This window comes from Salvia splendens, chromosome 9 (assembly GCF_004379255.2).
Source record: "Salvia splendens isolate huo1 chromosome 9, SspV2, whole genome shotgun sequence".
Lineage (NCBI taxonomy): Eukaryota > Viridiplantae > Streptophyta > Magnoliopsida > Lamiales > Lamiaceae > Salvia > Salvia splendens.
The window spans coordinates 5371559-5497026 of NC_056040.1; the positions used below are offsets into that span (position 1 = coordinate 5371559).

A 125468-nucleotide genomic window follows, 5' to 3' on the forward strand; every position below is an offset into this window, starting at 1 on the left:
TAATACTGTTGTTAATATTATTTTAGATTATTCCAAATCTCCCTCATAAAATTTGCCATCTGTCCCAACCCACAATTTTTACTTACGCTACTAATTCCAACTTTATAATTTATGCGGTTCTGAGATTAATTACGTATAAAGAAAATTCAAAGTATGGACAAAATATGACCAATCTGAACCTTCCAGAAATAAATGTGTTTTCTTATTAATAATTCGACATTTTTAAGACATATCATATGTAATAACCGAATTAAAATAATGCGAGTCAAAAATAAAATGTACTATGTATACTACTTTTATATGGGTAAGATGCAAAGCAAATGGGTGAAGTATTTAATAATGAAAACTTATGAGCATAACATAAGCCCATAACTATTTAAGAATGCAAAATCAGATTTGCATATCCAATTTTGGATGAATAATGTGGTGGTTGGCTTTAAGGGAATTTATTTTTAATAAATAAAACAGTTGAAATTGAATGTGGATAGTCTACAATACATACAGTTTCCTAAGCATTTTGTGAAAGAAATTTGGAAAGGATAACCATGAATCTTAACATCTCAAAGACGTGGAAAGAGAAATAAGCCATTTCGCCGCCTACTTATCACTGTTATTTACTTTTATCATTTTTTATATATTATCCTAAATTAACATTTACTGTTTATTAATTTTCCATTTCAAATCTCCACTATTGTCTATCCTGAAATAATATTCAAATCGTTCTACACTATTTGCAACATGTAACGTATTGTTTGTATTGAAATTAAAAATATAAAGTGACAGGGGAATACGTACAAAAATTCAAATTATATTTTCCTCACTATTATTTAAAATTATAAAACATTGTCGTACATATCCGAGAGTTCCATAACCGTTTTAACCGACTCCTTCAACACAATTTACAGTTGAGATTCTTCTAATTTAAAATTTTGCTCATTTGTATCCACATTCCAACAGTCGCTTTTTGATTTGGGCCTTTTCAGTCTATTATTCATATCATGTGTATATAACCACCCATAAGCTATACACAGGATCTGTTTGGTAGGCTTAGGCCCAAAAGCGATTTTCACTCTCTTGGGCGGATGACAATATTTTTTTTAATATTTTCATTTAAATTTTGTACTCCATTTCTAGTCGGGCTGGCCCTGTAATTATTAATAATTTATTGCATCATATTAAGGCATATATTTTTTTTAAATTAATTGTCACTTTTATTAGATAAAAAAAATGAATACTCCCTCTGGTCCCCATTAAATATCTCATATTTGACCGGTGCAGGTTTTAAGAAATTGTTTGACTTTGTGAATAAAAATTGGTAGAAAAAGTTAATGGAATGTGAGTCATATTTTTATATAATAGTTTTATAATAAAATGTGAGTGATTATGAGTTAATGGAATGTGATGTCCAACACTAAAAATGGTAAACTGTAAAAGTGAAATGAGACATTAATTGGGGACTGTCCAAATAAAGAAATACGAGACATTTAATGGGGATCGGAGGGAGTATTTGATCGAGGGGGAAAAGAAGAGTCAAATTTCTATATGATCGTTGAATGGTACTGGTGATAGTATATGAGGTCTAATTGCTACAAGAGGTCAATTGACCGGTTTAGTACCATTTACGAAACATTCATGCAATGATCGGTCAATAATCTAGTCGGATCACATGTCCTATATATTTTATGCATCACAAGTTACTAGTATGAATTTAACAATATTTAAATATATTTTTTATGGGGGAACTGAACCTCAATATTTGTTTATAATATAAAATTGAAGTTTAAAAAAATTTAAACCGAAATTATTGTATAACCTACAAAAATACTAACAATCTATAATTATTTAAAATACTGAGTATAAATTAAATTTTAAAACTAATTATAAAAATTAGGTAGATCAGTATTGAATCTTACAAAATACTAGTATCCCAAAGTTAAAATGAAGCACTAGAGATTGAAATTGCAGATATAAAATTATAAACAATACACTACAGAAGAATTGATAATGAAATCCGAGTGAGACATCAAATAGTGGGATTATTGATCTAATAAGTGGCTGAAAAAAATTAAGTGGCTGAAAAAAATTAAGTGATCTAATATGGGTGTCAGTTACGTTCATTTTGTTTTGGACCGACGGTTAAGATCTCAATGAAAGTGAAATCGTAACCGGACTATTAAGTAAATTTCCAGCTTCAGTTTTGAATGGCAACAACCGATTCCGGTTGAAAACTGATAGATTTGAGTATTTTTTGTCTTTTTTCAATGATTTCCATGATATTCTTAGTCCGTACGTTTACTTTTTTTTTTTTGGACAAAAAACGTCAGTTAACGGTTGAAAACTGTTCCAAAAATCCTAGAACCAATTCGATTCATCCCTTAAAAGGCAGTTACGGCTCCAAAGTCGAAACCAACTGTTTGATTTTACACCGAACTAATTTTTCTAGTTTAACCATTTAACCATGCATCCCTAAGCATTACACATTTCTTTCCTTGAAGATTATATTAAATAAATCACATATGAATACTCTGTCATCTGTATTATAAATGTATGTGTATGTTTAATCTTTGATCAGATATTATAAAAATCTGAAGTAACAATATAAATAGAATGAATAAATTTGTATGTAATTTAAAATGGCCTTCTGAGATGCTTGAAATCCGAAGAGTTAACATACTCAATCCTACTGCTATACCTTTTCAACACCTTCAACAACTCCGTGACCTTCTCCTTAGTCACCTCATCGCTCCTAATCTGCAACACCAACAGTAGCTTCTGAAACTCCCCCGCTTGAAGCGCCTCCACCACACTCTCCTCCTCCCTCACAATCTTCAACAGAATCGAAACCGAAAAATCCATTGCAATCTCCAAAACTCGAAGCGCCTTCTTCAGAAAATATGTTAATTCGAGTAAGACAACACATGTAAATAACTCAATTCCATGGAAGCATGTTCCAAGTCTCCCAATTCTACAAAACGATATCTACTTCATAAAATCATACATATAACAATAACAAAAAAAATGATAAAACAAGTTGTCGCGTCACTATCTTGCAAAAAAGGATTGAAAAGCATAACATACCAAAAGTGTTGTTGGGCTTTAGTGAATCGTGCAATGGAGTGAAGCCCGAACCTAGAATAGATGAATAGCTACTTCTAAAGAAAAGAAACCACATCACTAAAAACACAAATCACATTGCTTTCCTTGCACACAACAACAATAAGCATGTATTTAATATGGTCCAATGTCGCAGGCCTGGTCCGACCTAGCTTAGTCATGGGCCTAAGTTTCCCCCGAGATGTTGGTCCATCAAATAGAATATATAGTAACTGGATTGTCGGTAGGGTCGTTGCCACGAATATAAATGGAAGGGGCCAAAATTATGTTAGGTAAATTTGGAATTTGAGAAGGGCTAAAACATAATGAATTTTCAAAAAATTTGCCTTTGGTGAAGGGACACTTGGTTTGCTATTTCATTGCAAAGGTTGAGTCAATGTTGTGCTTATTGTATATTCTACCTTTGATGATGGATGTACACCTTGCTTTGTATATGGTGTGTGCTTGTGAAAAGAGAGAAAACATGTGATAATCAGTCTATTTGGTAAGGATGGATTCAGTTTGAACTAGAATTAAATTTTGATAAAGTCAAACCAACAACTCAATTTATTCATTTCAGTTAACATTTGTGATTCGGTTTGGTTTGATTTGGTTGATTCGGTTATTTTGATTAGGCAACTTTTGTGATGTAAATTTAAAATAGACAAATATGCACCACAAAATGACATAATTGATTTTAAAACAATAGACGAAACCATAGCTATTAAAAATTTTAAATTGGCAATTCAAATTGAAATATACGATAATATGACATCATCATAGTAATTAATGTTGAACATTGGAACCTGATGGAGTACGTACTAAACAAGCCCAACAGCAGTAAAGCCCAAGACAGAGTATCAGTTCGGCATGACTAAAGAGTATCAGTCCGGCGTGACTAAAGAGTTCAGTTCGGCACAACCAAAGAGTTCGGCCCCAGCCTACAGCTCGGTGAAAGCCAACTCATCAAGCTCTGCTCTCAGGTCGGCATCAAGCTCTACTCTCAGATCGGCAAAAGCTGCTCGGCAATAATTCAGCAGTTCGGTCTCAGTATTCGACCGAACTAGGAGATAGTGGACTCATGCAAAGATTTCCACCTCCACTACACCGACGATCTATTTAGTGGTGTCAAGCAGTCATTAACTCATGCAGGATAGTGGACCCATGCAAGGTCGCCACGATCTCCACGACATCCACTACCTAATAAATGCTGCATGCCACGATCTTGGTTCACTGTATAAATAGAACCTAGGTCAGATAGATAAGTTCTTCTTCTATTAAATTCTAAAAAGCTCTCTAGAGAGAAGATCATAAAGCAGGCCAGTGTTGTAAGCTGTAATTCGCAGATCAAGCAATACAAACCTGCCCCCATTTCTCCCCGTGGACGTAGATTTACCTCAGTAAATCGAACCACGTAAAATCTCTGTGTTGATCTTCATTTATTTCCTGCATTTACAAACATCAAAAATTCGCCGCTTCATCACTGGCGCCGTCTGTGGGAAACAGAGAACCAAATTTGTGATAAAGCGAATTTTTGATCCTTTTTCCACCCCAAAAAAAAAAAAAAAAAAATGCATACCAGATCACATAACACCCATAATACCGTTCGTGATAACCGTGAGGAAGCTAGTCCAGCTCGCAGGTCTGAAAAACGGCCTCGGGAGACTTCTACCTCCGGTTCTCACGAAGAAGGAGCAAGCCACTCCAGGAGTCATCGCACCGAGTCTTCCCAGCAGCCCAATTTAAATGAAGCTGTCAAGCTGTTCTTGGCCGAGAAGCAGGAGGAGTTCTTAACCTTCCTGCAGAAGAGCCAACAGCCGGAGAAGACAACGGCGGATTCTCCCTCCTCATCCAGACATGAAAGTCACTACCGCAGTAGTGACGTGTCTTCCAGGAGAAAGAATCCTCAACCTCAACATGCTCCTGCTCCTCCTCGGTACCGGAACCACAGGAGAACTCCATCTCCTCCGTACCGAAGAGATGTCGGGTTCGCCATGTACGGAGCATTAAAGACTCCGTTCTCGGACGATATCACCCGAACTCCTTTGCCGCGGAACTACCGGACACCGTCAATGACTTATGACGGGCTGGAGGATCCTCATGACTTCCTGGGACGCTATCAATATAATATGGCGAACCAGGGTCTCAATGAGGTCCACATGTGCAAGCTGTTCCCCGAGCTACTCATCGGGAACGCCAGAAGGTGGTTCGACAGCCTTCCTCAAGGCAGCATCAGATCCTACCGAGATCTCATGGATGCTTTCCACAGGAGGTTCTTTCAGAAAGCGGAAGCCCGAATCACTTCGGCTCAGCTGCTTTCTATACGTCAAGGTCGCGACGAAAAGATCAGCGACTTCCTGACGAGATTCCATAAGGAATGCCTACAAGTAGATAATCTCAATGATCTACTTGTCATCTCGGCATTCCAAAATGGAATCCTGCCCGGAGCTCTCTACAGAAAGCTCGTGGAGTGCGGTCCGCAAACAGCTCAAGAAATGTGGGACATTGCGGACCAGTTTTCCCGTGCGGATGAGGCAGACCGTCGAAAACGGTCTTTAGACAGCTCATCCCGAGGAGACGAAAAGAAGCCCGATCATAGCGATCAGAGGCTTCCTCGCCGAACTCCTTTTGAAAGAATTCAAAGGGCACCGGTACAAGGCAGATTGGGACCACGTCTCAACCCCGAGAAGCCGCCCGCTCAGTTCGTACCGCTGAACAAGTCAAGAGCGGAAATTTTCGAACTACATTCCGATATGTTCGAAAGACCAAAGCGGATGACGAAATCAGCCGCGCGGCGACCTCAGGATCAATATTGCTCCTTCCATCACACCCACGGTCACGATACCGAGGAGTGCCGAGATTTGGCTGCAGGTATTGATGTTCTTGTGAAAACAGGAACGTTAAAAAAATACCAAAGCAAGCAGCCGAAAAAGAACAAAAAGCAGAGAGGTGCGAACTGCAATCCTCAGGATCCGAAAAGGCATGAGGATCCCGAAGACGACGACGAGCCGCAATATGATGGAGTAATCCTGACTATTGATGCTCTCCCTGCCGGGAAGACTAAGTCGTCCCTAAAAGCAGAACGCAGAGGTTCCAATCAAGAGGAACCAACACATAAAAGGCTGAAGAAAGACGAAGTGATTACATTTTCAGATGCCGATCCCGTCCCAGCCATCTCTCCTCACCAAGACGCTATTGTCATTCAAGCCGGGGTGGCAAACAAACTGGTCCACAGAGTATTTGTGGATACAGGAGCGTCAGTCAGCATTCTTTTTAAAGAATGTTTCGATAAAATGGAAGTGGATCCAGCTCGGCTCAGTCCGGCTCCACTTCCTCTGAAAAGTTTCGCCCAGGAGGACACCCGCCCTGAAGGTATTATCAGCCTTCCGATCACGGTGGGAAAAGCGCCTACAAGCTCCAATACGATGATCGAGTTCTTTGTGGTAAAAGCTCGGTCTCCGTACAACATCATCCTGGGGAGAGACTGGCTCAACACAGTTCGGGCCGTTTGCTCTACTTATCACCTCACCATCAAGATCCCTACTAAAGGAGGGATAGCGGTCATCCGAGGTGACCAAAAGAGAGCAAAAGAATGTCTACAAATTGCGCTTAGAAATGCCGAGCAGTCAGATCGGCACTATCAAGCATAGCAATCACAGCAACCGAAGTCAGAGGCAAGCGAGATGACCGAAGTCACTTCAGAGCCGAACTCAATGACCGTTCAGTTATACGAAGATGATCCATCCAGAACGGTCAAGGTCGGCTTCGCAGGAACGCCTCTACTCCGGGAAAAGACCATTCAGCTCCTCAAGGAGTACAAAGATGTCTTTGCATGGTCTCCGTTGGACATGACCGGAGTGCCCCCCGAGGTAATCACTCATCGGTTAAATATTGATCCTTCAATCCGGCCAGTAAAACAGAAGCAAAGACTCTTTGCGGCAGAAAGAAGCCAAGTCATCCATGACGAAGTCCGCCAATTACTAAAAGCGGATGTACTATTTGAGGTGAAATATCCTTCTTGGGTGGCCAATCCTGTGATGATCAAGAAAAAAGGAGGAGGATGGCGGATGTGCATAGATTTTACCGATCTAAACAAGCACTGTCCAAAAGATTGCTATCCCCTTCCGAATATAGATAAAAAAGTAGAAGCTTTGATCGGCTTCGAAATTTTCTGTTTTCTTGATTTATACAAAGGATATCACCAAGTGTTGATGGATGAGAGTGACGCTCCGAAAACAGCTTTCATTACCGATTTCGGCATTTTCGCTTATAAAAAGATGCCATTCGGTTTAAAGAATGCCGGAGCCACTTATCAAAGGATGGTAGACAAGCTTTTTCGGCACCTAATCGGAAAACAGGTTGAAGTGTATGTCGACGACATAGTTGTCAAAAGCAAAAGCACTTCGGAGTACGAAGACAACCTCAAATCCACTCTCAACGTGCTCCGAAAAGCCAACCTCAAACTCAACCCCCAAAAATGTACCTTTTTGGTAGATTCGGGAAAGTTTCTGGGTTGTTTGGTTTCAAAGGACGGACTCAAGGCAAACCCCTCAAAAGTTCAAGTCATTCAGAACATGGCAATGCCGAAGTCCATACATGACGTGCAAAGGCTAACCGGATGTCTAGCCGCACTGAATCGATTCCTTTCTCAAGCAGCCGAAAAGCAACTGCCGTTCTTCAAGGTGTTGAAAAAAGCACCAAAGTTCGAGTGGGGAGCCGAGCAGAAAAAGGCCTTTGACGAGCTCAAAAGTTATCTAGCCGAGCTTCCTATTCTCTCTGTTCCAACCGAAGCCGAAGTAATATTCTTATACTTAGCGGCATCAGATCAAACCATCAGCGCGGTGCTTGTACGAGAAGAAGGCCTAAAGCAGTTTCCCATCTACTTTACAAGCCGAGCATTAAGAGGTCCAGAAACAAGGTATCAACCTCTGGAAAAAATTGCTCTGGCGTTAGTAAATGCAGCAAGGAGACTGCGGCCATACTTCTATGCTCACAAGGTATGTGTCTTAACCGATCTGCCTCTTCGGCAAGTTTTGACCAAGCCAGAAGCATCAGGCAGAATCGCCAAATGGGCCATAGAGCTGGGAGAACACTCAATCGAGTACCTACCTCGGAAAGCCATCAAGGGACAAGCCTTGGCAGATTTTCTTACAGAGGCCAAGTTCGATCAAGCAATCCCTGTTATTGCCGAACAAAAAAATTCTGCCAATGCCGAACTAACACAGCCCTTGGAATCCGAAGTAGAGCCGCCAGACTGCTGGAGCGGATTCGTAGATGGAGCTTCAAACAAGATGGGAAGTGGAGCTGGTATTTTACTCGTCGCTCCCGACGGACACGAGGTAACCTACTCACTTCGGTTCCTATTCCCCACTACTAATAATGAAGCCGAGTACGAAGCCCTCCTTGCCGGACTCCAGTTAGCGCAAAGTCTGCTCGTCAAATCTCTCAAAGTCCATTGTGATTCACAAGTCATAGTAAATCACATGTTGAGTACAAGTGAAGCTCGTGACGAGAGAATGAAGAAGTATTTGGACAAAGCGCAAAGCATCAGCCGAAGTTTCTCCTATTTTCGGATAATCCGCGTTCCCAGAGCGGAAAATAGCCGAGCAGATACCTTAAGTAAGTTGGCCTCAGATCCGAGCTCAAAGGCGGAAGAATTAATGCATCGAAGCATTGATGAAGCCGAGGTACATTCAGTATCCAGCTCGCCGAACTGGATGACATCGATCTTGCAGTATCTGGATCAAGGACAGTTGCCCGAGGATAAGAGAGAAGCTCGGAAGATCACGTGCCGAGCACTTCGGTACGAACTTCATGAAGGAGTCCTCTTTAGAAAGTCTTACCTCCAGCCGTTATTGCGGTGCGTAGGACCAGAAGAGACGGACTACATCCTCAGAGAAGTTCATGAAGGATCGTGCGGCAGCCACATCGGAGCTAGAGCTTTAGCTAAAAAAGTTCTAAGATGGGGATATTATTGGCCAACCTTGGTACAAGAAGCAGTGCAGCTCGTCAAGACATGCCCGAAGTGCCAAATCCATGCAAATATCCCAAGAATGCCGCAGACCGATCTATCCACTATGCAAAGCCCTTGGCCTTTCATGCAATGGGGCATAGACATAGTGGGACCACTTCCTCAAGCTCCTCGGCAAATGAAATTCCTAATCGTTGCCGTGGACTACTTTACGAAGTGGGTGGAAGCTGAACCATTAGCTACGATAACGAGCTCGAAGGCATTGGATTTCGTCTGGAAGAACATAGTGTGCCGATTCGGCATACCCCACATCCTCATCTCGGATAACGGGACTCAGTTCACCGACAAGACGTTCAAGAATTGGTGCCAAGAGCTGAATATTCAACAGCGGTTCACTTCGGTCTCTCATCCACAAGCAAACGGACAAACGGAGGTAACAAATCGTATCCTGGTGAAAGGGTTAAAAGCTCGGTTAGAACAAGCCAAAGGACAATGGGTAGAAAATCTCCCTCAAGTCCTATGGTCCTACCGAACTACACCCACAACCTCCAACGGTGAAACTCCGTACAGTCTGGTATACGGCACTTAAGCCGTGATTCCGGTGGAGATCGGCGTACCCAGTCCCCGAACTCAAAATTTCTCCTCAGAAATGAATGACGACGGACTGAGAGCCGAGCTAGATCTTGCCGAAGAAAGAAGAGAATTGGCATGCATAAAAGCAGCCAAGTACAAGGAGCAAGTAGCCCGGTATTACAACCAAAGGGTGAAGAAGCTGCAATTTCAAGTGGGAGATCTCGTCCTGAGGAACAACGAAGTAAGCCGAGCAGAAAAGCTGGGCAAGCTCGAACCCACATGGGAAGGTCCGTATCGGGTATCAGAAGTCCTCGGCAAAGGGTCTTACAAATTGGCTCACATGTCAGGAGAACAGGTACCCCGAACATGGCACATTTCCAACCTCAAAAAGTTCCATTTGTAAGAGACAGTCCGGTCAGTCAGTCTTGAGTCCTGTTTGCTCAATGTGCTTTATTTGGTTTGCTTAGTCTTTATTTGTCTCTGTGCGTTTTGTCTGTATGTTTTGTCTGTCTCTGTGCGTGTCGTCTCTTACAAATGTTACTGAGGTATCTTGTTCTTCGAAGGCTGATCCCCTTCTTAGAACATATACAAGCACACGATTGTGAGTCAAAGCTTCTACAGAAGATACAAGACCACAATTCAGCTTAAACAAGCAGTTCGTCTGAAACGAGCTGCAACAAGCCAACAATTGTGAGTCAAAGCTTCTACAGAAGATACAAGACCACAATTCAGCTTAAACAAGCAGTTCGTCTGAAACGAGCTGCAACAAGCCAACGATTGCGAGTCAAAGCTTCTACAGAAGATACAAGACCACAATTCGGCTTAAGAATCAAGCACTTCGTCTGAAACGAACTGCAACAAAAGTCTGATTCTCGCGATAAAACTTGCCTGAATTACGACTAGGGAAAGTCCGATCCACGCGATAAAACTCGCCGAATTAGGACAAGGGAAAGTCCGATCCCCAAATTAGGACAACGGAAAGTTCGATCCGAGCGATAAAACTCGCCAAATTAGGACACAAACCAAGTCCGGTCAAAGAAGAGTTCACTTCATGAGACCGTGGACAAACATCAACTTACCCCATACTTTTATCCAGAATGCCGAAGTGATTCACTTCGCTTTTCGGGGGGGGTAGTGATGGAGTACGTACTAAACAAGCCCAACAGCAGTAAAGCCCAAGACAGAGTATCAGTTCGGCATGACTAAAGAGTATCAGTCCGGCGTGACTAAAGAGTTCAGTTCGGCACAACCAAAGAGTTCGGCCCCAGCCTACAGCTCGGTGAAAGCCAACTCATCAAGCTCTGCTCTCAGGTCGGCATCAAGCTCTACTCTCAGATCGGCAAAAGCTGCTCGGCAATAATTCAGCAGTTCGGTCTCAGTATTCGACCGAACTAGGAGATAGTGGACTCATGCAAAGATTTCCACCTCCACTACACCGACGATCTATTTAGTGGTGTCAAGCAGTCATTAACTCATGCAGGATAGTGGACCCATGCAAGGTCGCCACGATCTCCACGACATCCACTACCTAATAAATGCTGCATGCCACGATCTTGGTTCACTGTATAAATAGAACCTAGGTCAGATAGATAAGTTCTTCTTCTATTAAATTCTAAAAAGCTCTCTAGAGAGAAGATCATAAAGCAGGCCAGTGTTGTAAGCTGTAATTCGCAGATCAAGCAATACAAACCTGCCCCCATTTCTCCCCGTGGACGTAGATTTACCTCAGTAAATCGAACCACGTAAAATCTCTGTGTTGATCTTCATTTATTTCCTGCATTTACAAACATCAAAAATTCGCCGCTTCATCAGAACCCTCTATATGCACCCCTCTGTTAAGCAACGAACAGTCTTTGAGAGAGTTATTTTTCTCCCAAATTTAATATTTAATATTTATAAAAGCAAACCAACAGAAAATAAGAATAAATGTATGTAAATGTAATATAGCTTGAATTAGGCAAGGATTTATCAAATAAAACACTGACATAATGCAACTGGAGAAAATGAGGCATACACATATGAATTATTCAAGAAGATATAAACCTGAAACTCCTCCTTTGCCCTCACAATTCTGTCTCGATCCAGAGAGTCAACAACATATATCTGCATAACAGAAGAGTTGACAATAATACAACATAATGTTCCAGTAAGTGTATCAATCAGCACATGCATTAGAAGTTTGATTTCCTAGACTAGCGAATAAAGACATCAGCTGAAATAAAAATGAAATAAACATCAGCAAATAGCTCATTACATAGGGAAATAACAACGTTCATAAAGAGGATTACATATTAAGTAGTTAAAAAAATTAACAAAATAATGAATTCAAAAGTGCCAATCGAAACCCACTTTGACAATCTCTCCTCCTATCGCTGGCCTATTCCTCCGCCTACTCTGGCCTACTTGATGCACTTTTATTAGCACTAAAAATACCTGCAATTATACAGGGTAGATCTAAAATAGTTAAAGGCCAGTACCGGGATATCGAACACGGGGAATATAATTGCAACTGGCTATCATGTACTAAGCGTCATATACTATCTAGAGAAACAAGAGTTTTGGGTTTAAAATAAATAAAACAAATAAATAAAGCAAGCAAACAACTAATTGCAATTAAATCACAAAGATAAAGTATGAGAGATAAGGGAATTCCAGAGATGTGTGTTCACAGTTATGGTTATACAAATTCCTACTACAATACCCTAGCACAGTTATTACTTCGATAGAATGGGTTACATAAGTTTTGCCCATGCGGCACAAGCGTAGATTACTAACACTAGGGGCGTCAATCCTAGATCCGTAACTCCCCAAAGCTCCTAAGACCCTTGAAAAGTCCACACTCTCAATTAATATTGTCGTTTTAAGGGAAGCTAATTGTAGTGTCTACTAAGTGGACCTAACTCGCCAACCTCCTCTCACGATTATGTAGCAAGTTATATTAAATCATCACAGAATGTGTCACTCAAACGTGAAGCATTATCCAACAACTTAGGGAAGAAACGAAGTAAAAATAAAACGGACATTAAATAGCAAAACGGAATTGTATAACCAAAGTAGTTACTAACACATCCCTAGAATCCTATGAATTTAGTTACACATAATTGAATAAGCTAAAAACATAGATTGTAGGGAAGACAAAATGAACATAAGTGCTAAAGCAAATAAAACCCAAAGGTTGAATCATTGTAGCTCTTTGATGATATTTTGCTTCCTTCTTCAACCCCTTGCACAATGAAGAACTCTCAAATTTAAGCTCTGGGTTTATTTGGCAAAAAGAAGATCTAGATGAAGGTTTAGGGTTGAAGAATGGAGGGAGGAGCCACGAAGGCTCCCCTTTTGGGGGCTATGAATTGGTGAATATTATTAATTAGGTTATATGGTATATATAGGCTTGAAAAAGATTTAAATTTGGTAAAAAGTTTCCTCCAAGCAATAGCAAATATAGAATTTTCGTGCCTAATAGGTTAAGGAAAAGATTTGGCTTCATAAGGTAATGTCTTCTTTTCTTCTTTCAATTTCCGCCACCAACTCTGCACTTGACAGCTTTGCGCGACTTTGGTAGAACGGTCATAACCTTCTCCACAAAATTCCGACTGAGATCATCAAGGTACCAACGCGAATCTCTTTCAAAGGCGAAGAGAATAACATATAGAACGCCTTGATAAGACTTCAGAATCACCGAAAAATTGAGTTTGAACACAGCCTGTCGTGCGCGACCGGGCCCAGCGGGCGCTGGAGAAAGTCAAAACGTTCTGGAGTGATTTTTAGCGACCGCTGGTGTGCACCAGCGGTCGGCTAGGTTACCTTCCGCTCCAGCTTCCGAACTTTGACGTTTTTATGCCCTTTTTAGCTCTATTTTCCACATTTATCACAAAATACGTCAAAATACCAAAATAGATAAAATATGCAAATAATGGACATGTAATGCAACTTTGACACTCAAAACGGACCATAAAAGGGCCTTAAAATAGTGCAAAATCCGAGCGTATCACTACTCCTCTTTATCCTTCTTCTTTTCATCCATCTCCATAGTTTCTGAGTACTTCTGCATCTTCTTCCAATCACCCAATTGCTCCAGGTATTCCCTCAGATGAGAGATCCAGTTCCGGCGCGTTCCCTGATTTTCCTCCATCTTGTAGTACTCGTCCTTGTCCTTGGCGTGCAACCTTTTCAGAACCTCATTGAAATCATCTTTGGAAATCCCAAATTCCACTGGGCAAGGATCAAACGTCATGCACCCAACAACATCCCGTCAAGTGCAATTTCCGCAGAACGTACATGTATATTTGCATAGCTCCTTGTTTTTTTTTCTTACAACAATCATCCACTGGGCAATCAAACATGTGTTCTTTGAACCAATGCTCCGTCACCTTCTTAGGAGATTTCAAGTTAGTTTCACGTATATGTGAACTGACTTACCAATTTGGAGTGGGAAACAAATGTGCGGCCATAGATTTAAAGCTAAAATGCATCTTATCAAGTTGGAACCTTACGACCTGAGTGATATTGCATGGAAGGAAGTTCAACACACTATAGATGAAGTAAGTTTTGGATGGTTACCATAGCCGTACATTATAATACCATTTTCGTACATTAAAGGGCAATTTGGGCATATTAATGTTACATCATTTATATGGATTAGTACATTAACTTAACGTATACATTAATGTGTTATTAATGTAACATCAATGTGTTTTAATGCATATGCCCCTTCTACGTAATATAGATTATAATTTATTGAATGAGTGACGAAAGTTCTATCCATCCTCCAAGGGTTTAGCTATCCATGAGGCTAGGGTGTAGTACCGACTCAGTAACACAAAGTTCACTAGGGTAATCTTGTGGATACTATACCCTAGCCCTAAGGATAAGTTAACCCTAGAGGACTGGATCTAACTTCCTCCGGTTAGTGAACGTTATGTTAATATGATGGTACTACACCCTAGCCCCATGGACTACTAAACCCTTGGTGAATGATGTTAACTTTCGGCTCTAAGGAAATTAATACGATGCTACATTACTGGATAAGTGATGTACGATACATTATCATGGTATATCTTACATTATCATGGGTATATCATACATTACTGAATAATGTATACATTATCATGAGTATATCGTACAGTACTTTCCGACTCATGAATTTGTGGATGGAAGCCATACTATATAGCATCCACAAATTCACTAATTCATGAGTCGGAAAGTTATTATACCCATGATAATGTATACAATATTCAGTCACGTACGTACATTAATGCGTGAGACTCATATATTAAAATACCATTTTCATACATTAACATCATGTACTAATAGAACATGATGCACAAATATAACTACATCATGTAGCGAAATCATGTACAATTGTGCTTTACCATTTTTACCCTTTTTGATTATTTTATTAATTTTTTAATTTGAAGTGGCTTCCATATCAACCATCAGATCACACCTAATTAATGGATGAAATTAGTTTTTTCTTTTTAACAGTTTTGTACACATTAATCTGAATACATCCCTATTAGTATATACTCTAAGTTGGCGAATGAGATGTTTCTACATAACTAAATTGAGGACACCTTTAGCAATTCAACCTTAATAGGAATGTCAGTTCAATAAACGTTCATTTCATTTTGGACCGACAGTTACACGATCTCAATGAAAGTTAAATCGTAAACAGACTAATAAGTAAATTTATAGTTTTAGTTTTGAATGACAACCATCGATTCTGGTTCAAAAACAATAGATTTGATCAACTTTTGTCTTTTTCTCAATGATTTCCATGATTTTCTTCAGTCTGTCCGATTAATTTTTTTTATTTTGGGCCAAAAGCCACCGTTATCTATTGATCATTGTTCCAAAATTTTTGGAACCAATCCGATTCATCCCGTGAAAGACAGTTACGGACTTACGGTTGCAAAATCGAAACCGGCCACTTGATTTTAAACTGAACCAATTGTTTTGGTTTAAATGGAGAGGTAAAGAGAAATAACTACCATATTTATCTCTTCATAAAATTTTATGCTCCAACGGAAAGAGTAGTTGAGGAGGTATTATTATACTTTTTTCATTTTAAGAATATATCTTTACATCTTCTTGATACAAAAGGTAAAAAACTAATTATTTTTTTGTCTCTTTAATTTACCTTCTTTTCTTGGAGTCCATTACTTTTTAAGAGGTATAATTACCTTTTTTTAAGGTAAATGAGAAATATAATTTTCCTTGTATCTTTCTCACTTGAAGACATTATATACCATCAATAGGCAATACACACATTTCTCCCTTGAACCTTATAGTATTAAAATAAATCACATATGAATACTCTGTAATATGTATTATTAATGTGTTTAGGTTTAATCTTTGATCGGATATCATAAAAATATGAAGTAACAATATAAATAGATTGAATAAATTTGTACGTAATTTAAAACGGTCTTCTAAGATGTTTGAAATCCGAAGACTCAACACACTCAATCCTACTCCTATACCCATTCAGCACCTTCAACAACTCCGTGACCTTCTCCTTAGTCCCCTCATCGCTCCCAATCTGCAACACCAGCAGCAGCTTCTGAAACGCTCCCGCTCGAAGCGCCTCCACCACACTCTCCTCCTCCCTCACAATCTTCAACAGAATCGAAGTCGAAAACTCCGTCGCCATCTCCGAAACTCTCAGCACCTTCTTCACCAACAGCGGTATCATCAGCGCATTCTCCCTCGCCCTCCTTCTCACCTCCTCATGGCCGCACATTCCATCCAAAACGCCAAGCACCTTCTCCGTAACGCTTTTGTCCCCGTCCACCGCCATATCGAGAAGCTTCTCCACCATCCCCATCTCCATCAGAGTCACCGCGATCGCGTTAGAATATTCATGTGATTTGAGCAGATAGTAAATCGAAAGTAGAGACGCTTTTGTCGTGGTCGGGAAAATCGGCTCTTTGATCAGCCTGATCAACGCCTCTACCACGCCTTCGATCTCGGCTACAATTTCAAACGATAGAATCGATCTCAGCGCCAACACTGCATTTCTCCGAATAGACAAACTGCCGAATCTCATAAACCACACCAACTTCTGCAGCGAATGCTCAGAGGAAAGGTTGCGGCTCGTTTCCTCATCCAGAACCGGCGTTAAAGTAATCATCGCCGATAAGATTTCCGCTAACACATCGCTGGATTCATCTGAATTCGAAAACGCTGCAAATGCGGCGGAGAGGACTTTAGTGGATCCATTAGCGACGAAGCATCGTTTGTTTCTGTCGCTTTCCTTCGCCGATTGTTTGATTTTTGATACGAATTCGATGCATCTGCTTTCGTCGCTGGCGTCGGAGACTCTCGATAGCATCTCGGAGACCTCGGTGGAGGTGATCGGGATGCGCGGGGTGGGGATCCGTTCGACGCCGCGGGAGCGATTTTCGACGCACCATTCCTGGATGATTTTTCGGATGGCGTGATTGGGGATGGGTTCGAGGTCTCTGAGGGCTTGTTTGGTGACGGGGCAGGTTTTGTTCGATCCAGGTTTCGATGCTGTGGCGGTCGTAGGTGGTGCCGGTGGATAATGTGACCGGATCTTTCATGAGGTGGAGAGAGATCGGGCAGAGGAAATGGTTGGGGATGGTGAGCTCCGGCGGCATGCGGACGGAGTTGCGGCGGCAGCGCCTTCTCCATGATTTGAGCATGGCGTTAGGTATTGTTTGTGATGATTTAACGAATTTTTGATGGGAATAAATACAAGTAATAAATGAAGATCACAACACTGAAAATTACGTGGTTCGATTTACTGAGGTAAATCTACGTCCACGGGAAGAATAGAGGGCAAATTTGTATTGCTTGATCTAGCTTACAGATTACAATACTGATTTGCTATATGAGATTCAGGATCTAGAGAACTTAACCCTGGTCTATCTGATCTAAGTTCTATTTATACATTCGAACTAAGATCGTGGTTTGCAGCCCTGGTAGGGGGGTTGATAACTGCTTAATACCACTAAATAGATCGTGGGTGTAATGGAGGTCGTGGAGATCCTGCATGGGTCCACTATCTCCTTGTTCGGTCGAATACTGAGACCGAACTGCTGAACTTTGCCGATCAGCTTTTGCCGATCTGAGAGTTGAGCTCGATTGGTCGGCTTTTACCGAGCTATAGGCTGTGACCGAACTCTTTGGTTGTGCCGAACTGATACTCTTTCTTGGGTTTTGGGCTGATGGGCCGTCACTGCTATTGGGCTCGCAATTATTGTTTAGTTGTTTAGTTCGTATCCCATCACCACCCCCCCCGAAAAGCGAAGTGAATCACTTCGGCATTTTGGATAAGTGTAAGGGGGAGGCTGACGTCAGGGGACGTGCTCTGCACGTGTCTGCATTAAATGTGACAGCAAATCCGGCCAGAGAATCCAGAAAAAGTGGGATTTGAAACGGTGCGACGAATTTGAAACGCCTCTGCGAATCTGATAAATATTTCCTTTCTTCATCATTGGAACACTTTTGCGATTATTTCTTCTGCATTCTCTCTCTTTTTCGTAAAATTTTCTTCCGCTTCTTCAAGAATTTCTTCAGAGACTTTCGACCATCAAAGAGTAAGAATCATGTCTTCTTCTTCTGAAACTGTTTCTGAATCAGGTAGTGGTAGGAAGGGGGGTAAGGGATCTTCTGGCCGGAAAAAGTCCGGGGAGAAGACGGTAGAATATTTTCATAGCATTTTGAGTAAGGATACTGTGATATCCTTACACAGAAAATATTTTCTTCCTGGGGGGTTAGTGGTGATTCTCGACGACACTCATAGGGCTAACTCGCCGCCGGAGGGTTATGCCACCGTTTACGAAGCCTGCTTAGAATGCGGGCTTCGTTTCCCTCTTCCCCCCGCCTTTGTAGAGCTTCTTGATTTTTTCCAACTTCCTTTAGGTCAGGTGACTCCAAATTCTTGGAGGCACTTATCGGCCTTTGCTGCCGAGCTGCGTAGACTAGAAAAGGATCTGTCTCTGAGGGCAATCCTTAATTTCTTTCAGTTTAAGAGAAAGGGATCCTGGTTTTACTTGATCCCTTTACAGCCCTTTAGAGCCTTCTGTAAAACCAAATGGCCGATGTGGAAAAATCGCTTCTTTTTTTACAATAGGACAGCGGCTCCGGACTTTTCCTGGATAGGGCCGAAGTCCGTAATTCCTCATCCTCGGGTAGAACCGTTGGACGAGCTCGAGGGCGGGCTCAATAAGATTCCCATGATTAGGAAACAGTATTTGGAATCTGAGCTCGTCAAGGGTGACTTCGTGTTCGACTCCTCGTCTTCGGACGAAGAGACTGAGGGTGAGGATTTCTTTTTTATGCTTTACTGCTTTAGCGGCGAAAACTAACTTTGTTTTCTTGCTTTTTGGCAGTGAACATGCTAAGCAAGCTTGGTCGCAAATCCTCCGAATCAAAGGAGCCGGAGAAACAGAAAACCACCAGCTCGGCGTCTGATGCCGAGAAGAATCCGAAGAGGCAGAAGACCTCTTCGAGTCAGTCTTCGGATCCAAAAAAGCCGGGATCGACCTCGGCAAGGGGGAAGGCGAAGACTCAGAAACCCCCAAAAGCGCCAGAGAGAGACATTGTCCAGGGGGGTTATGGATCAGGAGTGGTTACGGCCACTTCGGAACATATCTCTGAGCCCTTTTTATGGCCAAAGGACTTTGTAGAGGTGAATTTTCTTCTTGATTTTCTGGCTTTGCTTCTTTCCTATATTTTTTTGTGGCCCCTCTGTTGACTTTTTCCTTTTTCCATTTTCAGAGGAACAATATGCTCTGCAAACTCGTCACAGTTGAACTCTCTAAAGCGTCCAGCGATTATGATGAGATGCAGAGGAATTTGAATGCTGCTCGTCACCAGGCCGAACAGGCTCGGGCAGACTTTGAGAGGGCAAGGGCCGCTATGATCTCGGCTCAGGATGAAGCCCAGCGTGCCAAAGACCAGCTCATCATCCAGAGAGAGCGGTCGAAACAGAGGGAGGCGGCTGCCGTGGTTGCTCAGGGGGAGGCTCTCCGTGTTTACACGGAGAAACTCTTTTTGAGCAATCAATTTTCGGCCCTTATCGGTGATCTGCTGAAATTGATGACCGATAATGTTGAGCAGGAACCCGAAGTCGTCTTGCCGCTGTATGGCCGAGAGATTGCAGCGCGTCTCCAGAGTCTGCCGCTCCTTGAGGAGCTTGCGTCTTCATCGGTCCTGCTTTCTGCTGAACGAGTCCGTAATTGCCGTGCTGACCGTGACGAGAACATGGAGGCCATCTTTGCCTCCTTGGGGCCTGTTTCACCCGCTTCAATTTTCAAAGAAGAGGGTGAGCAGGAAAATGAGGCCGGCAAGGAGACCGAGCAGAAGGATCAGCAGACCGGCGACGGGCACGCCGAGCAAGAGGTGCAGCAGATCGGCGATGGGGGCGCCGAGCAGGAGGGAGGGAGGAGGGAGGCCGAGGCTGAGACCGAGGTCGACAAGGAGAAAGAAGCTGAAACCCACAGGGAAGCCGGAGACGAAACTGGCGGAGTATGATTTCGTCTCCCTTCTCTTAGTTTAGTTTCTTTCTTTCTATTTGTAAAATGGCCTTGAAGCCCTCCTTGTGTAAATTTTTTCTTGTGAATGAAAAAAATTCTTCTTTCTACACTCGTGTCTTCCTTATAGCTTTTCTTAATCTCTTTTACTTCTATTGTGGTTTACTGCCTGCTCGGTAAACTGAAATGCCGAACTGACATAGCTGCTTCGTATTCTTAACTCTAAGGAGCTGGAGGTACTTCACTGGAAGCGGCTATACTCTTTGGCTTTAAATGAAGCTGAGAAAAAAGCTATAGATGACCAGATGAAGTATGATGAACTCTTGGCTCGTTTAGTGGAGCTGGAGTCCAACAATAAGGACTTAGAGTCCATAAAGAAAGATCTGGAGGCCGAGCTGAATACTGTCATCGCTGAGAGGACTGCATATGAAGATTTCATCTGCGGGCGCGGGGGAATGACTATATCTGAAGTTCAGAATCAAGTTGATGAACTGTGGGAGAAGCTTCATGTACTCCGGAAGAACAATGTGCTGGAGAGCTCGGCTTGCCAACAAGTTGTGAAATCATTGCGGCGCTTGGCTTCTCTGTATGACATCATTCTTTCCCGGCGTCCCTCAATCGAGAGATTCCTTAGCCGTTTCCCGCTAACAGATGCTCACACTCCAACTCAAACCTCTAATCCACTTACTCAAAATTCTACTCCAAATCAGCAACGGACTCAGGAGCAACCGGAAACGTCAAGACAAAAACGCCCTGAAGTTCGTAGAGGAGTTGTGAATATGAGTGAGCAAGATCAGCGAATGCTTCGTGAAGAGACTCTTCGCCGCCGAGGTGCTAGAACTTCCCGGACTCAGGGAAGAGGCGGTAGGTCGATCAGAGCATCTCGTCCACCTACTTATTCTTCAACTGCTCGGAACGCCCGAACTCAGCATCATGAGGATTTTTCGGATAGGTGGCTCAACTTTAGCAATCGTAGACAGTAGAATAGTCCTTTGTAATGGTGTAACGCATTCTCGTAGGGCAGCGGAATTGTATGCCCAACAAGACTTAGTAAATGAAATTTTTTCATTTCGCTTCTATCACTGCGTATTTACAGTTCAGCGATTTTTTATTTCATTTATTGTACTCGTCCTCGGTCTTATGAAGTAAACTCTTCTTTGACCGGACTTAGTTAGTGTCCTTATTTGGCGAGTTTTATCGCTTGGATTGGACTTTCCCTAGTTAACCGGAGTGGTTTTCGGCTTATTGCAGTTCGTTTCAGACGAATTGCTTGTTTCTTAAGCTGAATTGTGGAATCTTGTATCTTCCTTAGAAGCTTGGACTCACAATTGTCTTTAATACATGATCTAAAAAAAGGTGATCAGCCTTTAAGGAACAATATACCTCAGTAACATTTATAAGAGACAAAACGCACATAGAGAGACAAATAAAAAGGACGAAAAAGATTTTAATCTTTTAAAAAACGACAAGTATAAAGAACAATAAAAATATGAAAGCCCATAACCCTAGGACCGAACTAGACACAAGACTGACCGGACCTTGTCTCTTACAAATAGAACTTCTTGAGGTTGGAAATATGCCATGTTCGGGGTACTTGTTCTCCTGACATGTGAGTTAATTTATAAGACCCTTTTCCCAGGACTTCTGACACCCGATACGGACCTTCCCATGTGGGTTCAAGTTTGCCCAGCTTTTCTGCTCGGCTTACTTCATTGTTTCTCAATACGAGATCTCCCACTTGAAACTGCAGCTTTTTCACCCTTTGGTTATAATACCGGGTTACTTGCTCCTTGTACTTGGCTTCTTTTATGAAGGCCAATTCTCTTCTTTCTTCGGCAAGATCTAGTTCGGCTCTCAGTCCGTCGTCATTCAGTTCTGTTGAGAAATTAAGGGTTCGGGGGCTGGGTATGCCGATCTCAACCGGAATTACGGCTTCAGTGCCGTACACTAGACTGTACGGAGTTTCACCGTTGGAGGTTTTTGGTGTAGTTCGGTAAGACCATAGGACTTGAGGAAGATTTTCTACCCATTGTCCTTTGGCTTGTTCTAACCGAGTTTTTAATCCTTTCACCAAAGTACGGTTCGTTACTTCCGTTTGTCCGTTTGCTTGTGGGTGAGAGACTGAAGTGAACCGCTGTTGAATATTCAACTCTTGGCACCAATTCTTGAATGTTTTGTCAGTAAACTGAGTCCCATTATCTGAAATAAGGATATGGGGTATGCCAAATCGGCAAACTATGTTCTTCCAGACAAAATCTAATGCCTTTGAGCTTGTTATCGTAGCTAATGGTTCAGCCTCCACCCACTTTGTGAAGTAATCCACGGCAACGATCAAGAATTTCATTTGCCGGGGAGCTTGTGGTAGTGGTCCTACTATGTCTATGCCCCATTGCATAAAAGGCCAAGGGCTTTGCATAGCACATAGATCAGTCTGCGGCGTCCTTGGGATATTTGCATGGATTTGGCATTTCGTACATTTCTTAACTAGCTGTACTGCTTCTTGTACCAAAGTTGGCCAATAATATCCCCATCTCAGAACTTTTTTAGCTAATGCTCTAGCTCCGATGTGGCTACCGCAAGATCCTTCATGAACTTCTCTAAGGATGTAATCCGTCTCTTCTGGTCCTACACATCGCAATAACGGTTGAAGGTAGGACTTTCTATATAGGACTCCTTCATGAAGTTCATACCGACGTGCTCGGCATGTGATTTTCCTTGCTTCTCTCTTATCCTCGGGCAGTTGTCCTTGATCTAGATACTTTAATATTGGCGTCATCCAGTTTGGTGAACTGGTTACTGAGTGTACTTCAGCTTCATCAATGCTTCTGTGCGGTAATTCCTCCACCTTTGAGCTCGGATATGAGGCCAACTTACTTAAAGTATCTGCTCGGCTATTTCCCGCTCTGGGAATGCGGATTATCCGAAAATAAGAGAAATTTCGGCTAATACTTTGCGCTTTGTCCAAGTATTTTTTCATCCTTTCACCACGGGCTTCACTTGTACCCAGCATGTGATTCACTATGACTTGTGAATCACAATGAATTTTGAGAGATTTGACAAGTAGACGTTGCGCTAACTGAAGTCCGGCAAGAAGGGCTTCGTATTCGGCTTCGTTATTAGTGGTTGGGAATAAGAACCGAAGTGAATAAGTTACTTCGTGTCCGTCGGGAGCGATAAGTAGAATACCAGCTCCACTTCCTGTCTTATTCGAAGCTCCATCTACGAATCCAATCCAACAGTCCGGCGGCTCTACTTCGGGTTTCTGGGGCTGTGTTAGTTCATCATTGGTAGGATTTTTCTGTTCGGCAATAATAGGGATTGCCTGCTCGAACTTTGCCTCTACAAGAAAATCTGCCAAGGCTTGTCCCTTGATGGCTTTCCGAGGTAGATATTCTATTGAATGTTCTCCCAACTCTATGGCCCACTTGGCAATTCTGCCTGATGCTTCTGGCTTAGTCAAAACTTGCCGAAGTGGAAGATCGGTTAAGACGCATACTTTGTGAGCATAGAAATATGGCCGCAGTCTCCTTGCTGCATTTACTAATGCCAGAGCAATTTTTTCCAGAGGTTGATACCTTGTTTCGGGACCTCTTAATGCTCGGCTTGTAAAGTAGATAGGACGCTGTTTTAGGCCTTCTTCTCGTACAAGCACCGCGCTAATGGTTTGATCTGATGCTGCTAAATATAAGAATATCACTTCGGCATCTGTTGGAGCAGAGAGTGTAGGAAGTTCGGTTAAATAACTTTTGAGTTCGTCAAAAGCCTTTTTCTGTTCGGCTCCCCACTCAAACTTTGGTGCCTTCTTCAAAACATTGAAGAACGGCATTTGCTTTTCGGCTGCTTGGGAAAGGAATCTATTCAGTGCGGCTAGACATCCAGTTAGCCTTTGCACATCATGTATGGACTTCGGCATTGCCATGTTCTGAACAACTTGAACCTTTAGGGGATTTGCCTTGAGTCCTTCCTTTGAAACCCAACAACCCAGAAATTTTCCCGAATCTACCAAAAAGGTACATTTTTGGGGATTGAGTTTGAGGTTGGCTTTTTTGAGCACGTCGAGAGTGGATTTGAGATTGTTTTCGTACTCCGAAGTGCTTCTGCTTTTAACAACTATGTCGTCAACATATACTTCAACCTCTTTTCCGATCAGGTGCCGAAATAGCTTATCTACCATCCTTTGATATGTGGCTCCGGCATTCTTTAAACCAAATGGCATCTTTTTATAAGCAAAAATACCGAAGTCAGTAATGAAAGCCGTTTTTGAAGCATCATTCTCATCCATTAAAACTTGGTGGTATCCTTTATACAAATCAAGAAAACAGAAAATTTCGAAGCCTATCAGAGCTTCTACTTTTTTATCTATGTTGGGAAGGGGGTAGCAATCTTTAGGACAGTGCTTATTTAGATCCGTAAAATCTATGCACATCCGCCATCCTCCTTCTTTTTTCTTGATCATCACAGGATTGGCCACCCAAGAAGGATATTTTACTTCAAATAATACATCCGCTTTCAGTAATTGGCGGACTTCGTCATGGATGACTTGATTTCTTTCTGCCGCAAAGAGTCTTTGCTTCTGTTTTATAGGCCGGACTGAAGGATCAATATTTAACCGATGTGTAATTACCTCGGGAGACACTCCAGTCATGTCCAACGGAGACCACGCAAAGACATCTTTGTACTCTTTGAGGAGCTGGATGGTCTTTTCCCGGAGTAGAGGTGTTCCCGCGAAACCGATCTTGACCGTTCTGGATGGATCATCTTCGTATAACTGAACTTTCATCGAGTTCGGCTCCGGTGTGACTTCGTTCATTTCGCCTGCCTCTGACTCCGGCTGCTGTGATTGCTATGCTTGATGGTGCCGATCTGATTGTTCGGCACTTTTAAGCGCAATCTGCAAACATTCTTTTGCTCTCTTTTGATCACCTCGGATGACTGCTATCCCTCCTTTAGTGGGGATCTTGATTGTGAGGTGATAAGTAGAGCAAATGGCCCGAACTGTGTTGAGCCAGTCTCTTCCCAGTATAATGTTATACGGGGATCGAGCTTTTACCACAAAAAACTCGATCACCGTACTGGAGCTAGTAGGCGCTCTTCCTACCGTAATCGGAAGGCTGATAATACCTTCAGGGCGGGTGTCCTCCTGGGCGAAACTTTTCAGAGGAAGTGGGGCCGGACTGAGCCGAGCTGGATCCACTTCCAGTTTATCAAAACATTCTTTAAAAAGAATGCTAACCGACGCTCCTGTATCCACAAACACTCTGTGGATCAGTTTGTTTGCCACTCCAGCTTGAATGACAATAGCGTCTTGATGAGGAGAAATGGCCGGGACGGGATCTGCATCTGAAAATGTAATTACTTCCTCCTTCTTCAGCCTTTTATGTGTTGGCTCCTCTCGATTGAAGCCTCTGCGCTCTGATTTTAGAGACGATTTAGTCTTCCCGGCTGGGAGAGCGTCAATAGTCTGGATTACTCCATCATATTGCGGCTCGTCATCGTCTTCGGGATCCTGTTGCCTTTTAGGATCCTGAGGAGCGCAGTTCGCACTTCTCTGTTTCTTATTCTTTTTCGGCGGCTTGCTTTGGTATTTTTTTAACGTCCCTGCTTTCACAAGAACATCAATATCTGCTGCCAAATTTCGGCACTCCTCGGTATCGTGACCGTGGTCTTGATGGAAGGAGCAATATTTATCCTGACTTCGGCGCGTGGCCGATTTCGTCATCGGCTTTGGTTTTTCGAACATATCAGAATGCAGTTCGAAAATTTCCGCTCTCGACTTGTTCAATGGTACGAACTGAGCGGGTGGTTTCTCAGGATTGAGACGTGGTCCCAATCTGTCTTGTACCGGTGCCCTTTGAATTCTTTCAAAAGGAGTTCGGCGAGGATGTCCCTGATCGCTATGATCGGGCTTCCTCTTGTCTCCTCTGGAAGAGCTGTCTAAAGACCGTTTTCGACGGTCTGCCTCATCAGCACGAGAAAACTGGTCCGCAATGTCCCACATCTCTTGAGCTGTTTGCGGACTGCATTCAACGAGCTTTCTGTAGAGAGCTCCTGGCAGAATTCCATTTTGGAATGCCGAAATGACAAGTAGATCATTGAGATCATCTACTTGTAGGCATTCCTTGTGGAATCTTGTCATGAAGTCGCTAATCTTTTCATCGCGACCTTGACGTATAGAAAGCAGCTGAGCCGAAGTGATTCGGGTTTCAGCTTTCTGGAAGAACCTCCTATGAAAAGCATCCATTAGATCTCTGTAAGATCTAATGCTGCCTTGAGGGAGGCTATCAAACCACCTTCTTGCGTTCCCGATGAGCAGCTCGGGAAACAGCTTACACATATGAACCTCATTGAGACCTTGGTTCGCCATATTATACTGATAGCGTCCCAGGAAATCATGAGGATCCACTAACCCGTCATAAGTCACTGACGGAGTTCGGTAATTCTGTGGCAACGGAGTTCTGGTGATATCATCCGAAAATGGAGTCTTCAGCGCTCCATACATAGCGAATCCGACATCTCTACGGTATGGTGGAGATGGAGTTCTCCTGTGATTTCGGTAACAAGGAGGAGAAGGAACATATCGGTGGTGAGGATTCTTTCTCCTGGAAGATACGACACTACTGCGGTAGTGACTTTCATGTCTGGAGGGGGAGGGAGAATCCGCCGTTTTCTTCTCCGGCTTCTGGCTCTTTTGCAGGAATGTTAAGAACTCATCCTGCTTCTCAGCCAAGAACAACTTGACAGCCTCATTCAAATCGTGCTGCTGGGGAGGCTCGGTGCGATGACTTTTTGAGTGGTTTGTTCTTTCACCGTGAGAACTGGAGGCAGATTTCTCCAGAGGCTGTTTTCCAGACCTACGGGCTGGACTAGCTTCCTCACATTCATCACGGACGGAAGTATGGGTATTATGTGATCTGGTACGCATTTTTTGGTGGAAGAGGATCAAAAACTCGCTTTTATCACAGTTTTGGTTTTCTGTGTTCCCACAGACGGCGCCAGTGATGATTTAGCGAATTTTTGATGGGAATAAATACAAGTAATAAATGAAGATCACAACACTGAAAATTACGTGGTTCGATTTACTGAGGTAAATCTACGTCCACGGGAAGAATAGAGGGCAAATTTGTATTGCTTGATCTAGCTTACAGATTACAATACTGATTTGCTATATGAGATTCAGGATCTAGAGAACTTAACCCTGGTCTATCTGATCTAAGTTCTATTTATACATTCGAACTAAGATCGTGGTTTGCAGCCCTGGTAGGGGGGTTGATAACTGCTTAATACCACTAAATAGATCGTGGGTGTAATGGAGGTCGTGGAGATCCTGCATGGGTCCACTATCTCCTTGTTCGGTCGAATACTGAGACCGAACTGCTGAACTTTGCCGATCAGGTTTTGCCGATCTGAGAGTTGAGCTCGATTGGTCGGCTTTTACCGAGCTATAGGCTGTGACCGAACTCTTTGGTTGTGTCGAACTGATACTCTTTCTTGGGTTTTGGGCTGATGGGCCGTCACTGCTATTGGCTCGCAATTATTGTTTAGTTGTTTAGTTCGTATCCCATCAGTTTGGTTATGTGATTTTGTGAAGAGCGTGTTTATTTATGTGTGTTGAGAGAGGAGACCGAGTCCAAACGCGCCTCAAATATTTTTTTTCAATGTGTGTTGCGTTTGTGAATGGATTAGAGAGTGTCAACCCAGGTAAATTATGGTACGAGGAAACATATCTCTCTCTATATATATAGATTATTATATAGAGATATTTGAATAATTTGAATGGGAAAGTTGGACCGGAAATCGTCAATGATCCGGCTGGCTGACTGACTGACTGGACACGGAATAAAAAATGATATACTAGTATTTATATTATTACAAATATATTTCCAAAAATTCAATAAAAAAAAGAAGCTATGTTTTTCTATATAAAAAATAGGGAGATCATTAATTTGACTATAGATTGGGTCGTATCTTTTACTTGTATAAATTAGGAGGAGAAAGACCAGTCACTTTTCATGGGAATCAATAAAATGTTGGGTCCAAATTGGGATTATATAATTATAAAAAACGGAATATCTCAACTTGTTTTACTGGAATTAGTCTTTATGTTAGAATTACTTGAATTGCGTTTTCTTCCTCTTCTTTTTTCTTTTCTTTTTTTATAATTGATGACTTAATTTGATGATTCATTACATTTACATCTCCACTTCTCCAGTACTTACATTAATTATATTAGTACTAATTTTTTTTATTATTTTTCTTGTGACGTGTCAAATATTTAATGTTGGTTATTTATATGAAGCGAAGATCATGGGATGCAATATTAGACAAATATTAGACATAGTGTGAACAAAATTTGAGTTGAAATGGTAAGAAGTTGGTGACAGTGACAACATGGAAAAATTAAAGAATGTAGGGCACTCTATTCCGTCTCGTTTTGGTGTTTATTTAATAGTGGCAATTATTCCTATAAGGTGATGATTTTCATTATTATTATAATTAAAACTAACAATAATACAAGCAATGAAGGCCAATAAATATTTCTGGATGATCATGTAAATAAACAGTTTGAATGTGAGCGGTGAATTGGAAATTAATGGATTACGATATTAGTAACGCGAATATTTGTAAATTTTATATTTATAATATCGTGTTTTATGATTATGAAAGAGAAGAGTATGAATTGAATATACAAATGTGAATATATGTAGACACGTCACACGAGCCTAACGCGGAGGCCAAGATTCTTAAACATTTCAACACTTTTACATTTGCTTTCTCTAATTCTATAGTAGTAGTACTCCCTCCATTCCATTAAATATGCAACATTTAGAAATCGGTACCAGTTTTTATGTAGTGTTGCTTTACGAGTTAATGAAGATAGATGAAAAAGTAGAGATAGAGATATTTTTTATTTTAGGAAATATTTCATTTTTAATGGGATAAATTAAAAAGGAAAATATTTAATTTTTAATGAGACATAGAGAGTATTATTTTTCTAGATAGAAGCGTGTAACAAAATTTCTGGTGGGACCCCTGGATTTCTTAGCTGCGTTATGAATAAATTTGACTCAACTCTACATCGTGGGTGGGTGTGGGTGGGTCACTCCCTCCTCCAAAACAAACGCAAATGATAAACACAACAAAAACAGGACAATTTTATAATGTAGTTAGTCTTTTCTTTTAATTTTTTCATTACTCTGATTGAAAGTAAATAAAAGCAAAATTGCCAGTAAATAAAGGGAATCAGGGAACTATGATTGAAAATTGGCAGAAAAAAAGATATACGATTGAAAATTGAATTAAACACTAACTTATAGTAGTAATTCTATTTGCCTAGTGTAAGCTTAAAATACGTGGGATGATCTGAATAAATCGCTAATTTTAAAAGTAAGTGTTGAAATCTGGTAAAATTTCATGAGAGCTCAATAAGCTCGTAATACGCTAAGCGAGTAGGGATGACCAAAATCTGATAGGCGATAGGCTAGTCCAATGGATTCCTAGATGCAATTATTGTTTGTTCTCCTGTCTTATTTGGCAATTGATTTGACACTTTAATGGTGATTTTGATAAAATGAATAACTACATAAAATAAAATAAAATTAACCTTCATTTTATATTTAATATTATATGCTACATATATTTTTATTAATATTCCCTCGTCTCTTAAAATTAACCTTCATTTTGGAATGCATCTTATACTCTTTATTTATTTTAGAAAATAATTTATCTTTTTTATATACATTTTCCCTTTAAAATTTAGTAGTACTCCTATTACTTTTTGGAAGGTTATGTTTTAGAAGGTAAATAGATAATTATATCTTTTCTATATACCTTACTCCCTTAAAGATGCTCCAAGTATAGTATATCACAATAAATTAATGCTTCCTTCGTCCCCCAATGAGAGTCACATTTTGTCATTTCGGATCGTCACACAATAAGAGTCACATTTAATTATTACTATAAATGGTAAGTAGTACCTACATTCCACTAACACACTTCACTCACATTTTATTACTCCCTACATCCAGGAAGAGGAGTCCTATTTAGTTATGACACGAGTTTTAAAAAATATAAAGAAAAGTGAGTTGAATAAGTTAGTGGAATATGGGTCTCACTTATATATATTAGTTTTACAAAAAAATGTGAGTGGAATAAGTTGGTGAAATGTGGGGTCCACTTACCCTTTATGGTAAAAGTGAAATAGGACTCTTATTGTGGGACGGACCAGAACGGCAAAATATGACTTTTATTGTGGGACGGAGGGAGTATAAAACAAATACTATAAAAAAGTGAATCTTACTTCATATTCCACTGACTTTTTCAACCCATTATTTTTTACATTTTTTAAAACATGTGCCCACACCAAATGTAACTCCTATTATGGGACGGAGGAAGTATTTCACTAATTCTCACCCAACTTTTAATATAAATCATTGCAAAATATTAAAGTCAGTTTATTTTTTTTTAAATAGATTTGTATACATAAAATCTGATTTTTTTTATCTAAAATTTTAATATAAATCATTGCAAATTATTAAAGTCAGTTTATTTTTTTTAAATAGATTTTTATACATAAAATCTGATTTTTTTATCTAAAATTTTAAAAGGGATTGAAAATGATACTGCGAGCTGGCTTCAAAGCATAATAAGCATAATGTGATTGGCGGGGAGGTGTAGGGCACGTGGCGGGACGCCACCCTTATGCTTGTTATGGGCCCACATGTTAAAAATATTAAATTTTGTCCCACGTCGACTTAGTGATAATCCTATCTCATTTATATAAGGATGGATAACTCTGCCCTTATAAGACATTTTAAGGGGTAAGTAACTCATTTCTAATAGCACGTAAAGCTATGCCTCCTCTTACGTCTCCCCAGAACGCGGCCGCACAGAATACCAAACAGAAATACTTAAACCAATCCACAAAGATTAAAAAAAAACATACAAATAGTTATGACAAAAAAACATACGAGAAATTAAATGAATTTCATTTACTTAAGTATAATCAATTGGTAGATACGTATATACATACATGTAAGAGTGAAAAGATGGTCCAACAGCAGCAACAAACAATTTACAGCAAGAAACCAAACTACGATTGAGAACGAGAGCAACGCCCAAAACTTAGTTACACAAGCCGAAACCATGCTTGTCAAGACATCTTTTTTTGATGCTGATTACCTCTTGGAGTGACACTGGTCGAGCTCATACTCGCAGTTCTCAACAGCCTGCGGAATTCTGACAAGCTGATCTTCCCATCTTTGTCGATATCCGCTTCTTCTAGAAGCATGTCCATCGAACCCCTTAGCCCCGTGTGCTGTTGACAAACAAAGCAACGGATCAACATTTCTCACAAATATATTGATTGCATAGGTTTATGGATTTCAACATCAACTAACCATTTTGATTTCCTCTGGTGTTATATATCCATCTTTGTCAACGTCGAATTTTTCAAAAGCGGCCTTGGACCTCATCTGCCATTTCTCTGAGTTGTGTTCCTCCAGCTGATTCACGTGAACAGTCGCAGCAACAAACTCCGAGAAATCTACTAGTCCATCGGTGTTACTATCAATCTGCTCACATCCAACACATGACATTCATCATTAGGAACTCACAACACTGCCACAAAAGCAGACCATATGATTAAACATACCGCTTGAAGGATTTCAAGAACGCGTGATTCTTTTAACTTCCAAGGGAGATCCTTCGCCAAGGCCTATGACAGGTGATATAAACACAAAAAAAATGAATTTCCAACTTCACCTGAAACATCGAATGAAGTAAACACTAATTTATCAGTGAAGCCAACACCTACTTGTCTCATTTCCTCGAGACTGATGGATCCGTTTTTATCCACATCAATTGCATCGAACTGATCTTGTAGATCAGCCAGCTCTTCCTTGTCAATTGTGCCAGCCAGTGCCTGGAGTATTAAATTAATCAGAATGAACTACTTTGAATAATTAAGGGCGTTTACTTCGAGCGATATGATAGATTGATAAAACACAAGATTAGGTATTTGAAAAAACAAAAGAAATACCCTAAGTGCAAACTGCTTCAATCTGCTGTACGTCACAAAGCGCCGCATGTTGGCTAGAACGGATATGTCTAGTGGAATATCTGAAGCTTCACCTCCTTCCCGTACCCATGGATGAGCTAGACAAGTTTGAAGAATGAGTCTACTAATCCCATTATTAAGTACTTATTTAACTCAAGAATCAGTATACATACATAGAGCTTGGGCTGCAGTAAGTCTTGCATGGGGATCTTTCACGAGCAACTTCCTCACAAAATCTTTAGCAGCATCGCTTATACTTGACCATGGTTTCCGCCGAAAATCAGGCTTGTTTCTGAGAACCTATAAACATTAAAATAAATATGTGTTCAAACCAATGCCGAAGGAAGCAATAAACACATGTATCATCCGGTAAAATAAGACAATCATCTCTAAACATGCTACGGGGTAGCAAAAGAAAGGAACATCTTAACTCAAATATTACTATTAATAATCGGAAAATCTTTGCGTCAGATACTAACAATCTTAGTATATTATAATAACAGATTATTAAGAGAAATGTAGATAATGGGGATCCAACCTCCTTAAATATGCCATCCTCAGTTTTATCCCAAAAGGGCCGACGGCCACAAAGCAAAATGTAAGTAATTACACCAATGCTCCATACATCTGATTCCGGGCCTGACCTACGCTTCAATACCTCTGGAGCAACATAATATGCACTCCCAACAATGTCGTGGAACTTCTTTCCTACATTAACAATAAATTAGATAAATTGCAAAACAATGAGCTTTGAATGAATGGCACAAGATAAAAGTATTCAACAAACCAAAACAGAAAGTAGGGAAGTTTAAAAAACAGAGGATAAAATCTGCTAACCTGGTTTTATGAAGTCTGAAAGTCCAAAATCTGTAGCTTTCAGTGGTGAATCCTCATTGGCCGACTTAAACAAGAAGTTCTGAGTAGAAGAACGGATCAGAAAATAAAGCAACATAGTACGTTACAATCTTAAGCTATTTCCAAATACCTCGGGCTTCAAATCACGGTGTACCAAACCATGTAAGTGGCATTCCGCGGCAACTTTCAGCATCTGCCTTACAACAATTGCTGCATCTTTCTCTGCATAACGGTTATCTTTTCTGTTAAAGAGAATCGGGTTGAGTCTTAGAATAATGCTTTGCCAAGAACTTCCATATAACTCATATAACACAATTTAGGGCTTGGCTGTGCTTACTTAGATAATATACGGTCTAGTAACTCTCCACCCTCACATAACCTGAATATGCAACCGCAAAAAAAACAAAAAAAAAACTAATTCAGATTAATATAGTGATAACAAATTGATGCAGGAAAACAGTTATAGTAACAAACAAGCTACGAAAACTTACTCCATCACTATATATACATATGAATCATCGTCGAAAGCATTATGGAACTGAACCACGTTCTCGTGACCGTCTAATGCTTTCAATATCTCGACTTCTCTCTTCACATCCTCAACAGCAATTGGAAGAACCATCTGACATGATAAACATAAGCAAACTATTGACTAATATCAAATCATAACCAAAGCAATAAGTCCAACAAAAAGCTAAACTCTACAGTTTTATTTCGAGATTAGCTTTACATAAAGGTGCGCATGCCATACCGAGTTATCCATTCGTATCATTAAAAGTACCATATTCTTGAAGCATGTTTAGAGAGTGCCTGGCCTTAGCTAAAAGGTCTTCTAAAGATGTGATCTACAACTACATTGCTTGACAATCCATAATTATCAATTGAAAAACTGCACATTGTCAAAAACCTAATCAAACTATCACAACAGGCAAAACTAAACCATCACATTTTGATCAAAAGCTTTACCAAAAAAAGAATTGAGCATCAACAACAAATTCAGACAATGGGGGGAAAAAATTTCACCTTGTTCTTCTCAATTCTCTTGACAGCAACACGATCGCCATTGCGGTTATCAACAGCAACATAAGTATAGCCAAATTGGCCATGGCCCAGCAATTTCCCAATCGTATACCTCTCATTAAAATCCTTCTCGTACGCAAATTCGGTTCTTTTCCCACAAGGGATCGACAAATTCTGCTTTCTCGGGTTGTGCTTCACATTGTGCGGAGACTGCTTCTGCTTCTGCTTCTGCTTCTGTTGCTTATTCTTCTGATTATTATTATCCTTGGGTTTGTGATGGGAGCCCTCCTGCTTCTTCGACGCGAAGTGGGGGCGTAGCTTGGTGACGGGCCAGGCGGCGTTGCCTTTTTCGTGGTGGGCTTCTGCGGCGGGTTTGGCGGCGGCGGCGCTGCTGGAGGCGCTGTCCTTGGGGGTGGAATTGCAGATACCCATTTACAGATTTCCTCTTCTTGCTCGGAAATCGAAGGATTGGAGGGAGATCGGCTGAATCATGTGGGAAAGGGGATGGGAAGAGGTGAAGATATATGAATAGAATAGAAGGGGGAAAAGGCTGTTGAATGATGAATTGAAATGAAATCCAGCGAGATGAGGAAGAAGGGAGGAAGGAGAAGGAGAGGAAGGAGGTGAGGTGATGGTCAAAGAATCTTGTGGTCAAAGGGAGGGCAAACCGCAAATGTAATGAATCTCCTTCTCCAGTTCTCTCTTCCTAGTAATTTCTTTCTTTATTCTTCTCTGTCTTAAAATTTTCATTTTTGACGGCTCTGTTTAAAACATTTTTGAGGCCTGTCTTTAAAACTTTCATTTAGTCATGCTACTTATAACAGTAATTTATCCGTTCATTTATTAATATATTCATGACAATCTTTATAGAATTATACTATATCCATTCATTATCAATTAATACGATTCTCGTCTCTTGATTGATGAACAACGAGGAAATAAACTAAAAGTCTTGATACGAATCTTCTAACAACACGACTGAAGGCTCGAAATGGATGGATGGATGGTCAGATGGATGATGCCACAAACAGATGAATGAACAATTTGATAATTAACGACACGTGTGAAAGTTCGACTGGTAAGTCGGATAAAAATTTCAATAAATTAAAAATTCAAGAAATAACTCAAGAGGGACAAAATATTATTTATAAAAGGTCTAATTTTCATTCATCAAAATGAAGTCTTTAGATTAGTCACTAATTCTAAGATATAACTTTAAAAAATTATAAATCAATTTATGGAAGAAAAATAAATCGAAGCTTTGCATTATAAAGAAAGTGATATAATACCATATTACCAAGAATAAAAACAAACTAACTAGTGAATGGAATAAAATAAAATATTAATTTTAGATTAAACGTATAATCTCTATATTTTATATAGGCTGATAATTTTCGACACAAATAACAAGAAATTAGTGGGTTTAGGTCAAACCTCATTGTGTTTGTATTTTTATCGGATTGAACCATTAGGTACGTGATATAGTTTTGGATTGGACGTTCGAGATGGTTGGGTTGGGGCGGATTACTCATTAAAAGTAATAATATTATTTTAATTATTTCTAAAAAATATTATAGTCTACTTGTATCCTTTATATTCGTGAAAATCATATTTAAATCGTGTAAATTAGAATTTTTAATGTGACGTGGTTATTATATAGTGTCGTGTGAGAGTCGTGTTTGGATTTGATGATTCCTAGAGGATGACGATTTTTATCATGAATCCACGAGCCACCTCTTTATATAACTATACACAAAAGGGAATATACAAATATAATCTGAAGAAAAGAGAGAAATTAACCTTGATTTCTTTTATGTTTCTTGATTGTTCACATGATATCAGAAAATACAATGTCAGGTTTTCCCCAATGAACTTTTTCACACACAAAGTTAGACTTAGACCATCTCAATTTCTAATCTGTATGTTGTGAAAATTGTATGTATAGGAAGTAAAATATTGCTCCATGTTGCGTCCACACAGACACAAACAATAGTCAGTGAATAAGAAATCAATTATCATAGTATATTGAATTCTACAAGTCAAGTCAAGTCAAGTCAAGTCCAAGTGTCGACTATTTGAATGTGTAATAGAAAAAACAATTGTTCAATTCCAGCTGTACTTTGCCACATCCACATTTTATATTTTATAATAATTCATCGTCACATTTTATACTCAATAGCTTATTGGGCTGGGCTTTGTGGGTGAAAAGGGTTAGGGTCTCATATGAACTACTACTAGTTTCCTTGCATCTTATAGCATAATTATTATTATCAATCCAATCCATTTTTTTCGTTTGATACTTAGGTATTACTATATGAATATTTAGTCGAGTAAGGTCATCCCTAATATAATAAGACCGCAAATCGCAACCACGCCATGCGACGCCCTATTTTCTCTGGCAATGGGATTTCGGCATCTCGCTAAGCGATCGTTTTTTCAATCCTTTTGCGTGCCGTGTGTGACTCGTTTTTATTTCACTTGAAATAAATACGAGGCTGTTGCTGTAAAAATATTTATTGTTGAGCGAACTAGCTAGTGTAAGAGACTAAAGAGCCCATTTGATAGGGAAAACAAAATAATGATTCTTACACAGAGCCCATTTCACAGGAAAAAATAGATAAGAGTATTCATTTTTGATTGGATATGTTAAATACTATCTGCTCTACTTAAACGGAATATATGCCAGTGTTTAGGAGTTAGGACTTCATTTTTATGTAGTATCTTCTATTGAATAATAGAGAGATAAATAGTAACTGTTGAAGATTTATTAATACTACAATTCAAGCTAATTAACACAAAAAGGCAATGACGACAAATGACAATAATGGAATAAAACATGTTTTCTATATGGAAGGAATACATAAATTTATTGAAGACTGGAATTTACTTTACAAAACTCTACGAAAATACATATGAAAGAAATAGTGAAGAATATACAAAAAGGAGACCATCTTTTACATATAAATATAGTACATTCAACATTCGGCTAATTAATATATTCCCGAAAATAAACTAGAAATTGAAGTCCAATAATATGAAAACCTATTAGCATAGAATTTGAAAAATTAACACAATAATTTGGTATGAAAATGGATGGAGTAAGAGGATGATGACAGAAGAATAGAGAGCACAAACGAAAGGCATGATGCATCCATTATGCATCCCCTCATCTATGCTTTCTATCTTCTGTCAACAACTCATCTCTTCTCCCTTGTCCTCACAAACAAACATCGATTATATATATGATTTCATAGAAAGTAATAGAGATAATAGAGTAAAGAGCAAGAATGTGATGACAGGAGAAAAGAGAGCACAAAGATTGAGATACACCTATTTGTATTCTCATCGTCTGTGCTCTCTCTCTTCTGTCAACACATCACCAATGCTACCTCACCCTATCATCATCCCTAGACAACATATGTTTACACAGATTAGCTCAAAATATACATAGCATCTCTATGAATTTTAAACAAATAGCACTTAAAATATTTAAAGCTGTTTAATTGGATCATAATAGAAGGAAGAAATGATGATGGTATAGTAGAAGAAGAAGAAGAGTGAACTAAGTTGTAGTACGATTTAGAAAGTTGGAGAAGCACCTCTATTTATAGTGAAAAACTGTAGCTTTGCTTACGTATGCGAAGGTGTGTAGGATCAATGAAGCTCATGCAATTGGACATTAAACCTTCATTGATGTTATAGAGAAAATCCATTAAAAAGCTGGTGGCATATGAAATTCGTAGATGATTTGAGAAGAATATTTTGAATGTATAATAAAAAATGAATGACAATTGAAATTTGGGGGCAGTGAGAATAAGAATAAAACACTTTCAAGTATATATTTGGTGCATGAAAGAATCAACTTCATTATGTCGATAGAGTTGGAAGCTTTTTATTTGTTTTATGTTAGACCACATCACATATTCCGTCACTTCAATTCTTCGTCAATTCAAGAGCCCCATGCATGTTACTAATAAATCACAAAAATAATCACCATTATTTTGATTACGTTTAATTATTTTTTACAAGAAAAAGTAGAAGCAGATGAAACCCTAATTAATAACGTATAGTATGATTGAGAGAGGTTAATTGATTCCAAATTGAGGCAGAAAAATAAAATGTAGAAATGGTAGTATGAGATTGGATGGGTAGTAAATATTTGGAGATGGGCAGAGAAGCACATATTCCTTATCAAGTAAGAATGAGAGATGCTTCAATTTGGGGACTCATCTTCCACATGTAATAACCCCATATATTCACTTTAAATTTATTGATTCCATTCTCTATCTTCATCTTACCACATTCAAACATTTTGCAGAATAATAAGATTGGATACTTATAGCTCAATTTGGAACTTGGGTTATGAGTACAACAAACATATGTTTCTTTCTTGTAACATGACTTTTTAGTTTGAGTCGTATTCAAATTTTGTTACAGAACTTGTGCGATTATATATAATCTTTGCACATGCACCCACAAATCACGATTCTGCTACTCCCTTCATCCCCATTTTTAGTCCACTTTGTAATATTGGGTACGGGTTTTAAAAATTGTAAAGAAAAATAAATTGAAAAAGTTAGTAGAATGTATGTCTCATTTTTATATATTATTTGTATAATAAAATGTGAGTGAAATGAGTTATTAGAATATGATTCCTACTTATCATTTATGGTAAAAAAAATGAAAGTGAGCAATAAATGAAGTACGGATGTCAATGTCATTTAGTTAGTTAGATATAGGCTAAGCCAATGTCATTCACAGAAGAGTTGGTATGTACAACAAAAGAACTGTTAGAAAATATAATGCGGAAAATAAAAGATTATTGCGAAAAGTAAAAGACGGGGAGAACTTTAAAGACTACATTGTGAATGACTTGAATTGATTATCTCAATGGTTACACAACCTTTTATAGATTCTAATTCTAGCTATACATGGAAAATATATTCTAATTATACTAATATCCTTTGTATTTGATTTTCCATAATCTTTAATTGCTTTCCTTCTTTATTCTTGCCATAACTTCATCCCTTGCCTTCTTGTTCTCTAATTAATTGATTTCCTTATTCCAACACTCCCCCTTAAGTTAAGTATCGAGTTTTTCGACACTTAACTTGCACGATCTTTAGTTTGATAAATGGTTTATACTCGTATTTAAGAGTTCTTCAATTTCCATTGACAGTTTATGCTCGTATTATAGAGCTTCTTCAATTTATCAATGATAGTTTATACTCGTATCAAAGAGTTATTGAAAGTTTAGACTCGTTTCAAGGAGCTTTTCATTCATCATTGAAAGTTTAAACTCGTTTCAAGGAGTTCTTCAAATTTCAGTCGACATTTTTAACTCATGTCAAGGAGCCATTCTAGACAGTTTTAACTCTTGTCAAGGAGCTTGTCTAAACAGTTTTTACTCATATTTAGGAGCTATCTTAGATAGTTTTTGCTCGTATCTAGGAGCCACTTAGATAGTTTTAGCTCGTATTCGGGAGCTATCTTAGACAGTTTTTGCTCATATCTAGGAGCCATCTTTGATAGTTTTAACTCATATCAAGGAGCTAATTCAGACAGTTTTGACTCTTGTCAAGGAGCTAATTCAGACAGTTTTGACTCTTGTCGAGGAGCTTATTTAGACAGTTTTTGCTCGTATCTAGGAGACATCTTAAGGCCATTCTCAGTCCATTCCAGCTCAAACTATGAGCCCATTAAGCTTCACCAGTATTCACGTATTACTTCTCGCTCTCTTGGCGACTCTATCTTTTCCGGCAGGGTATTGCCTCTCTCCCCTCTGCCGAATAATTCTTCGACTGCTTTACCTTTCCGGGTTGTCTTGCTACCAATCTTTCCTGGCTCCACTGACATGTGGGCTGCGCCTTTGCAACTTACTCGCCCTCTCATTATCGGTCATCTTTGGCCTTCACGACCATTATAGATTTGGAGAGGAGTTGTTCGGTCGCATTCTTCCTCTCCCCCTCGGCCGGACAAACCGTGAACTTCTTCTTTCTTTTCTTAACTTGACCGAGGAGAGGTGTCGGACATGCAGCCACCTTTCCCTTCTCCAACAGGAATATATCAAACATACTCTTGCAGCAAGTCCTAAAATCCGCCGATACTATACACTCCTAAAATAAAGAATGCCTCCTGCATATTTATGTCGAGCTCGGCCTGCTCTCGGGTTTATCTGTTTCCATTGGCTCCGCAGGAGGCTGAGGGTCTTCGCTTGCGGTACCAGCTTGGCCATTCTCTGTCGCTTGAGGAGATTCACCTCCGGAAGGCGCTGGGGAAGCAGGCTTGTAACTCAGGATCTGAAAATTTGCGTCCAATAAAACGTTTTATCTGTGATATCATTTTTTTTTGGATTCATCATACTTGATGCACCCCCTGCTGTTCCAAGGAATCGCTGTTTCTCGCCAAAACATACGATAGCAGGAGTTTCGCGCTTAGACTCATCGTCGAGCACAACATTGATCCCTCTTTACCCTGCAACAGCAACAACACCACTTTCATTGCCAACATCGAAACCTACCACACTCATGTTTGCAGCGAAGTCCCTTTGTAACGTGACATGTATTTACCTGAGAACAGATCGACCGCGCCGCGGAGAGGAATTTGTGGGATTCTCTCTTAATGTCTTGGTTGGTGTTTTCCAAATCAAACAAAGCTTGTGCAACAGACTCCTCAAATTCAGTGGGATCAACATCTCTTTGTGAATTTTTGCAATGCGGTAAACATATTGACTTTTTGGCGGAGGAAAATCCAAGCTTCGGCGCCGTTTCCGTCGGGTCTTGCTATGCCGTCACTTTGTTGGTGAAGAACTTCCTGTTGCTAATCGCAGAAGCCTACACCTGCTTTGATGATTTTCTAATAGGGTTTTGTTTTTTTTTGTTATTTTTGCTGTAGAGACAGTGATCGATCCATGTGATCGAACCTGCTCTGATACCATGTTGAAAATATAATGCGGAAAATAAAAGATTATTGCGGAAAGTAAAAGACGGGGAGAACTTTAAAAACTACATTGTGAATGACTTGAATCGATTATCTCAATGGTTACCAACCTTTTATAGACTCTAATTCTAGCTATACATGGAAAATATATTCTAATTATACTAATATCATTTGTATTTGATTTTACATAATCTTTAATTGCTTTCCTTCTTTATTATTGCCATAACTTCATCTCTTGCTTTCTTGTTCTCTAATTAATTGATTTCCTTATTCCAACAGATGTGATCGAACCTGCTCTGATACCATGTTAGAAAATATAATCCTGAAAATAAAAGGTTATTGCGGAATGTAAAAGACGGGGAGAACTTTAAAGATTACATTGTGAATGACTTGAATTGATTATCTCAATGGTTCCACGACCTTTTATAGACTCTAATTCTAGCTATACATGGAAAATATATTCTAATTCTAGCTATACACGTAACTTAGGACGCGTTCAGTTTCCGTGAAATGCCCCGAAATGGGTTCAATTAAGGGTAATATCTATTGTTCAGTTTTTGAGATACATTTCTATGAAGCCCTCGAATTTGTCAAGACCCGCACTATTTAGATCTCAAATAGTCAGAAATAAATATTTGGTTGGGGTGGTTTTCAAATCTGGGACAATTAATTACACCAAGAAATAGTGGCCTAGTTACAGCTATACCCCTCACCTTCCATCTCCCACTCTCTAGATATTTGGGAATTTTAAAATTTTAGTGGGTCATTTTTGTCAAAAGACGTAAAACACGAAATAAATACATAAATTGTTTGCAGCCAAAACTGTGTTTAAATCTAGAACACTGAACGCATGTTTCTAGTTTCATTTATGTGGGCCCCATGCAGATAAATCAGATCCACATTTGTTTCTATTTGTTCCACATGCGAGAACAGTGAAACATTTAAATTCTGTACAATATTTAAGCCATACCGTGAGAATAGAATGTCTGCAGTAATAATATACAAGGTGGTGGGCACATGAATGCATAATTGTGTATCTTGCAAGTCATCAAAATAATACTCCCTCCATCCCACAAAGATTATCTCATTTTTCCATTTTCGCTTGTCCCACAAAATTTGTCTCATTTCACTTTTTACCATTTTTAGTAGTGAATCTCATATTCCACTAACTCATTTATACTCACATTTTATTATAAAACTAATATATAAATTTAGGACTCACGTTCTACTAACTTTTTAAACTTATTTTTCATTACATTTCTAAAAACTTGTGCTCGGTCAAAGTGAGACAATCTTTGTGGGACGAAGGGAGTAGTAAGAAGGAATATGATTCTCAGTTAAATAACAAAATCCCCCGACAGATACACGAGCCTAGTGTCATAAGGCCACCCGCAACGCGTCACGCGGGTGGCCCGTGTTTCGTTCCGCAGTGACGGAACCGGGGCGGGACGCGTTGCAGCGTCTCGTCCAGTCACCAGCCCGTCCCCAACCTGTCACGCAACCCGCCCCGCCGCGACGAAACGCGGGATGGCTCGCCACGCGCCGAGGCGACGTGGCGCGCTCCCAGGCCATGCGTGAGGCCCACGAGTGGGCATCATCACGCTGACGCAATAATTCATTTTTTAAATCGGATTAAATAAAATAAAAAATAAAAACTGTTAAACGGTAATATTACCGTTAATAGAGCCATTTTTTCCTTTTTTTACTCTATAAATACTCATATTTCATCTTCATTTCACACACAACTACACATCTATTCTTCTCAACTCATCTCCATTTCCTCTCCAATTTTCATCTAACATCTCATCACAAAATGTCCGGCGACGGAAACTCCGGCAGTGGCGGCTCCAGCGCGTGAGATCTCAACGCGTTCGGCGACTGGGGGAGCATGTACAACACATTGGGTGGTTCCGGTTCGTCGACGTCGGGCACCCAGGGTTCGGGCACGCAGGGGGGTACCAACCACCCAATTTTGATGTTGATGCATACGCCCGTCCCTCCGCCCCGCGGTATTCGTAGGGATTATCCCGCCTCCAAGTGGCCTCAGGGCACCTCCACCGCCTTCGGGGGATGATTCGCCGGCAGAGTAGTTTTTTTATTTCCTATAAAATTGTATTTTAAATTATGTCATTTTTATTTTTTTAGGATTTTAATTATGTCTTTTTTATTTTTTTGAATGTTAAGTTGTATTTTTATTTTATGTTGTAATGTTATTTTATTTTTAATGAAGTGTGTTTTTTATTAATTGAATTTGGTGGAAAAAAATAAAAAAATGAAATTGAATGAATAGTAATTTAAGGGACGATTAAGGGACGGAGTGTTGCAGGTTCCGTCCCTTAGTTAAGGGATGGAGTAAAAAAGTACAGTGGGGGCCGCAAATAGTGTTTTAAGGGACGGTATAGTGACAGCGTTTTGGATGGCCTAATGCCGCAATCACGATCATACCAGGTATACATTGCGGCAACAAACAACCATTTATGCAATTTCTCTAACTTTATATCAACAACTGCCCAATATCATCGGTCTTCCACAGCTACTTTATCAAATTTTACTCAACATTCATATTGCAGAGAATGTCTCCTTCAAGGGATCGATCAACTACTATACATCTACTATAGCAACCAAAAAACAAACATGTAAAAGAATAAAGAACTTATTGACAACTCTTACCATTCAACCATGAAAATCTCAATGCACGTATCCTTGATCAACGCGGAGGTGCCACCATGAGGCGCTCCTCCTCGGTGAGAGAGTGGCGGAAGTGGCAGCGATGGCCGTAGGGGCATACGTCTCCAGCAAGCACCATGCGACAGACCTCGGTCTTGTAGCGTGGGTGCCTTATCACCGGTCGCAGCTCGTTGATCCCGTGCGCGAATTGGCAATTCTCTCCGTAGGGGCAGGCACCCGTCTCCTGCCACTTGTTGCAAAGCTCCGTTTTCGTCATTCCTTGATTGTACACATCCAGCTCCTCCACATTTTCTGCTGTGGACCCACCCACATACACTCTTTGCTGCTCACGCTAATCACAACAACACCAACACATAGTGATACAGTTAACTTAATTTCCGAGCCTTAATCAATTTTCAATCTATTTTTCAGTCACAAAGAAATAGGAGATGACTTCAATTCGATTATAACACCGTAGGATATACGTAATACCAGCACATCACAAAAGAGCTGAAATTATCGGATTTCGGCATTAGATCAGATTCAGCTTACGAGACATTTTAATTCATGGAACATCGTTATACATTAAACTAATCTGTGCATTTATTGATTTTTGCATATATGCGAAGAAAACGTTCTATACACATCAACATGGAAAAGGCACATATAGAGCATTGATTTGTACGAATTCCGCCTCCAATCCACACTTACCAATTGTTGATTGAACGTATACACGAAATGTGCTAGGTTTAAGATACTCCAAATCAAATACGAGACGATCGATTTTACACTATTAGACATAAGGTGATTATTTTGTAACTTAAGTATTGCAACTAATAAAAAGTTACGAGAGATTAAAGTTGATGAGCGACTCACCAATTCAGGAGTGGGTTGACTCACTGCTTTTTCGCCAGTTGTGTCTCGACCAGGCCGAGTCATCTTCAGGAAACCGCTAGTGCGCACAGAAATGCTCTTCGGAAGCGTGACTCTCTCAATACTCCTCCGCTCGACACGATTGTGTTCGGCGAGAGGCTGAGTCAGGCTCAGATGAGCGGCGCGCGGCGCGGCGGCCGAGGGAGAAGCGACGTTCAGGCGGTTGAAATCAGATAAGAGGCGATCGCGCGAGAATAGCAAGGCAATGCGGTGCGTCAGATCCGCATTGGAGAGGCGGAGAGACTCGTTGTCGCGGCGGAGCGCGTCGGCCTCCTCGATCGAGTCGTGGAGCTGAGCGAGACAGAGCGTGTAGCGATTGTAGAGCTGCTGATACTCGACGACGCAGCTGGCGTCCTGGAGGCGGCGATCGGCGTCGTCGCCGCCGTCGAAGGAGGCGGTGTCGGAGGTGGTGCTGGACGAGTGATTCTGGAAAAGCGAGGAGTAGAAGGAGGCGTCGGAGTTCACGTAGGTCGGCGACGTCGGGGGAAGGAACGGATTGGTGAAAGAGAATAGCAGCGACGCCGCCGCTGATTTATCGGCGGCGGAGGAGGTGAGAAGAGAATCGTATGAAACATCCTCTCTCTGCATTTTGAATTAAGATTGAGAAAGGGGAGAAGAGGATTGAAACTGTAGAGGAACAGAATGCAGTTAAGCAGAAATATAAAGCAGGGAAGGGAAATATTCGTGTGTGCGTGGGTGTAGGGGGGTGTGTTGCGTGGAATTGAATTTTTGGCGGCGAAAACTTGCGGTTATGTCATCCACAATGCTGCCACTAAACCGTCCCTTAAATTACTATTTACGGGTCCCATTATACTTTTTTACTTCATCCCTTAACTAAGGGACGGAACCTGCAACCCTCCGTCCCTTAAATTACTATTCATTCAATTTCATTTTTTATTTTTATTTCCAACCAAATTCAATTAATAAAAACACACTTCATTAAAAATAAAATAACATTACCACATAAAATTCGAAAAAAATAAAAAAAAAACTAATTAAAAATCCTAAAAAATTTAAAAATACATAATTTAATTTCCTCCGCCAAAGTTTGCCCAAATGTGCTCCATTAGATCATCTTGGAGTTGGGCGTGGGCGGTAGAGTCACGTGTCCTTGCCCGAATAGACAACCGTTCTTGTATAGACAGATGCACTCCACTTCGAGGCGGACTACTTGCGGTTGAGCTTCCGGGGGCTTCAGGGTCGAACCAATTTCCCGCCTCGGGTCCTTCGTCTTGGACAATCATGTTGTGCAAGATTATGCACGTATACATGATGTCGACCATGCTCTCCATGAACCACGTACGAGCCGGGGCTTTGATAATGTTGAAGCCCGCTTGGAGAACCCCGAACGCCTGCTCCACATCCTTTCGAGCAGCCTCCTGCTTCTGCGCAAAAAGCGTCTGCTTTGTGTTCACAGGCCAAGTGCACGTCTTCACGAAGGTTGGCCACTTCGGGTAGATGTCGTCGGCAAGATAGTAGCCCATTTTATAGCACCGGTTGTTAGCGGTGAAGTTGATGGCCGGCGCTTTACCATCCAAAACTTCGGCGAAGAGGTCGGATTGGTGCAACACGTTTATGTCGTTGTTCGAGCTGGGGACCCCGAAGTACGCATTCCAGATCCATAGCCGGTAGTCGGCGACGGCCTCGAGTATAACTGTGGGGTGGGTGCCTTTGTGGCCGCTAGTGTACGACCCCCTCCACGCCACCGGGCAATTCTTCCATTGCCAATGCATGCAATCGACGCTGCCAAGTATTCCGGGAAATCCGTGCACTTGTTCGTGAAGGCGGAGCAGAAACTGGCAATCTGTCGTGCTTGGTTTCCGGAGAAATTCGTCGGTGAAGGCTGCCCAGACGCCTTTGCAGAATTGGAGCAAGCATATTCTCCAAGTGCTGTCTCCAATGTGGAGGTATTCGTCGAACACATCCGCCGTTTGTCCAGTCGCAAGCTGACGGATTGCTGCAGTACATTTCTGCAGCGTCGTGTGGCTGGGACGGTCGACGATGTCGAACCTTTCTTGGAAGAACTCTTCCCTGGCCGCCAATGTATTTGTGATGTGGAGAAATAGCGGTCGCCGCATGCGGAAACGGCGACGGAAGTAGGTATCTCCCTACACCGGGTTATCGCAGAAGTAGTCGCGGACTAACCTTGTGGCGGCTTCGTCCCGGTTACTATGGATGTAAGTCCGGGAGCGTCTTTGGGGCGGCGCGGCTTCCTCTGCCTCTCGGCGTCGATCTTCTTCAAGTGATTCTTCCATTATTCGACGCATTTGCTCATACGGATCCATGAGATCGATTAAATTTGGGGGAAGAATAAAAGAGATATGATTTGAGATGAAAATTGGAAAGGAAATGGAGATGATTTGGGAACAATAGATGTGTAGTTGTGTGTGAAATGAGGATGAATTAGGAGTATTTATAGAGTAAAAAAAAGGAAAACGGCTATAAAACGATAATATTACCGTTTGCCAATTTTTAATTTTTTTATATTAATTCGAATTAAAAAAATGATTTATTGTGCCAGTGTGACGAATCCCACTCGCGGGCCGGCGTGTAGGCGTCACGCATGGCTTGAGAGCTCGCCACGTCGCGGGAGCGCGTGGCGAGACGTCTCGCAACGGGTCTCAGAGGGACGGAACGCGGAACGGGCTGGGGACAAGACGGGTCGCTGCAACGCATCACGTCGCCGTCCCGGCCCTCCATGACGGAATACGGGCCACCCGTGTGACGCGATGCGGGTGGCCTTAGAGCATCGTTAACGCAAGGGGCCGGGCCGCAAATTGCGAGTCCCGACCCGTCCTGCGCGTTGGAGGGAGAGTCGTTGCGGCCTGGGCCGGTCCCGGGGTTCGGCCCGGGCTCGCGTTGGATGGTTCCATGCCGTGACGGAGCTGCAATTTTTGCCAAAAATTGGAAGAGGAAGAAGAGGGAGATGGGTGACAGAGCCCAATTTTCTGATTTCTTTTCCATTTGGAAGAGGAAGAGGAAGGAGGGAGAGAGAAAGTTGAGTGAGGAAGATGAAGAAGAGGGGAGGAGTAATTTTTAATTTTTTGCATTTTTTTTATGTTATAATTTTTAGTTTTTTTGCATTTTTTATGTTATAATTTTTAGTTTTTTTGGATTTGTATTTTTTTTTCTAGGATTTGTGATTTCTTTTTTCGAATGAACAATTTATTTTCCCGGTTTGAATTGTTCAACGTATTACATTTACAAGTCAAATAGGTTGAAGTTGTGAATAATGTCAATTATTAGTTGCGGCCCAGGTTGTGGCCTGTAGGGTTAGAGCAGTTGGGGCCTGAGCCGCAACTATAAAGAAATGAAGATATGGAAAGGACTTGAGGCCTGAAATCGAGCCGGTGTTAATGATGCCCTAAGGAGGAGGGATACAAAGGGTAGATGTGGAACCGTTAATAGGAAAAGCGTAACGAAAAGGAAAGGTGGTGTGACAGGGACATCACTGCCAAACTCTGCAGTTAGTTGGAATTTTTTAGTCCATGGCTGTGTCAGGAGTTTTTAATTTATGTTTTTTTCAATTTAATTTTATATATGAATAAAGTGGCGTGGGATATAAGATTAGTAAGGTGAGGAAGCTGCTTTCCGACACTAGTCTTACTTAAATTGACGATAATTATGATTGAGAATATGAGGTTGATAAAAAAAAAAGGCTTTCTTCGCTAATTTAAGCAACCGCCTTTCAGTTACCATATACTCTAATATATTTATTTCAATTCAAGTGTAAGTACGCAAATGACGAACTTATGTGAAGATGAAATATTGTACTATAAATTGTTTCGTTTTTAAAAAATCAGTAATACTCCTCTAATCTAATTTAATTTAAATAGTGTTTGGATTTGGTTTTAATATCTATTGCTAAAGTATGTTGTGGTATTGACCTATTGTGTAGAGAGAGAGAGATAGTTGCTTGGTTAATACTACTCTAACTAATTCAACAGATTAACCTCCATATATCCCTATCCATATGCATCAGAGATGCCCACGGTTCGAAAACCGGCGGTTCCGGTTCGGAACCGCCGGTTCCGGTTTTGGCGGAAGCGGAACCGGAACCGGACCGTGAGGCTATTTCACGGTTCCGGTTCCGGTTCGAAAACCGGGCGGTTCCGGTTCCGGTTCGGAACCGCCGGTTTTCCGGCGGTTTTGGCGGTTCCGGTTTTTGAACCGGCGGTTTCGCCGGTTCAATTATTATTTTTTTTTTTTTTTAAATTTGAAATTTGGCTTTATACAACAAATCGGAACAAGACAATGCATAATTCAAGCACAAATAAGACGAATAAGGAGAAAATGAAATAAATTTTATTGATTTTGAGTTGTAACGGACAACGATACATTACAATTTACAATACATAAGTATACAATACAACAACATACAACAATGTAATATAATTTACAAGTGTCGTCGGGCGTCGGCTCGTCGCCTCGTCGGACTCGGAAGGTAAATTTAAAAAAAAATGAAATGGGGGGGAAAAAGGAAAAATTGAAAAGGGCTTGAGATCAACTTAAACTTTCAAAGTTAAACTTTTCAAATTTAAGTTGAGTTGCCTACGTATCCACAATTTTATTGAGGAATCAAAGTCCACGTAGTTCTCTTACCTTGGGATCAACCCTTTTTTCTTGCAAAATGTTGCCCATTTTCTAAGCAAACACATATCAACATGGAAGAATTCGAATTTGAAATTTAAAAAAAAAAAAAAAAAATTGAATTTTCACAAAACCGGCGGTTTTGGCGGAAAACCGCCGGAACCGGCGGAACCGCCGGTTTCCGGGCCAAAACCGCCGGTTTCCGAAATAAAACCGCCGGTTCGGTCAACGAACCGTCTGCAAAAGCTGCTCCATTGTCGCCTCGTGCTCCGCGCCGCCTCGAAAGTCACTAAACCGGCGGTTAACCGCCGGTTAACCGCCGAAAAATCGGCGGTTTCGACCGTTTTTGAAGATCACCACCGGCCCCCATCCCCCTGCCTCGATTTAAGCGCCGGAACCGGCGGTTCCACGGTTAACCGCCGGTTCCGAACCGTCCCGAACCGCCGGTTCGGTGACGGTTCCGGTTCGAAATATCTTGAACATGAACCGGACCGCGAACCGAATTGCGCCGGTTCCGGTTCGGGAATATTGCGCCGGTTCCGATTCCGGTTCCGGAACCACCGGTTCCGGTTCGGCGGTTAACCGCCGGAACCGGAACCGGTGGGCATGTCTATATGCATGTATGAATTTGTGGTAGGGCCTTCTCCTTGTGGGCTTTGTCATGTTTGTTCTAAATTTCTATTACGAAAAATTATTGTAATTTACTAATATCCCCAAAAGTCAAATCCACCAAATTTAGTTTGTCAGAGGCCCCGCTTTTAATTTTCCAACTCCAACTAACTTTGTTCTCAAAGTACTAATTAATCACTTGGTTCATCATAAGAGCATCTCCAATAGGTTAGGACGTCAAATAGCCCTCAAATAGCCTTCACACTGCCACATCATCAGCACTACAATTCTCCTGCCACATCAGCTTGCCACATCAACTGGACATCAAATAGCCCTCACATAGCCTTCACACTACCTATCCACATCACTAATAACAATTATATAATTTAATTTACACTCGTATCAACATACGGAATTTAATTTACGAGACAAATACGGAAAATTCGAATAATAATATTAAAATTTAAAAAGTACATTAATTTTAAAAAAAAAGTACAATAATTAAAAAAATTACATTTAAAAAATTACATAAATTTGCATAAAAACTAAAAAATGAGGTTCAACGCGCGTATATATAGTGTTTTCGAAAAACAAAAAAAAAATAATCCGACGCCGGTTTGGCGCCGATCCGGGACGCACAATGGCGCATTTGTTTACTATGACATCAAACTCAACGATACATTTCCACTCTCCTTAGCATTGTTCATTTACATGATAAAATTTTCGGTCGTCTTCATCATAAACACTCCTTTAACATGTGTTTTCTATATCTAAAATGTGTTTTCAAGAGTTTGCTACGCGTGGTTCATATATGGAAATTCGAACCACGCATAACAAAGTAGGATGGGTAAAGTCTGGGAAGAGCGGAGAAGGCTTTAGTATATGTGGTTCGAAAATGGAAATTCAAACTTCTATGTACTAAAGCTAGACAACCAAAGCTTGGCTCAAGCGGACGAGAGTTTGGTAGGTGTGATTCACATATGGAAATTTGAACGACGCTTAGTACCAAGGCAAGGGCACAAACCCAAAGTGGAATGCGTGAGACTTTGCTAAGCATGGTACATCATTTGAAAATTCGAAGCATCCACACCAAAGTCAGCGCGTGATGACAATGCTTGACATGCTCAATTTTTTAAAAAAATCAAACCATACATACCTAGGTCGGATTGTATTGTCAAGGTCCAATGTGCTCAATTTTGTTATGCGTGATTCGAATATAGAAAATTCAAACAAGGGGTAGCACCAAGGTTGAACATGACACCCAAGGCCCGACGCTCGACTTTGATACTATAATGTATCTATGTTGCAAAGTTTCTTTGTTATAATATGTAGTATGTCAAATTTTTTCTCCTATGCTTGATTTATGTTTCAACTTTTGTATCCAATAATTTTAACTTCTACATTTTTGTCCTCTTTACTTTCATCCTTATTTCTTTTTCTATACGTTTTAATTTTGTAAAGTTTTACCACTCGCACTTTTAATTTCATTTCAATTTATTTTCTATAATTTTTGGTGACATCGAGATTCTAGTTGCAGCCCAGCCACAATATATCGCAAGAAACCGTCCCATAAAAAAACATAATTAATAATCATTAATTTTATAGAAAGTTATGACTATTAATTTAGCAACGTTGTCGACTAGCTAGGTTCTACTTTTGCACGAAAATTGCTTATATATGTTATTAAATCATCTTAAGAGTTCTTTTTTTTATGTAACATATTTAATCTTATATCATTGAAATGCCACGTGGATCTACTTTTTATTGGAAAAACATTAAACAAAAAAGAAAAGTCAAACAAAATGTTTTCATCCTTGACTAATAATTTGACTGTCTGAAACTTATACTATGAACTAGTCTCAATTTGAAGATCGTATTATTCTTCGAATAAGACATTAAATTTGCGTTACAGTATGCATGATTAAATTTTCAGAACCAAAAAAATAAGTCTCATCATATTCATATTGGCCCAACCAATTTCGACTGTAGTTTAAAATTCACACGTGTGGCCCAAAAAGAAAAAAAAATACTACCATCAAATGATTCAAATTCATATGTGGCCAAACCAATTTTGACAATTGTACTTCGAAATTCATTTGTGCCCAAATCACTAACGAATTCTAACCTTCAAAACATATTTTAAGTTGATATATGTACACCTCTGTAATGTTTGTAGAAAATATATAAATTAAAATATAGGACATGTGTATGCTTGCCCGAAACCATTAGTCCACAAGTTTAGGTGTACCTTAGTTAAATTCAGTGTTTCAGTAATTATACTCATGATTAAAATAAATCTTATTGGAATATATGAATCCTGATTAATATTTTCCACTACAAAATTTGGCATACGCTAATAGTAATTAGAATCCTCAATAATAACAAATTATTAACAAAAATATTAAATTTTAATTCTAAAAATAGTCATACATTTGGTTATAATGAATCCTACGTCAGAGTTGTTATGTTAGCTAAAGTCATTCCAGAGTAATAATTTTCGTGGAGCGAGGTTTTTTTTCTTCAAAAAAAATATTATTGGAAAAAATATATAAAATGACTGACGCATTAAACCTTTTAGTAGCTAGATGAGTAATAGTCAACAAGCATAATGAGTTTGAAATTAATTCCATGACAGCAATTTCTTCAACTATACTCATTTCGATTTGCAACATATCACATACTATTAGGGCTGACAATTTTTGACCCGACACGAATTCGCATGAAAATAATGGATTTGTGTCCTGCCTTATTGGGTTCGTGTCCTTATTGGATCGACCCGTTAAGAACCCGAAAATTTCAGGTTGTGTTCGGGTTGGATACGGATAACCCATTAAGAAATACTATTATTATTTTTTATTATTTTTAAATTATTAATACTTTACTTTAGTTATTTAATTTCTTGTAGATCAGGTTTAAATCGTGCAAAATAATTTTTTATCATGTAAATCAAGTTTAAAAATTAGGTTTATTTGTGTAATATTATGTTTAATCATGTAATATCAGATTTTTTATTGTGTAATATCGAATTCGGATCGTTATCGTGTCGTGTCAACCCATATTATCGTGTCGTTAACGGGTTCGTGTCGGGTTCTGGTTGTGTTCAGGTTTGAGGGTAGCAGGTCGGATCCGTGTTCGGATTTACAGTTTCCTTAACAAGTCGGGTTCAAGTTAGACCTTATTGGATTGGGTCGTTATCAGGTTGATCCGATAACGACCCAATCAGCACGATTTGTCACCCTATAGGCTATGTTTGAATATTGCATCCTAAAGTAAAAGGTTGAAAAGTAGATTACATGAAGTCATGAATGAATTCTCACCTTATTTAATGGCACTAATTTAACTTTGCTTGAGCATGTGATTAGGTTAGGCAGATGTAGAGTAGTGCCAACACTAATTGAGGTATAGATGATAGAGGAGTTCTTATTTATCTACTCGGACAAAGGAAATCAGAGATTTTCTACAATCTTCTTAGAAATATTCGGGGCATATGCGACATGAATTCATGTAGTGGTGTGGAATGTGTATATATCGAGCCTAATTCGACCATGAATTATTTGACAAGATGCAGGTCGTTGGTACAATAGTCGAGACACGAGTTGGAACATGCATAAGGACCATCAATATATTGAGGTAAAAAAAATGTTATTCTTGAGTGATCGTTTGGGGAGTGTATATGTTCAAGGTAGCGAGACTGTAACTTATAACTTATAGTATTAAGGATAGTTATTTTCTTGTAATCAAATTTTTTTTTATCTAATCTTATATCGGTCTCAAACTGAATGCATAATTTAACACACTGAACTTATATATAAAACTATATCTAATGAATGTCAATGAATATATTGCAATTTATATCTCCAGAACTATAAATATGTTACCTAATGCAATAAGTCACACAATTCCAATATAAAAATACAAAATAAATGTATACCTACAACGGTTGGGTGGTTCCAAGAAACAATACCTTTATTATGAAGAACCATTAAAAAAACAAATTTAATTATTAATATAACAACTACTCATCCTACCTATAATTAAGTCACTCCAACAAATTAATCAAATTCTAAAAAAAATCATTTGTAAGAAAACAGTAAAAATAGTAATTTCCATGATGCAAATCAGATATTCAACAATTTCACATTAATCCCATCAAGATGATAGTAGTAGAAAACATCATTTTAACAGTTAACCGAAACATATTTGCAAATTAATTAAATCTACTGGCTACTTGTTGTAGCCGAGTTCAAGCGAAGCCACCATGGACTTATAAATCTCGAGCACGAGGCGGTTCTCGAACTCGGTCCTCGAATACTCCATGGGAGCATCCCGAGCTTTGGGGATTCTGTTGGCGCCGAAGGCCGTGTTGGCTGCGCCGGAGGTGCCTGCGATGTTGGCGAATTTAAGCATCATCTTCATGTAGGCGTTCTTGAATCTGCACCACAGCTTCATCGGTGACGCCAGCCTCACCAGCCGCAGCTTCGGCGTCAGCCGCAGCCTCCATGACCGCTTTGAGCTGTTCAGCCTCACCACTTTCAGGCTTCTTCGGTTTGGCGGCGACAGCCGGTTGTATCCTCTCTTCCTCCACCTCCTCGTCACCGGGCTCCCGTTGAACGCCGTTATTTCCATTGCTGTGTTTAGAGAGAGAGAGAGAGGGAGATAGTTTGGTGAAGATGAAGATGAAGATGAGATGAAGTTTGAAGAGAGATTTAGCTAGTTTTATATGGGAAGGGAAATTGTTGTAGAGTTGGCCTAAGGTTTTAAGTCAAATAAAGCCGGTATAATTTATTGCTGGAATATTGTGTTTAATTTAGATTATATATATATTGTTACGTACCAATATTTGCGGAAGGTATAGTTCTAGAATTGGATTATTAATTAAATAAACTAAGGACGAAGAATTGATGATTCAACGCCTCGTCCTTAAGCATGAGGTTAACGTGTCCATGTGAATGGAGCAAACTATTTGGTCAGTTCCATACCGCTTATTGCATTGACTGTAGGGACGAGGAATTAGTCCTCTGGTTGTCAGCAAGAGGGTTACCTTCCGATATTAAAAGACGAAGAATTGGATTAATATAAAGAATGAGTTTTCTTACAGTTTTAATTTGGAAAAATTGGGATTATTAGTTCAAACTGAATAGGTTTTCTTGAGTCGTTCATAAGTATTTGCATCTTATTTTAGTCAAGAAACAAAAGCATGGTATTTTGGTGGCGTGGAAAAGTTGAAGGGTGGAAGTAGAATATGATGAAGGTTACATAATTTTCAATTATTCTATAATTAATATTCTATTGGGTGATGATGTCGACAATTTAGTTCAAATCTTATCAATAAAATTAGAAAGATCGCATAAATTTTGGTTTTAGAAAAATGAAGAAGACCAGAAAAATGAAGTAACGAGAACACGTGGGTATGAAAACTTCCTATTGTAAAGTTTTGTGGTTGAATATTTGCTATTCAGCATTTATTTTTATTTCTCATTTTGATTCGTATAAGTGCAGTCAAACTAAGCATAGTCACATCCCCCATTCAAACATTTATATAACGAATCATGAAAAAACAATAAATAAAATAAAATAAAATAAAATAAAATAAACAAATTTGAAATGGGTCGCGAATCGCGATCACCAAACGAAAGTCAAGTTACGGTGGTCAGAGCAAATTACTATTATTGTATTATTGCTTACTTATCCTTTATATATTTTGTTTCTATTGTGTAGTCACCCATGACGTTCTGAAAAAGACGTATATATCTACATTATATGGGTCTGGAATATTTTATAATTTTTTGTCAGCATCTTATAATTGAGGGTAATTAAGAATTTAGTTTGACGAATTTAAACTGAAAATAACCAACCACCTAAAGCTTTAGACCACTCTTATTTTTAAATAATTTTGTCAGCATCTTATAATTTATAATTGAGGGTAATTAAGAATTTAGTTTGACGAATTTAAACTGAAAATAACCAACCACCTAAAGCTTTAGACCACTCTTATTTTTAAATAATAGAGATAACTGCCTTAAAAGTCATCAACTTTACCTGAATTTTGGTTTTTTCCACTACCTATAAAATTGGCATATAAAGTCATCAACTTTGCATTTAATCGCCGATTTCCCATGATGGTTATTCCGGCGAAAGAGTGCGCTAACGTGTCGTATTTAATTGATGTGGCGTCTCGTGACGGCTGACATGTGCAACAATTATTGACCGTGCAATATAAAAAAATAAACTTAAAAAACAAAATTGAAAAAACAATTATTGCCCAAGCCTTCATCGTCTTCCTCCCACCCCCGTTTCTGGCTCTTCATCGCCTTCCTTTGAGCCCAAGCCCTCATCATCTCCATCGCCCGCACTCCCCCCCTCTGCTTCCCCGACAGCTCCTCCTCCCCCTCCGTCCGCTACGTCCCGATTCACTCCAATACCACCACTCTCCCAGAGCCTCCTCCCGTCCCAGGGACAGAGATAGCATAGGCCAAGCCATCGCTCCAGCGGGGGCTTGGCCGGTGCTGCCCTCCTAGATTTGCCTGTGTTTCTGGATTTTATTTACAGGGATGAATGGAGGAAGAAATGCAGGAGAGAGAAGGGAAAGGGGAAAGAGGAGAGAGGGTGAAAGAGGGGTATAGACATAGGAAACAGAGACGTTTAAAATTCATTTACTGATAGCTTACGTATTTGTTCTCTATCTTTAAAATTGTTATAAGAATTAATTACTATAGTTAAAAATTTTATTATTATAATAATATCTCATATTAATCTAACTTGTATTAATTTTGAATTCAAAATTATGCGTCTCATTTTATTTTTGGTCTATATGTCGATACATATTTATTTATTCTTTATTAATTTTAATAAACTCACCATCTACTCATATATTATTATAAAATTAATATATGAAATAATTTATATTTTATTATTTTTTTCTACCAATTTAAAATTATATTATTAATATTTGAAACTGAAGCAAAGTAGGGCAAATAATGGCGCTTGGAGTACCATAATTATGTCAAATTAATATTTAACAACTCAATATGCAAACTCTTGGTATATGAGTATCAAGATATTAGTATACTTGTATGAAGTGATATTTTCTTTGAACTCGTAAATCGAAAATCTTATATACACCATTGCATACCACTAGAAAGATAAGTCGCTGTAGGAAATTTTAGGAGCATCGCGCATCCTACCGTATTTGTCATTAAATTTCAGCACCGGCTCATTTCAAGTTCTAGTTCTGTCCCTGTCCCGCCCTATACACCGATGATTGCCCCTCCGGTGGCGTCTTCTCCTACGACCTCCCCCCTCCTTCAATCGCGACCTCGTCGTCCTCAATTGCACCGATCTCGACTTTTGGAATTGGGAATGCGGCATCATCTCCAACCACGGCTAAGGCCGCGCCTCCTCCGAGCTCCGCCGCACCCTCCCCGTCGATCTCCACAAATCCTGGTACCACACCAATCAATTCTCCCCGCCGATCTCCTCTTCCACCACCGCATCCTCAGGCACAATTGCCGAACCCTAGAGCCGGATCTCGCCACCGCGAAAATAACGGGGAATTAAAAAAAACAAAATTATTGACATGAGATTGCAGTTGGTCGGAAACTGCCACTCCGTTGCGGCGGCGGGGGGTTTCAGCTGGCGGATTGGTGCCGCCGATGGCTCTGATTATGTCGGTTAGATCTCCTTGATTGTAATTCTCCATCCTCTTTAGCAAGTCACGACTGCGCATAATCGCTGCTGTCTCATTTGGATCCTTCGATTTGATCGCAGCAAATTAGAACGTGCAGTTTCCGATTGAAGCTTGCTGTTGCTGCAGAACTGAAAAACCTAATTTAGGAAGTTGGCAAAACAAGAGAGATTAAGCTTTAGAGAGAGAGATTAAGAAATATTTTAATTAGAGGGTTTTAACTTTTAAGAAGGTTTGGATTATTTAATTGGCGGAAATGAAGACATCAAAAGGGTCAAAATTGTGCAATTGTTTCTCGCCATCCACGTCAACATTCAGGCATGCCACATAGGACGCTTAGTTGCTAGAAAACATCGGGTCAGGTCAATTTGGGAGATACCTGCGACCCGGTAAAGTTAGTGACTTTATACGCCAATTTTATAGGTAGTGGGAAAAATCGGAATTCGGGTAAAGTTGGTAACTTTTAAGGCAGTTATCCCTAAATAATAACGAGGCACATATTGAATACTTTAATTTCATATGACTTCGAAAAATTGTTCTAGATGAGATGCAATCAGTACTTTCCAGTTAGCCTAGTGTTGATTGAGTATATTAATTCATATTTACATCATCTAAATAAACTTTTATGATCATTAGCCATTTCTCAATCAGTTTATGCCTGAACTATAAACTAGTTTTCTTGTGCAAAATCCCTTAAATAATGGAATATGAAGTCTATACCACAAAATATTATTTTTGTTTGCTTTATTACATGCCAACATTAATCAAGAACAATTGGACAAGGGACAAGATGGTGGTTGTATTGTATTTACCTAAAAATTAGATATGTCTATATTTATAGATGGTGGTAAAGCAATAATGAATTACGCGGCTTGATTTGTAGTTACATGCCCTGCAACTACTAGAAGTCATTATAAGTATAAATGTGGACATATATTTAATTGGAGCTTCTCGAATCTCGAGCATCAAAATAGATAAGGAATGAATTACAAGCTGGAGAATAAAATCATAAGTCGGTAAAGAAATAGGAGAACGCCAATAATGAACAATAATATTATCCCAAAATAAAAATGGCGAATCAAGATTAAAGAGGATGAAATTACTTTTTAAAGGTAAGAATGGAAAAGAAATAAGAGTGAGAATTTCTTATCCATCATTATCCCTTATAAGTTACTACTATAACCAAAGTGAATGCAACCTAAGGTTAGTAATTAGTAACATAAGATTATATTTATGTAAAGTAAAGATTTTTAGAGAGAGAGAGAGATCATGATAAAGAGAAGATTAGGAAAAAGTAGATGAATTAATTCTTATGATGAGAGCCTAAAATATGTACTTAAGCGAAGGAGCTGACAGATTAGTGATGAAGGAAGAAACATATTTTTACGTAATTAGCTGTTAATCTTTGAAATTAGCAGACCGATTAGGAATTTAGGCAGTTCCATTGTATTTGATTTGATTCTCGTGCTATCATTATGCCATAGCAAAAGTTAGATAAATCTTTAGTATTGGGGATAAAGGCATAGTGATAAAATACAAACTCTAAATAGTAACAAATTTAAAATTATAATATTTTGAGTTTATATAATATTTGAAGTTCGCGTTTGATCACATTCAATATTTGATCACATTCAATAAGATATCCACTTACGCCCAATTAGTAGAACATAAAAATGTCTTTTTCATTTTGGAAATTTGACTAAATGTTATTTATAAGAAGTTAGACTAAAATAATTTTAGAATATTTGGTGACAAAGACTACGAAACTATTGATTCTTCACCCGCCAAAATGGAATGTGCATCGTCTCTTACCCTTGACTTGCAAATATTATACAAGAAGAAAAAGGAATAAGCATCAAAATTAGACATATTAAGTGTTCATTTAACATGTCACATTCTATACAAATATCATGGTATCCATTTTGCATTCAAGCACTCTTCCAAAATAGACAGCGGATACTGCAAGCCATTTTACTCCAAATCCAACATACAGAATTCAAGATCCTTGAGAATTTTTACATACCTGGGAATCTGCAAAATCAAGAATTCAACTACACATTCAATTTCAAGTGCCTGTGTCTTGCTTTGTCAGATAACTTAAGCCGAAAGCTGCAAAAATTGGTGGTGAAGACATTTGACCAGTGTCAAGGAAGTGAATCTTGTGACTTGGATGTCATGCTACCCTGAGTAGACCGGCATCGTCATCCATGCACAGGTCGACAATTTCCACCTTATGCGCATTCGAGCCTTCATCCTTGATCCCGTTCAAAGCATCCAGCACTTCTTGCATCGATGGTCTCATATCCTTCTCCTGCTGCAGACATCTGAAAGCCAATTCTGCAACCAACGTAACCATCCTTCTCACGGAACCATTCGTGTTGAATTCAAGACTTGAATCAACCAGCTCGTGCAATGTATGGTTTTGAATCTTGTTGATAGCCATGTTTGATAAATTGATGTCATGGCGATGCCTGTTGGTATCTACTGCCGGCAGTGATGATATGAGCTCAATTAGCACAACCCCAAAGCTGTACACGTCGCTCTTCTCTGTGAGTTGGTAGCACTGGTAGTACTCAGGGTCCACATAGCCGGGAGTCCCTTGTGGAGCAGTCGACACATGAGTTACGTCGTTGGGGAATAGCCTCGACAACCCAAAATCAGCAACTTTTACATGGAAATCATTGTCCAGAAGAATGTTGGTGGTTTTGACATCCCGGTGTATGATATCTGATTTATGTAGATAAGCTAATGCATCAGCTGTTTCCACAGCAATTTGTAACCTAATAGGCCAAGATAGCAAGCCCGATTTGGCACGTTTTCCATGCAGATGATCTGCCACTGTCCCATTCGGTACATATTCATACACCAGCAGTAGCTCCTGGCTTCTCCTAGAAGTGCAACCATAGAGTGTCACAAGGTATTGGTGCCTTAACCGAGTCAGAATCTCAATCTCATTTATGAACTGCTCTGCGCGCTTGAAATTGTTCTCGTATAAGCGCTTAACTGCAACTACTCGACCATCAGAAAGCACCCCTGTTTGAAAAATTGAAAATAACATTTTCAGCTCCTGCACTTAACAAAGAGAAGACTATTTTTTTAATCATGATGATCGCGAAGGATGGGATACGAACCATAGTATACAGTACCAAATCCACCATCTCCAAGTTCTCTTGAACGATCAAATTTGTTTGTGGCTTCTTCAAGTTCGGCGCAGCTGAAGACCTGCACCCCAAATTCTGAACTTTCCCTACCAAAGTCCGACTTTGTAGATGGATAGGAAGGCATGCTTTTGGTGTAATGATTTGAAGGCAAGGAAAGGAGGCCTCTCATTGAAGGAGAAGAACGAATATCCTTGCTTGAGGTCTGAGAGGACATCAATGCAAGCTTCTGCTTCCTCTTTTGCCTACAATGGAAAATCAACCATCCCAGGCCAACACCGGTAAGAATTGCACCTGCTATGAAAAGACCTGCACACGCACATAACGAAAACATATTACGCTTTTCTAGCATTAAACATTTGTGTTAAAGACCATAACTTCTGCACTTCCAATGGCAGCGTACCTATACTCCTTTCCCTATTTCGGTTTCCTGCAGCAACCAAGAATTCACAAATAAGAGTATGTATAGAATTCTAAGAACCTCAGGATTATACTACACAACTAGGAACAAAACTGGAAGTTAACCGGCTTATATAGAATAATTGAGATGAAGAACATCTCTACTCTAACCAATTTACATGGCAGCACTAATGAAACAATCAACAAGTTTATAATCTATTCCAGAGTCATTACATACAAATGAATTTTCAAAAAATGGCATTGCTATATACCTTTCCCAACTCTGCAACTACGATTCTACTCACATAAACATGTCATTCACAGTGATTCAAATAACAACCATAACATCATGCCATTATCTACAAATTCAATTCAAACAATTCAACCATGAACATGACCAATCAATGACACAATCTAACTACCTAATTCACCAATTCCAATCAAACACACAGATAATTACCGTCTGGAGCATCCTCGGGACTAGGTGCCGGCGGGAGCGTCAAAGGAAAAGGACAAACCCTGTCGCCGCAAATGCAAATGAGCTGATCCGTAAACCCGCATTGCCCGCCCAAATTTTTGCATTGGGAGCACAATCTCTCATCCCGCACGCTGTAACTGACGTGGAAACCCTGCATCAACGCCTCCCCAAGGCTCAGCGTGGAGTTCGTCAGCCGATCGCCGGCGATCTTCAACATCGGCACATTCAGACTAATGTTGCAGGTCATGATTTTCAGAATCGGATCGATGGGAAGTGGCCCGACCCAATAAAACGCGCTCGAGAGATTAGAATTAGTGGAATTGCACTTGATGCGATTGTCTCGCCCGATTCCCAAATCCGTCGTGTTTCTCCCCGTCGAATTGAAGTCGGATGTGTTGCAGCCGTATACCATAGTGAGTTGCTCGTTTTGGGGGAGAGTGTTGTATGTGAAATAAGAGGTGTTTAGGGTTACGTTGCGGAATTGGGAAGGGCAAGTGTTGTTGTAGAGATCGGAGCGGGCGAGGAGGAGCGATTTCTGATTCTGATCGAGGTGGAGGACGCGGAAGGTGCCGGCGAGGTCGGTGGTGTTTCCGGTACGGCAGGTGAGGGCGAAATCGGGGATTCCGCAGTGGGAGGGGCGGTCGCCGCCGTGGAAGGGGAATGTTACGTTGGTGATGGAGCCGCAGGAGAAGGTGCGGTCGCAGTTGGGGTAGGAGTCGGTCTGGCAATGCGCCGCGGCGAAGAGGAGGGCGGGGAGAAGGAGGAGGAGGGGCATGGTGGCGGTGGAGGAGTGAGAGGGATGGAGTTGGTGAGTTTAGGCATGGTGGGGTGGGGTTGGGAGGTATTTGAACGTTGAATTCAATTGGAATCGGAGCATAGCTGCCTTTTGTTGACTCTCATGTCGTTTTCGGAATCATAGGGATTTTTTTATTCGTAAATTGGCGACTTTCATTTGTACCAAAATCAATCTCAATCTTACGTTGCTGCCTTTCATACTATTAATATTAGAGGGAACATCATTTTAGGTCAACGAACTTTGCCAAAGTATTATTTTAGGTCCGTGAACTTTGAAAATCTTATTTTAGGTCCGTGAACTTTGAGTTAGTATCATTTTAGGTCCTTTTTACTATTTCCAAGTTTTTTGGGACGAAAATACCCTCAATACATTAAATGTATATATTTTTAATAAATTTACCATATACTCATATTTTTTTTATAAATATCTTTACAATATATTTTTGACAAGTTTTCTAAATATAATTTGACCTTAAATATTATCACTTAATTTTGTGACATGCAAGTAAAATTGCTTCTTCAATTTTTTATCTTATTTTTTTTAATGTTGAATAAATAACTTTACTCTAATAAAAAAAATTGAATAAAGATCTTTTCTTGCATGTTACAAAATTAAATTATAATATTGAAGGTCAAATTATATTTAGAAAATTTGTCAAAAATATATTGTAAAGATATTTATAAAAAGATCTTTATTCAATTTTTTATTATTAAAGAAAAGTTCTTTATTCAATTTTAAAAAAAATTAATATAAAAAATTGAAGAAGCAATTTTACTTGCATGTCACAAAATTAAGTGATAATATTTAAGGTCAAATTATATTTAGAAAATTTGTCAAAAATATATTGTAAAGATATTTATAAAAAATATGAGTATATGATAAATTTATTAAAAATATATATATTTTAAGGTATTGAGGGTATTTTCGTCCCAAAAAACTTGGAAATAGTAAAAAGGACCTAAAATGATACTAACTCAAAGTTCACGGACCTAAAATAAGATTTTCAAAGTTCACGGACCTAAAATGATACTTTGGCAAAGTTCGTTGACCTAAAATGATGTTCCCTCAAAAAAATAAGATAAAAAATTGAAGAAGCAATTTTACTTGCATGTCACAAAATTAAGTGATAATATTTAAGGTCAAATTATATTTAGAAAACTTGTCAAAAATATATTGTAAAGATATTTATAAAAAAAATATGAGTATATGGTAAATTTATTAAAAATATATACATTTAATGTATTGAGGGTATTTTCGTCCAAAAAAACTTGGAAATAGTAAAAAGGACCTAAAATGATACTAACTCAAAGTTCACGGACCTAAAATAAGATTTTCAAAGTTTACGGATCTAAAATGATACTTTGTCAAAGTTCGTAGACCTAAAATGATGTTCCCTCTTAATATTATTATGTTTTTTGCATCTCACGAGTAACGACTATAGGTGGTGAATTGTGATTGATATTTTTAGGCGGTGGTGGTGGTGGTGGGGTTCTATTTGTTTGGGAGAAGCAACTAAGCAAATGCAAATCCATAATTGGTCGGCTCTTCTTTGACTCATTCGCTGACACAGATATTGATTGCATTGAATATTTGATTTGACGGTCGGCGGTGGGTCGCGAACCGTTGCCTTGTCTCGTCCGGTTTGGCACGTTAAACCGTCTGATATTTGAGCCGTTTTGAACCTCCTAAGCCGGCCGGTTCGGCTGGAAACCATGAACCGATCGAACCAGTTCAAACCACGTTTTTACTTTTTTTTTTTCAGATCTAAATCATTTGAAACAGTTTCTCTCATCATTTTGATATGAACGCATCATTTCGCATATACCCACCCACTCCAGTAACTCCTCTCTGTGAAATCTGGTGCCACTTTATTCACCATCGCAGGCCTCTTCTCTTGCACCGATTTAATCTGGTTAGAACAGAGGCAAAATTGAAAAGAATAGAGAGGGGCTGCGAAATTGAAAAGGCAAGGAGAAAGTGACATGGAAAGGCAGCTGCGAAATTGAATAGGGAAAACGAGAGAAACTGAAAAAACAAAGTTTCTAACTTTAAAAGAGAGGCGACATGTGATAACCTACATCATTTAATTAAAAAAAATTAAAAATAAATAACCATTCACCTCTTTCTACAGCAATGACCGGATCTGGCTGTGCTAAATGCCCCGGGGGATACTGTGCTAAAAGCCACAGCAGGCACACATATTTTACTAATAAAAGAAATATTAAAATATTAAATTTATTTTATATAAAATAATAGCTTGTTTGCAACAGCACCCTCTGCTATAGGTGTGAGCACAACCCGCAATGACCACTCGCCACATTTAATAAAGCCACGGCAGGGGATCCAAACCCACAATAACCACTCACCACATGTAACAAAAGTGGAGAGTTTTGGTAATTGTAAAAGAATAATATAATGATTTGAGTATGTAATACATATAAATTCTGCAACCTACCAACCTCCTTAGACTATTAAAATCAAATAAAAATTAAAAACCTCTCTAATTATTATTACTATTAATAATTAAAATAGGAGTATATATTTAATTACTATACCATTCCGGTTCGACCAATGGTTCAATCAATCATACTAGTAAAATCGTGAATCAGTTTCACCGGTTCACTCACCGATAGATGGTGGTGGGCTTTATGTAAATCAAGTCAAATTTATAGGCTATGATGCCATTTAAGTAGAAAATAATCTAAAAATAATTAGTACTCCTAGATTATACTACTCCCTTCGCTCACCAATACTTGGCACAACCGGATACAAATTTAAAAAGTTAGTAATCAATGACGGACCCAGAAAATAGTACCCATTGGGGTCGGAAACAATGAAATTTAATAGATAAAAATGTAATATTTACATAAATATTTTAAAACATTACAGTAGCAACATTTTTTTGTCCCAGATTTTTTACGTGGGATAGTTGATTTATATGTATATACAAAATGACAAATTTTTAGTACTCAATATTTTTTTATTAATTTAAAAAAATCAGTAAAATAAAATAGAAATACTAATGAAACTAGTAAAGCAAAAATTTGAAAACTAACTATGTTGAACTAATCCAGTACCAAAACTAACTAAAGCCCCATAATAAAATAGGCCCAAAACTTTTGGCCTTTTACTTAACTAAAGCAACCTTCGTCTTCCTCATCTTTCCACTGTAGAATATTTGAATTTACTGTGTTACTTCCCCAATCTCTCACCTCAATTCTTCCTACTATTGTTTCCCTCTCTTCTTATTTTCTAGAAAATGTAAATGGGTCACTCACCTCTTAAAAGGCCTCATAAGGGGGAGGGTTATCCACACTTATATAGATTAAATGGGATCTTCACCAAGTTGATGTGGGACAGAATTTTTAGAGAATTTAACAAAAGGTCGAAGGATTGGATGTAATTCAAGTGATCGTGGGGTCGGAAGTGTATCTGTGATGGGTGGAAGATCGATTATGTCATTCTCCGGCAGTGCCTGGTGGACCGGTAGTGGGGTCGTTCGACCCCACCTAGGTCCGTCTCTGGGTCCAATGTTAACAATTCTGATGTATTTTTGAACCAAGATAATACTATTTGTGAGATATTTTTTTGATCAGATGATAGTAATAGAAGTAAGAGATTCAAATCCCACGTAATACTATTTGTGAGATATTTTTTTGATCAGATGATAGTAATAGAAGTAAGAGATTCAAATCCCACTGCTCGTATAGTTGCTTCCATCTCTCAGGCAAAAGTGTGAGGTCTCCATCTCTCAGGCACAAGTGTGAGGCCTTGGGGGATGGGCTTCTTGCAATCAGTGGCTTCTGGCAATCAGTGGGTTAAAGTATCCCCTTAACGGGCTACTGCGTATCCTGATTTAACTTAACCCCTTCACATGATGTCGGGCCGAAATGCTGGGGGCTGCCAAGACAACGGAATTGCCTTTAATGCTGCAATGAAATAATGATTTTTTAATTTGCATCTTTATGCACATTTAAAACAGAAATGTCTAATTTTCCATAAAAACGCATCAGAATCCTTTTAAATAAATTATACATGGCGATCTCATATATTGTCAGATCAAAATTCAAATCTTCTTACTAGTTAAAAAAATTCATAAAATCTTTACCAAAAAGAAAATAAAATCATAAAACCATAAGTGATCATAGGAGTAAGACTAGGAGTATATAAATGTAGTTAGCAAACTTGGGATTGGCAATAGAGAGTAAGAGAAAAGTCAAAAGTGAATTTTCATTACCAAACTGCAACTGCAGCTTGGATTCTAACAATGATGTGAACAAAAGTGAGAAGGCAACCCAACCCAACCCAACCCAACCCAACACCATGCATGATACCGTGTCTCCCCACCAACACAACATACAAATAGCAACATATATTATCTATCACAAGTTGACAATGCCCTGCACCTTCGTCTCCAACACCTCCGAGCATATCTTCCCCATCATATGGTAGAACGCCGTCAGATCCGACAACTGCTCCACCGACATCTTCCCTATCACATTCCTCGCCTGCTTCTCCCTCTCCTCGCTCAGCCTCAGCCTCTCCAAGTACGACGACGCATTCCTCACCGTCGCCCCCATCTGCTTCAGCCTCGTCTCCTGCTGCACGCTCAACGCCCTATTCGACTGCATCCAATTTTTCCAATATTACTTCCAAGAATAAACACAATTTGACAAACATTCTAAAAAGGAGTACGACTATACCTCAAGAAACTCTGCTCCAGCCTCGAGGTCTGATTCCTTGGCCCCACCCCCACCTTGATACAAGTTCCTTGCAAGTGAAAAGCTCCTCACAATAATATTCCTTTTCTTCTCCATCTCCACATCAAGCTTAGGAGCACTTGTCATGCTATTCAGCTTCTTCTGATAAGCCAAAACCGCCTTCGCAAACTCCTGCAAATGCAATACCTTTTTAATCACTCAAATCATCATACTCCATACCAACAATCAAAGTAGATGACACGCACCTTATAAGCAAAAGGGCAGCCAGGGTAGTCGAATTCATCGGATTCCGGCTTCCTCATTCTCTCAGGATGAAACTGCAGCCCCATTATAAACTTCCCATCCTCCGGATTATAAGCATCCGGATCGTAAAACCCTTCGATCAAACCATCGGGAGCAAACGCCATCGGCACGAACCTCTGCGCCAGCTTCTTCACCCCTTGATGGTGGTAGCTATTCACCCAAATCTCCTTCTCACCCTCACCATTACCATCACCATCCAAAGAGTCATTAAACCATTGATGCAGAGGGGTTCCGTCCACGATCCTCACCGGATGGCGGTGGCCGTCGTAGTTATCATAGTCCATGTGCACAACCCTTTCATCCTGCGCCACATTTCTCGACACTTCCTTCCCAATGTCTTGATACAAGGTGCCACCGCAGGCCACGTTGAGAATCTGAGATCCCCTGCAGATTCCCAAGTAGGGAATGTTCCTCTCGAGGCAGAGCTTGGCTAATCCGAGCTCGATTGCGTCCTTCTCTTTGTCAATAGCGGTGTCGCTGGTGTGTAGCCTTCGGATTTCCTCCAATTCCTCGGGGGAGAGGTTGGAGGCGTCGGCTTCGTAGTGAGAGGGATCGATGTCTTCGCCTTCGCAGAGGAGGACGCCATGGATGGGCTCGAAGCTCTCCAGAAGCATGTTCACCCCCGTCACTCGCGGCACGATTACCGGAACCGCGCCATAGCTCACTATCAGATCTAGATGGTATTCCCCTGCGTTTTGGGGAAAAAATTGAATTCAGCAAATTCATTCTGCCCTAATTTTGATTTCAATTTCGAATTTTCAGAATGCTGAATTGAAGAAATTGTGCATGCATGTTAAATCAGAGAAGCGGATTCATACCGACGAAATCGACGAACTTGTTTTTACGAACGCTGCGTCTGGAGACGATGAGAACGCGAGGCAAGATAACAGAGAGATCAGCAGCAGCCATGCGCAGAAGGAAAATACGCCGAGCAAAATCAAATCGAGAAGATATGAGAATGAGAAGATTTTATAAAAATCACAAAAGGGGTATAATTGGAAGAAAATAAGGAAAGGTGCGGATTTGAATTTATTTTTGGAGAAGATGAAGAAGAAGAGGAAGAAGGCGAGAGTGAGCGATGAGTGTGGAGAATTGGAGGCGGTATTTATAGGGAGAGGAGAATATTGATGCTATTCAAACGGTAAATCAGACACGTGGCAAGAGGCGGCAAAATGAAATCGGTTGCGACTGAGGTGGGTCAATCCGAGGCGATACTGACTCGATTATATGGATTAAATGCTAATTTGGTGGAGGTCTTATCTAAAATTATACAACCAAATTCGCTTTTATTTTTTCTTTCCTTACTTAGCATGCCATGCAAATGGATCTAAAAATCCTATCTATAATCACATTTTTCACAAATCTAGAGAATAAACTAAAGTATAATTTTTGAAATAATATAATTATTTTTAACGAGTTATCCAAAATTAACCCTAAATTAAATTATTAGGTAAAGTACGATCCAAACTTATTATTTTATGCTTATTGATGTCAAGTTTTCATGTGTCAAAACTTCCATCTTTGTCCCGATATGTACTTAATGGTAGAGATTGACAAAACATAAATATTGAGTATGTCGAAGATAAATAATCACATTAAAGTTAATGATGAATTATTAGATTTTTTTTTATCAATTCACCATATCAATCAAGCAAACTCTCCTTATAAATATTTATATTAGAAAATATTTTTATCTGTAATGAGATGAGATCGATTATCCACTAATAATACTATAATCTTTTTTTAATCACTCTTTATTTTATAATTGTACATTAAAATTGGTAAATTCAAAAGTTTTAATAGAAAATTGCATTTGAATTTCGATGTGCGCACATCAAATTCAAATTTATTTTGTAGTCCTAGCAGTGCTTGAAACAAACTGCAAATTCTTGAAATGGTATATCATATTCATCCTTTACCAAATAATTTATTCAATAAACAGTCGGCAACCACCAATTTTGGAATGCGTTTAGCATATACTATATCCGAGTTAATTATTCCAAATATAATTAGCTATGCAAATGGCAAGTCATGTTGGTCAAGAAGGGTGAGTTGTACATATATATCCAAATTCAAAGAGAATTAAGTATGATGAAGATATTGTATTAGAACGTAATGATAACATTTTTAAATATGTTCTCTTAATAAAAAAAACCTTTTTAATTATAGACCAAAACTGTTTGGATACGTTTATCTACTAATAAAAGTTTAAGATAATTACGAACTTCTTAATTTGATATACGCAACTTATTAACAAGCAATAACAGTGCATAAACGACACAAATAACCGAAACAAATTATCACAACTATACCTTGGTCGAATATCAACATAAAATTGGGGAAAAAACATGCAATCCAAACTGAAGATATTAACCTTAATTGTATTGTATTCTCTTCACTTATTTATTTATTCGAAAAAGTAGGTGGTTACTTCTAAAAAACTAATGGATCGGATATGGTTAATGACTAATTAATGAATACTCCATAAAATTAATAATTTTGAACATGAAAGAGAATAAATGGCTGTTTTATCGGATACCACTTTTCCTGATTTCCAATTAATACATTTGTAATACCCGCCCCTTTCATTATCCTTTTCCGTCAATGTTTAATGTCGAACTAGTGAATCCTAGCTCACTTGACTCGTGTTTTGGAATGAAATTCATTACCGTTCATAAATGCTTAATGTTGTTAGTTCGCAAAACCGAAGACGTAAGTAAGAATCGAACAACCAAGACGACTTTGATATAATTAGGAAAAAGAGTACAAACATCGACAAGGAACGGAAGGTTCGTTCGGACTAAAAATGTTCGAATAACTTTTTCATACATAATAAGCTACCATCTAATTACAAAATTTCTTATACACGAATCGACGAGATGAATGTTTAGAATACAAAAAAAAACGTGCGTTGGGCCTTCTCTTCCCAAGCCCAAGTCACGGCCCATCTTCCTGGCCCGTCGGGAACAACAGCAGGATAGTAGTATGACAGCCAAAAACTATTGTTCCCCATGCAAAGTAAAAACAAACATTAGTCCTAAAGAAGAAAGGAAATTAATGGGAGCACCTAAATAAGGGAAAGGGGACAGCCCCTTTGCTGAAGGACCGAAGACTCACCAAAGAGGCAAGTCAAGACCTGCAAGGGGCAGCACCTGCCACAACCAAACAATCCCAATTACTAACTAAGTACTAGGTACCCACATAGAGCCAAATTGCAGCCATGGAGGAGGGACAATGAGGATCACTAGAAAGAAAACAAAACAAGTAACAGCACCATTATTCCTCATCCAAGTACACTACAATGCGCCTATAAGAACCCCCACACCACCTCTTGTTCGAAATCTTCAGCCAAATAACAAGTTTGAGAGTGAGTGTTTGGGAGAAGAGTTTCTGCAGAGTCCCTGTAGGCAGTTTCTACTCTCCTTAGGTAACAATTAACATACCTTCTTCCTTCCTTTCCACAAGATTTTGTTCATGCTCAACCGAAACTCACTCTTTCCCTAACTTAACAAAAAGAATCAGAAACACAAGTGAGCAAGCTGCAAGTCTTAGGATCAGAGGAAGATATCAGCAGCTACTTCAAGAGGTAATACACCTCCATGTCTTAGGATCAGAGGAAGAGATCTTTATTTAATTTTTTATTATTAAAGAAAAGTTCTTTATTCAATTAAAAAATTAATATAAAAAATTGAAGAAGCAATTTTACTTGCATGTCACAAAATTAAGTGATAATATTTAAGGTCAAATTATATTTAGAAAATTTGTCAAAAATATATTGTAAACATATTTATAAAAAATTATGAGTATATGATAAATTTATTAAAAATATATAAACTTTAAGGTATTGAGGGTATTTTCGTCAAAAAAAACTTGAAAATAGTAAAAAGTACCTCAAATGATACTAACTCAAAGTTCACGGACCTAAAATGATATTTTCAAAGTTTACGGACCTAAAATGATACTTTGGCAAAGTTCGTGGACCAAAAATGATGTTCACTCTTAAATTAAAGTAGGAGATTGGGCATAGATTAATTAAAAGAAGGAATGGGGTGTTTCGAGTTGACCAGTCCAATGACCGTCGTGGAATGTGGCCACATTCCCGGTTCACATACGTTCAGATATGGTATCTATGTTTATGTGATTGCGCAATCAATTTTATGAAATGAAAGGAATTTAGTTACTCGGATCTTTTAAAATGAAAACCCCGTGTTCACTCAACCGTGGCTGACATATTATAAGGAACTTATTTTTGGCACTATGCTCACTGAGTATATCAAGTACTCAGCCCTGCATGTTTCTTTTCTAACTTGCAGGTTGAACATGAACGAGGAGGCGTAGGTGTTGGGAAATTACTATTAATAAGTAGTTAGGTAGTCTAAAGTAGTATGTCTTCATACATACTATTTTGTCTTGAACTCTTCCGCTGCAATAGAACTATGGTCTATGGATTTATGAATTCAGTCTTGATACTCTGATTTTCTTTTGACTATGTACCCATTCGCCTTCGAAACTATTACCTCGAGTTGATTTATTGCTCTTATGCTTACTTCATGATTGATGAGAGTATTTTTAGTCGCGAAATAGCTACGCTCACTAGTACTAGGCAGTTAAATTTTTTTTCTTAATTATTTTCTATAAATACACCCAATTCTCTCATTTTCCCATATTTATAATACATCGAATATTTAATTTTATTTTCAAAAAAAAATTAAAGATAATTATTTTCTAATTATTTTCATCCGATAATTTTTATTCCAATCCAATTAAAATATACCAACAATTGATTAAATAATGTGATTTGTAGGTGTGGCGCTGCTATTTATTGGGTTGGCCAAGTTTTTGTGGCTGTGGAAGTGTTTTTGTGGCTGTGGACAAGTTTTTGTTGTTGTGGCGTGGTTGTTCCGCCTTATCGTGGACACTCTAAATTTATAATAGTGGTGTAAATAAACATGATTAGATGAAAATGATGGAACCATGTGCATAGGATTTGGGTTGGGATATATGTTAATCGTATACCACGAATCAAACATTAATTATTTCCCCAAATAGAAACAAATAATTGTTAATAAATTAATAGGACGAATTGAATCAATTAGGCCTTTTCAAATAAAGCGTGCGACTATTACAACTAAAATAATGGGAAGTAAAGCGAAAGTGTAACATGATTGGTTTGTGTAGAATTGGGATGGAAGTGAGTATTTTAGGTAGGGTAACACTAATACTCGAGTTCCACAGATTTTGATATTGAAAAGGAAAGGTTATTCAAGAAGTTAGCCCTTGGCGTTAAGGAAGAGGCATATGGCTTCAAAGACTGATATTTTGTTGTGCCACCGCGTGATTGAGAATCCGACGTCAGCAGCAGCTAGTATACCACATTTTATCATCAAAAGGAATTAAAAGTTATTTAGTGTTCTACTTTCATCATATGCTCTACTTTATATGAGTTTGATATTATATGAGTTTTATCATCAAAAGTAAATAATACTCCCTCCGTCACGGGCTACTCGCACATTTGCTTTTCAGCACAGAGATTAAGGAATGAGTGTATAGCAAAGTCAACAATTGCAGCTGTATGTGATAATTTTTACTAAAAATGGAAAGAGTGCAAATAACTTGGGACGCCCAGAAAGGAAAATAGTGCAAGTAACACGGGACAGAGGGAGTAATAAAATTATCATATTATGTGAGTTTGATAAAAAAAAGGTTTTATTTAGCTAATACTCCATACGAGATCCGTAATAAATAAAAAGTATAAAGAGAAGTAATATAACGAGTAGTGATATAGTAAAAGTTCAATTCTAAAAAAAATATAATTTTGTTGTTTATTTATTCTAGTACATAAATAAGATGTATTATGAATAAACATAAAATAAAATAAAGGAAAATGATACATTTAGTCTAGAGATTTAGTATTCATATTTTTAGAAAATAAAATAAAGTCACGTAAAATTAGGTTATTAGAAGAAAAATAAAATTAAAATATGCAAATTATGTGGATGTTTGAGAAGAGTTTATTTAGCTAAAATATGAGATCCGTAATAAATAAAAAGTATAAATAGAATTAATTTATTTAAAGTTCAAATATTCTGATAAAATACAATTTTTATTTATTTTAGTGTATATATAAAAATAAAATAAAGAAAGTTGATACTACACAGTAAGAATTGAACACAAGGTGACAAGGGCCATGCATGCATTAAAGTCCAACAACTTGTCTACTGAATAACTCAAATTCAATGATCAAAAGGCTCAAATTCATCATCAATGAGGTCAGAAGCAAAGGTGAAAAATAAATGTGTCCAAACTATCATATGAAACAATATTGTGGGTGATGAATTTTGAAATGAAACAAGCTTAGTCTCAATAATATGTGTTACATTTTACAAACTTTGGCACTTTGCAGAGTGACTCAAAAGTCTCAATTTTCGAGGCACCGAAAGATTTTCGGATGGAAGAATAGCCTCGAACACTTGGGAATAAAGAAGTTTAATAAATTCGATATTTTCTATCGGAGGTGCAAAATGTATGAAGGAATCACCAAACCAGATCATTTTTGACATAAACATGTGCAGTTTCTGGCTTTGAACAGTCAAGGATAGCCATTCAGCCTGATGATCAATAAAAGTGTTAGACAAAAAAAGTACTCCAACCGCCCCCCTCAAAAGAAAGTTGTTAGGTGAGTAAGTACAGAGAAAAAGAAAATTAAATACATTCATGAAGAGAGATGAGAGAGATTTATTTTCAAATATAGAAAGTAAACATCTTGAATATGACAAATTAAAAACGAAATATGAACATTTTGAATGAGACGGAGAGAGTACATATTAGACTCTGCAAATGAAAATAAACTGAAGAGGAAGTGCAAGATAATTTGATTTCACGTGCAATCTCATCAAGATAATATAAGCATATTTCCAACTCCCATGTGCAGGGACGGAACCAGAAACTTATACAAGCTGATGCTGAAATTTTTTATAATAATAATAGTAATAATATTATTACTAATATTAATAATATAATTAAAATTTTTAATTTTATATATAATGAGGTTACAATTATTTATAAGACATTAGAAATAATTATAATAAAAAATTTAATAAACCTTTACTCTCAAACATAAATCATAAATCACATATTACAACCCTAATTCCTAATCACAAATCACTATCACAATTTTATTGAATAAATAAATAATGTTCTAGAGTCTATATTCATTGTTCTTAGAGCATCTATAGTGGGACGGGCGATAGTCCGCCCGATGCATTGGGCGGACTATCGTCCGCCACTGTAGCCATGCGGACGATGGCACATCCATCGTCCGCGCCCTATGCTTCGTCCGCGGACGATAGGGCTTCGACCACGCATCGTCCGCGGTATCTTCCACCCCACTGCGGGTCACGCAGACGATGCAACGCGTTTTCCTTTTTTTATTTTTTTATTCTTCAAATTTTATTATATATATACACCCCAACTTCACTCTTCCATTCACTCCACTCTTCCATACACTAAAAATGAATCCCGGTGATTACCCAAGTCCGAATAGTCCGATGTTCAGTAATGGTGCACGGTGGACGGGTACAGACCCTGATGAATATCGGCCCTTTGACTCCAACACCCAGTACGATCCCGTTTTCAGTACGAATTCGTACGGGGTGTCAGATGTGCGCGATAAAGCGCTTGCGTCGTACATTTCATTGTATGGCGATTTCAAGCATTACAACTCCTGGCTCCTCTTGAAGGATAAGCAGAAGTTCCAATGATGGATTATGCCCCTATCAGCTGCGGCGAAGAGGACGAAGAACACCGCCGCCAGTGATTATACTAGCAGCGACAACGGCGCACCTCCGATGGACATCAACCAGCCGATGTACAAGGATGAGAGTTCCGACACACCGATGTCCTCCCGGCATCCCATTGGCGTCAAGCTTGCCAAGAACAAGGGCAAGGCGAAGACGACATCCTCACAGGCCGCGGCCCCGGACCCGACCCCGATCGCGACCCCGACCCCGACCCCGACTTCGGCTGCGAGACATGCCTAGGCGGAGTTGGTGGCGGCCTCCAACCGGAGGACGTTGTTGGACACGCACCACGCCCTCATGCAGTGCGAAGACCCGAGCAAAGCCGAATACCTCAAGTGGATGATCGATGATCTGCGCCGCAAACTGGGAATGAAGGATTAGTAATGTAGGATTTAGTGAACTTGTTTTTTTTATTTCTAACTCTTGTAAAAAGAATTTTAATTAGTAATGTATGATTTGCCTTTAATCGTAGTTTTTTTTTAAAAATTTTGCATGACATATTTGAAAACAAAAAAAATTAATTAACAAAATAGTGAAAACTATAAGGCGGACTTTAGGGCGTCCCACTGCAGGTGGAAGGGTAGGATGATAGAATGCTGATGTGGCGAAGCATACGGCGCCCTATAGGGCGGACTTTAGGGCCCCCCACCTCTTAAAAAATTGGTCGTCTAATGAATCGAAAAATTAAATTAACCATCTAATTGAAAAATCAACACCTGTTAGTTAGTTAAATGTAGATTGGTAAGTAAAAGCATATTTTTATAATTAAAATAGACAGGAGAGCGTTTGATTTCATAAATGTAAAAAACAATAAATGTGATGGGAAAATAAAATACTTGTTCGATTAATAGAGAAAAGGGATTTAATAGGTGTGACTTTCTATGTAGCTTATCCATAGGTTTACTTTTTATTAATTCAACATATATTCCATAAAACTTCCTCCTAAATCTCTTCGTCCTCCCCTCTTTTTATCTTACAGACTCTGTCCACGCATACTTCAGGGGACGGCCATGGCAGGGTACTGGTCCGGTGCCGGCCAAGCCCCTGCTGGAGCGGTGGCTTGGCCTGAGCTAGGTCCGTCCCTGCCCATGTGACATGTTTCTATATACATCTCAATGACCGATTAAACCTAGGCTTTGATACCAAAACATGTAACACACCTTACCCGATCAATTTAATATAATCAACTTTTATCGCATTTTAACTAATTATAAATTTATGTAATTTCGGTCCGTTACACCATGGTTACTAGAGCAAATTAAGACATGGATTTTGAAATCCAAATTGTATGTTGCATGTGTGATATCAACTCTCTTGGTTTACTTATCCCTGTTTGACATAGAATTTCAGATCAGAGATAAAAAACATCAAAAGTCATCATATTATATATAAGTGTGTGATCATAAATACAAGTTTATTTAGTTATTAGATTCATAGTAGTAGTAGTAAAAAAGGAATGATGCACAGCTAGCAGAGTCCGTATAGTTTATTTAAGAGATGGGCAATTGGTGGGAATGGTGACGTTGCAGGCGTTGGCTACATTGGCGGCGTTGGGAGATTGGATGTATTGCTTGTAGGCTGGGTTCTTGATGAATGAGCAGAAACAGGGCTCCTGCTCCTTGAGCCTACTGCAGCAGTCAGGCGTCGGAGGATCCGGAATCCCCGTCATTATCGACGACGCGCACGGCACGAGCCTGGTGGCGTCGCACTCCACGGCCGCCGTCTCATGCACCACCACCGCCATCACCACCACCACAATCAAGCCCGCCGCAACACCCTTCTTCATCTTAAATAGCAGTAGCAACTCACACTTGTATATGTATATGTATATGTATATGTATATGTATTGTATGGTGAGAAGGTAAGTGTGTAATTTAAGTGGACTTATTTATAGGCGATTCAAATCAAATGTTGTCTTCATTCTTTTTTAAATGATTTGCTAAAGACATTTCAGCGACTCCATGGCTTTATTGAATTTTATTTCATCTTTAAATTATATATTACGTGTCATTCATTCTGTATTTAATCTCTCCTTTATGGGATATAAATATAAATATGTCAATGCTGATATATCACCAGATGTATAAGCATAATATATGCAACTACACACTTATTCCATCACACACACACCAAAACGAATGATAGAGAACAATTTTAATTTGCTAGCTAACCGCAGATTTGCCAAATCAAATGGTTTTCAAATAAATGTTAGGTGAGAGGGCAGTCAGAGGGAAAAATAATGTTTTTTAATAATCGATTATAAGTGAGATAATTTCTTAGTAACTTAAAAAGGAAAAAATAATCATCAATTAATCCTGTGAAAAAAAAAGCCTGGACAGGAGAGGAATTAATACTTTTGTTCACAGACATTATCATGTGAGATCAAATTATAGGCTTCGTAATCGTATCATTAGTCATGCATTTAGAAGTATTTTTTTAAGGACATAAAAAAAATTGAGAAGCAATTACTTTCATTGGAAAGTTTTAAAAAATAATAATAATTTAGGACGCAAAAGAAAGCATCCCGATAAATTAACTTAATTTTTTTAGGACACTTTCATTTGCGTTCTCTGATTTTAGTTGGGGCACTAACGGTAAGGACGTTTTTGAAGCGTTTTGTGATATATTTAGAAACACAAATTAGCATCCTTAATTGCATTAAAATATGTCCTTAATGATTTGTTTGTTGTAGTGTTATCATGATTTCTAAAATAGAGTTGTTTGATGTAACTGATTTTAAGTCATAATATAAGGAGATGTAATTGATTTTAAAATAGAGATATTCTGTTTTAAGTCATAATTTAATTAAATTAAGGAGATAGAAAATACAGATGCATAACCACTTTTTGGTAGCATATGATGAAATCCAATTTTATGTTACACAATTCTATCTTGTATTTTGTGCACAGTTAATATTTTTATGAAAGTTGTTTGCATATAAGTTGTCTAAAATTTATGGATTACTATTATTTTGTAACTTTCATTCAAAGTTTTATTTTTCTTAATTTAATGTATTTTACTACTGATTGTATGTGCTTTATTATAAAATAATTTTAAAATGTGTCTTGTACGGGTGGGATGCTGGTTGTGGACAACTAAATTTTGACAATTACTAGTAATATTTATGGCTACTTTTAATAAATATTTTTTTATTTTCTATTTTTGATGCATTAACAATATGATACGTTTTTAAAGGTAATACAACGGGTTGTGCATTGCACGGGTGAGACACTAGTTATGGATAGCTAAATATCGCACCATGGATAAATATCCCTGTGAAAATTGAAATCCATGATCTCGTATTTTTCCTCTCATCTACACGTTTCTCCTCAATCCTAGCAACTTCACAAAAAGTGTTTTTTTTATGATATAATGAAAATACTGGAACTGAAATCTGAAATCTGAAAATTTGATGAAGAAGATGAATTGTCAAATGGGCTTAACTTATTATTTTTCTGCTTGGCTTTTAATTAATTTAGTTGGGCCATTTTATCTTTTCGAGCCCAACTTTAAACCCCATGCCATAAAGAGCTGTACGATTGTACATTGTTAATTTGTGTGTTTTATGATATAATCATAATTTTGCTCTCTTCTTTTAAATTACTTTTTTTCTTTCCATTTCATTTTCTTTTTTTTTCAATCAAGAGGGGGACTCTCATCATCAAATTTTGATTCTTTAAAGAATATAAAGACTTGTATTTCTTAATTTTCAATATTGGGCCAATAATTTTAATCCATCGTCTAATCTTCAATTCCATAGGTTTTGTTATTTAAATTATTTTCAGTTATTATAGACTTTAAACTAATGAAGTATTGTATTAACATTTGGTTCATACTTGAACACTAATTAAAACAAGACACTAAAAATTATTTTATCTTTCAAATTTGCAAAACTAATTTAATACCAAATATTTGCGAAACAGACTGAAAAATAAAGTCATTGCTATGCCATGTTGTTTATGATGAAATTTGGCCATTAAACATCATTAAAGGAGCAAATTTGTCATTTAGTTTTAATTTTAATTTTCATACTCGTATTATTTACTTTTAAGTTTTAAGGACTTCTGCACCACTTGTAGATAAGGCCGCAACAAAAAAAACCCTTCTTCATCTTGATTCACATTGTAACTGTATGTATGTATAATGTATGTATGTTGAGAAATGTGTATTTTAAGACCTGTATTTATAGGAGTAATCTACCTGGTTTGAATAGACACCTATGTGCCTGTGTATGTAAGTACTCAATTAAATTTTTTATTATAACTAATTATATCAATTGAAGGAGTAGTAGAATTTCAATCATTCGAATTTGTGATTTCAGTCATTCGAATTTCAATTGCTTCGGTGTGTTTACAATTTATTTAGCAGAATTGTGATTTATGGGCACATATCCATGGATTAAATATAATCACGTGAATCTTTTCGCAATGTTTTCATCACATAAAAATAGAGACTTTTGAGATTGACACAAGTTTTAATGCACAATTGATAAACTAAGAGAAATAGATAATGAAAAAGTAATTGGAGTATTGTTGTGGAGAATATGACTCAAGAAAAAAAAAAGAAGTTAATACTAAAAATAGATGTAGGCTATTTTTATGGAATAGACGAAAATGGAAAAAAAATCTCTGTTTGTTTTTATTCTGTCTCTTCTCGCGTCTCTACAGGAGTTCTTGGAGATGGATTCATGGCAAGTAACATAGCCTTCCAAAACACAGCTGGCCCGAAAACTTATCAAGCTGTGGCATTCCGATCAGACAGCGACCGTTCCATTATCGAAAACTGCGAATTCCTCGGCAATCAAGATACTTTGTACCCACATGGCATGCGGCAGTACTACAAATCCTGCCGCATCCAAGGGAACGTCGACTTCATCTTTGGTAACGCAGCCGCATTCTTCGAGGACTGCCACATCCTCGTCGCTCCACGGCAGCAAAACCCCGAGAAAGGGGAGAAAAATGTTGTCACGGCCCACGGGAGGACAGACCCTGCCATGTCAACAGGGTTCGTCTTCCAAAATTGTGTGGTCAATGGAACAGAGGCCTACATGGCTCTGTTCCGCCAAAATCCAAAGGTGCACACTAATTTTTTGGGTAGGCCGTGGAAGGCCTACTCGAGGACTGTTTTTATCTCGTGTGAATTGGAGGATATTGTTACGTCAGATGGATGGATGCCGTGAGACGGGGACTTTGCGTTGGAGACTTTGTACTATGGAGAGTACAAGAATGTCGGTGCCGGGTCGGACACGTCGGGTAGAGTGCGGTGGAGTAGCCGGATTCCGGCGGAGCATGTTGCGTCTTATTCTCTCGCAAATTTCATTCAAGGAGATCGGTGGATTAGTGGCATCTGAAGTATTAACGTATTGTTTTCAACTTTTCATTATATGAAACGTTTCATTTTTAATGGGACATGAATATGCAATATTGTTTTAATAAAATTGCAAATATCTAGTGAATCCAAATATTTGATGGATTATTGACCAACTGCCATTTAAAATCAGAGTATCCAAAAATTTGGGTTTGTGAATATTTCTTAGCTTATTCTGTCTCAATAGTGTTTGGAGATGGATTCATGAAGTAACGTGGCCCCGTGTTGGGGAATTTTGAGGTATGAAACATAAGCATTAAATATACGGACATGTAATAAAATACTCTAAAGTTATTTCTAATTGCAATAGAACATGATCAGAAACAATGAATTAAGGATTGAACGCACAGAGACAATTTAATTAAAAAGATTTGAAACCAAAGTATTTTGATTGTTTTGAATTATCTAGGAAACTCACCTGAGAACACAAACGCAAGAAGTAAACTGAAAAACTTTTAAGGAACGAGAACTACGTTGATTGTGTGGTCAACAGGGTTCGTCTTCCAAAATTGTGTGGTCAACGGAACAGAGGCCTACATGGCTCTGTTCCGCAGCAATCCGAAGGTGCACACTAATTTCTTGGGCAGGCCGTGGAAGGCCTACTCGAGGACGGTTTTTGTCTCGTGTGATTTGGAGGCTATTGTTACATCAGATGGATGGATGCCGTGGGACGGGGAATTTGGGTTGGAGACTTTGTATTATGGAGAGTACAAGAATGTCGGTGCTGGATCGGACACGTCGGGAAGAGTGCAATGGAGTAGTCGGATTCCAGCGGAGCATGTTGCTTCTTATTCTGCCGGAAATTTCATTCAGGGAGATCGGTGGATTCATGGCATATTCTAACGTGTTGTTGAAACGTTCAAATGTAGGAATAATTGAAAAAATAATTAACATTACTAGCTAATAAGCAGTAAACACTCTCGGTTATATTGGTTAAATGAACCAGTAAATTGCACCCATCATAATTACCCATGTGTATGCCATCATTTTTATCCTAGTATTTTACTTGGTCAACAAAATGCATGTGTATTTATCAAAAGTTGATTTATGAAAGGATTATTAAATTAATTAATATTTTTACTAAAAATTTGATCATTTTCTAAGTAATACTTTAATAATAATGATATGATCCTCGTTCTTGATTTAAGATCTAACGACGAATCAAACCGATACAGTGAATGAATAAAGCCACAAACGGGATATATGGACCATTTGATAAGTAGTGATATGGAGTACATGACGCCACAAACGAGTATGAAAATTCGTTTAATATGTCAGATAAAGATCTCAATAAATTGAAAGTTCGAATAATAACTCAATAGAAGTAAAACTCATAAAATATGATTCAAAAATAGGTGTGAAATTCGTCCTAACATATGGGGGCCTTTTATAAGCACTAGTTGTTTGAATTTGAGTTTATCTTTCATTTGGACAAGAACACAACCATTTTGCAGCAATGCTTTTCTTGGTTTTTCATTTTTACATGTAGTGTTTGAATTGATGTTATATTATCTATAGTTCTTAATAACACATGTTTGATTTGTTAAAGTCACATAATAGTAGGAAATTCCAAAAATATCCTTTGACTTTTTCTATATTTTCAAGATTAGGGCTATATTAGTAATTTTAGGTAATCTAAGATTGGAATAGTGTTGCACATATTATTATTACTCAATTTTTTATGATAATAAAACACCATTTTTAAGTCTTAATTCAACGGGTCCTACCTTATTGAGCGGGCCACACAGAAAATTTAACCAATATATCAAACACTAGATTGGATCATAAAATACACTTTATCTACTCATTCAAACACAATAAGATATAAAGGAAAATAGGCTAGAAGAAGATAAACATGAAAGAAAACTTTAATTTAATAGAAGGAAAGACAATATAATTAATACAATTTCATCTATCTATTAACTAGGAAACAAATAAATATGGAGTAGTAAAACAATTGAGTAGCCTTCAAGACATGTAAATATTGAAATTATTAAGAATCTTAATTCTCTTGGGCTCTTTTACTCACAAATCAGTCTACTTGCTTCAATCTTTGATCCACTTACACGTACGTAACTATTAATACACCTTGGATGGCTTAAACATTCATCTTTAATCGGCCTTTTATAATTATTGAGTCAATATTTATTGAATTAATTCATTCAATTTATTTTAAATTTTTGGCTCGGCTTTTAGCGTGACCACTGTAAATCGCTATGCTTAAGCTATATAACCTAAGTAATGAGGAAAAGTTTATTTGATTTGGTGAATCTATGTAAATTTTAAACTTGATAGTTGCATCGAATTTTCAAAGGAAATACTCCTTATTTCAGTAATTATTAGGATTTAGCAAATACAGTAGTTGACTGGAAAGTGTGAAATAGGAATCGGCAATAACTGACAACGAAACATCGGAGTATCAACGTGGCCTCAGCCTCTCACTCACACGCACTCTGAAGTCGGCTGCGGATCACCAAAACCTTTAACCTCCTCTCGCTGTGAACATTCGCTTCCGCAATTTTTTTTTTTTAAAAAAGGCTCCTTGAAAAGGTGAATGTATGTTCTTTCTCCCGTCATCTTTCTACTAATTCTCATGTCAATTTTATAATTAAATTAAGAATTATAATTCCGTTAAAGTAGCCTTCCGCCCAATTATTGATGCTTAACTACCTTGTTTCGCTTGGACCCTTTGATTCTTGCAAATTGTATCTACTTTGCTTTCATGAATAGTGCCATTTTTCTACTTATAAAAGTAGTTTTTCAACTGCAACCTTTATTCCTTTGTAATTTCATTTTTTTGCATTTTTACCACCAGTTCATCATCAAGCATGCCGTCGCTTGATTCCGAATCCAACTATTGTTCTAGAATTTTCCGAGCTTCTTTCAAGTCTCAGGTCTCTGGGATTTGTAGTGATGATAATCAATTCGTTTTGTGTGATAAATTCACGAGCTGATGCTCATGTCCATTTTGTGCTTCTCTATTCGGGTGGTTTCTATGTTTCTCTTTTTTCTGTTTGATTGACAAGTAAATCGTTGGCATATTTGAAAGATTTAAGAATTGGGTTGTATTGATGAGTATCTTGTGAAACTGACTTATGTTTTTCGAATTCAGAGGCGCAATTCCGGTGATAGGTTTTCTCAACTTGACTCTCCTTTGATAGGCTCCAACCCCCACCAGGTCCGTTTCGCGATTCTACTATACTCCTATTTAATAAAATACTTGATACTTGTAAGTTGGTATACACCCTTCTTTACGGATGACTAAAATGTGAGTGGCCAAAGGTAGAGATTATAGACAGTAGCTGATCTTTTGATATAATGCTCAAATTGAATATTGAGGATCTCCTTAGGATATAAATGGCATTCACACTTACCGGAACCTATAAGGAGTAGTCAACAATGTTATTCTTGCTCTACTCCCATATCATCATTTTTGGCAGTTTGTCAATGTGTATGTACTAATCAGTAATTAGATATATATCGAGTTTTATCTCATCGATTGTTTAACAGATTTTTAGTTTTGTTTGCTTTGTACTCCCCGAGGAGGGTAGTAGTATCATGAATCTCCCCTCGGTTGATGTCGCGAATCAAGGTCAAAGCATGTTTCATCTTTATTGGCAATTATCTAATTATAGCTCAACATATTGAAGCTATCATTAGAAGTGACCTTTACATCATCCCTATTTCAATTGGCACTAAAAGCACATATATATCTAGTCTAAGCCTGCAGCTTTGATAAGATTAGATCAAGTGCAGTATAATTGAGTGTTGCTGAGGTTTAAGTACTACACCATTAGTCTGTTCATTACTCAATTAAATTGTTATCATGCTAATCTCCGACCAAAACTAAGGCTAGAATATAACCATTTCGAATAAAGGCATAGAAAATAAATGGAGGTAGATGCTGTACATATTCAAATAAAATATACAGCCATCTGCACTTATTTCTGATTTCTGAACGAAGACTGCGCAGCTGATTCCATTGAACTTTCCATTTATCAATTTTTCCCTTTATGCATTTATACAAAGTGAGATAAATATTTGCTCTGCCTATAGTAGATATTTGAAACTGAAGAAAGTTACTTATGTAATTTTTGTTATTTCTCTGAAAAGTGAAGTTTCACAGAGGTGTGATATATTGAAGTATGTGTCAAATTGTGCAGAGTGAAATGTGGCAAGCAAGGGATGGAACTCATACCGTGAGGTCTCATGGAGTCAGAGTAGCAAAGATACATATCCATGATTGGCTAATACTTGTGTTGCTGGGTTTTATTATACTTAGTTTGAATGTCATCCATCCCTTTTATCGCTTTGTTGGGAAGGATATGATGTCCGATCTCAAATATCCTCATAAGAACAACACAGTTCCTTTTTGGGCTGTAGTGGTAAGTTAAAACTTTACCTTAAAAAATCTCGAGTTTTCCTAAAAGTTAGCACTGTAAGTTGATTTTCTTGGTTTTTTCTAGCTAGCTGCAGTTCCATTGCCGATTTTCGTTTTCCTACTATTCTATCTTCGCCAAAGAGATGTATATGATCTTCATGCTTCCATACTAGGTATTATGATACTTTCAGATCTCTGGCCTTTGCTAGCACCTCATATTCTACTATGCAGTAAGGATGACTTGACAATTGTTTGTAACGTTTAATGCAATTGTCTATGTATAGGACTCCTGTTTTCTGACCTCATAACGGGGGTCATAACTGATGCCATAAAAAATGCAGTTGGTCGCCCTCGGCCAGACTTCTTTTGGCGATGCTTTCCAGATGGACAGGATGTAAGTGGCCTCAATATTTGATTGTATTTCCTTTTTCTGGCTAACCTTGTTTCTTTTTTTTGACATCGATTCGCCTAATTAATTTTCAATAGCTCTTCAGGCATACGATCGATGGGGAAATGTAATCTGCCATGGTGACAAGCATCTCATAATGCATGGGCATAAGAGTTTTCCCAGTGGGCATACTTCATGTAAGACCGAAATCTAATTCGGACGTCATTATAGTTTTCAACGAAAGAAACTCTAACCTGTTCACCATTTTAAGAATATCTTGTTCTATCAATTAAAAGACTAATCAAACCGACACACAGGGGCGTTTGCTGGCTTGGGCTTCTTGTCTCTATATTTATCCGGGAAGATAAAGGTGTTTGATCGAAGAGGCCATGTTGCCAAACTGTGTCTGGTTGTGCTCCCTCTACTCACTGCGTCTCTGGTTGCTGTTTCTCGTGTGGATGACTATCGGCACCACTGGCAGGATGTGTTCGCAGGAGGTTTGATAGGTTGGTCTGTTGCAGTTACAGTAACTGATATCTAAATTGTAAGTTTTCGAAACCAAGTTTAATGGAAGTTTATCTTGGCAGGTCTAGTAGTTGCTACTGTCTGCTATTTGCAGTTCTTTCCACCACCATATCATGTCAATGGTATCTTCTAATCTTCCTTTCCTCTTATATAAATAGTCATTTTCTTTCTTACAACTAGAGCTGTCGAAAGGGCTAGGCCGTGACCGCTCTAAATTACAATAGAAATGTTGTTAAATGTGCTATGGTTGCTTCTACGCAGGGTGGATGACATACGCGTGCTTGCGCTTGTTGGAGGAGATGAGAGCCAATACGAACAATGGTCAGGTCAACGGCCAGGCTGCCGAGGTCGAAATCCAGCCAAATCAAATGAACAACAATTCTGCCAAGGCTGGTACATCCAGCTTGCCAGATGAAGATATCGAATCTGGAAGAAGATAGTTTCAAAGGTGGGCAGTTTAGAGTAGCTAATGTGCATATGAAGTTGGGACATATTTTTTCTTCTTCAAGAGACATATCTCACTGTAGTTAATGATGTTGGAGCTATTATGATTAGGAACATTTTATGTATACCAGTAATTGTTTCCTCTTATACATTCATGTAACAAAATCCCTTTTTTGTCAGGTTTAATGGATTTGACTTGGAAGTAGAGAGATTTGACTTGGAAGTAGAGAAATCAATTCCTAATTCATTATTTCATAGTATCACATAAATGTTTGGATTTAGAATAAGATTTCAATTTCATATCTTTCTAATTTCACAGTTTGAATCTATATCTAAATCTTCATAAAGATACTAAGAGCATCTGCAGCTGAGGGGATGCGTGGCATTTTCTGATTAGGAGTTAAATTTATTTTTCTTTTTGAAAATTCATAAAAATCAGAAATAATCCAAAAAATAAAAATATATATATATATTTAGATTCTCAAAAATATAGCAGTTTTATGGCCGTATTTTTCAAAAAAAAAAAAAATTATTTTTTTAATATCCAAATCATGTATAAATACTCACATTCATCATCCATTTATTACATCAAATTATTGTTCACTTATACTTCTCTCATATTTTTTCATACAACTCACCTTCATCTTCCTCTCTCCCTCAAACACTCTCTCTAAATTCAAAAATGAACCCGTATGATATGGACCGGATCATTGTAATAGTATTGCGGAGTATTTAAATTGAATAATAGAATAGTGAGATCCATGAATAGTGTAAAAGCATGTCTTGCGGAAGAGCATGGATGTGAATGTTGTGCTCTTACAGAATAGCATGAAATTAAAAATGAATAAAAGTGGGCCCGGGCAATACTATCTTTATTTATTTTAGAATATAGGGGTAACATAGTAATTTGGTTCGTATAAAATTTGTTACTATACTCCCTTTGTTCCACTCTAAGTTACACATTTTCCTTTTTGGGTATCTCACTTTAAATGACACATTTCTAAATATAAAAACATCACTCTCTCTACTTTTTCCTTCTCTCTTACTTTAATCTCTCAACATTACTCAGAAAATAACACTGAATTATATCTCATACCAAATTAGAAATGTTTCACTTAAAATAAAACAAAGGGAGGCCACCTTAAAATTTTGGTTGATATACGCAACATCTAATTTTGGTTGATATACGCAACATCTAATTTACAGATAATACTCCGTTCTATATTAAAAATGACAAGATGGTACACTAAACTTAAAATGAAGTAGGCAATTACAATGATACTTTACCATCAATCTATTTTTTTTATTTTTGAGTAAAATATATTTATATTTCAGTTACTAAAACAGACTCAAATTATTTTTTAAAATTTTGTGAATGAAAAGGGAGTATAATATTGAAAATATTAGAGTAAAATTAATATTTAATATGATATTATATTAAAATGAGTTTGAATTTAATATAAATGATTGGGAATGGTAATAGTGAAAATATATACGTGCATATAGTAGGGACGTGGGGATCCATATCCAATAAAATGGTTGGTAAGAAATTAAATGCAAAATTGTGATAGATATGGAGCAAAGCCCGCTTCAGATTTTCTTGTCTCAAACAAATCACCAACTTCACATATATGGATGTATACCACCGACTCTGATATAAATCAATTTCTAAACAAAATACATTACACTTTCTGAATTGATATCAGGAGAAATTTGTATGAGTAGAACACTGGTCAGTTATATTGAAGTAATATTCACAAAATTCATTCTCTTCGAGGATCATCATTGGTCCATATACTTCTTGTTCTACCGACTGATCAGGTAATTAATGACTATTTACACATAGGGGATAAAGTTTGAAATCCGCTAATTAAATCATGAAGTTTTAATTTTTTCAGTTCATCCCATGAATCGAATTTTAGGTGGGATCTTTTGAATCGAATTTTAGGTGGGATCTTTGTTGACGTAGATTACGATTTCAAGTTGGATTGAGATTTAAATCACAAAAAAGATACTTCATCCGTCCCAAGATATTAGACTAATTTCTTTTAGCTCAAGAATTTAGGAAGTGTTGTTTAGTGGTGCAAGTGGAGTTGGTAATAAAGTAAATTTTTACCATAAATAGAAATGACTCAAGTATGTTGGGACACCCCAAAGTGGTATAGAGTCTAATATCTTGGGACGGAGGGAGTGCGTGTATAATCCAAAGTGTTATCATAAGGAGTTTGATCTTGAAGTTGGATTGAGATTTTAATGTAGAGATGCAAATATTCCACCTAAAATTTGACCCATGGGTTAAACTAGAAAAATTGAAACTTCGTGATTTAATTAGCGGATTTTAAACTTTGTGGGATAGACCACATTTTGATCAAACTTGATGATTTAAATGACTATTTACCCTTTCGTATAATGCGAAAGAAATTGAAATAATCATATAATTAAGGTTAATATATGAACCCTTCTCTCATGAGTGAAACATGATTAGCAGTGGCGGATCTAGGGGACGGCCGCCCCTTCCGTGCTACTAATTTCCCCTTATTCTTAGAAGTCTAATGGTTTAGTCATTAAGTTTTGAACTAAGAGGTCTAAGGATCAACCCTGAACGAGAACATATTTTTACAATTCTTTACTTTTTTATTTTATCAATTTATATTTCTTCTTATAATCAAAATAAAACCTTGTAATGCTTTATGAAATCTAAACTATTACTACTAATTTACATAATATTATTGTGTATATTTATTTTTTAGGTAAAATCATTTTTAATATTGTGTTTACTTTTTTTTATGCCCTAAATTAAAGTACTTATAATTTGTGATCCGTATCATATTGCATCTTATTCTCTACGTAACAAAATAAATATTTATGAAATATAAATATTTGCTACTCTATTTATATCACTTTTGTATATATATTTTATTTATATCATTTTTGTATATAATACTTACAAGGATTTTGGATGTAGTATATAATATTTACAATGATTTAATAGTTTTATATGAATAATAAATATATGTAAGTTAATGCATGTTTATATTTTACTATAAAAGAAGCTAATATTAAAATAATATTATTTATTTTATTATTAAAAAAATATTGTATATTATATTTAATATTTAAAATATACAATTTCGCCCTCTCTATTTTCGGCTTCTGGATCTGTCACTGTGTGGGACAGATGAAATATTGTTATAACTATAGATTGAATAATGTGAGAACCGGGAAGAAGGGGGTAGTTTTTAGTAGCACACAAAATATGCATGCAATTTATCCCATAATTAACGTCACATGTATGGAGGCTCGAAAGGTGGTACGCGCAGATGGATCAAGCTATATATAAGATAACCGAACCGAGTGGATCAGTTAGCAAATGTAGTTGCCACTTGATCAAGACATTGTCTCTCATTCACCCAAATATATTTATAACTCCCAGACGTGCACTACTTTAACAATAAAACGGCAAGTACGGAGTCGATCCTACAGAGAAACCGGTGCGTTGAGTGTGTGAATAGTGAACAGGGGTCGGCTGCTGCCACACTTTAAATTAGGAGTTTTAACTATTGGATTAAGCTAGGCGGAAAGTAAACTAACTACTAGATCAAGGGACTCATCATGCTGGAAAATAACTGACTAATCAAGTAAGCGATAATTTAAATAAAGACCTAACTACCTTAAGATGCTTCGGCACTACAAATCACTTTGTCATTCAACATAGTTAAACACAAGATCGAGAATTTTAAAGTTGAAGCTAAACTGGAACAGTAAACAAGATCCGGAAACAAAATAACTTTGATTTTTATAAAAGATTTCTAACTTGGAACTGGAGAGTGCGGAATACAAGCAAGAGTCTACGAAACAAAATGAAATTTAACTAAGCTAACAAGTTCATAAAACAAGAAAGTAGGAAAGCGAATAAAGCCGAGAAGCTCTCAATCGGAACTTGAGACAACGCCGCACATATATTAGTTTCTCTGCCGCGCTCCCTTCGGTCGCTCTCTTCTAACTAACCATTGCGATTATCTAACTAAGCTCTCTTTGGAACTGGCGAAAACTTGGAACTGAAAACTAGACTAAAAAGGAAAGCTAAACTAGAAGCGGAAAGAAGATGATTAATTAGGATGGTGCATCCTCTATTTATAAGCTCGTCGCAACAATCTCCAGCTGGGGTAACGTCTTTGGCAGCGAATATTCGTCCTTGCTGGGATTGAGCGCCTCATTGATTGATACGTGCCCTCCTTCTAGAATGTCGTCCTTGATAACCGATTGATGATCGCCATCCAGCGCATCAGCCTCACGTGTCTTTCTTCTAGAATGCAGTGGTACCCCGTCTAACGGCTTGATTGCCCCCTTGATCAACTCTCTCAATTTTGGCCTTTTTCGCCTTCTGTACCAGCTTGATCAGCTTGGCCTTGTTGCCCTTGGTCAAGCGGCATTCCTGCACAATTAACACTCGTTTTGCGCGATAAACTGATCAAATAGCATACATTTTACCCCTAAACCGATGCATGAAATAGGCTTTATCAATGTACTTAATTATTTTTTGTATAGTTATCTTTGATGAGTTTTGCTAACTGCTAAGAGCATCCACAATGGTTTTAGGCTAGCCATAGGTCAGCCATAGGCTAGCCACAACTCTTCCTGCCACATCATCAGCACTAAAAACTCTTCCTGCCACATCATCAGGACAAGCAACTGGACAAGGAATAGGCTAGCAATAGGCTAGCAACAATAAACAAAATTATAAAAAACAAATAATTAACAATCACACAAAATACGGAATTAAATTTACGACACAGATACGGGAAAATTCAATAATAATAGTAAAATTAAAAAAAGTACATTAATTACAAAAAAATTACATTAATAAAAAAATTACAATAATTTTAAAAAAACCCTCTTCCACACACGAGCCCTCGCCTCCGCCTCACTCCTCGTGGCCGTCGCCGTCGCCGCTATCCGGGACCACCACCTCTGCGGCATCTGAGCCCCCCAATCGTGCCGCGGCGGCATCCAAATCGACCCGCATACTCTCGAGCATTGAGTGAAGAAACCTCTTCTCCATGGGGTCAGTTGCCGCCCTCCATTCAGCTAAGATCTTGTGCATCTGAGCCAGCGTTTGTTGACGCGCGAAGAAGGCGAGCTCGGTTGGCGACGAGCCAACAGGGGGGATGCCGACTGGACCTCCTGGGACCCCCTGGGCGACCCCTCTCGCTACCCGTTGCTCACGCCTTTGCCCAACCGGGCGAGTGCGGCGAGTAAACGATGGAGGGGACGGGAACTCCTGAACATCCTCAGGGAGGTCGTGGGAACCGCCGCTGCTGCCGCTGTAATCACCGGCATAGTTCAGTCGCTGCTTCTTCGGCCAGCCAGCATCGACACCTGCCCGAAACTTCTCGGAGTCCATCAGGACCTCATAGCAGTTCGAGTAGGTGAACTCCTTATAAAGCACGGGCAGGGGGAAGGCTTTCTCCGCTATCCTCCTGCAGTCCTCAGTTTGGCCACTGGTCTGCATGCGGAGGGCGTTGGTGTACAAGCCCGAAAATCGGGAGACCGCAGCCCTGATTCGGTCCCACCCCTTCCGGCACTCCTCCCCGCTGAGTGGCCTCCCCTCCGGGCAAAATGCCTTGTAGGCTGCTGATATTTTAGCCCACAAGTTGATGATCCTCTGATTGTTCGAATGGAAGGGATCATCGCAAACACTCACCCAAGCCTTGGACAGCGCGACATTCTCCGCATCCGTCCACTTCCTTCGTGCCAGGCTGTCGTCATCAGCCGGCTGCGACGACTCGCCGACCACCCTTTTGCCCTTCCCCTGCCCTTCTTCTTGTTTGGTGCGCCCCGACCCCGCCCTACTCCCCCCGTTTGAACGGGAGTGTCCGCATCCTCGAGATCTATCCCCAGCTCCTCTAAGGAGAAAGTCTCACACCCAGTGAACTGCGTCTCCGATGGGGTCGATGTGTACGAAGAAGCAGTCAAAAATCAAAACTGGGGCGATAGACATTGTCCACCCCGACGTCCCCTGCATCCCGGGCTGCATCCCCGGCTGCAACCCCGGCGTCATCTGTATCCCGGCTGCCCAGCCCGGCATCATCTGCATCCCGGGTTGCATCCCTGGTACCCCCTGCCCGCCCTGCATCCCCTGCCATCCCGACATACTACCCCCGGCTGTCATCCCGGACATCATCTGCTGCCAAGGGTACATGTTGTAGTACCCGGTCCACCTCCCATGGGTACCGTGGGAGTTTGAGACCCGCTCGTCACTGGAAATCCCTCGTTGTTGTTCTCCATTTTGCTTTATTGCTCTTGTACATAAATTAAGTGAGAGAGAAAACTCGTTAAAACAAGCAGTGCGAATGAAAATGACGTGCAAATCGCGTATATATATTGTTTCGAAAATTAAAAAAAAAAGTGTTGGCCGATCGCTCGCCGATCGCCCGCCTACAATGGCGGCCAGCCGATCGGCGAGCGCCCGAGAATCGGCGTCCGCTAGCCGATTTTTTCGCCGATTTGGCGCTAGCCGACTCCAATGGTTCGGCGAGCGAACTGGCTAGCGCCAGCAATTGGCTAGCCGGTCCGCTAGCCGCCATTGGAGATGCTCTAAATGAATGATTACACACACATTATTAAAGTCCGAAAAAGAAGAACCCCAAATATTCAAATGAGTAATGTGTGGTCTTATGTGACACTATCATGGTTTGGTGAGTGTCTTACTAATAAATAGACAACCATTTCCAATAAAGATATCATTAGTTGCCATCTCTGCCTTCGTTCCGTTGGGGCATTTTTAATGGAAAAGAGGGGTATGGGTGGGCGATAACGATGCTCATTTATCGGGAGGCGTTGGATGCAGAGGGGCGGGCGAAAATTAATACGACTATTTTTTATTCAAATTTATCACTCTATAAATACATTTATTTTTTACATTTTAGGAATTGTAGTTTTAAATTTTTATGATTTTTATTGGAGTAATTTTGTTACTAGTATAGTACTCCTATTAATTAATTTTACAAAATGAATGATGATTAAAAAATAAAAATTAAATTGAAATTTTATACTGTGGAATTTTTTTTTTGGAAGGATGAAATAATATTTTTGAAACTTACAATTAAAATATTCTGAAATTTTCAAATTTATTAGAGGCCATGAACCATTTTCTGCAATGCTCCATCAATGATTGAACGCTGATTTTTTTGTTTCTTATAATCAATGAGTGAAACTACAATTTTTGGAATATTATGTACTACAATTCTTTTTGTTCTTTCCGCGTCGTGGATGGAGAAATAATAGAGTATATTAAATTCGAATAATACACATATTTCTTCACATTGAAGTTTATTTTTGAGGTTCATTAGATAAATTATCTAACTTATATAATATTATCGATATACATACAATCCTAGTAACCAAAATTTGGAGAATGTATTTAATTAATTCTACAAATTATATTACTCCCTTTCCATGGTCCTACCACAAGTGATGAATTTACTTTTTAGCTAAAAACAAAATATCAATTATCATTTACTTTATTATTTCTTTCTTATTTTATTCTCTTTTTATCTCTTTTACTTTTCAATCTCACCACTTTAACTCAATACGTATCATTTTCTTAGTTCATGTGTTCAAAAGAAATCTATTACTTGTAATGCGACAGAGGAGGGGGTGCGTCTTATTATGTATGTATTCATTTATGAAGAAATACTATAAAAACATACTCTCCATTATTAAAGGGTGCATCGTATATTCATAAGTTGCAGAAGTAGTACTACTTTTACTAGAGAGGGCGACCGCAGATCTCAGTTTACCACCTGAATATTCCCAAATCCCCAAATTAGTTTCTTTTCCAATCAATTTCTATGCAGAAATTCAAGTTGTTAGCAACCCAATGCGCCGTCGCCGGAAGCCCTACCCGGAGCCCGACGACCAGCCCGGTAATCCACCTCCGCCGCCGCACAACCCTCCGAATGCTTCTCACCCGCGGCGGAAGCAGACCGGCCGGCCGCAGGAGGCTTCCACCGCGCTGCGATCGGGGAGAGCGCTCGCCGGAGAATGCCTCCGTCGCCGTCAGCCACAAGCTGAAGGATTTGTTCGTGTCGTCGCCGCCGTCGTTCAGCGAGAGGGCTTCGGAGAGGGTTGGAGAGAGGCTGATGCCGGCGGGAGGAGGGAGGAGAGGTGGTGGGGCCCGCGCGCTGTCGGTGACGTTTCGGCAACGGTTGTTGAGGAGGGCTTGGCGGCCGGCACTTGTCGCTATACCTGAGTGACCATTTGTTCAATTTCTGTGGAAAATTTTGAGTGCTTTTTACGTTTTGTTATTATAATTAATGTTTTGAGGTATCTTAATTAAATATTTTTACCGTTTCATTTCTTAGAAAATTCGGATAGTTGAAATGATAATTCTCTAGTTTTGGCCTTAGGGATGCTATGCTCTGGTCAAAATAATCTTGAAAATATTTCGATATGTGAAGGTTAAAAGTCTTAAATCCCTGAATCATCAATGATTTTAAAAACCTTGCATAAAAAAAATTATACATAAAAAGTGAATTCATAATTGTATTCCCCCCACGCTGATTAAGTTATCACATATTCATACCACATCAAACAAACCTTTATTGAAAATAACTTAAGTAATTACTACTCCCCATTTAATATCCAATGTTTTATTTTGCGAATAAAAATATTTTCTGAGACATTTGTCTCATAAAATATTTATGTCATCTATCGATATGACTATAAAAAATACTACTGTCACTTAGCTAAATTACAAAAAAATGTATGATGTATATTTCCAACCAGATACAAAAAAAAAATCTAAATACACATCAACATTATTGTTTTAATTCATTGTTCAATACCTCAACATCATTTTTTTCAGTTCTTAATTCAATCAGAAGCGAATTCAAATTTGTCTCACACCTCCACTCCTAATGCGATGGTTTCATGGCTCAATCAAGTTGAGAGAGAGACACAACGGAACCCGATTGTTTGTCGAGAGATTAAGAAGAAGGATAATAGTAGAATTCAGAAACTTTACTTTCAAGTTTCAATGCATCACGTCTTCTCGGACGTAAATAATCAATGCACGTCCTCTCTGTGATACCAACCATTCTATTCATGACTCGGAATTGTTCAGAAATTATATCGAGCAACGCAAACGTTCCAGCAAGACGCATTTTCTTATTTTTCTGCCTTCGACGGTTAATCATCGAGAGTACATGACGGAGCAGCAAAATATTACGATCATGAATTCTCATCAGTTCTTCAATAACTAACATGATATTTGTCATTTCTTGTGAAAGTGGTGATCCCTGGTGCAAATCATTCAAATTTTAGAACTCTAAACACACGCTTATAAAAAACAACTGTCTGGATAAGCCCATTCGAAACAAAAAAATCACATAATACAGATCCTAAAAAAGGGCTTGATTAAAATTTTGGAACAATGGAAGAAGTCCAAAATCATGAAAAAAAATACTTCAAGAAGTATGATATTTACATAATTTCACATAATACAGCAACTAAAAGGAGCTTGATTAAAATTTTTATACAATTGAATAAGTCCAAAATCATGAAAAAATGCTTGTATCTGAAAATTTCCACCTAAAAATTGGTGTATTATATGCTCAGATCCGCTCGAAAAAAAGGGTAATGATAAAATACCTCTTTGTCAATAACTCCGTCAACCATGTCAATTTTTCAATGAAATGCCTGGTAGCTGCTGCAAAGCTTGAGTCTGCCTAGTAGCTGCTGCAAAGCTTCAGTCTTCCTGGTAGTTGCCGCAAAGCTTGAGTTCGCCGGCGGGATGTAGATATCGGACTTAGAGAGGATTTGCACACAACAAAATTGGGCAAACAACATTATACGAAAGGGAACTAATGGATGTATACAGAAAGAAAAAAAACGGGGGTAAATCGGACAACGACTCATCTTTTTGTATCGTGATTTTCATGGTTGGCCACAAATGCAGAGGAGGAGAGGTATAGGGTTTGCTCTGAAATTGGGTTAAGAAACTAGAAAAAAAGGCATTCAAACAATGGGAAAAGGCAGTAACATGGGCCTATCGTGGGTCTAGCAAGGCATTCAAACAAGCCCTTAATGAGTCAGAGTCGCATTCAAAGACACATTCTAAATTATTTTTTGATGGAAAGCAATTAATGAAAATATTTAATTTTATTTTCTTCCTTTCGATAGATATATCAACACACTTGACATAGTAAAACATTTCTCCTCTATCAAAATTTGTTTTGTAATTAACTTACTTCTGTGGAAGTAATTCGAATTTTTTGCTACTAATTGACTATTGTGCCTTTTTTAATTCTTTTTTCCTTTTATATTTATATATTCAAAAAAGATTATAATATATGCAAAACTAATTACTACTGTCGAATCAATAAATTGTTTATTAGTATTAAATCACTTTACTAGTTTACTTCATTTTAAGATCATTGTGCATTATTTAAAAAATAAATAAAATAAAATGGTACTATTAAAATGAATTTCGTATAAAATAAACTAAAACAAAAAAATAAACTAAAACAAAAAATAATCCTAAAAACACTTTTTAATTACATTACTGTATTCTGAATTTACTAGTGTAAATTTAATTTTTCCAACGTTCGAAAATCCTCATAAAACTACCCTCCTTTGAAACTCAGCTTACTTTTTTTCTTCGCTCGGCCCTCTTCCACACGCGCCACCACCTTCCCCGCGCCGGCCGCCTTCATTCACTGAAAGGAGATCTCAACACGACTGCGGTGGCTGCTACAGTGAGAGAGTTGAGCTTGATTTATGAACTGTACAAGTCAATTCAGTCAGCTGCCACAGAAAAAAGGGGAATAGTTTGAGGAGGACAAAAAGGTATGGGCGGGGTGACGTCATCGATCGCGGCTAAGTTCGCCTTCTTCCCGCCGACTCCGCCTTCATACACGGTCGTGGCCGACGACTCTCGCGGCGGAGCACTTTGCATACCGGAGGTTCCGCAGAGGGAAGACGTCGACGTCTTGAAGCTGAGGACGCGCCGCGGTAACGATGTGGTCGCGGTGTACATCACTCACCCCAAGGCAACTGCTACGATGCTCTATTCACACGGAAACGCCGCCGATTTAGGTCAGATGTATGAGCTGTTCGTGGAGATTACCCTCCGCCTTCGCATCAATCTGATGGGGTAATTTTTTGATTTATTTACATTTATCAATTACTGTTTGGTAGTATTAATTAAAGTAACGCTTGTAAACTTGGAAAGGTCAAAATTATGGAAGAGATTTGTAGTGAAATTTACATTAATCAATTAGTACTACTATTTGGTAGTATTTGGTCATACTTGTCGAGCAGATTTCCATATCAGACTAGTTGGAATGAGAGGATAAAACCGTTGAGCTGCAGGTAGCAGAATCAACTTAGAATACAGTGTTTAAATCTGGACAGATTTCAAAAATTTCTCAATGAAGAATACTTTGGATAAGTATATGCTAGGATAAGCCTCTATAATTGATTACAATAAAAATACCTTAAGAGATCCCCCAAGCATTGCAAAATATAGTCATTACCTTCCGTCTCGGCTGTTATATTTAGTTACCTATAATGGTATCAGTGGTTATTTTCCTTACTTGCTTATTCTGTTTTTTCAGGTACGACTACTCAGGTTATGGTCAGTCGTCTGGAAAGGTAGCTTCCTACTTTGAACAGCAACAAAATTTTCCGACTTAGAAGGTTATAGTTAGTGGGACCATCAGATTGCTTGCTAGTAAAATTGGTTATTCCTTTTGAAATCAGTTTTTCTCGAAACCTTAGGAAGGTTATATATCATGATAAAATGTTATTGCATCTTTCACTTGTTTTCTGCTAGCTTAAGCTTGACCGTGATGATAACAACTACAAATGTACTGTTTCATTATCAAGAAAGCATTATACAAGTTACTAAACAGTGATGGATGAAAAAAATCGGGGGGAAATATTGCCCATTGACATGGTTCTTCGTTCTTGCCTATAGTGTATAATAAGCAACAAGGTTTTAGATGGTTGTTGTTCAGAAATGTAACTGTATACGTAAGAACCCAGATACCACCTCGCAGAAGCTCAAATTTCAGATGACTCGTTAATCACACGGCCGCGCAAAAGTTTTTATGAAGAATCCATAGTTCCAACATGATGAGTTGTGTATTGTCCTTGCCCTTCTTGATTTATTTTCTGAATATGCATTCAACTTGGAAATGAAAACCGGCAATAGGTTTCCTCTTTTCCCAAATATCACATCTCATCAGTTGCTATTCCCTTTCACTAGGAAATCACCAACTCATAATTTCAATAATCTAGAGACAAGAAAATCGGTCCAAGCTATCAAGGTTAGGGTGAGAATATAAATTATGAGTAGTGATAATTGTGTATTTTAGTTAATTTTACACGTCTTTTTCAGATGTGTGCACAAGCATCAGCTTAACTTTGTTCAGAATTGGAATTGGCATCTCGGTTGGATGTGTGCACATTCAGCAAGGCAAAATCTGCTCAAGATTACATTAAATTTTAAGCTGTTTTTTTTAAGTAGTATAAGTACCTTTTTTAGATATGCTCCATATTTATTGCCAACTTAGTCATGCCATCACGTGCTAAGTGGTTATAATTTCGCAGGAGAAAGCAATTTCTGGATTTATACAAGTGACTATGTATTAGATGTGCTTCAATTTTTTATTAGATTTCTTGCTATTTGAATCTCCTAGTATATCTTGGAATCATGGGGCACTTTCCTTGCACCTTGTATCTGCAAAAGTCTGTTCATTCTTTGATCTGGATAAGCATTATGGATAATAAAGTTTATCTGAATAGCTTTATCAGAAATTCTGAATTTCCCTATAAGTGCTTATGCCACTAGTTCTTGTCACGGTATGACACAACCCTCTACTTTCTGTGAAACAGCCATCAGAGTGTAATACATACACAGACATTGATGCTGTATATAAATGCCTGAAGGAGAAATATGGAGTGAAAGACGAACAGTTAATACTTTATGGGCAGTCTGTTGGTAGTGGTCCCACTATTGATCTAGCATCACGGTCACCAAACTTGAGAGGTGTTGTTTTACATAGCCCGATATTATCTGGTTTAAGAGTATTGTACCCTGTAAAGAGGACATATTGGTTTGATATTTACAAGGTGATTATTGATCTTACAGCTCATTCATTGTCTCTTTCGTTGTATTGGTAATTGGACATTTCAACAATTAACGCTCAGTTATTTCTTTCTTAACTGCAGAATATTGACAAAATTGGTGCTATAGAATGTCCAGTTCTTGTTATCCATGTAAGTTGCTTTTCTTTGTATGTTTATTTTTGCCTTTATCCCTGTTTTCTGTACATTTATTGCACATAATTAATTGATCAATGAAACTATGTCTATTATTAGTAAGAAATTGCTTGTTAATTCTTGGTTATTGGCAACCCCACCAGACCTCCCTCGTTTTGTGTGTAGGTTGCAATCGAGATGCATTGATTAGCACAGTATTGCTTATGTCCAAGGGTTACTTCCTATTATTGTTGGCTGATACATCTGGAGAAACTTCATTGATATAATATTCTTATCTGCGTCATAGTTAAGAAGTACATGAGGTTCTTATTTAGGACCAGAAATGAGGACCTTGTATGACTCCTTTCCTACGAAAAGCTCAAACACAAAACAATTGCACAATTCTTATGTATTCTGCACAACTTTTTATATGTGACAAATGCATACTTCTGACTTTTCTTTTGCATATCTAATAACTTGTGCTGTTATGTGTAGTCTCTCTCTCTCTATCAGAAGAGGGTCCAGGAGTAGAGTGGAGTTGAGTTTTTCAAGTGAATTCATAAAACTTTGAATTGACTGAAGTGGGATCTGAATAGGACTAGAGAGATAAACAAATGAAGAAGTAGAACAGAAGATTAGGGAACGAGAGGAGCAGTAAATACTCCCTCCATCCCCAAAGAGTATGAACTTTGGGTTCGGCATGAATTTTAATAAATAAAGGGAAAAGTAAGAGAGAGAGAGAGAAAGGGTAGTGGAAATAATGTTAGTGGAGAGTGGGGTCCACATTATTATAATGGTATAAGTGTTAATGGTAATGATATAAGTTGTAAATAAAATGATGTATAGGGGTAGTATGTTGTTTGGATTTTTCAAAATTAGAAAGTTCATACTCTTTAGGGACGGATGAAAAAGGAAATAGTTCACTCTTTGGGGACGGAGGGAGTATGAAAAATTGAAGGCAGAAAGAAGTGAGAAAAGAAGAGTTTGGAGAAGTCATGGAAAAGAACGGGCATAACAAAAAAGAAAGAAGTAAAACTGAACAATATAATGGGGAAGAGTTAGGGAAGACAAGAGGAAGTAGATGTCGAGCTTCAGGAATATGACATTAAAAAGAAATAAAATGAGGAAACGTAAACCTGTAGAGCTGGAACTGGACTTGTAGATGTTTGGGAATATAGATGGGCATGGACTGGTGAAGATGAATAGGAGATGCTAGTATTTGTTGCTTAAACTTCTCCAAGACATCATATGACATACATCATGCAATTTTCTGAGGTACAGTGCACCTCTGTCCCAAAAAGGCCCACATATTTGCTATGGTTAGAGGCATGTGCCTTTTAACTATACAGTATACAATATTTCTAGGAACACAATCAAGGCATCAGCTACTAGACAAACCCAAAGGGTGCAGAATTTATGAGATGCCTGGAAGGTATTTAGAGATCAGATGAAATTTTAGTGTCTTGATGTAAGTGGTAAAGATGATATATAGAAGAATAAACTAAAAGTAAAAAGGGTAGGGGAAGCTTTACTATTCTGTCTTTGAATATGCATAAACAACTATGTTATTGAAGCGGAATCCTTTCCAGAGGAATTAGTTTTCTCCCTCTAGACTTGTTTTGATCTTTTAGCTCTGATGGAATAGTGACCATTAATAAACTGTACAATTTTAAGTATGAGGAAACTACTAAAAGTCTAAAACACTAGCCATGAAGTCTTAACTTGTGAAATGTTAAGCTAGCATATAATTCACATTATTTCATTTTTTGGCTCATTTCACTCAGATTGAGTTTAGTGTGGGCCAAAGAACCCAGAATGACTGAGTATGTAAATTCCAAATGACAAAATACCTGATGAATTAAACGGACTGAGGGGAAGACATGCATGTAATCCAGAAACCTCAATTAGCACATTTCTTGACATATATAGCTTACATGGTCAGACTAAGTTATACGCTTGCATGATTAAGTTTTACTTACACTGAGATTTATAGCAGACCTAATCGACTGGTCTGCCACAATGAGTATTTGCCTTGGTGTAACATTATTTTTACTTGGGATATGGTGGACGTTGTGCATAACTATTTCATTACTTAACATGAAATTCCAATAGTTTATGGTGATTTTAGCTTTCTCTTGCATTGGGGAGAATGTCTCTAAATATTGGTTCTATAATAGGGTACTGCTGATGAAGTTGTCGATTGCTCCCATGGGAAGCAGCTTTGGGAGCTTTGCAAGGTAAAATATGAACCTTTATGGATAAATGGAGGTGGGCACTGCAATCTTGAACTATATCCAGAGTTCATCAAACATTTAAAAAGGTTTGTTCTGGCTCTTGGGAGAGCAAAGCCAGCTGTGAATGGTGTGGTAACACCATCACTTAGTTCAGACATTAAGCTTACAACATCAGTTAGTTCAGACAGTAAGCTTACAGCTGGTGAAAGCAGCGGCACAGAGTCATTTGATTTGCAACCTGATGTTCCAGACATTTCTAGAAATAGTTTGGATAGCCGGCTTGACAAGTCCAAGAAGACGAGCAAGCCTGAGAAGTCTAGAATGAGCACAGATCGTGTCGACAGATTCAGGAGAAGAAAAGGGTTGATGTGGTAGTAGACATCAGGTTCTGTCCAACCTGAGTTTCTCACTCAGCTGGGAAGGTTTCTGTGTGCTGATTTAGTAACTTAACTCTAATCATATTTGATCTGATCTTGTCAAAATAATTTGTTTTAAATTGTAAAATTTTGTGTTGATTAGATGCGAGCAGTTTACTGTTCTTTTTTAACTGCAATTCTGTATATTATACCTGTGGTTTGTAGGAAAGAAGTTGCTATGAGATCTCCAGCATGTCACCATATTTCTCATCTCAAAAATTTTGTGATGATTTGATTTGCCTTTTTAACTCCAATTCTGTTATACAACTCTATTTAGGTTCACGTTGCATATATATCAACTAAATAGTTTAATGAATTAAATTGTTTCTAATAGTAGTATATGTTAACAAGATCATATGCTTCAATCTTCCAAGAACTGTGAGACTCCACCAAAAACGAAAAACCCTTCAAATGGTGGCAACCAACTCTCAAAATCTCCACCACAAAATTCTTCAAAATGCATCATTCATATCTCCCTCAGCAATAGAGCACCTCCCCTTCTCCAAACGATGAAACCCATTCACATCCATCACCACAATCTCTCCCTCTCATACGCCTTTGACACCAATTTGAAGTTTGAACGCGTTGTGGCGGTCCCCTAAGGTTCTTCATTATGCGCAAAACTGCCCTGGGCGCTTGTTTAATATCCCAGTACATCGTGCTAGAAAAAGGTAAATCAAATCTCTACTGTTTGAGGATTTGATGAAATATCATCGCCACCAAGAAACATAATAGCCTTCCCGTCATTCTCAATCCAACTGCATCCGGGATTCTTCCTCACATTCTGCGACTTCTGCAGAGCCCTCAACGCCTTCGCCTCGTCCCACATTGCAGCCTCTGCATACATATTCGCAAGTATCACATAGTTCCCACTATTCTCCTTCACCAACTTGAATAGCTTCTTGGCTGACAGCTCAGATATCTCAAGATTGCGATGGCTTCTCCCTGCAGCCAGCAATGACCCCCACACGCTTGCCCCAGCCAGCCGGCATTGGCATTTTGGAGATGACCTCATACGCCTTCACTAATCTCCCAGCGCGCCCCAACAAGTCCACAATGCATGCATAGTGCTCGTGCCTTTTCTCCACTTGATAGTCCGAGCTCATGGAATCGAAGAATCTCAACCCTAATTCCACTAAACCGGAATGACTGCAACCCGATAGAAGTCCTGTGAATGTAATGCTATCCGGGCGAAACCCTTCTTGAATCATGAGGTCGAATGTGTGGACTGCCTCTCCGCCTCGCCCATGAGAAGCATAAGCACTGATCATCGAGTTCCAGGCGACTAAACTCCTCGAGCTTGGATTGATTCGATCAAAGCACAGCTTGGCATCGGGAAGGCTCCCACATTTCGCATACATTCCTACTAAAGCAGTCTGCACTGACGGATGACAGTCCAAGCCCTCCTCTCGTGCGAACCCGTGGATCCTCCTGCCTTGCTCTAACGCAGACGAATGGGCGCAAGCAGGGAGAACGCTCATGATCGTCACCCAATTCGGCTTCAAATCCGAGTCTCTCCCCAACATTTTATCAAAGAGTTGGAGAGCATTAGATGCAAGGCCGTTTTGGGTGTAACCTGAGATCATACTCGTCCACGTCACAATGTTCTTCGTTGGCATTTCTTCAAACAGCTCTCGTGCTGAATCAACCGCACCTTCTTTCATATAACCCGATATCAATGAGTTCCAAGACGAGACGTCTCTCACAGGCATTTCGTCCAACAGCTTGCGCGCGTCGGAGAGCTTCCCACATTTCACATACATGTCGATCAACGATGTCGCCACTTATAAATCGAATTCCAACCCGTCTCTCATGCTCATCGAATGTATGCATCTCCCGATGCGGAGAAGCTCCAGATTCGCGACTGCTTTCAACACGAAAGGGTAGGTGAAATAATCGCCGCGAAGATTCAAGGAATGCTATTTCGTAAAAATTTGCAGAGTCTCTTCGGAGTATTTATACAGACTGTAAGCTCGAACTATGGAATTGAAGAGAAGCAGAGAGGGGTTTTGGACGGAGTGGAAGATCCTGGCGGCGGAAGTGATGTCGCCGGAGCTGGCGTACATCGCCACCATTTTGGCGGCGAGGAAGGGCGTGGGGGGGAGGCCACGGATTTCGATGTGCGCGTGGAGCTGCTGGCCTAATTTGAGGAGGTTTTTGCCGGTGAAAGCTTGGAATACGGTGGCGTAGGAGGAGGGTGGGAGTTGGAACTGGGAAGAATTGAGGAGGGGTTCTAGAAGGATCGTCATTGTTGGTCTCATAGAAGCTTGGTGGTTCCATTTCATGAAGAATTTGCGGCGAGAAATGGTGGCGGCGGAGGGGTACAGACGGTGGCTGGGGTTTTGGGGTTATGTTTTCAAATACGAAAAATTCATGTCTCAAAATAGATACTGATAAAATTTATGGGAATTCAAGACTTTACCCCGTAAATTTAGTTATTTAAAAAAAAGCTAGTATTAGTCCCAAAAATAATAAACTTAAGTCCATATTTGGTACTTTTCACAAACTTAAATTTTGGCTAGATTTAAGATATTTTCCTACCAAAATTTGGGTTTGTAGGAAATGTAGTTAAAGTTTAGTACTATTATTTTAGAGACCAAAATCTTTTATTTTATCGTACTTTTCCAACCAATACTACATTTCTTTATAATGTTCTTGGACATGGCGACATTGAAAATAATTACCAGTGTCTCGTAAAAATGGTAAAATCTTTATATTTTAATATTATTATTATTTTAAAAAATTAAGCACCGATTTATCCCAAATTTCTAATTCGTCACTATATATAGAGTAAGCATGGAGAAACATGAGAGAATCGGGATTTGAATAAAGAAAATGGCATGCAACGAATAAATTAGTTTGAAAATTAATAGATGCTGGATTCTTTACTTTTCTTGTGTAAGTTGTGTTGATCCAATATAAATATTCATGACTTGTTCTCCAAATTTCTTGTGAGAAGGGAACCATCCATTTATATATAGTGGTGGCCTGGTGTTGTTTGAGAGAAAAAGTTATTAAGTTAATACGATTATATACTCCGTTCGTTCGTCCCAAGTTAGTTGAGGCGTTTCCATTCGCTTGGAGTAATAAACATGTGTTTTGTAATTGTATTTGTAGGTGGCATGATGCAGGAGGCACATATGATGCAAAAACAAAGAGTGGAGGTCCCAATGCTTCTATTAGGAATCAAGCTGAGCTCAATCATGCTGCTCTCAATATTGCCATTCAACTCTGTGGTCCTTCTCTAATCTCACTCTCTTCTTTTATCTTTTCTTAATACCAAACAGTACTTATCTGATTAAATTCTATTTCTGGTTTTGAACAGAAGAAATAAAAGCTAAAAATCCAAGAATCTCATAGGCAGATCTTTACCAGGTATATGATCTAAAGATTTGGAGAATGTGATTAGCTTTGCACTTATTTAATCCTTTCCTGAGTCTTCAGCTTGCTGGCGTCGTTGCTGTTGAGGTAACCGGAGGCCCCACCATCGACTTTGTTCCAGGCTGTTTGGAACATTCCAACATCGTAGCTTCCATGGCCTCCCCGGAAGAAGGGCGCCTTCCCGATGCCAAACAAGGTTAGGAATCAATCAATCTCTGTGACACTAGAATCTTCTTTGCCATCCTTTTGTGCTTCAATAAATTCAATTGACTTGCATTCATCAAACTTAGAAGTTGATATAAAAGAACTTGGTCCTACCAATTCCCATCCTCTATACCTTATACTGAAGTCTAAAAGTCTTCCATTCATCTACTATTCTGTGAAAATATTAACTTTAATAGTTAGTTACTGGCTATATAATATGTTAATTTTGGATAGTCACAAAGTAACAGGAAAGTTAAATGGAATGGATTCCTTCCTCTTGGTTCAAACATATTAAACATTTTTCACCGATCTATACAAGCTTCCTTTTATGCTTCTACAACTAATCTCTCTCTCTTTCACACACATTTGTAGGTGCTTCCCACCTAAGGAATGTTTTTAATCGAATGGGCCTCTCCGACCAAGATATTGTAGCACTATCCGGGGGGCATACACTGGTAACTCTTACATCTCAAATTTCTCAATCATGGATGAAATGCGTGTAATGTAACTTTGTATATCGATCAGGGAAGAGCACATCGTGAGAGGTCAGAGGGTTCGAAGGCCCTTGGACACGAGATCCTCTCAAATTTGACAATTCTTACTTTGTGTAAGTTATTATTAAACAACAAACTACTCATATTTCATAATCAACTTGTATCTCATATCTAAAATTGGACACAGCTTCTTAAAGGAGATTCAAAAGGTGTGCTAAAACTACCTACTGATAAAGTTCTCGTAGAGGATCCCGAGTTCAGGAAATACATGATCTTGTACGCTGAGGTACATAGGACTCATGACTATTATACATTCTTCAAAATAACCATTGTCATAGTCATTGCTCATTTCCCATTAATGTGAATGTTGTATTTAAGGATGAAGATGCATTCTTCAGAGACTATGCTGCTTCGCACAAGAGGCTGTCGGAGCTAGGATTCAGTGCACCGTCGTCTTTGGGATTAGTCATCAAGAAGACAATGATCGCGGCTGCTGTAGCTGTGACAGTGGCACTTCTGAGTTACTTCTATGAAATGAACAAAAGAGACTTGTCTAAGTGATGAGTATTGCTGCCGTGTAAATACATTTCTCACCAAATAGAAATTTCATTGAATCCATTTTAAACAAAACGTGTACCCCAAAATTATTAGAATTACAGTCAATAAATTATTGTACAAAAATAAAATATAGTATATTCCTTATATAGACAAAAGGTTGTGACAAGAAGACGACTATTAATACAGAAAACCAATTTTAAACCCTCAAAATTGTATATACTACATAGTATATCAAACCACAAAACAAAACTCATAATAACTTGGTTCAACATCTTTTTCTAACTCATCAAACAGAGCAATAAATAAGGAGTCATTCTCACAAACCAAACATGTCATAAGATGAAACCTCCTTAAATGAACTATTTTGAAACTTTTTCACCCATTGCCAAGATGAAAGCAGTTTAGTTAACAATTCCTCAATATGAAGGTTTTAAGTAATATTTTGACAAAAGAAAAGAGACCTCCTAAATTAGAACTGATATATATATACATCATTTACAATTCATAAAAATAGAACGCTGCAGTAAAGCAACAAAAGCTACCACTCTTCTATTTCATCATCATCAACCTCGTCGTCTACACTCATACCATCGCAATCATCTTCATCAAAGCTAACTTCATCTGGGGCTTGATGGTCTGCTGCAACTCTATGTCCAAGCCATTTGAGTGCAGGATTAAATTCAGTTGCTAAAGTAGAATGGCTATACAAACTTGCACTAGTAGTATCATCTAACCTTCGACTCAGTATTTGATTCTGCAAGTGCATTCACAAGAGAAGAAAACAGTATGAATCACAAACAAACCATAGCAGGAGGTACATGTCTTTCCTGCACCAGGCCCCTAAACACTACCAACAAGCAACAGACCATTGCAGAATAAAAATAGTTTGATGACGCAAGATGTAGATGTTTAGGTATGAGTAAAGGGTACCATCACAAGACGAAGAGAGATATAGATTGATACACAAAAAGATACTGAATGGGTGTGGAACTAAAAGGTTGTTACCAAAATAAAGGATATTTTCTTAGCCATAAGAAGAAGCTGGTTACAAGAGTGTTATTGACTCCAAAAGTAAAATTAAAACAAACTGTGAGTAAGCCTCGGAATGGTTCTTTTCATAAGCGATTAACTCATAACAAAAGGATCCATTAGGTACATTTGAAAATCTTATTACGTTATGCGGAAGATAGTTATCTGACTTACCTTATTGTGCTTCAGAGATTGATCAATCTGCCAGAGCACAGGACGGCGAATTGCATGCCACCTGCATATTCAGAATGTCATTAGCATCTGGTTCACAAAAAACAAAGAACAGATTTCTCAGGAACTATACCGAGAAGATAGGGGACTGGTATTCCCAAATAAAACTCCACGAACAGCAACTGAAGCAGCAGCAGATTGTAAGACATTCTCAGCTTCCCAGGTTTTACTGGATGGGGTGAGAAGCAAGTCGGTGTCGCTTAAGTATGCTCCTACAACCCATGCATCCTCGATTGCTTCCTCATTCACAAAATCTAAAACTGTAATTGCAATCATCAAACAAAATAAAACCACCAATGATCAATCTCTTACTTTAACTCTCCCATAGCAAATAACAAAAGTGCAATCTGAAACACATATTTGATATCACAGGGTAACAGTAGAAAACAATGGGGTAACATGCCTTCTCACAAGATTTAAGACATTATTAAAAATTCAAATGCAAAAGAAGCTACCATTTTTAAGAATAAGATAGCATATAATAGTATGGATTACCATTTTCATGGAGAAAATCAGTAACAAGCCGTGCCTGCCCATGTGCTTGACAAAGTACCAGCTCTGGATCATCCATTTTGATCGGACACCTGGAAAATTTTTCCTTTAAAAGAATCACATCTGTATCTACACAACAACGTAAAAAAAATCAGTATAGCAGTCACAAATTTATAAATTTCCTTATTCTGCATGAACATAAAATTATGAATGGGAATTTCAAATACACATCTCAAGATGACTGTTGAAGGATTTTCTTTTCAAGAGTTTGGCTCGTTTTACAAAAGAAACAAATTGTTGTGTCCTACTCCCTCCGTCCCACTATAGTTGAGGGCATTTCTTTTGGACACATAAATTAAGAAATGAATGTTTAATGAGTTAAGTGGAGAGAAATAAAGTAGATAAGGGAAGACAAAATAAAATAAGAGAGATTAAATGTGTTGATTTTTGCCAAAAGGAATTGGCTCAACTACAGTGGGACAGCCAAAATAGGATCTCAACTACAGTGAGACGGAGGAAGTAGTATTTTTGTGTCTTTAGGTAAATAAGGTGGGTCGAACTCCAAAAATTAAGTTTGAGCTCACATTTCACAGAAAATCCAGATTTTAATTTCATGCACCATGTTTGCATTCAATATATCTCCATCAGTATCCAACACTTTGAAGTGTATGATACAAAAAAGCCCATTGCATGAATATACCTGATGGAACTGTACTTCCAGTTTCTCTCTTGTTGTGCAAAAATTTTCCAAGCGCATGAAATAGTGACAGCGTCGCATCTTTCCCAAATGGCAGAAGAACTCTATCATCCAACCTGTTAGTCTCAGTCTGTTTTTCTTCTGGATATGTCGAGACCGAATTCAGAACAGATAAAGTATCAAGGGGATGTGGTTTCAACGAGAAGTACTGCAAAGATGTAATAGCACTTCTTATATCTCCTTCACTGGATTTTGCTATAAAATCAATATATTCATCATTCACTTTGAGCCTTTCCAATCTGCAAATTCTTGTAAGTGCTCTTTTGATGGAATTGGCAGTGATTGGGTTAAACGTCACCTGATAGATTGAGTTTGATGCTAAAACATCAGCAAACCCAAGTAGTAGCTCTGGAATATGACAAGGTAAGAAACACAACCTTATAAGCCCCTGCATTTTGAAGAGACGACTGGAGCTCTTCCCAATACCGGCTATGCTGTTCTGCAGATTCAGACCGGCCATAGTCATTGATCAATATGGCTGTTGGAAGGCGGACAGATTGCAGAAGAAGATACAAGCACCTCTGAAGTCTTCCATAAGAGACCTTTCCATTCACCATAGGGAGATCATCAATTAACAGTACAACAGATGCTGGAGATACTCTGGTTAAGGATGCAGAAACTAATCCATATTTTCGTATTCGTTCAACAAAACTTTCAAACTCATCCAACTTTGACATATACTGGATCCCTATGTCACATATTCACAAACCAGAGACATGTGAATATAAAAAATAGTACAGAAATAAATTGAATAGAACATTATCAAATGACAATTTTGGACCTGAATTAGAATACATTTGGAGACTGAATAGAGACACTGTGAGTACCTGAATTGGAATTATGCACATGTTCCTGCCAAATCGTGGGGGTAGGTGTTCTCCATTCATACACTTCCATTCCAAGATGACATGCAACAGCATAGATGGTTGCCTACAATATTATGCCATTCAATGGATGGATAATGCAATATTGAAACAACAGAAACACTCTCTTAACAGACAAATGTCTATTTTTCACTTTTTCACAATGCAAATAATTTTCAGTGCTATGAACCATAGTGCGTACAGATTTTCCAACTCCAGCTTGACCAGAGATTAGGATCACATTACTGAATGAATTATCCTGCAGATAGTAAGAAACAAAACCTATTACTTTTAAGGTGGCAGAAGAACAATATATTTTCAATGGTAACCAATCAAATTATGTCCAGTACTGGCTTTTTTTGTAAATAGTTAAAATGAAATGGAAAGAAGTCAATTATTTAGTGACCACTACATTTAGAGAATAAAAAATACTCTTGCTTAGTTATGCAATAACATGGGGAAAAAAAGGAATAGAAAGGTATAACTATCGTCCAGTGATCCATAAAGAGTTCTCTTGGTTGTTATAGTTTCTGTCACTTGGGGCATTTTGAAAATATGATACCCTAAATTACCAAGTAACAATATTCAGTATTCTGTATCTTTATTGACGTGGAAGATACATTTAGGATTGCATAAATAACTAACATATAGAACATCTTAATTATTCTGGATTCTGGGCTTTGCTATGAACTAATTCAATTTATTCTGGCAAAGTGGCAATAGCACCCATCAAATTCAAACAGTTATAAAAGTCATTGTAGGACTAAGTCGCCAATCAGAAGAGAGATATACCTAAATTAAGTCAAAAACGGCAACTAAGATTATAATTTGACCCAGTGAAAAAAACTAAAAGGTAAATTCTTAAAAGTTGAAAGGACGTAATATAATAAGCAAGAAACAATGATGACAGAATGGTTGATGCAATTTTAGGTAGTAGGAAAACAAACAAGAAGAGCCAGGCAGGTTTGTTAGAAGAGTACCGCATTACTTTTGAGTTTCTCCTCAAACCATGATTTAACTTCTTCAACCTGACAACCACGAGGGAACCATGAACAAATGACTAAGGTATGGATGAGTTAGGAACAGTAATCATAAAGTGGTTTGTACCTTCTTCTTATGAACGGCTACATCCCCTAAGCAACTCGGCGTATACTTTTCCACCCACATGTCCTTGTTACCACTGGAATCTGCGCAAAAACCATAGGAACTGAAGATCAGATGGAAATCAATTAAAATTACACATCCCTCAAATGCATGAAGACAAACCAGCCTATTTGGGAGAAGGAAGTGACATGTATTCAATACTTCAAAATAGAACATTTATAGCAGGTGCAGATGAATCAAGATTAAGTTCTCTCATACAACAAGCCAATATGAATCTACAGAGAATGGGAAATATTCTGAGTACTCAACAAGCAACACAAAATGAACAATGAAGACCAATTTCTACAACAGCATGGTCATGAATTCATGATAGCAAACAACATGAGTATATTAGTAATTAAGTCAAAGAGCTTTTAGTCATGAAGGTCCAATCCTATACACTTCAGAAAAAAATAGGAAAGGAAATCTCAATATAAAGAGTGAGAAAATGCGAATAAATGCATAAAATTATAATAATAGCATACCAGATGTTACCTTGAACTGAGGGAACCCTTGATCAAATTCCTCACAAATCTGATTGACCTGCATTGAAAAATAGCATGAGAAAATGTGTAGGGGTTTCAATAAGAAACTGAGAGTTCAAGTAATTATTAGAATCAGATCCAGAGTAACTTTTACTAGGTCTAGTCAACCAATGCACTGGTTTTAAGAAATCTTTCTTACTCACTAGAAACTGGTTTGGAAACCTTTTACATGATTTTCCAAAAATAGAAGCTTAAATGTGTTTGAATTTTGATGTTTCATAAGAATTTATCATAGTAAATACTAATTCAATTCACCATTAAGAATAAAAAACTAAATAAATCCTATAAACAGCCTTGATGTCCTTACACATGACTACATGAGATGGGTTGATAAATATTTAAACCTTGAGCATTGCTATTTTCTAGACTACTTGACCTTTAGTGGTTATTCTGATTATGAAACAATTATTCACACAATCTTCAGCTTTACATCATCTAGTATTCTAGTTCAACTAACATCACCAAATGATATATGACTTCAATAGTCACAATAAGATGTCAATCTTGAGTAAGATCTAGTTTCCAACAAATTCATCAATTTCCAAAATAACAGGAAAATTATGCATTATTCATGCAGCTAATCAAGACTCAGAATGAGGCGAACAATGTCATCATGCAAAAACTTGACGGCAACTTCATGCTCCCACTGGCCAGTAAGAGACCCAACAGCCCCAGTGGCTACTGCGGACTGCCTCCACTTTAACAGGCAAATCAACTCAAGAATCAAACATATTCTACGAATTTTATGCTTCATAATAGTATATAAGTTCTCAGGAATATCTCAAAATGCATTTTCCTAATGAGTAACGAAAATTGAGTAAGAATCTATCTTATCACTACAATTGCAGTTTCCTAAGTCTTACTTCCATCCACCTATCAAGTATCAAGACAATGACTCAGGCTAGTATGATTTTCCATGGTCTTCTTAGTTCGTCGTGGACAATGTATCAGTCGGCCAAAGTGAATATATCAGAATAGGAGTAACCATAGGGTAACCCACTGATAAGTAGCATCAAATTTATATTCAACTTCCTTACTTAAAATAGCCTGCATAAACTGCCAAAGCTAAGATTTCTACTGCACCGTTTAATATTATACTTGAAATCAAGTACTACTATTACTGAATACTAAAATTTATTTGGTCGACAATAAAATCTTCAACTTCCCTATAGCCCTCGACTAATATAAAACTAGTTCGACAAAATTACCCCAAATCTACATCACAAAATAAATTCCAAGGCCATGGTTAACCACAAATTCGCTAAGCCAGTAATTTCATTTAGATTGAAAGAAAACACTCATAGAAAGGTAAATAAAATCTAACAGATGTCAGAATGTACCTCATCGAAATCAATGGCGCTGGAGTTCTGAAATGGCGATGAGTAAGAGCTGGAGACTGTAAGCTTCTTAGCTCTTTTAGGGTTTTTCCGAGGTGGAGCTGATTTCGATAATCTGACACTAGTTTTATCTTTAACTTCATCGTCATCGGATGATGAAATTACAATGGTCGAACTCCTTTTCCCCTTCCCCATCGAAGGCTAACCGTAGTTTGGCTCCTCTGCAAAATCTCCAAATTATCAGTAAGATTTTTGGAACCCTAGAAAATGGCAATTATGGGAAGTATCCTGTGTTTTAAAATGCGCGGTTTTTCTCTGAAGAAACACAGCATGTGCTGTGCACAAAACGCACAATCATTAGGCATGAAACGCAGCCCATTTCCTTTTTCTTTTCTTCAATGTTTTCATTATTACTAATGTTAGTACAATTTTAAATACTAAAAAACATTGTAAAATCGAACTATACAAGTACTATTAATTGTGTAATCACTTATGAAATAAAATGATTAACTCAAATATTCAAAATTGAATGATAAATATATTCTCTAATTTAATATTGAGGAAATCATCAATTATAATAAAATAGTTCAATATAGGTAAAGAAATAAGGACAACTCATTTTTCAGTTAATCATTTCATTTTAAAAATGATAATAGTAATAAATAATATATTAACAAATTAAATAGATTTTACAATGTATTTTATCATTCAAAATTATACTAATAATACGTAGTACTTAATTAGAGTATTAAATAAGGATGAAAACATTAAAGAAAAGGAGAAAGAAATGGGCTGCGTTTTATGCCTATGATTGTGCGTTTTGTGCAAAGCACAATATGCTGTGTTTTTGGAACAGCAGGGGATCCATCTCCTTTAACTGATTAATAAAATTCATTTAAAATTGATATTCTCAAATCTTATTAATTTAATTTATAACATAGTGCTATTATTTTTAGTTATAAATATTAAATTTAAGCCATTTAAATGGCGTGCCGAAAAGTTTGCAAGGAGTAAAATTAAATTTCACGATATTTTATTATCTAACAATAGAGCTCTTATTCCAGTCTTAGAATGAAAAAAACATTTGGTGAAGTGTATTATCTAATGATTTAATTTAATTAATGTTAATCAAAAGTTAAAAAAAAGTTCTTATATCAATTCTAACTAAACAAAATTAATTTTAATATTAATAACCACAATAATGTAAGCAATGAGGGAAACATTTAAATACTGGTGGAGTGAGAGGAAGAGGGTGGAGCGGTTCAATGGCAGCATTTCCCGGCTAAATAAGGTATTATGCGTGATAGCCACTCGATTTCTACCAAGCCAATCAATTAACCATATTATTCTTGTTTCTCTCTCTAGATTCTGATCCCACATTCTTCTTCTGTACATTCTGCTCAAGGGTTAGGGTCCGAATTGGCTGATTATCTAGTTGTCCTAGCTTTGATAGGGAGGAACAATGAGAAATCTAGAAACTGTTTGTGCTCCTTTTACGCGTGTGTTGTGCATTTCTGCTAATTAGGTATAGTCGGTAATTGCACATTGCCGAGAGAGAGAGAGGAAGGGGAGGTAGTTTTATTCGGGAAGAATGAGCGCTTCAAGATTCATCAAATGTGTGACGGTGGGCGATGGTGCGGTGGGAAAGACATGTCTCTTGATTTCCTACACCAGCAACACCTTCCCCACGGTCTGACATTTTTATTCCTAAATTTTGTCTAAACTGCCATTTTAATTGGTGGCATGCTACAATTATTCACATCTCATGAAATTTCCCCTTTTTGGTGGTATGCCTATTATTGTGAAATACTAGGAAATAGATCATATGGATCTCGTTGTATTTCTTGATGGCTGTGAAGGATAATTGATGACATTGCCTTGGCTTTAGTGAATGAAAAGAACCAAATATGCATGGAGGCACCTTATGTTTCCCTATTGTTATTGATCATGTGGCCATTGAGATTTTGAGAAAAAACGGTATTGGTTTATTGATTTTAACTTTTTGTTTCGTTATTGTTAGAATCACATTGAGATAGAGAACAGTTATTTCTCATGGAAATTTGCATATTTCATATTTCATAGGTGATATTTGCTCTAAATAATGGCCAAGTATTTTACTATATGTGGCAAGAGAATCGATTCTACATTTTTGTGTTCATCTGGACCTTCTTCCCTTGACAAGTCAACCATAATATTGGTGCTACTTCTTCAGTAATTGTGCTGCAAATCTCGGGGCAATTTACTTTTGTTGCCAGTTCAATCATAACATTTCTTTCTGATTTATTCTCATGTTATTTCATTTTGTTTTAGCTTTAATAGTCCTGAAAGCAAAATGCTCTGGTGGTTATTTGCATCTTATATGATTCTACACTTCATTCTTTGAAAAGTGATCTATTATTCCATCATACGTCTTTAACTTTTATGTTTTGCTTTTTATGCGGAACAGGATTACGTGCCTACTGTGTTTGATAATTTCAGTGCCAATGTCGTTGTCAATGGAGCCACTGTTAACCTTGGCCTGTGGGATACTGCTGGTAAGTAATAGAGATATTTTCCATGTACTTCCGTAGATGATTACACCTAGGATAAATTTAGTTATATGATAGTACTTCTTATAGTTCAAACATGTGAGCCTATGGTTATTGTTCTGTGGAACAGGGCAGGAAGATTACAACAGACTAAGGCCTTTGAGTTATCGTGGAGCTGATGTTTTTATTCTGGCATTTTCTCTTATCAGCAAGGCAAGCTATGAAAATGTTTCCAAGAAGGTAAGGATTTGATTTCCATACAGTATGTATATTCATCACTCTTCTACTCTTTTTTTTGCACCAATTTGTTTTTTGTTAATTGTCCTTTTTTCTGTATTGGGCTCTGGTGCATTTCTGATTCAGTGGATTCCTGAATTGAAGCATTACGCTCCTGGTGTCCCTATAGTTCTTGTTGGCACAAAACTTGGTGAGATATCAAATTTAAAAGTGCATAAAATAGTTAGTTTCCTTATTAAAGATTCTTATGATGATATTGTGTTTACTGGTATTGGCAATATTATGATTGCTTTCTTTAGAGCATGAAAGATATTTGTATCAGCTTCAAGCTTTCTGCAACCACCCTAATGCTTCTGTCGGAAGGGTAATAAATATGCTGGAATAATATACAAGAACCTAGAGTGAGGGGACTCTTTTTGTTTAGTTTGTATGAATACAAACATCCATTTTGCGATTATCATGCTATCGTTATGTAGGATAAAAATGTTTTTTGCAAATCCTTGCCCATATTTTTAGCTGATAATAGCTTAATACATTTCTGATAGTAAATTTGAGGTGAAGTCAGAAGCATTTGAAATCACCATCCTTTCTTTCTCGCCTCTGGAAACTGTGATGTGATAGTCTTAAGAGTTCACCTACCTTTGGTCATCTCACAGACTATATTCATTTAAGCCGCTGGCTTCTTCAAAGGACTTTTTCTGTGTATATCAAGTTGCATATCAAAAAAGTTGCATATCAAAAAAGTTGCATATCAAGCAAATAGCATGACTTAAACTTGGAATTCCAAGGTCTTTCTTAATTGTATTGATCTGTCTACCTTGTGCTGTTGTCATTGTAGTATGATTCTAGAGTTCCTTTCTAGATGGTCATTTTATAATTCTTTAATACATAGAATATTTGTTTGTCACTTGTTGAAATTTTGTTCGTGATTTGTTCACATATTTAAAAGATGGAAAATTTGTTCGTGATTTGTTCACTCTGTTTTCTTAGTTAGATTTAAAAGTCAAAATGGCATAATCCATTGTGTGAAGGTTTTATTTGTTGTTTGTCTACGACTTGTATTTGATTCAGATCTTCGTGATGATAAAGAGTTCTTCGAAAATCATTCAGGCTCTGTACCAATCACCAACGCACAGGTGAAACTATGTGACCCCGGGTTATACCAGCCTTATTTTTGTTTTTCTTTCTATTATGTGGTGCTGGTTTTTGTGATGGCTAAGCCCTATTGCTGTAGATTTCATTCTTGTCACTCTAAACCTACAGGGAGAGGAGCTGAGGAAATTGATTACATCTCCATCTTATGTTGAATGTAGTTCAAAAACACAAGAGGTATGATCCTATTGAGTTGCCGCTTTTATTAAAACAAAGCCATTTCCATCACGATATCGAGATATAAAAATGAACATGTTTGGTGACATAATATATGAAAACAGAATGTGAAAGCAGTTTTTGATGCTGCCATTAAAGTTGTTCTCCAGCCACCCAAGCAAAAGAAAAAGAAGGGAAAGGCTCAAAAAGCTTGCTCCATATTGTGATCAGCTTGAGGTGAAGATATACGTCCACCTCCCGCCCTTCCACCCATCTACGTCTGTTTCTATTCTTTTTGCATAACAATTAGGAGATCACACTTTTAGGCCACTTCATTGTGCCCTTTATGTTTTCCTTCTTTTTTTTATGTATCGATCAGACATAAAACTGTGATTTTGGCTAATGGTTCTTGAATTTGTTTTCTTCTACTTATTTTGTGTATTGTATCATGAGTTTTAAATCTATGAAGTGTGAATGTGGGCTTCTATTTTGTTATTTTCAAGGTAATTCATCTCAAGAACTAGAGAATTGCAGTAATATTTTTTTAGAATTGCACTAATGTCTGTATGTATCTCTAAATCCTTCACACTTCATTTTTCAATTGTTGGTTTAGGTTATTGCACATAAACATGCGCACTCTATTTAAAAGTGTATACTTGATAGATACATTATGTCTGATATGTTTTTATGAAGAACAAAACATGATAGATTAAGAACTAGAAACACCCTAACAGAAGGGGCAAGAGCATGAGCTACGAAATTAACCTCGCACATTGAAGAATTTCGCCGGATTCATAAAAGCGTGGCAGTTGTTTCGGAGCACCAACTACGACCTTGCTATCCAGTTGAAAAACCATGCTGAGTCGAGAGGCCCGGGATACAGAGAGCGAACATGCATAAACTGCCTTTCCTCATCCCTTACAGGTCATCCATGTACATGTCTATCAATATTATAAATCAAATTAAACGTCATATGACGAGACCGAATGACATGTAGGAATCTAGCCCGATCAAATTATGTGTTAGATGCTGAGAAGTGAGATGTTGGAATTTAGTCCGACCAATGTAGATTGACAGAGTCGTGTAAGTGACAAGATTTAATTTTTTAAAATCACATAATATAGAATATATCTACATTTCGACTAGATGATTGTGGTATATTCATTTTATCTAAACCTATTTGATTTAAATAGTGAAATAAATTTAATTAAAGTTTGTCACTTAATTATGAAGTTATGAAATTAATTAATGTGTTAATTAATCCACATGATAAAATGAACTTTCAATATTACGTCTACATTTAAGATGCTCTATTACTATGTGAAATAATCGTGTTCACAAATGACGGTTTGTGAAACACATACACGCACGAGCCGTTTTGCCTCATGCAATCGTCATGGCACTGTGGGTTTGGGACCAACTCACGTTTTGAGCAACATATGATTTTTCACCCACCATATTATCATCGATTTTATCACACTCGGGCATAGTGGGATAATTATTAGTAGTTTAAAATTCACAATATTAAATTTCATTTCAAAATGTCGTGAAATTAACCAGAAGTATAACAATTTGGAAATATAAATGACAACTTCCATTGGTACTTTATAGTTTTTTAGGATTAATAATCATTTAAATCATGAAGTTTAGTCAAATCCTAATTTGTGCCATGAACTTCAAAATTAGAATATGAAATCACAAAGTTTCAATTTTTCTCAATCGTATCATTCACACATAAAATATCGTCTTTTAATGATATTCAAATTGACATATTTAATTAAAATAAGTATTTTATTCTTTTATATTTCTTTATCTCTCATTTATCTTCATATTTTATTGAAATGCTGTAAATTTTAATGTCACATAAAGATGTAATTTTGTGCATGATTCATGAGACAATTGACAGGGACAAACTATAATTTGACAAAACTTAGTGATTTAAATGACTATTATTTCATTTATTATTTTAATTGAATAGTTTTAGCTGCTTTTGAATGCATATGATGATAATAACTTGAATTAATTGAAATTTTTAAAGCAAAGTTATCATGCAAGAAAAAATTAAGGGCTAATCAAATCAAACAAAATTTTGGAAAAGATTTGTTAGTATAGACTTAGAATTCCTATTATAACGTACTAGCTCCGATTTTGAGGGATTGTAAACAATTTAATTGGATCAGATTTAATAGGGGAAAATTAATAATGTGGGTAAAAACCTACAGTAATTTTTTCCTTTCATAATTTCTCTCAGAAAACTAGCTTGGGGAGGGAAAGGTGTAATACCTGATTTTCACAATTGTGTGATCAAAACCGGAGAGGATCACGTCATTCAAATAATACACCATTTCATCCTACATTAATAAAATAATGACATATGGATTAACAAAATAATAGACTAAAGATTAATTATCATCATACATATCCTCATACACCAATAGCTTACTGACATATACGTATTCTTTAAAAAAGGAAATAACAAACTAAAACCCCAACACACACACGCATCATCAATTCATCAACATCAAAGGATCAACGACCAACATATATTATAGTACTAAAATCACAACTCGATACATCTAGAGATAGTTGTCTATTTAGCCACATATCATACTCTTTAGCCTGCATGATGACTGACCTGTATAAAGTATTTTTGTTGGGAATCATTTGATAAAACCCAAAACTCTTTGGTGAGTGATGAGTCCGCGAATTGTTGATGTTAGTAAATGCAGGAAAATACAGATCACGACACGGAAATTTACGTGGTTCGATTTACTGAGGTAAATCTACGTCCACGGGGAGAAATGGGGGCAGGTTTGTATTGCTTGATCTGTTTTCTACAGCTAACAATACAGACTTGCTATTTGCTATTTTCTCTCTAGAGAGCTTTACAGAAGTTAACAGAAGATCCTTATCTATCTGACCTAGGTTCTATTTATACATTGAACCAAGATCGTGGCATGCAGCATTTATTAGGTAGTGGATGTCGTGGAGGTCGTGGCGACCTTGCATGGGTCCACTATCCTGCATGAGTTAATGACTGCTTGACACCACTAAATAGATCGTCGGTGTAGCGGAGGTGGAAATCCTGTATGAGTCCACTATCTCCTAGTTCGGTTGAATACTGAGACCGGACTGCTGAATTATTGCCGAGCAGCTTTTGCCGATCTGAGAGTAGAGCTTGATGCCGACCTGAGAGCAGAGTTTGATTGGTTGGCTTTTACCGAGCTGTAGGCTGGGGCCGAACTCTGTGGTTGTGCCGAACTGAACTCTTGAGTCATGCCGGACTGATACTCTTTAGCCATGCCGAACTGATACTCTTTCTTGGGCTTTACTGCTGTTGGGCTTGTTTAGTATTTGTTTAGTACGTACTCCATCACTACCCCCCCCGAAGAGTGAAGTGAATCACTTCGGCATTCTGGATAAAGGTACGGGGTAAGTTGATGTTTGTCCTCGGTCTGATGAAGTGAACTTTTCTTTGACCGGACTTGGTTTGTGTCCTAATTTGGCGAGTTTTATCGCTCGGATCGAACTTTCCGTTGTCCTAATTTGGGGATCGAACTTTCCCTTGTCCTAATTCGGCGAGTTTTATCGCGTGGATCGGACTTTCCCTAGTCCTAATTCAGGCAAGTTTTATCGCGAGAATCAGACTTTTGTTGCAGTTCGTTTCAGACGAAGTGCTTGATTCTTAAGCTGAATTGTGGTCTTGTATCTTCTGTAGAAGCTTGGACTTCACAATCGTTGGCTTATTGCAGCTCGTTTCAGACGAACTGCTTGTTTAAGCTGAATTGTGGTCTTGTATCTTCTGTAGAAGCTTTGACTCACAATCGTGTGCTTGTATATGTTCTAAGAAGGGGATCAGCCTTCGAAGAACAAGATACCTCAGTAACATTTGTAAGAGACGACACACACAGAGACAGACAAAAACACACAGACAAAACGCACAGAGACAAATAAAAAGCACATAGAGAAACAAAGATCAAGCAAACCAAATAAAGCACCTTGACCGGACAGGACTCAAGACTGACTGACCGGACTGTCTCTTACAAATGAAACTTTTTGAGGTTGGAAATGTGCCATGTTCGGGGTACCTGTTCTCCTGACATGTGAGCCAATTTGTAAGACCCTTTGCCGAGGACTTCTGACACCCGATACGGACCTTCCCATGTGGGTTCGAGCTTGCCCAGCTTTTCTGCTCGGCTTACTTCGTTGTTTCTCAGGACGAGATCTCCCACTTGAAATTGCAGCTTCTTCACCCTTTGGTTGTAATACCGGGCTACTTGCTCCTTGTACTTGGCTGCTTTTATGCATGCCAATTCTCTTCTTTCTTCGGTAAGATCTAGCTCAGCTCTCAGTCCGTCGTCATTCATTTCTGAGGAGAAATTTAGAGTTCGGGGACTGGGTACGCCGATCTCCACCGGAATTACGGCTTCAGTGCCGTACACAAGGCTGTACGGAGTTTCACCGTTGGAGGTTGTGGGTGTAGTTCGGTAGGACCATAGGACTTGAGGGAGATTTTCTACCCATTGTCCTTTGGCTTGTTCTAACCGAGCTTTTAACCCTTTCACCAGGATACGATTTGTTACCTCCGTTTGTCCGTTTGCTTGTGGATGATAGACTGAAGTGAACCGCTGTTGAATATTCAGCTCTTGGCACCAATTCTTGAACGTCTTGTCGGTGAACTGAGTCCCGTTATCCGAGATGAGGATGTGGGGTATGCCAAATCGGCACACTATGTTCTTCCAGACGAAGTCCAATGCCTTTGAGCTCGTTATCGCAGCTAATGGTTCAGCTTCCACCCACTTCGTGAAGTAGTCCACGGCAACGATTAGGAATTTCATTTGCCGAGGAGCTTGAGGAAGTGGTCCCACTATGTCTATGCCCCATTGCATGAAAGGCCAAGGGCTCTGCATAGTGGATAGATCGGTTTGCGGCATCCTTGGGATATTTGCATGGATTTGGCACTTCGGGCAGGTCTTGACGAGCTGCACTGCTTCTTGTACCAAGGTTGGCCAATAATATCCCCATCTTAGAACTTTTTTAGCTAAAGCTCTAGCTCCGATGTGGCTGCCGCACGATCCTTCATGAACTTCTCTGAGGATGTAGACCGTCTCTTCTGGTCCTACGCACCGCAATAACGGCTGGAGGTAAGACTTTCTAAAGAGGACTCCTTCATGAAGTTCGTACCGAAGTGCTCGGCACGTGATCTTCCGAGCTTCTCTCTTATCCTCGGGCAATTGTCCTTGATCCAGATACTGCAAGATCGGCGTCATCCAGTTCGGCGAGCTGGATACTGAATGTACCTCGGCTTCATCAATGCTTCGATGCATTAATTCTTCCGCCTTTGAGCTCGGATCTGAGGCCAACTTACTTAAGGTATCTGCTCGGCTATTTTCCGCTCTGGGAACGCGGATTATCCGAAAATAGGAGAAACTTCGGCTGATGCTTTGCGCTTTGTCCAAATACTTCTTCATTCTCTCGTCACGAGCTTCACTTGTACCCAACATGTGATTTACTATGACTTGTGAATCACAATGGACTTTGAGAGATTTGACGAGCAGACTTTGCGCTAACTGGAGTCCGGCCAGGAGGGCTTCGTACTCGGCTTCATTATTAGTAGTGGGGAATAGGAACCGAAGTGAGTAGGTTACCTCGTGTCCGTCGGGAGCGACGAGTAAAATACCAGCTCCACTTCCCATCTTGTTTGAAGCTCCATCTACGAATCCGCTCCAGCAGTCTGGCGGCTCTACTTCGGATTCCAAGGGCTGTGCTAGTTCGGCATTGGCAGACTTTTTCTGTTCGGCAATGACAGGGATTGCTTGATCGAACTTGGCTTCTGTAAGAAAATCTGCCAAGGCTTGTCCCTTGATGGCTTTCCGAGGTAGGTACTCGATTGAGTGTTCTCCCAGCTCTATGGCCCATTTGGCGATTCTGCCTGATGCTTCTGGCTTGGTCAAAACTTGCCGAAGAGGCAGATCGGTTAAGACGCATACCTTGTGAGCATAGAAGTATGGCCGCAGTCTCCTTGCTGCATTTACTAACGCCAGAGCAATTTTTTCCAGAGGTTGATACCTTGTTTCTGGACCTCTTAATGCTCGGCTTGTAAAGTAGATGGGAAACTGCTTTAGGCCTTCTTCTCGTACAAGCACCGCGCTGATGGTTTGATCTGATGCCGCTAAGTATAAGAATATTACTTCGGCTTCGGTTGGAGCAGAGAGAATAGGAAGCTCGGCTAGATAACTTTTGAGCTCGTCAAAGGCCTTTTTCTGCTCGGCTCCCCACTCGAACTTTGGTGCCTTTTTCAACACCTTGAAGAACGGCAGTTGCTTTTCGGCTGCTTGGGAAAGGAATCGATTCAGTGCGGCTAGACATCCGGTTAGCCTTTGCACGTCATGTATGGACTTCGGCATTGCCATGTTCTGAACGACTTGAACTTTTGAGGGGTTTGCCTTGAGTCCGTCCTTTGAAACCCAACAACCCAGAAATTTTCCTGAATCTACCAAAAAGGTACATTTTTGGGGGTTGAGTTTGAGGTTGGCTTTTCGGAGCACGTCGAGAGTGGATTTGAGGTTGTCTTCGTACTCCGAAGTGCTTTTGCTTTTGACAACTATGTCGTCGACATACACTTCAACCTGTTTCCCGATTAGGTGCCGAAAAAGCTTGTCTACCATCCTTTGATAAGTGGCTCCGGCATTCTTTAAACCGAATGGCATCTTTTTATAAGCGAAAATGCCGAAATCGGTAATGAAAGCTGTTTTCAGAGCGTCACTCTCATCCATCAACACTTGGTGATATCCTTTGTATAAATCAAGAAAACAGAAAATTTCGAAGCCGATCAAAGCTTCTACTTTTTTATCTATATTCGGAAGGGGATAGCAATCTTTAGGACAGTGCTTGTTTAGATCGGTAAAATCTATGCACATCCGCCATCCTCCTTCTTTTTTCTTGATCATCACAGGATTGGCCACCCAAGAAGGATATTTCACCTCGAATAGTACATCCGCTTTTAGTAATTGGCGGACTTCGTCATGGATGACTTGGCTTCTTTCTGCCGCAAAGAGTCTTTGCTTCTGTTTTACTGGCCGGATTGAAGGATCAATATTTAACCGATGAGTAATTACCTCGGGGGGCACTCCGGTCATGTCCAACGGAGACCATGCAAAGACATCTTTGTACTCCTTGAGGAGCTGAATGGTCTTTTCCCGGAGTAGAGGCGTTCCTGCGAAGCCGACCTTGACCGTTCTGGATGGATCATCTTCGTATAACTGAACGGTCATTGAGTTCGGCTCTGAAGTGACTTCGGTCATCTTGCTTGCCTCTGACTCCGGTTGCTGTGATTGCTATGCTTGATGGTGCCGAACTGATTGCTCGGCACTTTTAAGCGCAATCTGCAGACATTCTTTTGCTCTCTTTTGATCACCTCGGATGACCGCTATCCCACCTTTAGTGGGGATCTTGATGGTGAGGTGATAAGTAGAGCAAACGGCCCGAACTGTGTTGAGCCAGTCTCTCCCCAGGATGATGTTGTACGGAGACCGAGCTTTCACCACAAAGAACTCGATCATCGTATTGGAGCTTGTAGGCGCTTTTCCCACTGTGATCGGAAGGCTGATAATACCTTCAGGGCGGGTGTCCTCCTGGGCGAAACTTTTCAGAGGAAGTGGAGCCGGACTGAGCCGAGCTGGATCCACTTCCATTTTATCGAAACATTCTTTAAAAAGAATGCTGACTGACGCTCCTGTATCCACAAATACTCTGTGGATCAATTTGTTTGCCACTCCGGCTTGAATGACAATAGCGTCTTGGTGAGGAGAGATGGCTGGGACGGGATCGGCATCTGAAAATGTAATCACTTCGTCTTTCTTCAGCCTTTTATGTGTTGGCTCCTCTTGATTGGAAACTCTGCGTTCTGCTTTTAGGGACGACTTAGTCTTCCCGGCAGGGAGAGCATCAATAGTCAGGATTACTCCATCGTATTGCGGCTCGTCGTCGTCTTCGGGATCCTCATGCCTTTTCGGATCCTGAGGATTGCAGTTCGCACCTCTCTGCCTTTTGTTCTTTTTCGGCTGCTTGCTTTGGTATTTTTTTAACGTTCCTGTTTTCACAAGAACATCAATACCTGCAGCCAAATCTCGGCACTCCTCGGTATCGTGACCGTGGGTTTGATGGAAGGAGCAAAATTGATCCTGAGGTCG

General features: G+C 38.5%; 9 protein-coding genes and 4 pseudogenes across 19 annotated transcripts; 5 read left to right on the forward strand and 8 right to left on the reverse strand.

The window, feature by feature from the left end:
- Positions 1 to 15972: 15972 nt before the first annotated feature.
- On the reverse strand, positions 15973 to 17306 carry LOC121747596 (annotated as a pseudogene).
- A 13797-nt stretch (positions 17307 to 31103) lies between these two features.
- On the reverse strand, positions 31104 to 34832 carry LOC121748387 (calcium-dependent protein kinase 28-like). The gene is made up of 12 exons (XM_042142707.1): positions 34073 to 34832; positions 33541 to 33671; positions 33387 to 33428; positions 33180 to 33291; positions 33032 to 33110; positions 32733 to 32902; positions 32368 to 32494; positions 32177 to 32292; positions 31952 to 32059; positions 31790 to 31852; positions 31536 to 31709; positions 31104 to 31453 (listed from the first exon to the last, which is right to left on the reverse strand). Exons 1-12 carry the CDS (start codon positions 34499 to 34501, stop codon positions 31289 to 31291), a joined length of 1716 nt encoding a protein of 571 aa, XP_041998641.1. The 5' UTR covers positions 34502 to 34832; the 3' UTR covers positions 31104 to 31288.
- Positions 34833 to 41081: 6249 nt separating this feature from the next.
- On the reverse strand, positions 41082 to 45224 carry LOC121746734 (zinc finger CCCH domain-containing protein 9-like). 2 transcript variants are annotated; one of them, XM_042140658.1, is made up of 3 exons: positions 44552 to 45224; positions 43679 to 44027; positions 41082 to 41299 (listed from the first exon to the last, which is right to left on the reverse strand). In XM_042140658.1, the coding sequence occupies exons 1-2, from the start codon at positions 45194 to 45196 to the stop codon at positions 43716 to 43718; spliced, it is 957 nt and encodes a 318-aa protein (XP_041996592.1). In that variant the 5' UTR covers positions 45197 to 45224; the 3' UTR covers positions 41082 to 41299; positions 43679 to 43715. The 2 variants fall into 2 exon arrangements, with proteins under 2 accessions (XP_041996592.1, XP_041996591.1); XM_042140657.1 differs by lacking the exon at positions 41082 to 41299 and having other exon boundaries at positions 43483 to 44027.
- Positions 45225 to 54031: 8807 nt separating this feature from the next.
- LOC121748180 lies at positions 54032 to 54433 on the reverse strand. Its single transcript, XM_042142406.1, has one exon. It carries the CDS (start codon positions 54431 to 54433, stop codon positions 54032 to 54034), a length of 402 nt encoding a protein of 133 aa, XP_041998340.1.
- Positions 54434 to 59299: 4866 nt separating this feature from the next.
- Positions 59300 to 62404, reverse strand: LOC121746517 (LEAF RUST 10 DISEASE-RESISTANCE LOCUS RECEPTOR-LIKE PROTEIN KINASE-like 1.4). Its single transcript, XM_042140393.1, has 4 exons — positions 61509 to 62404; positions 61053 to 61079; positions 60623 to 60958; positions 59300 to 60524 (listed from the first exon to the last, which is right to left on the reverse strand). The coding sequence occupies exons 1-4, from the start codon at positions 62299 to 62301 to the stop codon at positions 59665 to 59667; spliced, it is 2016 nt and encodes a 671-aa protein (XP_041996327.1). The 5' UTR covers positions 62302 to 62404; the 3' UTR covers positions 59300 to 59664.
- A 4246-nt stretch (positions 62405 to 66650) lies between these two features.
- On the reverse strand, positions 66651 to 68406 carry LOC121747361 (putative glutamine amidotransferase GAT1_2.1). The gene is made up of 4 exons (XM_042141396.1): positions 68165 to 68406; positions 67289 to 68034; positions 67026 to 67214; positions 66651 to 66947 (listed from the first exon to the last, which is right to left on the reverse strand). The coding sequence occupies exons 1-4, from the start codon at positions 68253 to 68255 to the stop codon at positions 66705 to 66707; spliced, it is 1269 nt and encodes a 422-aa protein (XP_041997330.1). The 5' UTR covers positions 68256 to 68406; the 3' UTR covers positions 66651 to 66704.
- Positions 68407 to 79817: 11411 nt separating this feature from the next.
- On the forward strand, positions 79818 to 80495 carry LOC121748182 (annotated as a pseudogene).
- A 2413-nt stretch (positions 80496 to 82908) lies between these two features.
- LOC121748765 (putative lipid phosphate phosphatase 3, chloroplastic) lies at positions 82909 to 86463 on the forward strand. Of its 6 annotated transcripts, XM_042143270.1 has the most exons (10): positions 83153 to 83406; positions 83625 to 83690; positions 84676 to 84897; positions 84979 to 85066; positions 85178 to 85287; positions 85388 to 85478; positions 85599 to 85787; positions 85869 to 85928; positions 86068 to 86254; positions 86431 to 86463. In XM_042143270.1, the coding sequence occupies exons 1-9, from the start codon at positions 83341 to 83343 to the stop codon at positions 86244 to 86246; spliced, it is 1071 nt and encodes a 356-aa protein (XP_041999204.1). In that variant the 5' UTR covers positions 83153 to 83340; the 3' UTR covers positions 86247 to 86254; positions 86431 to 86463. The 6 variants fall into 6 exon arrangements, with proteins under 6 accessions (XP_041999207.1, XP_041999208.1, XP_041999204.1 ...); XM_042143273.1 differs by lacking the exons at positions 83153 to 83406; positions 86431 to 86463 and adding an exon at positions 82909 to 83062 and having other exon boundaries at positions 86068 to 86399; XM_042143274.1 differs by lacking the exons at positions 83153 to 83406; positions 86431 to 86463 and adding an exon at positions 82920 to 83068 and having other exon boundaries at positions 86068 to 86399.
- A 10407-nt stretch (positions 86464 to 96870) lies between these two features.
- Positions 96871 to 102306, forward strand: LOC121748425 (alpha/beta hydrolase domain-containing protein 17B-like). Its single transcript, XM_042142779.1, has 5 exons — positions 96871 to 97408; positions 97872 to 97908; positions 99154 to 99390; positions 99490 to 99537; positions 101697 to 102306. Exons 1-5 carry the CDS (start codon positions 97104 to 97106, stop codon positions 102126 to 102128), a joined length of 1059 nt encoding a protein of 352 aa, XP_041998713.1. The 5' UTR covers positions 96871 to 97103; the 3' UTR covers positions 102129 to 102306.
- A 156-nt stretch (positions 102307 to 102462) lies between these two features.
- LOC121748424 lies at positions 102463 to 104550 on the reverse strand (annotated as a pseudogene).
- A 492-nt stretch (positions 104551 to 105042) lies between these two features.
- On the forward strand, positions 105043 to 106907 carry LOC121748183 (annotated as a pseudogene).
- Positions 106908 to 107143: 236 nt separating this feature from the next.
- Positions 107144 to 113479, reverse strand: LOC121747962 (cell cycle checkpoint protein RAD17-like). 4 transcript variants are annotated; one of them, XM_042142147.1, is made up of 13 exons: positions 113207 to 113479; positions 111807 to 111864; positions 111286 to 111365; positions 111159 to 111206; positions 110381 to 110437; positions 110143 to 110245; positions 109693 to 110003; positions 109259 to 109613; positions 108562 to 108687; positions 108140 to 108326; positions 108010 to 108070; positions 107541 to 107560; positions 107144 to 107453 (listed from the first exon to the last, which is right to left on the reverse strand). In XM_042142147.1, exons 1-13 carry the CDS (start codon positions 113396 to 113398, stop codon positions 107345 to 107347), a joined length of 1707 nt encoding a protein of 568 aa, XP_041998081.1. In that variant the 5' UTR covers positions 113399 to 113479; the 3' UTR covers positions 107144 to 107344. The 4 variants fall into 4 exon arrangements, with proteins under 4 accessions (XP_041998081.1, XP_041998080.1, XP_041998079.1 ...); XM_042142146.1 differs by having other exon boundaries at positions 107144 to 107560; positions 108562 to 108681; XM_042142145.1 differs by having other exon boundaries at positions 107144 to 107560; positions 113207 to 113478.
- A 920-nt stretch (positions 113480 to 114399) lies between these two features.
- On the forward strand, positions 114400 to 117704 carry LOC121747963 (rac-like GTP-binding protein RHO1). 2 transcript variants are annotated; one of them, XM_042142150.1, is made up of 7 exons: positions 114400 to 114494; positions 115650 to 115737; positions 115862 to 115971; positions 116095 to 116158; positions 117040 to 117104; positions 117232 to 117297; positions 117402 to 117704. In XM_042142150.1, the coding sequence occupies exons 1-7, from the start codon at positions 114414 to 114416 to the stop codon at positions 117501 to 117503; spliced, it is 576 nt and encodes a 191-aa protein (XP_041998084.1). In that variant the 5' UTR covers positions 114400 to 114413; the 3' UTR covers positions 117504 to 117704. The 2 variants fall into 2 exon arrangements, with proteins under 2 accessions (XP_041998084.1, XP_041998083.1); XM_042142149.1 differs by lacking the exon at positions 114400 to 114494 and adding an exon at positions 114506 to 114893.
- The last annotated feature ends 7764 nt before the right edge of the window (positions 117705 to 125468 follow it).

What these genes read in the sequence shown, in the direction of transcription:
- LOC121748387 (XM_042142707.1), bottom strand. Translation starts at nt 34,501, where the DNA reads ATGGGTATCTGCAATTCCACCCCCAAGGACAGCGCCTCCAGCAGCGCC. An exon ending in ACCGTGATTTGAAGCCCGAG is followed by an intron (nt 33,111 to 33,179) that starts GTATTTGGAAAT and finishes TCTTCTACTCAG; the next exon opens with AACTTCTTGTTTAAGTCGGC. An exon ending in CACCAGAGGAAATCAAAATG is followed by an intron (nt 31,454 to 31,535) that starts GTTAGTTGATGT and finishes GTTTGTCAACAG; the next exon opens with CACACGGGGCTAAGGGGTTC.
- LOC121747963 (XM_042142149.1), top strand. Translation starts at nt 114,795, where the DNA reads ATGAGCGCTTCAAGATTCATCAAATGTGTGACGGTGGGCGATGGTGCG. An exon ending in TGGCCTGTGGGATACTGCTG is followed by an intron (nt 115,738 to 115,861) that starts GTAAGTAATAGA and finishes TCTGTGGAACAG; the next exon opens with GGCAGGAAGATTACAACAGA. An exon ending in TACCAATCACCAACGCACAG is followed by an intron (nt 117,105 to 117,231) that starts GTGAAACTATGT and finishes CTAAACCTACAG; the next exon opens with GGAGAGGAGCTGAGGAAATT.
- LOC121748425 (XM_042142779.1), top strand. Translation starts at nt 97,104, where the DNA reads ATGGGCGGGGTGACGTCATCGATCGCGGCTAAGTTCGCCTTCTTCCCG. An exon ending in ATGGTCAGTCGTCTGGAAAG is followed by an intron (nt 97,909 to 99,153) that starts GTAGCTTCCTAC and finishes TCTGTGAAACAG; the next exon opens with CCATCAGAGTGTAATACATA. An exon ending in GTCCAGTTCTTGTTATCCAT is followed by an intron (nt 99,538 to 101,696) that starts GTAAGTTGCTTT and finishes GTTCTATAATAG; the next exon opens with GGTACTGCTGATGAAGTTGT.
- LOC121747962 (XM_042142145.1), bottom strand. Translation starts at nt 113,398, where the DNA reads ATGGGGAAGGGGAAAAGGAGTTCGACCATTGTAATTTCATCATCCGAT. An exon ending in TAGCCGTTCATAAGAAGAAG is followed by an intron (nt 111,207 to 111,285) that starts GTACAAACCACT and finishes CGTGGTTGTCAG; the next exon opens with GTTGAAGAAGTTAAATCATG. An exon ending in AAAATGCAGGGGCTTATAAG is followed by an intron (nt 109,614 to 109,692) that starts GTTGTGTTTCTT and finishes TCAATCTATCAG; the next exon opens with GTGACGTTTAACCCAATCAC.
- LOC121748180 (XM_042142406.1), bottom strand. Translation starts at nt 54,433, where the DNA reads ATGGAAATAACGGCGTTCAACGGGAGCCCGGTGACGAGGAGGTGGAGG.
- LOC121746517 (XM_042140393.1), bottom strand. Translation starts at nt 62,301, where the DNA reads ATGCCCCTCCTCCTCCTTCTCCCCGCCCTCCTCTTCGCCGCGGCGCAT. An exon ending in TCCCGAGGATGCTCCAGACG is followed by an intron (nt 61,080 to 61,508) that starts GTAATTATCTGT and finishes TGGTTGCTGCAG; the next exon opens with GAAACCGAAATAGGGAAAGG. An exon ending in AAATAGGGAAAGGAGTATAG is followed by an intron (nt 60,959 to 61,052) that starts GTACGCTGCCAT and finishes GTGCGTGTGCAG; the next exon opens with GTCTTTTCATAGCAGGTGCA.
- LOC121746734 (XM_042140658.1), bottom strand. Translation starts at nt 45,196, where the DNA reads ATGCAGAGAGAGGATGTTTCATACGATTCTCTTCTCACCTCCTCCGCC. An exon ending in GTCAACCCACTCCTGAATTG is followed by an intron (nt 44,028 to 44,551) that starts GTGAGTCGCTCA and finishes TGTTGTGATTAG; the next exon opens with CGTGAGCAGCAAAGAGTGTA.
- LOC121748765 (XM_042143270.1), top strand. Translation starts at nt 83,341, where the DNA reads ATGCCGTCGCTTGATTCCGAATCCAACTATTGTTCTAGAATTTTCCGA. An exon ending in TCTTCATGCTTCCATACTAG is followed by an intron (nt 85,067 to 85,177) that starts GTATTATGATAC and finishes GTCTATGTATAG; the next exon opens with GACTCCTGTTTTCTGACCTC. An exon ending in GCTTTCCAGATGGACAGGAT is followed by an intron (nt 85,288 to 85,387) that starts GTAAGTGGCCTC and finishes ATAGCTCTTCAG; the next exon opens with GCATACGATCGATGGGGAAA.
- LOC121747361 (XM_042141396.1), bottom strand. Translation starts at nt 68,255, where the DNA reads ATGGCTGCTGCTGATCTCTCTGTTATCTTGCCTCGCGTTCTCATCGTC. An exon ending in CAAGTTCGTCGATTTCGTCG is followed by an intron (nt 68,035 to 68,164) that starts GTATGAATCCGC and finishes CCCAAAACGCAG; the next exon opens with GGGAATACCATCTAGATCTG. An exon ending in CTGGAGCAGAGTTTCTTGAG is followed by an intron (nt 66,948 to 67,025) that starts GTATAGTCGTAC and finishes AATTGGATGCAG; the next exon opens with TCGAATAGGGCGTTGAGCGT.